Source organism: Hemiscyllium ocellatum, chromosome 3 (genome assembly GCF_020745735.1).
Source record: "Hemiscyllium ocellatum isolate sHemOce1 chromosome 3, sHemOce1.pat.X.cur, whole genome shotgun sequence".
Lineage (NCBI taxonomy): Eukaryota > Metazoa > Chordata > Chondrichthyes > Orectolobiformes > Hemiscylliidae > Hemiscyllium > Hemiscyllium ocellatum.
This window is the reverse complement of record NC_083403.1, coordinates 50,635,910-50,780,088: the sequence shown is the minus strand read 5'-3', so window position 1 is coordinate 50,780,088 and position 144,179 is coordinate 50,635,910. Positions and strand designations below refer to the sequence as shown.

The 144,179-nt window shown below is 41.5% G+C and overlaps 2 protein-coding genes across 2 annotated transcripts; both read right to left on the bottom strand.

The window, feature by feature from the left end:
- Positions 1 to 10,868: 10,868 nt before the first annotated feature.
- On the bottom strand, positions 10,869 to 12,987 carry slc35d3 (solute carrier family 35 member D3). Its single transcript, XM_060854704.1, has 2 exons — positions 12,552 to 12,987; positions 10,869 to 11,590 (listed from the first exon to the last, which is right to left on the bottom strand). The coding sequence occupies exons 1-2, from the start codon at positions 12,985 to 12,987 to the stop codon at positions 10,869 to 10,871; spliced, it is 1,158 nt and encodes a 385-aa protein (XP_060710687.1).
- Positions 12,988 to 50,281: 37,294 nt separating this feature from the next.
- Positions 50,282 to 132,660, bottom strand: pex7 (peroxisomal biogenesis factor 7). The gene is made up of 11 exons (XM_060820575.1): positions 132,642 to 132,660; positions 131,977 to 132,170; positions 124,061 to 124,118; positions 123,548 to 123,698; positions 122,009 to 122,086; positions 117,735 to 117,843; positions 80,265 to 80,371; positions 80,032 to 80,145; positions 75,785 to 75,840; positions 59,106 to 59,205; positions 50,282 to 51,435 (listed from the first exon to the last, which is right to left on the bottom strand). The coding sequence occupies exons 2-11, from the start codon at positions 132,098 to 132,100 to the stop codon at positions 51,373 to 51,375; spliced, it is 960 nt and encodes a 319-aa protein (XP_060676558.1). The 5' UTR covers positions 132,101 to 132,170; positions 132,642 to 132,660; the 3' UTR covers positions 50,282 to 51,372.
- Positions 132,661 to 144,179: the final 11,519 nt, after the last annotated feature.

The window sequence follows — 144,179 nt, the reverse complement described above, 5'->3', positions numbered from 1 at the left end:
TGGCAAGTATAGACCAGGCTTCTAAATTGATTAAGAATTACAATTTATTGCAAGTGTTTCATCTTTAGCTCCAGTTAAACATTATAAACTATTGACATTTAACATTACTAAGAAAAACTCCAATCTCTTTATAAACTATCCCTTGCACATACACAGGGGCAGAGAAACAGAGAAGGTGGATAGGTTATCGACAGAGGGAAGAAACAAGAAAGACAGTTCAGTAGATTCTGTTCCAGGTTCTGTGCCTGGCATGATCCTTGCGACTCATCTCCTGGCAAGCACATTATTTTTTATGTCTTTTTCCTAATGCTTCCAGTGGTTGGTAAGGTGACAGGTTTATTTATAAATGTCCCTGACTCATCAATTTAAAATTATAGCTTAGAACAATTGTTGCAGGAACGGTAAAATGGTTTTCTTCAGGTTTAAAGTGAGTTTTGACTGCAGAGAACAGAGAGACCACTCCTGAACATAGGAAGAACTATACACTTCTCTCTCTATCGCTCTCTCTAACTTTGTCCTGGTTTTGTCCTGAGAACCAATCACACTGCTGTTGGCAAATAAAAAAAGCTTTATTAGTAACTGGTCACTAGTCCACTGACCAATAAACTTCTTGATGCCAACAAGAGCTGCATCTTTATACCTTCTTAGCTCCAAAACACCTGCAATTCTAAGTTTAATTCCTGCTTGCTCAAATGATCATTTTACACAATACCTAACAAGAGTGTTTGGTTCCTTGCTTTCAAAACTGCAGCCCGCCTTTTAAACACTGGGCTGAAAATCACTCTTTCTCAATTCAGTCCACAGTTTTAAAAAAACACAAAATAAAAAGACACAAAAACTTAAATAACCGTGGATGCTGGCAATCAGAAACAACAGAAATTACTGGAAAAACTTAGCAGGTCTGGCAGCATCTATGGAGAGAAAGCAGAGTTAACATTTTGGGTCAAGTGACCCTTCTTTAGAACAACTATAAAAGAAACAACAACAATAACAACAAAAAACAGAGCAAATAAAAAGACATGGTCTTTAAAGGACATCAAGCCAAAGAAATTACAGCACAAAAACAGACCCTTCAGTCTAGCCCACCCATGCCGACCAGATATTCCAAATTAGTCCAATCCTATTTGCCAACACTTGGCCCATATCCCTCAGAATCCTTCCTATTCATATTCCCACCGAGATGCCTTTTAAATGTTGTAATTGTGCAAGCCTTCACCACTTCCTCTGGCAGCTCATTCCATACATGCATCACCCTTTGTGTGAAAAGGTTGCCCCTTAATTTCCTTTTATATCTTTACCCTCTCACCCTAAACCTATGCCCTCTAGCTCTGGACTTTCCTACCCCCAGAGAAAAGACCTTGTCTATTTACTCTATCAATGCTGCTCATGATTTTATAAACTTCTATATGGTCACTGTCAGCCTCTGATGCTCCAGAGAAAACAGTCCCAGCCTATTCAACATCTCCCTATAGCTCAAATCCTCCAGCCCTGACAGCATCCTTATAAATCCTTCCTGAACCCTTTCAGGTATCACAACATCCTTCCTATAGTGGGGAGACCAGAAATACACACAATATTTAAAATCTGATTGAAGATTTGTAGCTCGGGTATCCGTTGTCGTGGTTCTGCTCGCCGAGCTGGAAGTTTTTGCTGCAAACGTTTCGTTCCCTGGCTAGGGAACATCATCAGTGCTGTTGGAGCCTCGTGTGAAGCGCTGCTTTGATGTTTCTTCCGGTATTTGTATTGGTTTGTTCTTGCCGCTTCCGGGTGTCAGTTTCAGCTGCAGTGATTTGTATGTGGGGTCCAGGTCAATGTGTCTGTTGATGGATGTTCTTGCCGTTTCCGGGTGTCAGTTTCAGCTGTAGTGGTTTGTATATGGTGTCCAGGTCAATGTGTCTGTTGATGGAGTTTGGGGATGAATGCCATGCTTCTAGGAATTCTCTGGCTGTTCTCTGTCTGGCTTGTCCTATGATAGTGGTGTTTTCCCAGTCAAATTCATGTTGCTGGTTGTCTGAGTGTATGGCTACTAGAGATAGCTGGTCGTGTCGTTTTGTGGCTAGCTGATGTTCATGGATGCGGATTGTTAGCTGTCTTCCTGTTTGTCCTATATAGTGTTTTGTGCAGTCCTTGCATGGTATTTTGTAAACTACGTTAGTTTGGCTCATGCTGGGTATTGGGTCCTTTGTTCTAGTGAGTTGTTGTCTGAGCGTGGATGTTGGCTTGTGTGCTGTTATGAGTCCTAAGGGTCGCAGTAGTCTGGCTGTCAGTTCTGAGACGCTCCTGACGTATGGTAGAGCGTCTCAGAACTGACAGCCAGACTACTGCGACCCTTAGGACTCATAACAGCACACAAGCCAACATCCACACTCAGACAACAACGCACTAGAACAAAGGACCCAATACCCAGCATGAGCCAAACTAACGTAGTTTACAAAATACCATGCAAGGACTGCACAAAACACTATATAGGACAAACAGGAAGACAGCTAACAATCCGCATCCATGAACATCAGCTAGCCACAAAACGACACGACCAGCTATCTCTAGTAGCCATACACTCAGACAACCAGCAACATGAATTTGACTGGGAAAACACCACTATCATAGGACAAGCCAGACAGAGAACAGCCAGAGAATTCCTAGAAGCATGGCATTCATCCCCAAACTCCATCAATAGACACATTGACCTGGACACCATATACAAACCACTACAGCTGAAACTGACACCCGGAAACGGCAAGAACATCCATCAACAGACACATCGACCTGGACCCCACATACAAATCACTGCAGCTGAAACTGACACCCGGAAGCGGCAAGAACAAACCAATACAAATACCGGAAGAAACATCAAAGCAGCGCTTCACACGAGGCTCTAACAGCACTGATGATGTTCCCTAGCCAGGGAACGAAACGTTTGCAGCAAAAACTTCCAGCTCGGCGAGCAGAACCACAACATACACACAATATTCCAAATGTGGCCTAACCAATCTCCTGTACAGCTATAACATCACGTCCCAACTTTTATACTCAATACTCTGACCAATAAACAAAAGCATACTAGATGCCTTCTTCACTATCCTATCTACATGAGACTGCACTTCCAAGGAAATAGGAACCTGCACTCCAAGGTCTCTTTGTTCAGCAACTGTCCCCAGGACCTTACTATTAAGTGTATATGTCCTGCTCTGATTTGCCTTTCCAAAATGTAGCACCTCACATTTATCTAAATTAAACTCCATCTGCCACTCCCAACCCACTGGCCCATCTGGTCAAGATCCTGCTGTCCTCTGAGGTAACTATCTTTGCTGTCCACTAAACTTACAATTTTGGTGTCCTTTGCAAACTTACTAACTATACCTCCTATATTCGCATCAAAATCATTTATATAAATAACGAAAAGCAGTGGACCCTGTACTGATCCGTGTGGCACACCATTGGTCACAGGCTTCCAGTCTGAAAAGCTAACCCCCAACACCACCTCCTGACTTCTACCATTGCGTTAGTTCTGGTATCCAAATGGCTACTTCTCCCTGTATTTCACGTGATCTACCTTGCTAACCAGTCTAACCGAAGTCCATGTAGATCACATCCACTGCTCTACTCTCATCAATCCTCTTTGCTACTTCTTCAAAAACAATCAATCAAGTTAGGTGTAAGACATGATTTCCCATGTACAAAGCCATGTTGACTATTCCTAATCAGTCCTTGCCTTTTCAAATACATGTAAATCCAGTCCTTCAGAATTCCATCCAACAACTTGCAGGCTCACTAGTCTATAGTTTTCTGGCTTTTCCTTACCATCTTTCTTAAACAGTGGCACAACATTAGACAACTTCCAGTCTTCCGGCACCTTGCCTGTGACTATTAATGATCAAAATATCTCAGCAAGGGGCCCATCAATCACTTCCTTAACTTCCCATAGAGTTTTGGGGTACACCTGATCAAGTCCTGGGGCTTTAACCACCTTTATGTGTTTAAGACATCCAGCATCTTCTCCCTTGTAATATGGACATTTTTCAAGATATCACCATCTATTTCCCTACATTCTATATCTTCTATATCTTTCTCCACAGTAAACACTGATGCAAAACACTTGTGTAGTATTTCCACCATCTCCTGCAGTTCCATACATATGTTGCCTTGCTGGTCTTTGAGGGATCTTATTTTCTCCCTAGTTGCCTTTTTGTCCTTAATGCATTTATAAAATCCTATTTGCCAAAGCTAGCTCCTGATTTCCCTTTTAAGTATACTCCCACTGTCCTTATACTCTTCTAAGGAATCATTCGGTCTATCCTGTCTATACCTGACATATGCTTCTTTCTTTTTCGTAACCAAAAGTAGTTGTGAATTTTGCTGAACATTGTGAAATTATCTGTGAATATCCCCACTTCTAACCACATGATGGAAAAAAAGTCATTAGTGAAGGAATTGAAGGTGATTAGGCCTAGGACACTACTCTGAGGAGCTCTATAGTGAATTCCCAGATCTGAGATACTAGACCTCCAACAACTTCCTTTGTGCCAGGTATGACTGTAACCAATGGAGAGTTTTCTCACTTGATTCCATTGCCTTCAGTTTTGATCGAGTTCTTTGATATTACAGTCACCAAGGCTCCTAGAGGGACATGGGCAGCAGATTCTTATTAACACCATCACTTGCAAGTTCTCCTGAAAGCCACTCACCATCCTGACTTGGAAATATGTTGCTGGCTCAAAATGCTTGAACTCCTCCCAAATGGATTGAAGCAGTTCAAGAAGGCAGCTCACCATCACATTCTCAAGGGCAACAACAGACAGGCAATAAATGCTGATCCAGCTCACAATGACTGCAACCCCAGAATAAATAAAAGTTCCTTGTTGTCAAACACAATCACTGTCACCTCACTGCTGGAGTTAAGCTCTTTTCTTCATATTTGAACCAAGGCTGTAACGAAGTCAAGAGCTGAGTGACCCTGGCAGAACCCAACCTAATTGTTAGTGACTAGATTATTGCTTAGCACTAATGCCTAATGATAGCACTGTCAATGACATTTTCTATTATTTTGCTATGGGGCATTAATTTACTTAGATTATCTGCTTTTTGAGCACTGGACATACCTGGGTAATATTCCTTAATGTTGAGTAGATGCCAGTGTTATAGCTGTGCTGCAATAGCTCAACCAGGGAAACTGCTAGTTCCAAAGCACCAGTCTCGAGTACTGTTGGCAAGATGTTGTCAGGTCTATAGACTGCAGTGAAACATATTTTCAGCTCTGATCTCCAGCATCTCCAGTCCTCACTTTCTCCTAGAAGATTTTAACCTACTGCAAATCCTCTTGCAAGGATGCCTTCCTTGAAGAAGCTCTCTTCTTCCGTCATTCCTGAAGAAGGGCTCATGCCCGAAACGTCAATTCATCTGCTTCTTGGATGCTGCCTTACCTGCTGCGTTTTTCCAGCAACACATTTTCAGCTATAGGCTGCAGTACCCAGTGCTTCCAACTATTTCATGATAACATGTGGAATGAATTCGTTTAAAACTGACATTTGTGATGCTTGATAACATTAGGTGAAAGCTGAGATTTATCATCAGCTTAGGACTTCTGACTGAAGATTTATACAAATTCTGGTGATGAGGAGCCTCGCTTAGAAGGCAGATTGAAGATGTTAGGACTATTCTTTTGATAAGAGAAAATCTGTTAAACTCTTAAAGTAAAATGCATAAAAGTGGATAAATCCCCAGGATCTGATTAGGTGTACCCTAGAACTCTGTGGGAAGCTAGGGAAGTGATTGCTGGGCCTCTTGCTGAGATATTTGTATCATCGATAGTCACAGGTGAGGTTCCGGAAGACTGGAGGTTGGCAAACATGGTGCCACTGTTTAAGAAGAGTGGTAAGCACAAACCAGGAAACTATAGTCCAGTGAGCCGGACGTCGGTGTTGGGCAAGTGGTTGGAGGGAATCCTGAGGGACAGGATGTACATGTATTTGCAAAAGCAAGGACTGATTAGGGATAGTCAACATGGCTTTAAGCGTGGGAAATTATGTCTTATGAACTTGATTTGAATTATTTGAAGAAGTAACAAATAGGATTGATTAGGGCAGAGCAGTGGACATGATGTGTATGGACTTCAGTTAGGCATTCGACAAGGTCACCATGGGAGACTGGTTAGTAAGGAACGCAGGGAGAACTAGCCATTTGAATATACAGAATTGGCTCAAAGGTAGAATACAGAGGGTGGTCTTAGAGGGTTGTTTTTCAGACTGGAGGCCTGTGACCAGTGGAGTGCTACGAGGATCGGTGCTGTGTCCACTACTTTTCATCATTTATATAAATGATTTGGATGTGAGTGTAAGAGGTATAATTAGTAAGTTTGCTGATGACTCCAAACTTGGACAGCGAAGAAGGTTAGCTCAGATTACGACAGGATCTTGATCAGATGGGCCAATGGGCTAAGAAATGGCAGATGGTGTTTAATTTAGATAAATGTGAGGTGTTGCATTTTGGGAAAGCAAATCTTAGCAGGACTTATACACCTTAATGGTAAAGTCCGAGGGAGTGTTGCTGAACAAAGAGACCTTGGAGTGCAGGTTCATAGCTCCTTGAAAGTGGAGTCTCAAGTAAATAGGATAGTGAAGAAGGCATTTGGCATGCTTTCCTTTATTGGTCAGAGTACTGAGTACAGGAGTTGGGAGCCATGTTGCGGCTGCACAGGGCATCAGTTAGGCCACTGTTATAATATCATGTGCAGTTCTGGTCTCCTTCCTACCAGAAAGATGTTGTGAAACTTGAAAGGATTCAGAAAAGATTTATAAGGATGTTGCCAGGGTTCAAGGATTTGAGCTATAGGGAGAGGTTAAATAGACTAGGGCTGTTTTCCCTGGAGCGTCGGAGGTTGAGGGGTGACGTAATAAAGGTTTATAAAATTATGAGGGGCATGGATAGGATAAATAGACAAAGTCTTTTCCCTGGGGTGGGGGAGTCCAGAATAAGAGGGCATAGGTTTAGGGTGAGAGGGGAAAGATATAAAAGAGACCTAACGGGCAATTTTATCACACAGAGGGTGATACGTGCATGGGATGAGCTGCCAGAGGAAGTGGTGGAGGCGGGTACAACTGCAACATTTAAAAGGCATTTGGACGGCTATATGAATAAGAAGGTTTTGGAGGGATATGGGCCAGATGCTGGTAGGTGGGACTAGATTGGGTTGGGATATCTGGTCTACATGGATGAGTTGGACCAAAGGGTCTGTTTCTGTGCCGTACAGCTCTAGTGACACAGTGACTATGACTTCAATGCCCCAGTGTCATGTCTGTTGACATGAGTAACTTAACTATTTTCTTCAGTCTTTTCTGTATTCTTCCAACCGCATTCACATCCTTTCTGAAGCGCTGTTCCTGTAAATGGGCACAATATTCCATTGAGACTGAATTTGTATGTGCATAATATAAGTGCCACTTCCTTTGCCCAATAATAAAGCTTAGAATATAGCATACTTTATTAGCTGCTCTCTCATCCTATCCTGCCACCTTTAATGATGTGTACATATATGTATCAAGGTCATTCTGCTCCCATACTCCCATTACGAGTTGCACACTGTTTTGCATTTTATTTCATCCATATGATTCATCCATTCCATCAATTTGTCAAAGTCCTCTTGAAGTTCAACACCATCCTCCTAACAATTTACAATGGCCACAACTTTTGTGGAACTTAGACATGATTCATTGTTTGTCAGATCACTTAGCTTTATGAGTGCTGCCTCTGCTCTATGGCATGCAGGTAATCCTGTGTTGATCCTTTACCAGGTTGATTCTCATGTTTAGGTATGCCCTCTTCCTTGAATAAGGATTCATCCCTTTGGATTGTTGGTAATTGTGGAGCAGGAATATCCCAGGCTGTGAAGGTGCAGACAAAGGCTGAATACAATTCTGCTGTTACTGATGGCCTACAGCCAGTAATGAGATGCCCAGCATCTGTGAGAGGTTTGTCGCATCTAAAATCATGATAGTGACACACATGGGGATGTGTTCTCAGTCTGAGAGCAGGCCTTCATCTCCACAAGAACTGTGTGGTTGCCACTCCGTCAGTTATTATCATGGACAGATGCATTTGTAACTGTTAGGTTGCAAGGATGAATCAATGTTTTTTAGTCCCCTACTCTACCGGTTATTTACTTTATGACCTGGTCAATCTGGTCAATAGTGTTGCTACCAAGCCTGCCTGATATATCTGTCTGAGTGGGACAGGAAATATTCAGAGATGGTTAGGGTTGTTTCTGATTTTCCCTTGTTGTTTCTTCTGTCCTGGTCGATGCTGAGTAGCCAATCTAGTTGAATTCCTTTAAGACCTCCTTTTGGTTTGATGGAATGGTTTGCTAGGATATTTCAGAGGGAAGAGACAAGCACATTGTTTTGAGTTTAGAATCATATGCATGCTAGACTTGGTAAGGTTAACCAATTTTCTTTCTTAAAGGTATTAATGAATCAGATGTATTTTTGCATCAAGTGGTAATAGTTTCATGTATTATTGCTTTACATCCTAGATTATTAATTGAAATTAAATTTGCCATCTGCCATGATGGGATTTGAATTCATTAGCTTTGGCCTCTGGATTACAAGGCCACTGAAGTAACCATTATGCACCACAGCCCCCTCTACAAGATGCACAGCAGAGACCTTGCAACTTTCCATTGACAGCATGTGTCAATTCATGGTCTATGCCAAATAAAAGGACAATATAAAAACACCACCATCTGCAAGTATCCCTTTAAACACAAACCATCTTTACTTCGAACCGTTCTTTAATTGTCACTGGGTCGAAAATCTTGGAACTCCCTCTGTAGCAGCTGGGTGTCCCCACAGCCCAAGGACTGAAACTGGCTGACCATCACCTTCTCAAAGGTAATGTTGGCCTTGGTAGCAAAACTCATATCCCTGCAACAAGTGTAAATAAACAGACTTCCCTTCACAACTTTTTTTCATTCCTGTGCTATTGTGTCCTACTCCCGAATTTGGATCTTCAAATCTTATCAAATATGGACATCTGCAATAAAATAGCAGGCTCCGAGAGAGTTTTCCAATCTCAGAGCCCGAAATTCAAGGGTAGCATGTAACAGCAGGAATCTAGGATATTAGCTAATCAAAGAATCTCAAAAGATTAAAGATAGACAAAACGTGTAATGACTGCGACTTTTTCACAAAATTGTAGACAGAGAAAGCCTGACCCAAAAACTGGATGGGCAAAACATCAATAGATTTTATTCTTTTCCACAAAGACCAATGAATCTGACGCAGCCAGTGACAGGAGATTTCAGCTGTGGCTCAGATTCGAATTATTTTATCGCACATGGCAAGGATAACGTACACCAACATCCGACAGAAAGTATTAGAAAAAAAGAACGAAAACATGTATTTAAAAAAATCTTCAATAATATCGCATTTAAAAAGAGATCATTCTCATCTGAGTGCAATAACTTAGCACCAGAGGTAACTTGTGAATTACTGACAGCATCGAGGCACAGGTCTCAATCTCTCAGATTGAGGTGAAATTGACGGTTGAAAAAATACAATTTAGAACCCACATATTAATCACACCATTTGGTAAAAGCTGACCTTAATATTAATATCGTGCACAGTGACATCCTGAGTACTTTTGTTTAGATCCCTCTCAGGCCTGATATCGCTTCCATTTCCACTTGACTAAACTCAGGTGTATAAGTCACTCAATATGTGAAGATCCCAGCCTCACTCACTTGCCACGTATTCATTCGTTCATTCATTCAAGTCTGCATGCGGGAGACAGCATGGGCGGTGTTTATGAATGAAATCCCTTCGACTTTTTTCTTCAAACTTACTTAACTTGGACCTGATAATCCCCAAAATAGCATCTCTCCAAAATTCAGGACAGGAGGTTTAGTTGGCCGATTGAGGTGGATTTGACACTCGATTAGAGACAGGGAGAGATTGCAGTCAGAAGGGAATACTTCAGCTGCTTCTAGATAATCTCCGGCTCTATTCCTCCCCAACCATGTCTACAAAAGGAGAGGCACAGCGACCGTCAGGATGTTGTGGCAACGATGTGGACATGGCGGGAAAGCACGTGCCAATCACTTGTAAAGTGAGAACATCAGGTTAACCCTTCTCCTTCAAAGGGCAAATCTTAAAGGTGATTTCCAGGTATTTTCAACCAGATGAGAGGGTGCAGCAAATGAGCAAAAGGAGTACTTTCTTTTGATTTGAATGAACGCTTTTAATCTGCATCTAAAGTGATTTCTAGAGGGAGTTTGAAGTATTAATGACAGCTTGGAGTCTGTCATGAGATGGCCAGACTCTCGTCACATCGGAGTTCAGATTGCACCGATATTGTAATCATCACCGAATCTCAGAATGAGGGTATGGGTTTATAATCATTCCTGTGCACCCACAATTCACTAATATCTGTTTCCTATTGTTTTCAGGGGGCGCTGGATAGGCTAATATTTACCGTTGCTCTTGAGAAGGTGATGGTGAGCTACCCTTCCTTCCTGTTCAGTCTGTAGGTGCCGAGTGTGCACCTCGTTTTTTTTTATCTTTGTTAGTTTTGCTTTGAGCAGCTCTCGAGATAGAGAACAGCGGGGAAGATTCCTGGCTGTTTGGGGTGACATCCGCTTTGCAGAATTTTAACCACCCCCGGGTTTACCGTGTTACCAGAAAAAGAAACAGCACACACTCAGGAAGATATATTCCCCACAAATCCATTTTCACTCCTGAAAGCGAAATTCTGGCAATGTAATCTTTAAATTGGTCTGCTGGGGAGTAGGAGTGAGAACTGTCACAAAAGATTACTCTATTTCAATCGTATATATTAACCTGTCTCGGCTATTCCCAAATCTAAGGAGAGGTTGGGATTTATTGCGATTCCTGAACTGGAGGATCCTTCCTGAAGAGTTGCAGGCGTCTCAATAGCCTCCAGACCCCGATATAATTTTCAGTCAGTGGGTTGTGTTCAGCCTGCAGGCTTCCATTGGGCAGTGCCCGTGCGTTGGCATCTTCCTGCAGTTCATGCGTTTGAGGGGTGACGCTGGGGGACTCGGTCAAACCTTCCTCGTCCGCCTTGGTCAGCTCCTCCAGGTCCTCGTACTTGGCTTGTTGCCTCGTCTCGAAGAACTTGACGATGCAATAGGTGACTGAGCCCACCGTGTTGACCACCACGCCGGCAATGAACAGGGAGGTGGGCGCCACGTCCCGGAATGCCAACATGCCCACCGTGATGGTGACGATGCTCTTGACCACGCCGACGAAGCTGGTGGTCACCGCCGAGTTGATGTAAGTGCAGTGCAGGGTGGTGAAGTTCATGAGGCAGCCGATCAGAATGCAGGAGGCGAACACACAGCTGAACGTGGCGTCGTGCCAGGGCGGGTACGACCAGATCTTGATGGCATCCAGGCTGGCAAAGCTGCAGAGCAGCAGCACGGGCGAGGCGCTGACGGCGATGGCGTACTGGGCAGTCAGGGGGCCATACGGATGCTCATGGCCCGTCTTCTGGATCACCACCAGGTAGGCAGCATGCACAAGCACTGCCAGGATCCCGGTCACATAACCCACCGGATCCCCCGAGAGATCACCAACTCCTGGAAAACACAACACACCAACTCCTGAGAAGCAGCAACATGCATGTGGGCGCCAGGGACTTGGGGAGAAGCGAAACCGGAACGAGAGAAAGTTAGGAAGCGGTTGGTCATATTTAAAATCTTTGATCACAGTGAGGGGCTAGATTGATGGAGAGTCTATAGTATAGGTTCTTGAGGGAGAGTCTATAGTATAGGTTAATGATGGACAGTCTATAGTATAGGTCCTTGAGGGAGAGTCTATAGTATAGGTTAATGATGGACAGTCTATAGTATAGGTTAATGATGGACAGTCTATAGTATAGGTTATTGATGGACAGTCTATAGTATAGGTCCTTGAGGGAGAGTCTATAGTATAGGTCCTTGAGGCTGACTGCTAGTGTCCCCATCTCTGAGCCAGGACACCGAGTTTCTCATCCCATCTGCACCAGAGGTGTGCAGTAACATATCTAGTGGCCAGATGACTGAACAGCTAATGGGTGGATTCAATTCCCATCTCAGTGGAAAGACTGCCCTCCTGAACCTCTCCCCTGGCCTGAGGAGTGATGACCTTCAGGTGAAATCACTAGCAGACATTTCTCCCCAGTGAGATATCCCTAAAGCCCGATGGGACTAGGGCCACTGTATCTTTGTTGATTTGGAAACTCTTTTCTAAAGATGATGTCGACTTTTAAAACTATATGAGTTTGGAAATAGTAACATTCCTCTTGGAACACAATCTTCATTGTCCGGTTTCAGGCCACACTGCTCCCGGTTATTTACCACCGGGGGTTAATAGCGAAGTGCAATCGCTGGAACCAATGGGAAAGTTTGGTGCAATTCATCCTCCGCCCCAGCGCCGGTTGCCAATAAATCTTTGCTTCATTTTTAATTCACTCACACGAGTAAAAACCAAAACAAAACAATGTGCAAACTGCAGGGGCCATTGGGTGGGGATGGGAGGTGGGCAGGAGAGAATACTGACCTGCTAAAGCAGCTCCACAGGTGGTTAGACAGACCGCTGCACACACACCGATGGAGGGAACACCATTCTTCAGGACAAACACCCCAATGGTTAAAGTGACCAGAGGTAGGCAGCGCTTGAAGACAACGTACATGGGGAGGCTGAGGCCCCGGAGGGACCACAGGGTCAGGCAGGACTGCAGCGTGGACAGCAGCGTGACCCCGGCGAACACTTTGGCCAGACTCAGGCTGAAGGGGGGCACGTCGATCCTGCCGAGCCTGCGGAGCAGCTCCAGGGTCAGGGCGGCGGTGCCGCTGGTCAGGCACTGCACCAGCGTCAGGAAGTGAAAATTGTAGCGAGAGATCAGCAGCTTCAACAGGATGTTCAGGGAGCCGGAGAACACACCGTGGGCCACGGCCACCGAGATGCCCAGCAGGCGGCCCTTGCAGCACTGCATCCTTCCGCCGAGGTGAGACTGTGTGGAGACAGTCTCAGCATCCGTGCAAGTCCCTCAGTACCGGCTGTCACCAACACACCACCGCGGTCAGCTTTAAACTTCCATTCATTAAACTACAGAGAGGCGGGGTGTGTGTGTGTGTGTGTGTGTGTGTCGGGGCTTGGGGAGGGGAGGGCCATCAATTCTCCGAATTGAATATTTTATTGATGGTTCCAATTGCTGCAAAGTCAAATGTGCAAGATCCGGGGGCTACTGACGCACGGAAACCAGTTGAATCTGCACTTTTGCATTTACTTAATTATGTAAGTACTTAGTTCCTTTCAAAACGATTCTCTTGTTCACAGCTGCACTGTAAACCTTGCGGTGAGTCAGTGCCCTGGGGTCCTCAGTCAAGTCAAAAATAAAACCCCTGCAGGACTCAAGTTAACAGCGAACACCCACCAAGAGGTTTACTGGCTGAATGAAATCTGACGCGAATTTCACCAAAACTGGTCACTGAGCCGAGTGCAGCTATCCCCCTTGGTCGATGCAAAGTGTAGAAGTGCTCAGGGTAAAAATATTTCCCCCGGCAAAGCCGGCGGATCCAAGAGCAAATTGAATGAATACAACAGGGCAATAGAGATATCACAGTGACCTCCCACATCTGGATCTAACTCTGTAAAATGCTACAATGGAGACAACTGCCTGGAAATGCCCAGTCTTTCTCTCTCTCTCTCTCTTTCAAATAGTTAGTTCTATTTTGATAATTAAAGGACAAAGATTTAAGATGTCCAGAATTTTCATGTCAGAAAATCAGCAAAACCAGAAGTCGGAAGGTTAACTGTTCCTCTCTCCCCAGATGTTGCACATTCTGCTGAGTTTCTCCAACCCTTTCTGTTTATATTTCCAAAGATTACGAGCAGATTACAAGATGGAAATTGCCACTGATACTTTTACCAAACATACAATAGAAATTGTCGACACTTGACTGAACATTATTTAACATCAGTTATAGAAATAAAATATTCTCTGCCAACTATCATTTCTTCCCCTTTCTGTTTTTTTTATACAAATGCTAACTTTTCAGTTATTTCTTCGCTTGCAATTGTGCTCCTTTCCAAATGTCCTTTTTTTATTTGCATTTTATTTCTGGGCAACTCTCCAGTCCCAGCTCTACAGACTGACTGGGAAATCCATCTGCAGTCATTCCTGCCACTCCCGAACTGGATTTCTCAGAGTCAGGCTTCGCTAGCCAGGTGGGGGCGAGCAGTGCAGGGAAGCCCCCAGGGGAAGCGTTCTCAGGGGGGTCACAGAGATCTCTCTGTGGGTGGGAAGGCCCGGATCATGGTGGAAGAAGAGGGTTGTGCCTGATGCCTAGTCCCGGCGGTGGGTTCAGTGTGGCTACAGCAAGCCAACGCGCAGTCAGCATCTCCTCAGGTTAGAGAGAAGCCAAGGGCGCCATCCAAATTAGCTCCACCCTCCACCTTAAAGATGCAAGTCGCTAAGGTCGAAGCCCGACAAAGGCTTAGAAATTTCTTCCCAATCTGCCGGGGACTGCAGAAAGGAACTGTGTCGAGCGGCCGCTGTCTCCAGCCGTCTCAGTCCCCGAGTTTGTGCAGCACCCCCACACCGTCCCCACCCCTCCCACCCCCTCATGTCCCTCATGTGTCTCAGGCTGAAGGAACAGCACTGTCAGAGACGGGTGTCACTTCAACGCAGACTTCTTCTTATTGCTGCTCCATGCTTTGCCTCCGTGTTAAGGTGCCCTCACAGCCCCCGCCTCCTCAGCAGAGTCCATCTCTTCTGATGTGCAGCTGAGGCTCCTGTAGTTACTGGATCTGGCTTTGCACCTCCCAGGCCAGGAGACCCTGATCTAATACAGAGAGAGAGCTCCTTCAGTTTCTCATCCAAGTTCAGCACCATACCCGGCACTCACCCTGCCCACCTAACCCCACCACACGGTCACCCTGGGGCTCTTGTGGTGCAGTAGTAGTATTCCTAGCACTGGGCCGGGAGGCCTGGATTCAAGTCCCATTTCCTCCAGGAGTGTGTAAGAACACCAAGGCACCATGCACACCCATAGTACTCTGCCTAGCCTACACTGTGAAGGTGGCCACACAAGTTTCACCCACTGACACATTTTGCGCCATTTGCTTACCATCCTGAAACGACACTAACCCGGGAGGTGGGAACCCAAAATAGAACCCTTGCCCCAGACCCTCCTCACTCCAGAGAGCATCAGGAGCATGAAGTCATTCCAACTGTTGAAAACTTTCAAAGTCTAGAAGACTCAAAATTAACATTGGATTAAGACTCGGACTTCTCGTGGCTTTACCTGCTGGAAGTTCCCCTGGGAATGAGATACCTGAAAAGGTCATTCTGAGGTGTTTTAACTTCATAACCGTTCAGTCCTGACAGTGTATGGAATCCACACTTTTCACTCACCAGGGTCATGATGCTAACACCATGGCAACATCGCGAGTGTCCAGTGAGGGAGATTCAGTGCACCAGCCCCACTGCCATGCTACCTCCATGGAGACAACTTCCATGCAGTAGTCTAAGAAGACAGTGAAGACAGGGGCAAACTGGTCCAATCAGGCATGTTGCAGGGAGGTAAGGCTTTGCCTCTCATTATTTTTAATAGAATGATTTGCCTCTGTGTTAAGGTGCCCTCACAGTCCCCCACCTCCTCAGCAGAGTCCATCTCTTCTGATGTGGCAGCTGAGGCTCCAGTGCCTGTAGTTACTGGATCCCCACTGCCATTCTTCAGAGAGCACTGAGCACAGAGGTGGCCAGTTACAATTGCAAAGGAAGTGCTGCTGGAAAAATGCAGGCTTGGCCGTCGGTTTGCCCTGTGTGCTAGGCTCCTGAACCCCACAGCAATGGAAAGTGTGAGTGTGTGCATGAGTGCCAGAGTTCACGTAAGCAAGAAAAATAATGCGTGAGATATGAAATGACATGACGGAGATAGATTTATCAATTATGAGAGAATTAAAGCCAGACCTAGAGAATATGACTTGTTGCAACCTGCTGTTAAATGTGGAAAATGTTTTCATGGTCCCAGCCTATATTTTCCTGCTATGCTGAGTGAATTATTATGTTAACCTATCAATCTTCCTATCTATATCAATCCACCACTTGGGTGTGCCTGGCCAATATATTCAACTCAAGTAATTCTGGGCTGTCATCCACACCCTAAAACAGGCTTAAGCACAAACACCAAATTTAAAAATGATATGATTAGATTCCATACAGTATGGATACAGGCCCTTCAGCCCAACAAGTCCACACTGATCCTCTGAAGAGTAACCTACCCAGACCCACTCCCCTACATTTATTAATTTGCGATATGCTAGAATAGCAGCTTGCAAGTATGATATGAAAACCTGAGAGAGAGAGATCTGACCGCACAATGTAGGGTCCCTCCCTCTGCTGAAAGTTTCATGTCCACCAGCCTTGGAGGTGAGTCAGAATATGTCTGAACAGATTCATTAAAAACATGTTGAAGTACAAGAGAAAAACCACCAATGATGCTTTTACACAGTCATCCAAGAAAGATGGTCCAGCAACAATGTCATCTCTCAAGCCAACATGCTAATATTGAGGCAATAATCACGCATAGAGTCATAGAGTCATACAGGTCCAACCAATGCATACTGACCATAATCCCAAACTAAACTAGTCTCACCTACCTGCACTTGCCATATCCCTCCAAACATTTCTTATTCATGTACTTATCTAAATGCTGTTTAGACATTGTAATTGCACCCACATCCATTACTTCCTCTGGAAGTTCATTCCAAACACAAACCACTCTCTGTGTAAAAAAATTGCCCCTGATGGCTTTTATGAATCTTTCCCCTCTCACCTTAAAAGTATGCCCCCTAGTCTTGGAATCCCTCAGATAGAGAAATTATACTTGCTATACCTTATCTATGCCCCTGAATATTTTATAAACCTCTATAAGGTCATCTGTCAACCTCCTACACTCCGGTGAAAAATGTCCCAGCGTATCCACTCAATTAGAGCTGTTTGGGTTGGATATGTAATTTCTATGCCTGACATCAGACTCCCAAAGCAACTGCACTACACAGAACTCCATTGTGTTTGGAGACTTGAATAGAACAGCTGAAGCATCTCTGAAGTGGCCAAACATCCCCACCAACTTACTGAAATCCCTTGTTTATGACTGATCAAAATGGTGAAAGTTCATTCAGGAAGGCACCAAATGCACCAAGAGTCACTGGAACATCTCAAGGCAATGGAGAGTGGATGCAAACCTCCCAACAACTCAAACACCATCAGTCCTATATTTGGTGGAGGTTATGGATTGTTCATTGGATTTATCACTAATGCTAAGTTAATTGAAACAAAGCAGAGCTGCTCACCTTCAGTTCCAAGGGGCTGCCTTGAAAGGATGAAAAATATGGTATCAATAGATACACAGTGGGTTCAGTATTGAGAAGTATCATTACCTTAAAATTATTACGGACTGGCAAAAATCTGCACAAAGCTGTTTCATCTCTTGAGAAGTAATAAATTCCTTCCAAATCCTAATAGATTTGAACAACTATTAAACAGCAAAATGCATTAATAGCTAACTTCCAAGCAAAAGAAGGAAATATGAAATTTCTCGTATTTTTGAAGGAGTTTTCAGTTCTCTCTTGATTCTTTAGGAACCTCGTAAAATATCGAAATTATTAACCAATGGACACATAAATAACTATGGAAATGATGACTCACTCAGTCATATATGTATTGTATTTTGATGTGTCTGTGACAATGTCTTCTGCAAAGCCTGTCCCTTTATCTAGGTCCACAGCCTGAGTTCCACCAGTTTTCCAGTTCTTGCGGTGTTGCAATTTGCTGAGCTCTGAACCTACTGTATATTGTTTGTGACTATTGGAAGGCTTTTTTGACAAAATATTAGTTCTTGGTGTTAGCCCGTATCTGAGAGACAACAGTATATACATAGAAAAAGATACAGCAGAGACGCTTCGAGCTGTTGAAATGCTATTAATTTATTAAGTATTAAACAAATAACACACCTTTAACTACTAGAGATATTTTGAATCACAGTCTTTCACCACCCTGATTTCTGCAACTTACCCAAAACGTTTTTGCTCAGAAGAGTTGGCAGCTGGCCAGGCTAAAACTCTGCTTGCTGTCTTCACCCCGCCTCTTGACGTCGAGTGCTTCTTACAAAGTGAGTCTTCAAAATTACGGCGAACAATTAGGGGTTTTCTGGGCTGCTTTATACACAGGTTTATGTGCCAAGTGTATGCCTTATTTGCAATTATCCATGTAAATGAGTAACCCGAAATATTTCGTCCAAATGTATGCCTTATTTGGTAGAGGCAGCAGCTACTGAATTCCTGCAGTTTTATCTCTTGGCAGACCTGAATAACACAGCATAATTCTATTCACATACCATCGGAGGTTTGGATTTGGATTTGCATTTGGCCGATGTTGTACTGGGTGGACAAAGTTAAAAATCACACAACACCAGGTTATAGTCCAACAGGTTTATTTGGAAGAAATAGCTTTCAAAGCACTACTTCTTCATCAGGTCATGATTTGGAGACGCCGGTGTTGGACTGGGGTGTACAAAGTTAAAAATCACATAACACCAGGTTATAGTTAACAGGTTTAATTGGAAGCACTAGCTTTCGGAGCGACCCTCCTTCATCAGGTGATTGTGACCACTATAACTTGATGAAGGAGTGTCGCTCTGAAAGCTAGTGCTTCCAATTAAACCTGTTGGACTATAACCTGCTGTTGTGTAATTTTTATCTTCATCAGGTGGTTGTGGAGCAGGACCATATTACACAGAATTTATAGCAACAGGATTGCAGTGTCTATGGAATGTAATATTAAACCAATTTAGCTTCAGTCTTTCATCTTTTAGAATGATCATGTTAGTTTTGGTACTTCATATGTAAATCGCAGAACGTTTTTTTAAGTTACATTCCCAAGGTAGCTTTAACAATAGGTGCCATCTCAGCTCAGATGCATTGAAGGTGTAAGGTTAAAGTCTGATGTAAATCCTACTAAAGAAATAGAATCAGTCTGACCTAACACTGAGACACAGACAGACGTTAAACTCACACCTTCAATACATTACCTGAGCTGAGATGGCAGCTATTGTTAAAGCTACCTTGGGAATGTAACTTTAAAAAAAGGTTCTGCGATTTACATATGAAATACCAAAACTAACATGATCATTCTAAAAGATGAAAGACTGAAGCTAAATTTGTTTAATATTACATTCCATGGACACTGCAATCCTGTTGCTATAAATCCTGTGTGGTATGGTCCTGCTCCACAATCACCTGACGCTTCGAGAGCTAGTGCTGCCAAATAAAGCTGTTGGACGATAACCTGGTGTTGTGTGATTTTTAACTTTATTAGTTCCTGTTATCTTCAGCCTTATCCAACATTTCCCTCCTTTGATCCAAACAGTTATCTGAGGATCATCCCTATTGGGTTTGTTACATCTTCCAAGGTATCTCCAGGCAGTGGTGAGCATTACTTTCTCACAGCAATGTATTCTCAACAAAACATTGCCTCACTTGTGTTATTTGAAATGCCATTTAGATCATTGTATTATCAAAACGATAGTCACAAATGTTAAAAAGTTACAAGTTCATTTTGCTCTGCAGCAAATACATTATTATATCCTTTCCACATCTTGTAAGATACACATGATATTAATACAAATAACGAACGAATAGTAGGAAATACTTGAATTAGTTACGTTTACATTATTCCTACTCGATAATAAGCAACCATTACGAACCTCTCCCATACAAGTAACCTTTGGCATCTGAGACCAAGCCTTTTTTAGATTACTTACAGTGTGGAAACAGGCCCTTCGGCCCAACAAGTCCACACCGACCCGCCGAAGCGACAACCCACCCATACCCCTACATATACCCCTTACCTAACACTACAGGCAATTTAGCATGGCCAATTCACCTGACCCGCACATCTTTGGACTGTGGGAGGAAACCGGAGCACCCGGAGGAAACCCACGCAGACACGGGGAGAACGTGCAAACTCCACACAGTCAGTCGCCTGAGGCGGGAATTGAACCCAGGTCCCTGGCGCTGTGAGGCAGCAGTGCTAACCACTGTGCCACCGTGCCGCCCTTGTTGTCAGTCTCTTCTATTTCTGAACTTCTCGTTTAACAAACAAAATAAGACTATTGCAACAGTAAGTATAGCAAATTGTAGGAAAACAATCACGAGACATTGTTCGAATCCAAGGATGAACCTAAGTGTTCAGTCTCCAATTCCAAATTTTGCTCCAGAAACTTGCAGCCTACAAGTCCTTACCCCCTTTACTTCAAAACTGACCTTCACCCAGTGTGCAGTGAAATGTGGAATAGATTCAGTAGTTATGAAACGTTGTAAATCATTGTATCATTTGCGTGGACGGGTACGAGTTATGCACAGTTTCTCATGGGGCTCTGGCTTCAACAAAAATTGCTGGTTCCTGGTTAAATCAGAAGACTTATTGCTGATAACCACATTCTGTCCATCTAAGGCGCGCCCGGTCCTTCCTGAGGCTGCCGTGATGATATAGTATGGGTTTCCTACTAAGGCATACTTAAAAGTTTAGGCAGGATAGACAATGAGCAGTTTTTATAAGAGGCAAATCCACCCTGAGTTAGCTCTTGAATTTTTTTTCCGGATATGCTCAGTGGTTTCCCTCTTGATGGTACTGGGACAAATCCCCCCACCCCTTTGATTCCATCTAGAACGATAGCATGGGTAAGTGGCTCACTTAATGATACCCAAGCTCCTTCATGGTATTTCCCACGTTATGAATTTGCATTGGGGAGGTGTCAGATTGTCCCCATGGTTGGGTATATGAAGCACCGCACCAATCCACCTTTATTATCATCATTGGTACTCGAGACCCGGTTGGTGAGAGTGAGGCTTCTGAGGTGACATGGGGGCATCTTCTTCCTCACCCCCGTGTCCTTAGTTGCTCATCCGACACCCCAGTCTGGTGCTCACTGAGCAATGAACTGCAACATATTTGTGCCAATCATTGACAGGAGCCAGCTGGTCCATGATGAACAAAATGCCGCTTTATTCCTGCGGGTTGCATCGTAAGCAACCCTGTTTATAATCTCATTGGTAATATTCTGAAGGGCTCTCAACATGTTGATGGTGCTCAGGGTTACCTGTGCCATTTGTCGTTCTATCCCACCCGTCTTTTCTTGATTCTGTTATCCTTGCCTGCAGGGAACTTAGCTGAGTCTCCAATTCTGCTATGCCAAGGATGTTAACAGTGGCTATCCCTGAGGCATAGTCTGCTCCCTCTAACTCTCTTAACCCTCTCGTCCTCCTTTTTTATTTCTTTCACCTCGACTAAGTTGGCTCCGGAGTAAGGTGGTCGTAGAGCTGGCCGTATTGTGCTCTCACACCAGGATTGGCACCTGCATATCCGATAGGTTAAACATTACCTGAACGTATCCTGATATATCCTGATACTACAACAGCAGTCTCTTCCATTTCTTCTAAAACTAACCCTACTTCCACTGTATCTCTCCGGGATTCGCTGCACCGTGGTTCTGAGGTAGATCCAAGGGTCATTGTGATGGTGGGTTGAGCTGTCGTAGTGGGCGGGATCCCCCTAAAAACATGAAAGCTGATCCTGTCGCTAGACACATGCCTAATGTTCCTCGCTGAACCTTGGGATAACCTGAGACCTACATTCCACACTAATCCAATCTACTGGACTGGGAATTACACGCAGTTTCGGACTCTGGGGAAACTTTACCTTGAACCAAGCAAGAATTCCCTAAGCACTAATTTTGTAGCAGACCATGTAACAGATATTTCTGCTTTCTTGGCCACTCGGGCAAAGGTTGGAATTTGGGCTCAGAACCTCCCAAGGACACACCATGGCGATACAAAAAACACAACCCTCCTCCCAACACACGCCTATTACCGTGAGATTTGATCGAATATATAATGTGCATTTCTCACAATCAACCAGTGTTTTTCCTCCAGTTCATAAAAAAAATCAGTAAAAGTATTCACTGTGGAAGGCACCCTCAATCCAAGGATAACAACAATAATGATCTTTCACATTCTCATAACGATTCTTCCTCCTACAAAACAAATGTAGTTTCTGCTCTTACATGCAGTCAATCAGGTTGGATTCCTTTTATTGTATTTATAGTGCTAATCTCTTCACCCCCTCAGTTAATTCATGTACAAAAAGAGCTGGCTCCAGCCTCCTACCCTGTCCCCTCATCCATTTCAGTCCGAGCGTGATGTTTCAGCCACTTTGTTTCCGGTTTCCTTTTTCCTACATTTTTATTTCTACTGGTGAGCCTGAGGAGTCAATCTGACCCTTAAGAGGTTGGAAGAGAATGGGGAAGCTGCTGGACCCAGATTATGTTCCTGATGCTAATAAATCATCGGATCCCTTTCTCCCTCGGCTACTACACATTTCCCTTCGCACTCTACCGCACCCTCTTTTACATATATGCCTTTTCATTCCTTATATTCCTCTGGCTCCTTCCTTCCCAAAACTTTTTGTAATTCTTTACCTTTTCTTTATTCTCCTGATAAATCAATCGGGACCACTTCTTTCTCCTTGGGCGCTCCTATTTCTTTGACCTGTGGCTGCCATTTTTTCTCCAGCTATTGCCGCTTGTTTGGCTAATTGATCTGTCTATTTCTCTCTGGTGATAACTTGGAATGTACTTTTACTTTGAACACTCCATATTCTTTTGCCTTTTCAAAGATGTACCTCAGCAATTGGGCGGACGGGAGGACCTTCTCATCTGCTGACATGAAGCCTTTCATCTCCCACACGGTAAGTCCTCCATCAGGCTGTTTAACACGTACATACTACCTGAATAGATAGTCGATTCTGGGGGTGGGGCGTATCTGGGTGGCTCACTATATATGCCACTGCTGCCAACTCAGCTGTTTGAGCATTAATGGTCTTTGGCAGATTAAAGGCTAAATTATCCACTTCCCCCCATCCTTGTTCATCTCCCATATAGCTCCCACAGCCAGTTCTCCATTCTCCATTCTGTACAGATGAAGAGCTGTCAACAAAACCTTCGAAGGGTGATTTGCTATTTCCTTTGCTGCTCTCCTATTTCTGTCTCTGTTTGTCCCTTCATTAGAGGCAAAACAATTGCAGATGCTGAAATCCAATGTAGATAAACAGGAGGCTGGAAGAACACAGCAAGCCAGGCAGCATCAGGAGGTGGAGAAGCCAACCTTTCAGGACTGAAGAAGGGTCACACCTGAAACATTGACTTCCTCACCTCCTGATGCTGCCTGGCTTGCTGTGTTCTTCCAGCCTCCTATTTGTCGACTCTGTCTCTTGCCTCGGATATTACCTAGGAGGAAGTGAGGACTGCAGATGCTGGAGATCAGAGTCAAAAAGTGTGGTGCTGGAAAAGCACAGCAGGTCAGGTAGTATCTGAGGAGCAGGAGAGTTGACATTTTGAGCATAAGCTTGTCTTCAGGAATGTGGGTGGAGATGTGTGCAAGGGAGCTGAGAGATAAATGGGGGGTGGAACTGGGGGCAAGGTAGCTGAGATTGTGATAGGTAGATGAAAGTGGGGGTAATGGTGATAAATCAGAGTGAAGGGCGGAGCAGATAGGTGGGAAGGAAGATGGACAGATAGGACAGTTCAAGATGGTGGTGCCGAGTTGGAGGGTTGGATCTGGGATAAGGTAGAGCGAGGGGAGATCAGAAAACTGGTGAAATTAACATTGATCCCATGTAGTTGGAGGGTCCCAAGGCGGAAGATGAGGTGTTCTTCCTCCAGGTGGCGGGTGGCTAGGACTTGCATGCCCTTGATGGCGTAGGAGGGGGTGTTGAAGTGTTCAGCCACAGGACGGCGGGGTTGATTAGTGCATGTATCCTGGAAATGTTCTCTGAAGCATTCCGCAAGTTGGCATTCTGTCTCTCCAATGTAAAGGAGACCACCATGAGAACAACTGACAGATGAGGTGTTTGGTTATGCAGGAAAGTCTCTGCTGACTGTGGAAGGATCCTTTGGGGACATAGATGGAGGTGAGGGAGTAAGTGTTGACGCAGGTTTTATACCTCTAGCAGTGGCAGGGGAAGGTGGCGGGAGTGGGATGTGGGCTGGTTGGAGGGACGTGGATCTGACAAGGGAGTTGTGAAGGGAATGGTCTCTACGGAATGCTCAAAGGAGTGGGGAGTGAAATATATCTCTAGTGGTAGGGTCTGACTGTAGGTGGTAGAAATGTTGGAGGATGATGCATTGTACCCAGATGTTGGTGGGGTGGAAGGTGAGGACCAGGGGTGTTCTGTCCTTGTTGCGATTGGAGGTTCAAGGGTGGAGCTGTAGGAAGTGGAGGAGATATGCTGGAGGGCATTGTTGATCACATGGGAGGGGAAACTGCAATCCTTGAAGTAGGAAGCCATCTGGGATATCTTGGAGTGGAATTGGTCTTCCTGGAGCAGATGCTGCAGAGGCGTAGGAATTGAGAGTAGGGAATAGTGCTTTTACAGGAGGCACATTGGGAGGAGGTGTAGTGCAGGCAGCTGTGGGAGTGGGTGGGTTTGTAGTAGATGTCTATGTTGAATCAGTCAGCAGAAATGGAAATGGAGAGGTCTAGGAAGGGGAGGGAGGTGTCCAAGGTGGTCCAGGTGACCTTGAGGTCAAGGTGGAAGGTATTAATGAAGTTCTGGGCCTCTTCCTCCACCAGATTCTAGCTACCCAATGCCTGGAGGAAGAACACCTTATCTTCTGCTTTGGGACTCTCCAAACATATGGGATCAATATTGATATCACCAGTTTCCTGATCTCCCCTCCCCCCCTTCACCTTAACCCTCCAACTCAACACTGCCCTCTTGCAATGTCCTACTGTCAATCTCCCTTACGACCTATCCACTCCACCCTCCACTCTGACTTATCATCATCACACTCCTTCTTCATCTACCTGTCATATTCCCAACGACATTGCCCCCATCCCCACCCCCACTCCCAGTTATCTCTTCCCCCCACCCACCTCACCCAACTCCCCAAAATTCCTAATGAAGAGTTTATGCCTGAAACGTTGACTCTCCTGCTCCTCGGGTGCTGCCTGACTGGCTGTGCTTTTCCTGAACCACACTTTTTGACTTGGGTATTCCCTGTCTTTTCTTTACCATTTCCCTCCCCTCTTTTTGTTTTGATATAAATGATGCCAGGGTCATTTTCTATCACCCATCTGACATTCATGGGGTGTCTCCTGGTAAATTAAGTTATCTGCTAACATGTTAGTACTTTTACCCCTTTTTACTTGTATGATTTTTCTTTATAATAAATGTCCATTAGGCAATTCTGTTTTGACTCACTGTGCCAGCATTAGTATGTCCATCCAGCAGCATCTGAATGGGTGTATGTTCTGTTAACATTGTCAATGAGTTCAACCCTGTAATGTAGGTACAATGCTGAACTTCCCAGAATACTGCCAGTAAATGCTTTTCACATGCCATGTACCATTGCTCTACTAGCATAACTATGCACCTCTTGCAATAAGATATTGTGAAACTTGTCACAGCCACCTCCAGGGAGAATGGTTCAGCTGGCTTTGGGGATTTTAGGGCAGGAGCGCTCACCAAGCCCTATTTCAAAGCTACTATTCTGGCTTCCAATCCCATTAGATATTTTTCGTCAGTAACATCACTAATATTGAGTATTGAATACAGGAATTGGGAGGTCATGTTGCGGCTGTACAGGTCATTGATTAGGCCCCTGTTGGAATATTGTGTGCAATTCTGGTCTCCTTCCTATCAGAAATATGTTGTGAAACGTGAAAGGGTTCAGAAAAGATTTACAAGGATGTTGCTAGGGTTGGAGGATTAGAGCTATAGGGAGAGGTTGAATAGGCTGGGGCTGAGGGGTGATGTAATAGAGGTTTATAAAATCATGAGGGGCATAGATCGGATAAATAGGTGAAGTCTTTTCCTTGGGGTGCAGGAGTCCAGAATTAGAGGGCATAGGTTTAGGGCGAGAGGGAAAAGATATAAAAGAGACCTGAGGGGCAACTTTTCACTCAGAGGGTGGTACGTGTATGGAATGAGCTGCCAGAGGAAGTGGTGGAGCTGGTACAATTGCAACATTTGAAAGGCATCTGGATGTGTATATGAATAGGAAGGGTTTGGAGGGATATGGACCAGGTGCTGGCAGGTGGGACTAGATTGAGTTGGGATATCTGGTCGGCATGGACGGGTTGGACCAAAGGGTCTGTTTCTGTGCTGTACATCTCTATGACTCTATGGTGCTGCCCTTGTGGCAAAACCATCAATATGGTCTCTCCAATACTCAATCAATTATCTCAATCCCTTCACATCTGTTGGGATAGGAAATCTAGCTGCTGTTTGAATTCTTTGTTTGCTTATCTCTCTTTTCCTGGTGTTAATACCATTTCTCAGTAATTCACTTCCTATCTCATTATCTGAGCCTTTTTCAGATTCACGTTTAACCCAAGCTTCTTTAGCAGATGCAACAACTCATGCAGGAGCCGGTAATGCTCCTGTTTGGCTCCTACTTGTTGAAGCAAATCATCAACGTATTGCATCAGGCAGCCTGGCTGAGAAAAACCATTGCTTAACCATTGATGAAATATTGATGGGGAGTTGCGAAATCCCCGTGGCAAAGCTGTCCTGGCATATTGCTGTCACTTAAAGGTAAATGCAAATTTTTACTGACACTCCTTGGTCAAGGGGATTTACCAAAATCCATTACTTTTATCCGTTAACATAAACCACAGTTCAGATTCACTCTGATTACTCATGACCCTCAGGGCTAGTAGACATGTGGATGCCATTAAGGATGTTACCTTATTTAGTTTTGGATAATCCATAGTCAGTCGCCAATTCCCATCCAGTTTCTTTAATGTGCTACCAGACTTTGCACTACCTTTTCTACATCACCCTCATCCTGCTTGGGGAATCAATTTTGCTTTTGGGGCTTGGGTTTGGGTCCTGGATATATGCCTCTCTTTTCACCTGTCCACAGTCAAGCTTATGTTTGGCACACATTTCCTATTTTTGTCCAATAATTCCTAGCACTATTAACCCTCATTCATATCAGTAGGACTGATCTACATTTTTCCCACCATAAGCACCCTCTCTTTGCACTGTCCTCCAGGGATTTCAGCAAAATACTCCTCCTCACTTATTCCTGGCATTTGCCATATTATACAGTTCACTGGATCAAAGCACAGTCCTGCTCTAGCCATGTCATCCTGATGAAGAGCTCATGCTCGAAACATCGACTCTCCTGCTCCTTGGATGCTGCCTGGCTAACTGCGCTTTTCCAGCACCACACATTTTGACTCTGATTTCCAGCATCTGCAGCCCTCACTTTCTCCATGTAATCACTTTCCAGGATCTGCTTTTTCTTTGCTGAGAGTTTTATTAACACTATCGGATGCATCAACTGCATCTCTCCTATTTGTATATTTAAAGGGATAATCACCTGTCCTTTGAGAATTACCTGTAAAACTACTTTATTTTCCAATTGTCACTATTTACAATAGACATACTCAGGGTGCTGTGGGATTCCTACCTGTGTCCCAAGGAAAGTGATAGGGTCGCCTCCACTAAGGGCCTTCATGTCCCATCCCATGTTTCACCACACATCCAGATTGGACAGACCTGAGACCGTTAGTAAAGGTTGGGGTACAATTCACTTTTTGCTTCATTTGATTGCACATTGTTCGGACTGGGATGCCTCAAGTGGCAAGGGTTGAACCTGCATCTGATTCGTCCCGCACCTCCAGGATTTGGACAATCTCTGGCACAGTGCCCTTCCTTACCACAATTAATACTTCCATGAGACCTCGGGGGTCTTACCAGTCCCTGCTGCTGCAGGCGGGGATCCTCACCTACGCTCACATCCCTTTCTTACCATTTGATAGGGTGCTGGTGGTCCCCTTGGAACTAATCACTTTCCTTCACTTTTCCTTGCTGCCCTTAGATCTCCAAGAAGTGCCCTTGGTCCTCCCTGAGATTTATGCCCTTCTCCCAAGCTCTCACCATTTTCCACAACATCCACGCCTCAGTGTGTATGTTGTCAGGAGAGATCACACGCCTTTCACCACTCCTCTGTCCCATAGGACACCAGTGTGTAGACCCACCGATTCTCAGAAGGTGCAGCCAAATGTTGCCGGCCTAGCCCTGGGCGGTATACTCTCTGGAACACTAGCCGCAGTCTTGCGGCAAATGCAGTTGGGTGCTCCCCTTTCTTCTGTCTACACTTAATCAGGACTTCCACTGGGTCCCTTTCATTAGCTCTCAAAGCAGTCAGGACAGCCTTCTTTAACTCATCCAATGGTTCCCCTGCTGCATTTCCTAGCTTGGGCAAAGCTGAATGTATAGTGGGATGGAGACACATCAGTTTCAGTTTTTTTCTCCTCCTTATTATCTACCCCGTGTATGGTTTGCTGCTTGTGTGACTCTTGGAACAATTCCTGGGGGTCATCCCCAGGCTGACAATCCCCTATGCACTTGGCTATATCTCTTAGTAGTCAAATATACAAGGGGTAGTACAGGTAATGTCGGGTGGTTTCTGTTGCCCTCCTAGTGCTGTGGGCTGTTGTCCCTTAGTGATCGGGGAGCCATACGAGTAGTGGGCCTTTCTCTTGCCCCTCCCTCCAGAAGGGGACCCCATTCCCCGGGTCCTCCTCTCCATATCTGGCTACTTCATCTCCTAGCACTCCCCAGTCGATGTCACTAGCATCCTCTCATCCCTCCTCAAAGGGTGGGGTCACGAATGCACATATTATCCCTCTTTATGCTGATATCTGACCCTGTAACTTCTCTATCTGCTTCATACACTTTATTTGATCATCTGAGGTCCCCTTCCACTCCAGTGCTGACTAATGCACTATATTCATAGCTGTTTTCAAATCTCTGCACTGTTTCTTTAATTCTTCTGTCTGCATTTGAGCCCTTATAGTTTCCTCTTCGCTTTGCTCCTTTTCCCTCATCATTTTCTCACATTGCATTTGATACTGGTTCATATGGATGAGGTCTACATCTCTCTGGCTTTGTAAATTCCTGACTTTCTCAGGCAGTCTCTCTATCTCTTCTCTGAGCTCAGTTATCTTTGTTCGCAGCTTCAGCTCTCACTGCTACCTTTCCACCCAATCTTCCAACATACAGCCTATTGCTACAGCTTTCTGCGCTTTCTTAAAGTTTCTTTTTCCCCTAACATCTTTTGTCATACTCCAGAGAGTATTCTCATTCTCATACTGCTCCTTCTGGTACACTCACAGTACTTCAGGAATTTCCCAGCCATGTACTGTTGGAGAAATCCTCTCCAGTCAGAGTCTCCTTTCGCTGTCTGCATAAACTTTTTTCAATGTGCTGACTGTTCTTTTTGTGTCTTTCTCACTACCAAATTTCCACCTCCTCCTTTCTGTACCCACTTAATCCTGGCTATCACATGGGGCAGTTGCCCTCTTAAATCAGGTTCAGATAGGGTGTTGGAAAAAGATAGAGGTTACCTGGTCCAGCATCAAAGTAACTTAAAGCTACTTCTTGTCGATGCTCATCCAGGGACACCACATTCTGTTAACCTATCTCTAAGAGACAACAGTATATATATCGACAAAGATATAGAGGGGACTTAGAGCTCTATAAAAATGCAATTAATTTATTAAGGACTTAAACAAACAACACACATTTAACTACAAGAGATATATCTATCACTGTTTTTCACTACCCTGATTTCTGTAACCAACCCCAAATGTTAATACTCAAGTTGGCAGCTGGCCAGGCTGAAATTCAGCCTGACATCTTCACCATGCCTCCTGATGTAGGGTACCTCTTGCAGCATGAATCTTCGAAGTTATGCTGACCAATCAGGGGTTTTCTAGGCAGCTTTATTCACAGGTATATGTGCCAAGTGTATGCCTTATTTGGAATTAATAAGTCAGTTTAATTCCTTATGAGCAATTGCTCAAACACATGAGCAATGCTGAATATTTCATCCAAATGCTTTATTTGGTAGAGCCAGCAGTTCCTGAATTCCTCCAGTTTTAATTCTTAGCAGACCTGAATGACTCAGCCTAATTCTACTCACACAACAGCCCACTGTAAAGCATCTTATCACTTCTTGTTATCTTCAAGCTTATCTAACATTGGTAAAATCCTTCCCTCCTCTCTCAGTAAATATTTAGGAGATAGGAATTCTTATGATAGCTATACTTGGAAATAGAGATCTGTAACTTCCCGGTCATTCTCCACTACACATTTCAGCCATTTCATTTCTGTCATTTGTTTCCTGCTTCACTACTTCTGATCCTACTGCAAACTCCCCGATACAATTGCTAAGTTCCTGATCTCTCCTGCTTCCTCTGTTTGGGAAAAAAAATCCAGGTCCCTTGAGAACAGGTCTTCTCCTATTCTCTCAACCATGAGCACAAACCTTTGATACTTTGTGAAGATGTACCTTTCATCCCATTCCAGTGTTTCAGCCCTTACTTGTTCCTAGTTATAGTCATGTCACTGAAATAAGTTTATATTTGGTTTCCTCCACACATCTTAGTTTCCATTGCTTCCCTGTGTACTTGATATTTACTGATGCCTCTTCCTCACTGCTCACAGCTACAGCAAATCAAACCTCCAAACCCCAAACTGTTCTCTCAAGCTTATCTCTTACTCAGATATTCCCTTACTTCTAGACAACTTGTCCTAATAATCTCAGCATGTAATGTTTACTGGTATCTACGTTCATACCATCTGTATTGACAGAGAAGGCACAAATAGGAGCTACCAAGAGACTTAGGGAGAAGCAAAGAAGAATGAGGAGGTAGAAATAAAGTTGGAGTTATAGAGGGAGGAATAGGAAAACACTTAGACACCATAAAGAGCAACGCATTTGAGGACTATGGAGAAAGAGAGGCAAATTAGAAAATGAAAAAGGTATAAAATGTGTAAAAAGAGTTATAGGGCTGGATTTTCCAGTGGATGTTGACCCCAAATTTTGCTAACTACAAACATATCCACCATCATATTTGACTAGGTTAGAGTGAATGACCCCACTTTAATTGTTACTCACCATCCATGTGTTACCCACCATGCAAGGCTTTCAGTACTCAAAAAGGTTAATCTGTTCTCTTTCATTTCGCGTTGTGTGCCAATGTCAAAACATTTGCATTTTTATGTATTTTCTCATTGCAATTCACTGCTGTTGCTACTATTTTACATTAAACATTCTTTGTTCTTCTGAACATGATTGTGTAGAGAAATATTTAATCTCTTTATATTTCGAGGACATCACATAGCATACATTGTCCAAATGTTAACAAGGGAATGCCTAGTACCCCTGTGTTGCATTTTTGGGGCAGGAAGGATTCATCAAGATAATACTTATTGCTTGATGGATTGGAATTTTTGCCTTATTGTCACTAATGAGAATTTGATCATAATCTCATCCATCTCTCTTTGGTGAAGATTTTGTAACTGTGGGGACAATAGTGATCAGTATTGTCAAGATGGATGTTTTCCAAATTTTTCTGCTTACTTCTGAAGAGGTAGCAATACCAAAGAGTAAAACCCTGACCCATAATCTAGAATACTATGGCATTTCAAGTGTTCATTTAAATAGTTATTAAATATCTCGAGGGTTCTTGCTTCAACCATTCAGACAGTGAGTTTCAGATAATCACAATCCTGTGGTGTCGTCACGGGCTTCCAGTCGCAAAAAACACCCTTCGACTAACACCTGTTGTTCCCTGACACAAAGCAAATTTCGGATTCAATTTTGTTCCGATCCCATGGGCTTTTAGCTTCTTAACCAGTCTGCCATGTGAGACGTTGTCAAAATCCTTACTGAAGTCCACATAGATTACACCAACTGCATTACCCTCATCTACTCACATAGTCACCTCCACAAAATATTCAATCAAATTTGTTAGACGTGATATTCCCCTTACAAGGTCTTTATGACTATCCTTGGTTAATCCTTTATTAAGGTTGAGATTAATTCTATTACTGAGAATTTTTTCAAATAGTTTCCCTACAATTTATGTTAAACTCACTGCCATCCCTTGTCTTAGTCTTAAATTTATTTCCTTTATTTTAACTTTATTCTCCTTCCCTTATCTTACTATGCCTTATAGATAACTCTACTATATTGGTCCTAACTTCCACTTGCTTCTGGTGCTTAATAATACATTTCTCCAATTTATAAATAGTCGCTAATGACAATTTCTTACCAGCCAATGGACTTATAGATTATGTCCTAACTAGTCACAGCATTGCTCATTTTTGTTGTTATCACCAGCATCACCAGCTGACATCTGAAATGCTGTTTTTTCTTTTAAATAATGCATCATAGTTGTATTGAGTCTATTAATGAGGAGTAAAAAGTGAGGTCTGCAGATGCTGGAGATCAGAGCGGAAAAGGTGTTGCTGGTTAAAGCGCAGCAGGTCAGGCAGCATCCAAGGAACAGGAAATTCGACGTTTCGGGCCAGAGCCCTTCATCAGGAATTCCTGATGAAGGGCTCTGGCCCGAAACGTCGAATTTCCTGTTCCTTGGATGCTGCCTGACCTGCTGCGCTTTAACCGGCAACACATTTTCAGCTCTATTAATGAGGAGTCATTTTCTTTTTGAAGTAATTTAGTTTCAAAATGCCTTAGCTGAATTGTTGCATCCAGTTTGTCTTTTGTGGGATAGTAAATCGAGCTGTGTGATTACACAAATAGTTGAGGTTGAGGTTGAGATATTGAAATAATGCCAAAAGGAAGTGGAACCTAGGAAATGGTCGTATTGTCATGAGGTGTCATAACACAACATCTCCAGGAACAATCAAAGAACTTGCAATAGTGAAAGAGCTGCTTTGGTGTAGTGGCAGTGTCCCTACCTCTGAGTCAAGAGACCAGCATTCAAGGCACACCTCGTCCAGTGATGTGTAATAAAATCTCTGATCCAGTTGATTAGAAAATATTTATTAGAGGTGTTGTGGTATAGTGGTTATGTCCCTATCTCCCTGCCAGAATGTCTGTCTTCAAGTCCTATCTATCCCAGATATTTGTCACAATATGTCAGAACTGTTTTTGTTAAAAATAAGACCAAGGGCGTATGATGTATAGGGGCTCTTGTGGTGTAGTGGTAGTGTCCCTACCTCTGGACTAAGAGGCCTGGATTCAAGTCCCATCTGCTCCAGAGGTAACATCTCTGAACAGATTGATTAGAAAATATCTAGAATTCAAGGTTGAGTTTGACCAGGAATTACGGGGAGGATGATGATGAAGCAATGCCCCTCTCTCTTGAATTTGGATGTATACCCCATATTTAAACACAATCTGTGGGAAAGTCATTTATGACATGAGCATAGGAAAAATTACATAAAGGAAAGGCAAACATATCATAGCCAAATGATGGCATCCTCATTTGGAAGCTTTGGTTTTCTTTTGTTCCTTTCATGCTTTGCTTAAAACCTTGTGGGATTTTATTTGCTTTTTCTGGAGCATTTATTTCCTTGGTTGGAGCAATCTGTTGATCTTTGCCTGAATGGTCCCAGTCCCTTCAAAGGCATTGCCATGTACTGTTGATCGGGTGACACTATTGTCAGTAGGTTATCACATTCCATCTCCAATTTCCAAGTTGGATCCCAGATGACAATTTAAGATTACATTTTGCACTCTTCCTTAATTTTTATTTTATCCGCCAGGCCACTTTTCAAATTGTCTGGGAGACAGTTTAAGAAATTTCTCTCCATTCGACTCAAAAATGAGTTACTTATAAGGTTCTTTCATTAATAACTGCTGCTCCATCACTCATCTTCCCTCTGGTCAGAAGTGGGGACATTTGCTGATGATTGCACGAGTTCAGCAATATTTGTGACATCTCAGATACAGCATGTCCAAATGCAGCAAGATCTGGAAAATATCCAGGTTTGGGTTAACAAGTAGCAAGTACCTTTTGACCCACATAAGTGCTCACAATGACCATTTTCAACAAAAGAGAATCAAAACATTGCATTGAATGCCCAATCATCAATATCCTGAGTGTTACCATTGATCAGAAACTAAACTTACCTGGTCAAATAAAAACTGTGCCCACAAGAGCAGGTCAGAGGTTTGGAGACCTGTCATGAGTAAATCTTTTCCTGACTCTCCAAAGCCAGTCTATCATCTGCAAGTCAGGAATCTGATAGTATTCTGTCAGATGCCTGGATGAGTGCAATTCCAATAACATGCAAGAAACTTGACTGTATTCAGGATAAAACAGTATGCTCAGTTGGCACTGCATTCATTAATATTCAGTCCATCCAAAACCTACATGCAGTAGCAGCAGTGTGCTATCATCTATAAGATGTACTCTAGAAATTTACCAAAGATCCTTCGACAGCACCTTTGAAACCCAAGATCACTTCTATCTAGAAGGACAAGGGCAGCAGATACATGGGGACACCACAATCTTCAGGTTCCCTCCAAGCCACTCACCATCCTGACTGGGAAGTATATCAGGAGAAAGTGAAGACTGCAGATGCTCAAGATTAGAGTCAAGAGTGTGGTGCTGGAGAGGCACAGCAGGTCAGACAGCATTCGAGGAGGTGGAGAATTGATGTTTCAGGCATAAGCCCTTCATCAGGAATGAGGCTTACGGGCTGAGACTGAAACAAGAATGGGAAGGGGGTGGGGTTGGGTTGGGTGGGGGGAGAGGGGCATAGCTGAGGAAGCGGTAGGTGGATGTAGGTGAGGGGGAAGGCAATAGGTCAGAGGGGGGAGTGATGGACAGGTTCAGAGGGTGGTGCCAAATTGGAGGCTTGGGACTGGGATAATGTAGGGGGAGGGGAAATGAGGAAGCTGTTGAAATCCACATTTATCTTGTGTGGTTGCAGGGTCCCAAGAGGGAATATGAGGCGTTCCTCCTCCAGGCATCGGGTGGTAACAGTTTGGCGATGGAGGTGGCCCAGGACCTGCATGACCTTGACTGAGTGGGGGGAGGAGTTGAAGTGTTTAGCCATGGGTCGGTGGGGTTGGTTGGTGTAGGTGTCCCAGAGGTGTTTTCTGAAATGATCCGCAGGAAGGCGTCCTGTCTCTTTGATGTTGAGGAGACCCACACGGGTGAAATAGATATAGACGACATTGGTAGAGGTACAGATAAATTTCTGGTGGACGTGGAAGGATCCTTTGGGGCCTTGGATGGAGGTGAGGGAGGGAGGTGTGGGCACAGGTTTTGCATTTCCTCCAATAGCAAGGCAAGCTGTCAGGAGTGGGGGAGTGTGGACCAGACAAGGGAGTCATGGAGAAAATGGAAGACTAGAACACTGATAGGGATGGGGACGGAAATATATCTTTGGTGGTGAGGTCCAGAATGCCTCCACTTCATGCACCACCACCCTTGAAACTCAACCCTCCCAATGCAACAAGGACAGAAACCCCCTGGTCCTCACATGCCAACACACCAACCTACGCACACATCACATCATCCTTCGCCACTTGCGCCACCTCTAAATGGACCCCACCACCAAAAATATGTTTCTCTCCCCACCCCTATCAGCATTCTGGAAAGACCATTCCCTCTGCAAAGAAATATGTCTTTGGTGGTCGGATCCTTTTGGAGGTGGCGGAAGTGATGGAGGATGGTGGGATGTATGTGGAGGTTGGTGAGGTGAAAGGTGAGGACCGGGGGAGTTCTATCCTTGCTGCGTTGGGAGGGATGGGGTTGAAGGGTGGCAATGCGTGAAGTGGAGATGTTGTGGACTCCATCACCAAAGATAAATTTCCCTCCACATCTCTATCAGCGTTCCAAACCCCACCACCAAAGATATATTTCTGTCCCCACCCCTTTCAATGTTCTGGACCCCACCACTAAAGATATATTTCCCTCCCCACCCTGATCAGCGTTCTAGAGAGACTATTCCCTCTGCGACTCCCTCGTCATCCCCCACCAGCTCACACCCCACTATTGGCAGCTTTCCCTGCCACTGCAGGAAGTGCAAAACCTGCACCCACCCCTCCCCCTCACCTCCGTCCAAGGCCCCAAGGGATCCTTCCACATCCACCAGAAATGTCATCTACTGCATCCGTTGCACCTTCTTGCAGATCATTTCAGAGAACATCTCTGGGACACCTGCACCCACCAACCCCACCAGCCCGTGGCTGAACATTTCAACTCCCCGTCACACTCCTTCAAGGTCATGCAGGTCCTAGGCCACCTCCACCGCCAAACGATTACCACCCGATGCCTGGAGGAAGAACGCCTCAAATTCCACCTTGGGGCCCTGCAATCACACAGGATAAATGTGGATTTTGACAGTTTCCTCATTTCCCTTCCCCCCACATTATCCCAGTGCATATCCTCCAACTTGGCACTGCCTCTAGACCCAACCATCACTCCCCCCTCTGACCTATCATCTTCTCCCTCGCCTTCATCCACCTATCGCTTTCTCAGCTACCTTCCCTCCAACTCCACACCCTCCTCCCATTCATCTCTCAGCCCTGACTCACCAGCCTCATTCCAGGTGAAGAGTTTGTGTCCGAAACGTCAATTCTCCTGCTCCTCAGATGTTGTTTGACCTGTTATGCTTTCCCAGCAACACAGACTCGACTGGGGAGTATATCACCCTTCCTTTTGTGTCATTGTGTCAAAATCTTGGAATTCCCTCCTAATGGCATTGTGGATCTACTGACACCAAATGGATTATGAGGTTCAAAAACACAGCTCAACACTGCATTCTCAAGGGCAATTAGGGATGGGCTCACCAGTGACACCCACATCCTATGAATGAAATAAAAGAGCCTGAATGTAATGTGAAAATCCAATATAATGTTGTCAACGGGTGCAAAGAAATGAGACGATGCTGAACTGAAGTGATATATGATTACTTGCACCAGCAATAAAAAAGTCAGAGAAATAAGCAGAGGGGAGAGTGGGGGCTGAGAAGCTGTCAAGAATCATGGGCAGATGAGAGAGTCAGGGCTTGAGCACTGGGCGCCAAGACTGAGTAAGTGGCTATGGTTGAGGCTGAAGCTGGATTGGGTTTGAACCATGGCCCAGAGAGGGAATCGGAGCAATTTGAGCATCAGATCAGACCAAGGAGGACAGTGGGTCTGGCCAAGGAGAGGACTTGGTAATCATGAGATCTCTGTGCTGTAAGTGAAATGACAGTTTATTGAAATAAAAACAGAAAGTGCTGGAGAAACTTAGCAGGTCGAGCAGCAACTCTGGAGAGGGAAGCAGAGTTAATGATGCTTTCTCAGAATCTGCTTCTCTGGTATACTGATCCACATTATCTTGGACATCCATCGAAATTGATCAGGTTTTTAATCCCTTTATGCTGCAAATTAGGTCTTTGCCATTATTTCCTTAAATCACTCTACCGCTGAGAGCGAAACATATTTTGTTGGTGAATGTTTTAAAAGTTTGTCTCACTTATTCTTTGATTAATCTTATGTATCTAGTCCATTACTTCTTCTTTTATATGTAATTGCTGCTATCGGATCAGGAGTCAGGAAGCGTAGAGGCAATAAAAGAATAAGGGTTGAGTTGTGTATGCATCTTTGATTAAATAACATGGATTTTTAGGAGATGCTGTTCCTGATGAGGATGAAGGTACATTATTAAGCTATGGTGGATTATTGAGTGATAGTTGGATTTCCTGTTTGTTAGGGACCACTTATTCACATGGTTCACAAAAGTTTGATTAATAGATTATCTACTTCCTCTTTCTTGGTTTCAGCAATCCCAAAGATTATGGATCACTGTGTTCTGATCCTATTATCTTTGCTCACAATTGCTGGAGACAAAAGGTGCTAAGGTGTTGGAGACAAAAGCTCCATCTTAATTGAAGTGTAGCATTCTGGATCATTAGTTACAGAAATAATGGAAATATTAACATTAATGAGTGTGTTTATCCAATGCTTGTGGGAGCCAACCAGCAGGTAAAAGTGCATTCATTGACTCAAACTAGTACTATTTATGGTCAAAGTGGTCTAATGAAATCAATAAAGTTTTTTTAATTGGTTAATTGGCCAAGTTTAGGGATTTGCAGCGATGACTCATCAGGTAAATTACATAGTTCACAATTACTCACTATGTTAACATGTTTTAACTATGTCTAGTCATTGTCAACTTACACAATGGTGTTCTGGAAACACAAGGTGTCTATCCTCAGTCTCATGAGCTTCCTTTGCAAGTTGTCCTCATTTGTTGCACTGATCTTCCATTGGGCAATTCACTAGCACATTGTTAGTATAGTGTTCTTCAAATAAAAGTAATGCGATGGCTATCCTGGTGGATTCTCTTTTCTTGGGTCATGTAGCCAAAACAGTTCTTCATCAGGAGTGTGATGGAATAGTCTCCACTTGCCTGGATGGGTGCAGCTCCAACAACCTCAAGAAGCTTGACACCATTAAGAATAAAGTAACCTGCTTGATTGGTGCATTACCTGTAAACATACAATCCCTCCACCACCGGCGCTCAATTGCAGCACTGTGTATTATCTAGAAAATGCACGGCAGAAAATCACCAAAGATCCTTAAACAGCACCTTCCAAACACATGGCCACTTCCATCTAGAAGGACAAGGGCAGCAGGTACTTGAGAACATCACCGTCTGCAAGTTCCCTTCCAAGCCACTCACTATGTTGACTTGGAAATACACATCAGTTCCTTCACAGTTGTTGGGTCAAAATCCTGCAATTCCCTCCTTACCAGCATTGTGGATCTTTCCACAGCAAGTGGACTGCAGCAATTGAAGAATGCAGCTCACCACCATCTTCTGAAGGGCAAGTAGGGATGGGCAATCAATGTTTGCCAGCCAACAATGCCCAAGTCCCAGAAATGGATAAAAAAAAAGTAGCAGCTCTATCTACCTTGTGATAACACTAATTCTTGCAGGTCTATCTTAACTGAGATGTCATATAAACTGAACATTTGCCTACTACTCTGCAAGATTGTTAAACTCTTCAATGTCCCAGTGTCATGTCTGCTTGCATGAATAACCTAACCATTCCCAAATGGAGGATGTTCCCCACAGCAGCTTAGATTTTATGGAATTTCCCTTCATGATTAGTAAGTCCTGTTTGTTGCTTGAGTCAGTGTTGTAACTTGTTGTACAGGATCACTAACTGCACAGATTAATGTGAGTTTCTAAAGCATAAAGGCACTTTTTCCATGAATGGAGGGTCTATAATCAGGGGTCATAGATTTATGGTTAGAGATAGTAGCCAAGGAGAAAGGTTGAGGATAATATTTTTGAGGGTGATGACAGTATAGCATTCACTGCCTATAAAATGGTTGAGTCGGAAATTCTTGTAATATTGAAACAGTGTTTAGATATACACTTTCTTTGTCATGACTCCAGGGCTATAGGCCAAAAGCTGGAAAGGGGGATTAGTGCAGTCAGGTCTTTATTGACTGGTGTGAATTTCATGGGCGGTGTAGCCTCCCACAGTGCTGTAAACATTTGAAACTATTCATAATTTTAAATAATGAAGTGATGAGAACATAAATCCGATTCTCACTTTGCCTATCTTAGAATGCAAAGGTGATGAGAGCTCAATGGCTGTCCGAAAGGACCCAGCAAAATTCAGCAGTTTTAAACAGAAAAGGTAGGTTTTTAGAGTGTTGGGTATTGAATGGTGGCTAAATTCTCTTTATAGGATTGAGTTAAACCTTCACTCTTTCAAGTTATTTGTTTGCCGACAAGTACCACATCTTTCCAAACTAATACATGGTTTCAAATAAACAAAATGCTGGAAATACTCAGTCAGTGAAGCAACAACTTACAAACGAGAAACAAAGTTAAGATTTAAAACCTATGACCTTCTGTCAGAACTGATAAAATTGGCTTTTGAGTAAGAGGTGAGGAGACAAAGGATAAAGGATGTCTATGATACAATAAAAGACAGGGGATACTGAGGGGTAAATGATGGCTCACCTTCTATGTTTGCTTAGGAAGCTGCCTTGGGAAGGAGCTGGAATATGGGGAATGACTGAAGAATGGATTAGGGCATCTTGGAGAAAATTATACTTTCAGAATACTGATCGGGCAAGGAAAAGAAAGATGTAATGTTAGTTAAGTAGCTTCAAGCTAAGTCTGAATAAACATGCATTAATATCAGAGCTCTTGGGAATCACCATGTTAAAAATACCCGTGCACCCACATGTTAATGTGAGGCAGGTCTTCTAAAATATCAGAGACATGAGGGAAAAAGAAGCAGGGCAGTTTTAAAATCTCAGGGGAATCTGTTCCAGCAGTCATGATATCTATCAAATCCAGTTTTATTTGTTTGTTTTCGACAGTCTCTTTAATTGGAAATGACCAAAAGCCATTTGCTAGATTAGTACAAGATTTATATTTCACTCACTTGATACCAGAGGGAACGGCTGTGAAAATTTGTGGTTTTGCTCTGTACGTTACCTTATTTAAAGCTGTATAATCGACCACTAATCTGCACCTCCAATCTGGCTGGCAACATCAAACAGTAGTGAATTAATTTTAGATGATAATTTTACTACATCACCTTATTCTTGAGTATTTCTGAAAAAGAGACACAGTATTGAAGTTTTAGTCTCACATTTATCATGACAGGTGTAAGAAGACCAAATTTCAAAGGGAATAGCAATTTATACAACAGACAAAAAGGATGCTGTTGCTTGGCAAGTACTCTGCAAATAGATATATAGAATAGCTTCTAGCAAGCATTGGAGAGCCATAATACAAGCACGGCAGATAATGTTAAATTGGTTGTTGTGAGATAACAACAATTTCAAGAAGATTCAACACGGTGGCTCAGTGGTTAGCACTGCTGCCTCACAGCGCTAGGGACCCGGGTTCAATTTCTGCCTTGGATAACTGTCTGTGAGGAGTTTGCACATTCTCCCATTGCCTGCGTGGGTTTCTTCCGGGTACTTCTAAAGGTGTGCAAGTTAAGTAAATTGGCCATGCTAAATTGCCCATAGTGTCAGGTGCATTAGTCAGGGGTGAATGTAGGGGAATAGGTCTGGATGGGTTGCTGTTCTGAGAGTCGGTGAGGACTTGTTGGGCCAAAGGGCCTGTTTCCACAGTGTAGGGAATCTAATCTAATCATTCCCCATTCACTGATCAGTGAAACTGTTTTCATCTAGCCCTTGCAGTTGATTTGCAGGAGCTTTGCTTACTATCTATTACTACTGGTGCAAACTCATTGTAAAGCAGGGATCCAATGTGATCAATTTGGAGGTCTTGCATGGACCACTTGTTTCCTTTATGTGGGACTCTGGTGGGACATTAATTTTCGGGCCTGGATTGTACTATGTACAGCCAATTTAGTGATCCATCTCTTCAATCGTGTAGTTCTGTTATGTCAGGTTACCACACTGTTCTCTATGTCAGACCATTTCCCCTCTGACGTCCAGTATTCCTTGTAAAATTATAACTGATTGATGGTCTGGGATTCCAAATGGTTTTGGAACCGCAGTAATTAGTCATGTACCCACATGTCTTCCTTGTTTTGGGGACATACTGGAAGGAATCCATGGCTTCATTCCTTGAATCCAAAGGTGCTCCCTCTGCATTTTCATAGTCAGGTTATTCTGACAGGTGGGTTACTGTGGACAAACAGAAACCTGAACCATGGTCACAGCTGCCCATTCTCTTGAAAGCCTCTGGCCAATTCATCAGCATTTCACTCTTATTTGGCTATGGAGTCTCTGGGATACCATCACTGAATCCGTCACTATCAACATCCCATGAGTTTGCATTCACCGGAAACTGAACTGGACCAACCACATAAATATTGTGGCTACAAGATCAGGTCAGGGGCTAGGGATTCTGCGGTGAGTAACTTACCTCTTGACTCCCCAGAGTCTGTCCACCATCTACAAGACACAAGTCAGAAATGTGATGGAACACTCCCCACTTGCCTGGATGGATGCAGCTCCAAGAACACTCGAGCAGTTTGACACCAGTCAGGACAAAGCAGTCTGCTTTATTGGCATCCTGATCACCATATTTGGCATTCACTCCCTTCACCACAGTCACATCCCCGGACCACTTTCATTGCTGCACATTAACAGCAACGAAAACCATCCACAAGGTGCACCACAACAATGCTCTAAGGTTCCTTAGATAGCATCTTCCCAAACTTGCAACCTCTATGACCTAGTACAACCTTGTACAGACAGTGGCTCAGTATGTAGCTGATAGGTATCTTTCCCATGCATTTTACACCATTCTGTAAATGTTAAGTGTGAGAATCCATGGCCTTTGCTTTTCCTGAAAAATAATATATTGCTGGAACCTACTTCCATGGAGAAGGATTATCCCGGTATATTTAATGCTATCCTCTTTACAGCTGTAGCACGAATTGTTCCTGCAAGAGCCTCCACTCCCTGAGAGTGCCTTTCATAAAAAATGCATACAAAGGGGGTCATGAGAGGCTCAAATCCTCAGTAAACATCCTGTGTTATCTGAACATACTGAAGTATTGTTGTCCTGATGAACATTAAGAGATATCAGGGTACTCTTTTAGGAAACAATCCCATTCCCAAATAGTTCTTTGCCACACATTCCAGGCAGGTTAGAGTGTGTTAGGATTTCTTTTTGGGTTTGATCTCCGACTACTGTGGGTGAGCAGTGCTAATAATTCTTGGAGCAGTTCCTCATGTTCTTACAGGGACCCTATGCAGAGACCCACATCCTGTACCAGGACGTCTCTCCAGGGTCTTGAAACATATGGTAAAATATGGACGCAGAAGTGTGGAAGTCACGTGTTAGATACGTTCACCTAGTGACTGTTGCCTCTGCTGGGTAAAGACAAATTTATATAAACATACTAAGCAAGGGAAACAGACCAAGATCCATTTGAGATGTCCAGAGGCCTGAGGACCTTTGGTGGCCTGAGGTATGCATTTGAGCGCACAGGAAAGAGGAGACAGTTGGCTGCTCTGGAATTAATCTCTAGGATCCAGCAGGTCTCAGTCTGGATCAGCAGACAGGTGATATAAAGGGCCCTGGGACCTTGCCATTAAGTGTATAAGTCCTGCTAAGGTTTGCTTTCCTAAAATGCAGCACCTCGCATTTATCTGAATTAAACTCCATCTGCCACTTCTCAGCCCATTGGCCCATCTGGTCAAGATCCTGTTGTAATCTGAGGTAACCCTCTTCGCTGTCCACTACACCTCCAATTTTGGTGTCATCTGCAAACTTACTGACTGTACCTCTTATGCTCGCAACCAAATCATTTATGTAAATGACAAAAAGTAGAGGGCCCAGCACCGATCCTTGTGGCACTCCACTGGTCACAGGCCTCCAGTCTGAAAAACAACCCTCCATCAAAGGTCTTTCACCTTTGAGCCAATTCTGTATCCAAATGGCTAGTTCTCCCTGTATTTCATGAGATCTAACCTTGCTAATCAGTCTCCCATGGGGAACCTTGTCGAACGCCTTACTGAAGTCCATATAGATCACATCTACCGCTCTGCCCTCATCAATCCTCTTTGTTACTTCCTCAAAAAACTCAATCAAGTTTGTGAGACATGATTTCCCACACAAAAACCCATGTTGACTATCCCTAATCAGTCCTTGCCTTCCCAAATACATGTACACCTTCTCCCTTAGGATTCCCTCCAACATGCCCACCACCGACATCAGTCTCACTGGTCTATAGTTCCCTGGCTTGTCTTTACCACCCTTCTTAAACAATGGCATTGCTTTCGCCAACATCTAGTCTTCCGGCACCTCACCTGTGACTATCGATGATACAAATATCTCAGCAAGAGGCCCAGCAATCACTTCTCTAGCTTCCCACAGAGTTCTAGGGTACACCTGATCAGGTCCTGGGGACTTATCCACTTTTATGCGTTTCAAGATATTCAGCACTTCTTCTGTAATATAGACATTTTGCAAGATGTCACCATCTATTTCCCTACAGTCTATATCTTCCATGTCCTTTTCCACAGTAAATACTGACGCAAAATACTCATTTAGTATCTCCCCCATCTCCTGCAACTCCACACGAAGGCAACCTTGCTGATCTTTGAGGGGCCCCATTCTCTCCCTAGTTACCCTTTTGTCCTTAATGTATTTGTAGAAACTCTTTGGATTCTCCTTAATTCTATTTGCCAAAGCTATCTCATGTCCCCTTATTGCCCTCCTGATTTCCCTTTTAAGTATACTCCTACTTTCTTTATACTCTTCTAAGGATTCACTCAATCTATCCTGTCTATACCTTACATATGCTTCCTTCTTTTTCTTAACAAAACCCTCAATTTCTTTAGCCATCCAGCATTCCCTATACCTACCAGCCTTCCCTTTCACCTTGACAGGAATATACTTTCTCTGGATTCTTGTTATCTCATTTCTGAAGGCTTCCCATTTTCCAGCCGTCCCTTCACCTGCGAACATCTGCCTCCAATCAGCGTTCGAAAGTTCTTGCCTAATACGTCAAAATTGGCCTTCCACCAATTAAGAACTTCAACTTTTAGATCTGGTCTATCCTTTTCCATCATTATTTTAAATCTAATAGAATTATGGTCACTGGCCCCAAAGTGCTCCCCCACTGACACCTCAGTCACCAGCCCTGCCTTATTTCCCAAGAGTAAGTCAAGTTTTGCATCTTCTCTAGTAGGTATAAACAATGACTGCAGATGCTGGAAACCAGATTCTAGATTAGTGTGGTGCTGGAAAAGCACCTTCTCTAGAAGGTACATCCACATACTGAATCAGAAAATTTTCTTGTACACACTTAAGAAACTCCTCTCCATCTAAACGCTTAACACTATGGCAATCCCAGTTAAAGTTTGGGAAGTTAAAATCCCCTACCATAACCACCCTATTTTTCTTAGATAGTCGAGATCCCCTTACAAGTTTGTTTCTCAATTTCCCTCTGACTATTGGGGGGTCTAAAATAAATGCCAAAAGGTGATCATCCTTTTCTTATTTCTCAGTTCCACATAAATAACTTGCCGGGATGTATTTCTGGGAATATCCTCCCTCAGCACAGCTGTAATGCTATCCCTGATCAAAAATGCCACTCCCCCCTCCTCTCGTGCCTCCCTTTCTATCCTTCCTGTAGCATCTGTATCCTGGAACATTAAACTGCCAGTCCTGCCCATCCCTGAGCCATGTTTCTGTAATTGCTATGATATCCCAGTCCCATGTTCCATATTCCTAACCATTCTCCGAGTTCATCTGCCTTCCCTGTTAGCCCCCTTGCATTGAAATAAATGCAGTTTAATTCATTATTCCTACCTTGTCCCTGCCTGCCCTGACTGTTTGACTCGCTTCTGTTCCCAACTGTACCAGTCTCAGATTGATCTCTTTCCTCACTATCACCACTAGTTTAAATCCTTCTGAGCAGCTCTTGCAAATCTCGCTGCCTGTATATTAGTCCCCTTCTAATTTAGGTGTAATCCGTCCTTCTTGTACAGGTCACTTCTACCCCAAATGAGATTCCAATGATCCAAAAATGTGAATCCGTTCCTCAGCCATGCGTTCATCTGCTCGATCCTCCTATTCCTGCCCTCACTAGCTAGCAGCACCGGGAGTAATCCAGATATTACTACTCTCGAGGACCTCCTTTTTAATTCCTGTCTAACTCTTTGCAATCTCCTTTCAAAATCTCAACCTTTTCCCTTCCTATATCGTTGGTTCCAATGTGGACAATGACATCTTGCTGGCCCCTCTCCCCCTGTACCCTCTGCACATTCTGCACCCTCTCTGAGACATCCTTGATCCTGGCACCAGGGAAACAACACACCATTCTGCTTTTTCGTTGCTGGCCACAGAAACGTCTGTCTGTACCTCGGACTAGAGAATCCCCGAACACAATTGATCTCTTGGAAGCTGACATACCCCTCGTTGCATTATAGCCAGTCTCAATATGAGAAACTTGATATGCTCCCTATCGTTGACATGCTGGTAGAGAAATCCACTCATGAGTTTTCCACTACTGCCTACTGCAAGCCAAATCATCTGCCATCTTTGAACCTAAAAGGTCGACGGCAAATTATTGTGGAAGGGCAAAGTATCTCAAAAGTTTTGAACAAGTTAAGCAAGCTGTTTCACATTAATCCTATGCAGTGACTATGTAAGTGTTATTTTCCACAAGCAGAAGTCCAAAAAGACACACTATTTACCATGCTATTGGGCAATATTGTGTATTAATATCAGTGTGGGTTATGATACCACTTACACAGGCTTTCCATCTCAGCAACTGGCTGATCATATCCAACAGCAAATTCATTCAGTTGCTCATAACAGTCAGAATACTGACTGTAGTCACCAGCCCATTCACGCAAAGCTCAAAAGAAAGCATCTACTGTAAGACCTAAGGGGCAACCTTTTTATGCAGAGGGCAGAGCTTGTGTGGAATTAGCTGCTGGTGGAAGTGGTGGAGGCCGATATAATTACAACATTTAAAAAGCATCTGGGTTGATAGATGAATAGGAAGGGTTTAGAGGGATATGAGCCAAAGACTTGCAAACAGGACTATATTAATTTCAGATATCTGGTTGGTGTGGACAAGTGGGACTGAAGGGTCTGTTCCTGTTCTGTACATCTCTAATGACCCTAAGATATGATTCCACAATTGAGCAGCATTCCTAAACAATCTTAAGTGTGTGCAGTTATACTACCAAACAATTTAAGGTAATCAGTCAGCTCTGACAAAATGTTCAATGTTAACTGTTGCTTCTCCAAGAATGCTGACAGCCCTAATCAGTATTCCCAGTATTTCTTAGCTTTTACACATTGTCCAGGTCAATGGGGTTCACATTGCTTTGTTTCACTGTTGTTAGGACACGAGTTAAAGCCCCCTGCTAATTTAGGTCAGCCACACAGAAAAGATTTATCCTGTGGGCTATCTGTGAAAATTCGAGAGGCCAAGAACTATCCCAAAAGTCACTATTTAAAGTCTAAAAAATTTAAGAACTTTATTCTTTAAGTCTAACATAGAATGTTAATAAACAACTATTTACAACTCCTTTCTCTAACCTATCTTTTACTTTCCCTTCTATAATACTAGCCTGATAAAACCGCCGATTAAGGTTTACTGAAAAATTCAAATTTCAAAACCAGCCAGCTGTCAAATATTCTCTTTGAGTCTTCCTCTGTCTTCTTTTCTTCTTAGGGTTTCTCTATCACAGGTTGTTGATAGATAAAAGTAACTTGAAGTGGGCATTCTGCATGTGTTGGTGCCTTGGCAGATTTCCCCCAATTGTTCAATTTTTTATCAGTTTTATACCGCAAAGCATCGGATCATTTCACTGATGTTAATATTATCAAAATACCAAATTCAAACTTGATTGGAGTTTGATATTTTGGGAATAATTTAAACTGATTGGCCAAATTTAAATTTGTTTTTGTCTCATAGCAACCCAAGTACTGCTAGCTGTTGGACCAAATGTTACAGAATACTGGAGAATTTACAGTATGTGCCTCTCTAAGTCCTTGCTAGTTTTTAACTGCCTTAAAGGTGCAGTACCCCTACATCTGAACACTATTGCCTATCCAACATCTCCAGCGACGGCTTTCTGAATTGTCACCTCTAGAGAACACAAAGATTTATCCACACTCTCCATTTTTGCCATTTCTTTATTTCATTCCAATGGCACAAAGTAGGTTCCCATGCAGTCACTGTTGACACGGTTGGCATCTTTCCATTAATTCACATAAATACTTCACTATTTCAATCCTGCCAAGATAACTTTGCAACTTTTAGTCCTGCTTGAGTTTTAAGGTTCTCCAGTTAATCATTTGGAAGATTTAAGCCATCATAATCATATTACAATCATATTCACAGACCCTCTCCATGACCGGGCTGCCCAGACTATTCACAACCTGTGTTGTATTCAGTCCTGTGTTCTAAGCCTTTATCAAAAATAAACCCAGTAAATTCAATGCAGTGCTGGCTGACTGCCTATCCTCATCCATTCAAATCCTCAGACATATTATTCTGCACCAAACCCTGTTTACCCACCTCCTATGTTTTTGCAGACCTACCTTGCATGCTCACGAACCTCAGGTTTTAAGCATTGATCATGTTCAAATCCCTACATGACATTGAAGAACATGCAGAGTTAGAGAGAAGCAAAGTCATAAATCCATGTTCATTCTGTCCTTACTCCACCCCAGCTCTAAACTCCTCAGATCGCTGACTCTGGTCTCTTGTGCCATTCATTTCTAAACTGAATTATTGGTGGCTGTGTCTTCATTTTATTGGCCCTATGTCCCAAGCCCCTCAGCTCCTCAATCCCTTAAGAGGTGAATTAACATATTTTGATTTGTGTTGTATTGTTTTTGTGTTATATTTACCCGATGAAATGTACTTAAAAATAGCAGTACATTTCTTTAAGGATGGAAGCAAGTAATAGACCACGCATTTTTCTTTTCTGCACACTATACAGTGAAACTGAATTTGTACTGCCACTTAGCTTAAATGCTAGGAGTTCTACAACTTTAAAAAAACAAATAGGATAATGTAATGCATATTTTAGCTGTTCAAGACAATTTTGAAGCAGTCAGAGGCACTTTTTGAGATTGAGCTGCACTAATAGTCTTTGACTTAAGGGAATTCTGCTTGATGACAGTCCTCTGATTTGTTGAGCTACAGCTTATACATTTCTCCCTCAGTGTGAGGAACAAGACAGAAAAACCAAGATATATTAAAATGAAATATACGAACAAAGAAATGACCTGTGTTCACAGGATTCATTATAGAATCATTGCTTTATAGACAGTTGCATGTCATCAGTGCTAAAAATCAAGCTGAACTGTGGGACACAATTTAACCCATCCTTGAATTCTGAACTTCTGTCATTTGGAATTTTGCTTAACCTGTCTGCATTCATTTCCATCCATAATTTCTCTATCTTAGCATGATGAATATGTGTATTTGAGGCTTTTGAAGTCATTTAAGTCAGATAGTTGTACAGGAGAAGTACTTTCTCTTCTCTGCAATTTACTAACATGGTTATTTTCTATTAATACTGAAACCTGGTCCGAACTGCTTTTGTACTGCATAACAGTCAGTCATATAAATTGGACATCCTGCTGGTTCACTTGAGAGCTTAGACATTTGTGGTGGCGTGGGAAATGGTGAGGCACAACGGTCAGTGTACTCTTCACTTTTAATTAATGACACAGCCTTCTCAGGTGGATGTGAAAGATCCCACTGGAACACTTCAAAGAGGAATTTGGTATTCTCAATTTCCTGGCTAATAGTTATTCCTCAATAAATAACACAAAAGCAGATTATCTAGTCATTATCACATGGTTATTTGTGAGAATTTGCTGTGTGCAAGCCAACTGTCATGATATCCATATTACAACTGTGACTGCATTTCCAAAAGAATGCAATGCTGTTTGAACATTTTGTGATGTCCTGAGGTTATGAAAGGCTCTTCATAAAATACAAACTTTTCTTTCTCTTCATTTACCCTTTCTAACGCCCCAGTTATCATTGCCAAAATAACACAGTGAGTTATTAATATGACAAGAACTCGCTGAATTTCAAAATGTAAGTTTCCGGATAATTTACATTACTCTCCTCCTTCCCTCCAAAAAGCATTAGCTTACCTTTAACTTGCCTAGTGGGTTTCAAGAAACACCAATTAAATTTACTACAGCACAATTAGGGTGAGTTTGTAACAATGCAAGTAGCCTTTATGTTGCTAAAACACCCATTGAGTCATCCCTTGCAAGACATGGACAACTTAAACTGGAGTTTCATTCCTGTTAGAAGTCATTAATTGCTAGAGGTTCAACAAATTTAGAATGACTTAATTTTCCTTTCCAGTTTTCCTTGTTTCACTTTTTCTCCCAAGACATTCCTGCCCTCCTTTCATTTTCCTTTCTGTACCCGACTTGATTAATTTTCACTCCATTTCCTCTCCTATATTCCCGGTCCTTTATCGATCAATCAGTTAGAAGCAGATCAGAGAAGGTTCATGGGACAAATACCTGGAATAAATGGATTGCCTAATGAGGAAAGGCTATACAGGCCAGTTCTGTATCCTTTAGAGTTTAGAAGAATCAGAGGTGACTTAATTGAAACATGTAAGATCAGCAATTTGCAGGGCAAAACTTTTGAAGGTTTTGAAAAGCATGGAAAAAGCCTAACCAACACAGCTTACCATGGGATGCTTCAATCCAGCAATAGCTAGGCCAATATGCCCTCTTTTGCCTATACATCTTTTTACATAAATTAAACATTAGAACAAATACAAATTGTTTTTGTTGATGACATATAACAAGAGCTAGTTGGCTTGAAAATGAGAGTAACTTTAACATATTTATTAAAACATATAAACATACTTCGTAATGACGCGATGAACAATTAAAGACAATACATGTAATTCCAGTAAGTCAAAAATAATCCAAATATTCTGAAAAATGAACAGCTCTTTCTACAGCAGAGTTAAAATTAATTTCATTATTTTAAAATTTCAAAAAGTGTTCAGAAATTCTACTTTGTTCAAGTTCCTGTCTATTCCTGTAAACAGCTTTAATTTATAAAGTTGTTCCAGGAATATTTTTCAGAAAGTTAAACCTGTCTCTGTCTTTCAGTGGACCTTCTGACATTACTTTTCAAGGATCTCCTGGCCTATTGGTCAAAGCTCCTCCTTCAGCCAATATTGTCAAAAAACAGATTAATTGGTCATCCATTTCACAACGTGGGTCAGCTCCTCCCACAAAGGCACTTTCCACTTCACCAGAATTCTTCAATTTCTCACATCAAAAGTGTAGTTGTCATGATAGTACCAATGTGCGGCAGGGTTTTATTTTACAGTCCTAACCCATCAAGGTCTGGAGTAAATCTGTTGAAACTCACTTCAGGTCCATGCAGTCAGAAAAGAGAAGATTCCCATCAAACAATTCACAAGGCTGAAAAGCCACATTCTAGTCCATTGTAGACTCCAGTCCCCAGGGAAGGGGAGGAATATAAATATACCTTGAGCAGATAAGAGTCAAAACCCAAACAGGAAGTGAAACGTATGAGTGAAACGTCATCTTGCATTCAAACATTTTCCCAGTGTATAGTCCAACTGTTTCATTTCCAAACTTCTCAATGGTTAGGCACAAGGTCATAAATCACATAAATTATTATTAAAAATAGATGTATTAACTACCAAGTTTAATTGCACCCACTTTTCCAAGCAGTCTGTCAAGTGAGGAGATAAAATAGTATTGCTGCATTGTTTTAGCCAGTCCTACAATACAACAGCTTTCAATTATTCATCGCCTTCAAATGAAAGGCAACAATAAAAAAAATTCCAACTGTACATTTCACTTTATATTAAGTTGGTGAAGAGCTTACAAGTTCACCATACATACCTGTTCACTTTATATGAATTCTAAAACGTTGCATATATACACAAATGAATCAAACAGTAACCTAGAGCACTTCATTCAGGAGCTGTTGTCCTAACTCTTCCAGTGATGCCAAGTTTAATCTCTAAACTGTAAGGCAAGCTGGCGTATAGATCTTCACTGTCTCATCCCAAGCACAGTCTGCAACCTGAAAGCATTACAAACACCAGGAGTTAGCAGATCTCTAGATACTACACAACTAAAAACATTCAATGAAACACCAAATCAGGCCATGAAGATGGCAAAAAACAGAATTTACTATTAGATTGGTTAAAAAAAACTAGAAGAATTAAGTAAAAATTACATTATTATTTGGAATGCTAAAAGAAATGTAAACAAAACTGAAAAAAAATCCATTTAATTTCAATCCTTCATGACGCCATGTGTAATGCTCGCTATTGGATTAGCCTATCAATGGAGAAGCAATACTAAGCATTTCAGAACTGATTCCTCATTGCATTATAATTTGTTTGAATTCGTGTATCGCTAGACATCGGAGTGCATCTGGGAAAATTAACAAACAGTGAAATTCACAACTAATCTTGGAAGAACTGTTGGGTGAAGTTCACAACACAGAATCAGATAAGTTAATTGTTGTTTTAAGTCTGTTCAAGAGAAAGGCTGCAGTAATGGGTACAGTGGACTCTTTCTTGATTATATGTTTTTGGAGACGAGTCTCTTGATTAAACTTAAAATATAAGCCGTAGCTATTAATTTAACCTGGGGCAGTGTTTGTAAAGGAATAAAACGTTGTTATTTTCTGGGTCTGTAGATTGTGAAGGAGCAAAAATGGCCTTTGCAGTGATATGTACTTCTTGTCAGATGTGGGAGTTTAAAGAGAGTTTAAGGGTTACTGCGGATTATATCTGCCATAAATGCTGTTGGATGCAAATCTTACCAGATCGAGTGGATCGGTTGGAGAGACAAATAGAAGCGATGAGAAATTTGCAACAGCTACAGTATGTGATGGATGGCAGTTATATGAAGGGGGGCGGGGGGTAGTCTCAGATACAGTCACATAGATGGGTTAACTCCAGGAAGGGTAAGAGAGGTAGGCAACTAGAGCAGGGGTCTTTTGTGGATATACCCATTTCAAACAGGAATGCTGCTTTGAAAATGTAGGGGGTGATGGATTCTCAGGGGAACGTAGCACGAACAGCCAAGTTTTTGGTATTGAGACTGGCTCTAATGCAACGAGGGGTACGTTGGCTTCCAAGAGATCAATTGTGTTAGGGGATTCAGTAGTTCGAGGTACAGACAGACATTTCTGTGGCCAGCAGAGAAAAAGCAGAATGGTGTGTTGTTTCCCTGGTGCCAGGATCAAGGATGTCTCAGAGAGGGTGCAGAATGTTCTCTTGGGGGAGGGGGGCCAGCAGGAGGTCATTGTCCACATTGGAACCAATGGCATTGGAAGGGAAAAGGTTGAGACTCTGAAGGAAGATTACAGAGAGTTAGGTAGAATTTTAAAAAGGAGGCCCTCAAGGGTAGTAATATCTGGATTACTCCCAGTGCTAGTAGCTAGTGAGGGCAGCAATAAGAGGATAGAGCAGATGAATGCATGGCTGAGGAGCTGGTGTACGGGAGAAGGATTCACATTTTTGGATCACTGGAATCTCTTTTGGGGTAGAGGTGACCTGTACAAGAAGAATGGATTGCACCTAAATTGGAAGGAGACTAACATACTGGCAGGGAAGTTTGCGAGAACTGCTTGGGAGGATTTAAACTAGTAAGGTGGGGGGGTGGGACTCAGGGAGATAGTGATCTGAGATCGGAGATGGGTACAGTTGAGAACAGAAGTAAGTCAAACAGTCAGGGCAGGCAGGGACAAGGGAGGACTAATAAATTAAACTGCATTTATTTCATTGCAAGGGGCCTAACAGGGAAGGCAGATGAACTCAGGGCATGGTTAGGAACATGGGACTGGGAAATCATAGCAATTACAGAAACATGGCTCAGGGATGGGCAGGACTAGCAGCTTAATGTTCCAGGATTCAAATGCTACAGGAAGGATAGAAAGGGAGGCAAAAGAGGAGGGCAAATGACATTTTTGATAAGGGATAGCATTACAGCTGTGCTAAGGGAGGATATTTCCGGAAATGCATCCAGGGACGTTATTTGGGTGAAACTGAGAAATAAGAAATGGATGATCACCTTATTGGGATTGTATTATAGACCCCCCCAATAGTCAGAGGGAAATTGAGAAACAAACTTGTAAGGAGATCTCAGCTACCTGTAAGAATAATAGGGTGGTTATGGTAGGGGATTTTAACTTTCCAGACATCAACTGGGACTGCCATAGTGTTAAAGGTTTAGATGGAGAGGAATTTCTTAAGTGTGTACAAGACAATTTTCTAATTCAATATGTGGGTGTAACTAACAGTGAAGGTGCAAAACTTGACCTACTCTTGGGAAATAAGGCAGGGCAGGTGACTGAGGTGTCAGTGGGGGAGCATTTTGGGGCCAATGACCATAATTCTATTCGTTTTAAAATAGTGATGGAAAAGGATAAACCAGATCTAAAAGTTGAAGTTCTAAATTGGAGAAAGGCCAATTTTGATGGTATTAGGCAAGAACATTCAAAAGCTGATTGGAGGCAGATGTTCGCAGGTAAAGGGACGGCTGGAAAATGGGAAATCTTTAACAAGAATCCAGAGAAAGTATATTCCTGTCAGTGTGAAAGGGAAGGCTGGTAGGTATAGGCAATGCTGGATGACTAAAGAAATTGAGGATTTGGTTAAGAAAAAGAAGGAAGCATATGTCAGGTACAGACAGGATAGATTGAGTGAATCCTTAGAAGAGTATAAAGAAAGTAGGAGTATACTTAAGAGGGAAATCAGGAGGGCAAAACAGGGACATGAGATAGCTTTGGCAAATAGAATTAAGGATAATCCAGAGGGGTTTTACAAATACATTAAGGACAAAAAGGTAACTAGGGAGAGAATAGGGCCCCTCAAAGATCAGCAAGACAGCCTTTGTGTGGAGCCACAGAATACGGGGGAAGATACTAAATGAATATTTTGCATCAGTATTTACTGTGAAAAAGGATATGGAAGATATAGACTGTAGGGAAATAGATGGTGACATCTTGCAAAATGTCCAGATTACAGAGGAGAAAGTGCTGCATGTCTTGAAACGGATAAGGGTGGATAAATCCCCAGGATCTGATCAGGTGTACCTGAGAACTTTGTGGGAAGCTAGAGAAGTGATTGCTGGGCCTCTTGCTGAGATATTTGTATCATCGATAGTCACAGGTGAGGTGCCGGAAGACTGGAGGTTGGCAAACATGGTGCCACTGTTTAAGAAGGGTGGTAAGTACAAGCCAGGGAAGTATAGACCAGTGAGTCTGAACTCGGTGGTGGGCAAGTTGTTGGAGGGAATCCTGAGTGACAGGATGTACATGTATTTGGAAAGTCAAGGACTGATTCAGGATAGTCAACATGGCTGTATGCGTGGGAAATCATGTCTCACAAACTTGATTGAGTTTTTTGATGAAGTAACAAAGAAGATTGATGAGGACAGAGTGGTAGATGTGATCTATATGGACCTCAGTAAGGCATTCGACAAGGTTCCCCATGGGAGACTGATTAACAACGTTAGATCTCATGAAATACAGGGAGAACTAGCCATTTGGATACAGAACTGGCTCAAAGGTGGAAGACAGAGGGTGGTGGTGGAGGGTTGTTTTTCAGACTGAAGGCCTGTGACCAGTGGAGTGCCACAAGGATCGGTGCTGGGCCCTCTAGTTTTTTTCATTTACATAAATGATTTGGATGCGAGCATAAGAGGTACAGTTAGTAAGTTTGCAGATGACACCAAAATTGGAGGTGTAGTGGACAGCGAAGAGGGTTACCTCAGATTACAACAGGATCTTGACCAGATGGGCCAATGGGCTGAGAAGTGGCAGATGGAGTTTAATTCAGATAAATGCGAGGTGCTGCATTTTAGGAAAGCAAACCTTAGCAGGACTTATACACTTAATGGTAAGGTCCTAGGGAATGTTGCTGAACAAAGACACCTTGGAGTGCAGATTCATAGCTCCTTGAAGGTGGAGTTGCAGGTAGATAGGATAGTGAAGAAGGCGCTTGGTATGCTTTCCTTTATTGGTCAGAGTATTGAGTACAGGAGTTGGGAGGTCACATTGCGGTTGTACAGGACATTGGTTAGGCCACTGTTGGAATATTGCCTGAAATTCTGGTCTCCTTCCTATTGGAAAGATGTTGTGAAACTTGAAAGGGTTCAGAAAAGATTTACAAGGCTGTTGCCAGGGTTGAAGGATCTCAGCTACAGGGAGAGGCTGAACAGGCTGGGGCTGTTTTCCCTAGAGCGTCGGAGGCTGAGGGGTGACTTTATAGAGGTTTACAAGATTATGAGGGGCATGAATAGGATAAATAGGCAAAGTCTTTTCCCTGGAGTTGGGGAGTCCAGAACTAGAGGGCATAGGTTTAGGGTGAGAGGGGAAAGATATGAAAGAGACCTAAGGGGCAATATTTTCATGCAGAGGGGGATACATGTATGGAATGAGCTGTCAGATGATGTGATGGAGACTGGTACAATTGCAACATTTAAGAGGCATTTGGATAGGTATATGAATAGGAAGGGTTTGGAGGGATATGGGCCGGGTGCTGGCAGGTGGGACTAGATTGGGTTAGGATAGCTGGTGGGCATGGACGGGTTGGACCGAAGGGTCTGTTTCCATGCTGTATATCTCTATGACTCTATATTACTTATACACATAATGAATTGAAAAAATCTGATGCATCAGGCTGCCCTCAGTAAAAGATAAATTGGTGGGATGTGTAAACAATCCTTGGGAGTCAGTGTAGATTGAGCAGATAGATCTCAAATCAAATTTAATATGAAAATTGTAAGGTGACACATTTTGAGAGGTAGAAATGTGCAAAAATTGCTTATATTGGTGGTGGTGAAATGCACTAGACATAGAAACACAGAAACATAGGGCTTGCTACCAGAATCTTTAAAAGTACGAGTGCTCAATTAATGAAGCTGAAAAAAAAATTGATTGGATCACAAATTTTCTAAAGCATAATTATATATAGAAGATAAAAACAGAATGCTAAATCAATGCACATCCATGAGTGGATTATAAGACAGAATTGGGGTTTATAGCATCTTACTTTTGGAATGAGTCAAGAGCATGAACATGGTGCATAAAAGATACACTGAGCAGATATAAGAGATGAGAAACTTTAGTTATGAGCAAAAACTAAATAAATTATGCAAACAGGATTAAGAGGAGACTGAATGGAAATGCTCTCCATTCTTGCTATTAAAACTCTGCCCTCTAAAGTCTATAAATCTGAAGAACTTCCAAGGGAACTTATGTTTAAAATGTAAACGATCTTTACTTGCTAAGTGTGAAGTGGCAAGCCTTTGTTTTAATGGTAGAACTCTTACCTATAAGTTAGAGGGTGCGGGACTGAAATCCCAATTTCAAACAGTCACTGTGAACAGAGACCAAAATACTGGCTCAGCAGCACGTTTATCCTTACATGGGTTATGGGAGCTCTACAATCTGATTAAACATCTTATCAGCTAATATAAAAATACAATCACGGAAGGAATTATTATTAGCCTGCTCATCCTGCTGCTCCTGCATTGTATTTCTACAGCAAGAGTGAACATATCCAAGATTGCCTCTCTTCCATGAGTCTGCTCCCTGGTTACTGCATCATATTTCAATATTGAATTCCTGCAGAGAACTAACTTTAACCACCCCAACAGAAGCAATTTTCTCTATTCTATCACAGGATGTGGGCATCGTTGGCAAGGCTAACGTTTTTCATCAATCCCTAATTACACTTGAAGTGAGTGGCTTCCCATTTCAGAGGACAGTTAGTGTAAGCCTGGAATTAGATAAGGATAGGAGATATTCCAGCCACCACCACCCCTGCCAAAAGGTAATTAATATTTTATCACCAAAGCGGATTTTGCCTCATCTTCACAATAGCTTTGGTTACTATAATTTCTAATCCAACAAGTTTTTTACATTTACTTGAGAATAAGAGGAGCATTATTCAGAAGTGTACACAACATTTAAGTTCCTTGAAGTCCAAATATTTACACAGTCTAATCAAATCTCTTGTTCAGGTGTGAAGAAACTGGAGACATTGAGATGCTGATGCCCCTCTTAAATGTTAGCTCAGATGAATGCTCAAGTTGGAACATGTTAAATGTCTGATTTGAGTTCAATCAACTAATTTTCATTCTGCCAGAGAGTAGGTTTTCAATAAACTGTCTCAATCTTACACCCATCCCCCTCTCATCATAAAATGGATTTTTTAAAAACCTTAGAAATAAGCAAATTTTAAAAAAAATACAAAATAACTGCATCCTTTCATTATTTGCATTCTTCACTAGTTTCCTGACCGTATTGCAGCAGCTCACTACCCTTTTGCCTGCTTTTGTAGACTGAATGACATACAGGCGATGAAATCTAACCACCCACGCTTTCTTAATCACGTTTGTTCATTTTGATAAGTCTCAAGTGAATATTGCCAACTGTAAGATCTCCATTAATTCATTAAGGCACTACATCTGATCCATTAACTGATTCAATTCTGATTCCATGGCTGCTGTCTCCAATTCATCACCGTACTTCAGCATCAGCCGCAAGGGACCTTTCACAGCACCCTTGAGACAATCTATAAATCAAGCATCGATTAAAGCAATAATTCATTAACTTTTATTTCTTCCTGGTTAAACAAGAGAGTTGGTGTACAGGTAGAAGTGTTATTTCTGCTTTCAGAGCATGAAAAGACTAATTTTCCAACTAAGCATGAAAATCTTATGTAATCCCTATTCATGTACAACTGATAAAACAAAATCAACAGTATAGCTGCACTTTCTTTATAGCAACAGTGTTACTCTTTTGCATACAGTCATATTTCACCTGTCAAGTACATACACTGGCCTGACACCTATTCATATCTTTGTATTCATTATGATCCAGTTGAGATGAAGCATGGCTGATTATTGTCGTGCACCTGCTCTAAACTGAACAGATTGTTTATTTCAAGCATTCCCTTTTAAAAAGCTAATATGGTTATCAGTCAGAAAAATGCTATTGACAAACACATTACAAAAGGATCCCTTTTTTGGCCAGGTGGCTTTATTTCTCTTCTGAAGGGTCTCGCTGCAGTGAAGGACCTTACTGCGTTGCCCAAATAAAAATCTTTCACAAGAGCCCAGTTGGCAAATGCTGGGAGGTTGTTTGATTGTGGCATGCACCATAGTCAAATACAATAGTTTTTTTCTTGCTTATTTTCCAGCAGAAATTGATGAATGATGTTCAGAGTAGAAACCAGGGCTCATTCCTCTACTAATTCAATATGCTACTCCAACTGAGGTCGGTTATCTCATCACCAACTAAAAATCAAGCCTTCAACTGTTCTGGTCTGCATGGCACAGTGCCACATCAGGCAGTGCAATTACCGTTAAGCTGATGAAGCAACTAACAATATTTCACAACAAAACAGCTTGTCTTAGCAAAAAAAAGCTTTGATGGTTTTTCAGTAAATCAAACATGCAAGAGCAACCTCCGCAGGACATTTAATTCATTTTATCCCCTGTTGTTTTATGTTGATGGCACTAATTAGGCAAGATCTGAAGAACATTATAGTTAGCTGTGGAGTACTAGAAGGGGAAGCTAGAATAAAATAGCTGCTTGATAGCATTTCATGATGCGATTTTCCTAAGCATTCCAGGTCTGTTATTTGTTCCAAACCATGGATCTGGAACATGTTTATAGCTTTTGTATTAACTAATTTCAATCAACTGTGGAAATAGCTAGTCACATACCTGACCGGGAATATGCAAGCTGAAATCAAGGCCGCATACAAACTCTGTGTGGTGTTCCACTGTTTCAAGAACCGAATCAGGCTTGGAAACATCCCAAAACCTATGAAGGAAAGCAAACAAATGCAATTAAAGTAATTGAATGGACGTAAAATCGCAGTTTAATGTTACGATACAGCACTCCAATGAAGAATCTGACCTATGCAATACTAATTCTTCCAGTATTAAAGCTCCAACTGGTATAGATGCCCAAAGGAGGCATATATGTATAAACAAAAGATCCAAGTACTTCAGTTTGGCGAAGAAAATAAATAGTACAGTACTTTAAATAGTTCAAAGTAATGTAGAATTTAACAAAATAGTTTGTATAGCAAAAATTTCACTCAAGTTAAAACCAAAAGGACTGCAGCTGCTGTAAATTAAAGACAAAAATTGCTGGAAAAGTTCAGCAGGTCTTGCAGCTTCTGTGGAGAGAAATCAAAGTTAATGTTTCAGGATGAGTGACCCTTTCTCAGACCCAATATCAAATTACTTCTGCTATTTAACATCGATCTAGCCTCACATTACACGTTCACAAGTGGTCACTCCTACCAATATTATTACAGACAGATGGGTTTGTGATACATAGGTTGGTGAAAACAGGGCAAAATGTGTTGTACCTTCCTACTGATTCGCTCATTACCTATCACAGGCCCAATCTGACAGGGCTCAGGCTGCAGCCAGCTTGGTCAGTGATACTACAACCGAACCACTCTTAGCAATGATCTTGAAGTACCCCACACAGGTTACACTCTGTGCCTTTGGTGCGTTTTCCAAGTAATGAAAAGTGATTCATCTGTCGAGGGAGCGCAGTGGGCTATGAGGCATCCATGCCCATATTTGACCTGATGCTATGGGACTTCATGGGTCCACAGCAAATGTTGAGGACTCCCAGGACAACAACCTCTCAACTGCACACCATTGTATCACTGCCCTTTGCTGTGTTGGGACTGGAACTAACCAAGAATGGTGACGGTGAAGGCTGAGATATTGGATTTAAGATACAATTCAATCTGTATAACTGTATTAGGTTGTTGCTTGATCATTTTGTGGGGTTGGCATAAGTCCCCAGACATTGGTGTGGACTGCCTTGAAGAGTTGACAGTACAGGGTATCCATTTGTCATTTTTCTGCTTTGAGCTTTTCTGAACCAAAGACTGGAAGTTCAAAATCTTGACTCATCGCTAAGATTCATGACGACTTTTCTTTCCCTGTTTGCATTTGGCTAATTTACTTTATTTTTCTCTTTGATTCATTTACATTATATACCAGCTGGATAAGCACTTTTTTTTCAATTCTGCTAAGTACAACAGTATATGATGCACTTTCTTACATGGACCAGATCCAAAAAAAAAATTTGCTTTACAGAGTGGGACAGGCTGCTTTGTCACGGCTCCCTGAATGAAGACTGAATAACTAGTAGATATCCGAACACCTGTCATCACTGAAATTTGAAAGTTCAATGGTTAAGGACTTATATGCATTTACCATCCGACTACAATCCTCATCAATTTATGTGGATTCTTGCCTCATTACATTTTATCATATAATCTGACATTAAGAATTAAAAGTATATAGTCTGATTGATGAAGTTACTTTATAATGGGGGCGGTTGTGTGGGGGGGGGCAGGGTGGCAGTGGGGTGAGAGAGTAAGCTTATCAATAAGTGGGGATGGTGATAGTCTTGAAAGAGGGGTATGTGGGTTGTTGTGTTAGGGCAGTAGGTTAGCAGGAAGGGAATGCTGGGAGTGTGGTGTCAGTGGTGAGTTGGGGGTATCAGTTGTATAGTTACCCAGGAGTCAGAGCAGGTTTTATTCCCTCCAGTTGCTTCTGGGTAACTAGTCATGCAAGTGAGTCACAACCCTCCAATGTCTAAATAACTGGGTTTTGTAGACTTTCTGAGAGAGTTCCAGATTCTATCTACAGCACATGGACTGTTGTGGTTCAAGAAGGCAGCTCACTACCACATTCTCAACCAGCAATGCCCGTCTTCCATGAGTGAATTTAAAAAAAGGTGGAGGAAAATTGCCCATCAGAAATTAAATATCCTGGACAATTCCCAAGTACCCGGTATATAGGGAATTCCAAGAGGTGCCATTGCTCCAATTCCCACAATCAACACGTTGCGAGTTTCCATTCATCTGTAACTCGGTTGGACTTTCCAGGTAAATGCAGAGGCTACAACAGCAGGTCAGAGGCTAGGAATCCTGCAGCACGTAACTCACCTCTCGACTCCCCAAAGCCTGTCCATCATCTGTAAGGCACAGGTCAGGAATCTGATGGAATACTCCCCACTTGCCCGGGTGCAGCTCCAACAACACTCAAGCAGCTTAACACTATCCAGAACAAAACAGCCTACTTGACTGGCACCACATATGCTAACACTCACTCCTTCCATTACTAATGCTCACTAGCAGCAGCGTGCACCCTCAACAAGATGCAGAAATCCACCAGCGATCCTCAGACAGCATATTTGAAGTCTACAACCACTTCTCTCTAGAAGTATAAGAGCCACAGATACATAGGAACACAACCTACAAGCTCCCACTCACCATCCTGACTTGAAATTATCTCACTTTCTTCACAGTCACTTAGTCAAAACCTTGGAATTTCCTTCCTCAGGGTGTTGAGGGTCTACCTACAGTGTATGGATTGCAGCGATTCAAGAAGGTAGCTCACTACCACCATCTCAAGGACAATGGGGATGGACAGTAAACACTGGCAAGCCAGCGATGCCCATGTTTTACGAATGAAAAATAAAAACAAAACAACCAGCTTCTATTCAGAAGATTTAGGTTGACATCTTTTATTCAAAGCACTAGCAAGAGTAGTAAAATGCAGCAGCAAAACAAAATGTGGTTCCAGATGGTCCACAGCAAGTTTAATTATCCCATCAGAAATCTGAGTAACTCAGAAGCCAATAATCTCCAAGGTGAAAGTGAGAACTGCAGATGTTGGTGATTAGAGTCTAGAGTGTGGTGCTGGAAAAGCACAGCAGATCAGGCAACATCAGAGGAGCAGGAAAGTCGTGTTTCGGGCAAAAGCCCTGGCAGGCCAGCGTTTACTGTCCATCCCTAACTGACCTTGCAAAGGCAGTAGTGAGTTACCTTCTTGAATCGCAATCCATGTACTTAGGTAGATCCTCAATGTCCTGAGGAAGGTCACTCCAACTGAAATGTTAACTCTGATTTCTCTTCACCAATGCTACCAAACCTGCTGATCTTTTTCAGCCATTGCTGTTTTGGTTTCTGATTTATATCCCTGATGAAGGGCTTTTGCCCGATTGTCGGTTTTCCTGCTCCTCGGATGCTGCTTGACCTGCTGTGCTTTTCCAGCACCACACTCTCGCCAATAATCTCCAACCTGGCGCAGAGTTCTGCCTCGGCCTCTGAGGAAGGGTCACTCCAACTGAAACATTAACTCTGATTTCTCTTCACGGATGCTGCCAGACCTGCTGATCTTTTCCAGCAATTTCTGTTTTTGTTTCTGATTTACAGCATCTGCATTCTTTTGTGCTTTTCTCTTGCCAGAATTTTGCCTGTCAGCACATGCTGAATTACAGTGATATTGTAGCCTGTCACTCAGATCCATTTGTGAAATGCTCCCCAGAAAAGTATTTTCCAGATACTTTCAAGCCATCTGGAAGGTGAAATTAACTAAGTTTTGCGTTGCATCCTCTACTTGAGCCACTGGAGTACAATCCTCTGATCAAGAATAAAGGAGTGATATTAGATTAGATTAGATTCCCTACAGTGTAGAAACAGGCCCTTCAGCCCAACAAGTCCAGACCAACCCTCCAAAGAGTAATCCACCCAGACCCACTTCTCTCTGACTAATGCACCTAACACTACGGGCAATTTAGCATGGACATCTTTAGACTGTGGAGTCAGTCTAAAGAAGAAACCCACGCAGACACAGGGAGAATGTGCAAACTCCACACAGACATTCGCCCAAGGCTGGAATTGAACCTGGGACCCTGGTGCTGTGAGGCAGCAGTGCTAACCACTGATCCACCATGCCGCCTTATGATGTGATAAGTCCTAGAAGGAAGCCATTCAGCTCATTATACTTACATTGCTCCATTTGAGACATACTAATTTACTCCTAGTCCTGTTCTTTCAGAATAATTTTACATTGTTATTTCCTTAAGTACACCTACATCTTTGCATTTTTCATTTTCAAATATTTATCCACCTCCCCCTTTAAAATCTATTGTAAATTTATGCTACTTTCAGTGCCTGACTCAAACATCAATGAAAATTATTAAGAAATGGATAGAAGTTAAACCTCTAACTGGAGGTCATTCAGTAAGCAGGAAATAAAGTAGAGACTTTGAAAATGAAGATAAAGATTATGAAATCAATGCACTGCAGTGGAGTGGAGATTGGTAATGCTGAGAATGACAAATGGGATTGACTATTTGGAAGAGAGGAACTAAGTCCTGAATTTTGGATTGACTGATGTTCCTAAAAACAGGGCAAGGCAGATGTTGAGTGGAATCAAAAAATCAATCAATGTTGAACTATAATTGTATAAAAACATGTAATTTATTAACATTGATTTTTCATCAATTCTATTGTCTGTATTTAGAATTCGACAGGAAAGTGGATGAGAACAGAATCGATAGGGAGAAACTACTGCCACTCTTTAAAGGGTCAAGAATGCGAAGGCACAGATTTAAAGTAATTTGAAAAGAAGCAAATGCATTGCGAAAAAAATCTTTTCCACACAGCAATTAGATAGGCTCTGGAATGCAGTGCCTGAAAGTGTAGTGGAGGCACGATCAGTCAGGGAATTCAAAAATGCATTAAGTAATTATTTGAATATAAACAAATGCAGAGATAGAGAGGAAAGGCAGAAGAATGGCACTAAGTAGAGCATGTGCACAGCTGATGGGCTGAATGGTCTCTTTCAATTCCACAATAATTCTGTAATCCTGGTCAATCAACTTGAATCCTTTCCTGTATATTGGTTTCTCTTTTGAAGCAGAATAACCAAAACCCTCCATTGTAATACAGAATTTCCCATACTTTTGATCTGTGCACTGTCAGCATCAATTCTTTGATTTGCAGGGTAATAATTATACATATCTGTTTGAGTTTATGGAAAATGGGAGGTTAGTAAGGCAGGTATTTAAATTATGTAAGCTCAATAATTTATACACTCCATGGATAAGGTTTTGTTGATGGAGAAACTGAAGAAGGACAGTGGTGGGAAATAATGTGGAGATAGAGATCAATGATCTTGGTGATACTTCCAGAAGAAAATAAAATAAATATACATTTAAGTAAAATTCTTCACGCTCTCTGAGAAGTGCATCTGAATGAAATACCATACGTACAGAAGCATTTGGGGCACAGCCATCAAAATAACATCATATTTAGAATAGTCCTGGAAAATGACAAATAATTAAGCTTAAAATAATTTAACTGCAAGAGGGGTAACTTTAGTGAGTTGAAAAGAGATCTGAGCTGCAAATGTGTTGCTGGTCAAAGCACAGCAGGTTAGGCAGCATCTCAGGAATAGAGAATTCGACGTTTCGAGCATAAGCCCCAGGATTGTAAAGTAGGAAATTTATGCTAAATCTAGATTGAACCTTGATTCCAACATACTTAGTAATATGCAATGTAGCCGAGATCACTGCTGTATTTTGGGTGCTTCAGCGGTTAGCACTGCTGCCTCACAGCACCAGGAACCAGAGTTCGCTTCCAACCTCCAGTCTGTGTGGGTTTCCTCCCACAATCCGAGGCAGGTTAGCTGAATTGGCTGCTAAGTTGCCTCAGAGTATTCAGGGATGTGCAGGCTAGGTGGATTAGCCATGGGAAATGCAGGTTTAAAGGGACAGGGTCAGGGGTTGAGAGTGCATGGGATGCTCTTAGGACAGCTGGTATGGGCTCAATTGGCCAAAGGCCTGCTTCCACTCTGTAGGAATTCTATGATTCTTTAAAGTGGCCCTATCAAATACACTAGGTCAGCAATGATGGTCAGTTTGGGTTCTGCCAGGACCACTCAGCTCCAAATCTCATTCCAGCCTTGGTCCAAACACAAATTGAGCTCCAGAGGGGAGGGGAGTGTGAGTGATATCAAGTTTGCATTTAACTGAGTGAGATATTAAGCAGCCTTGGTAAAACTGGAGACAATGGGTATTGGTGTGGTATCTCAGTGTAGTGTAGCAGACCCAACCATCTTCAGCTGCTCATCAATGACCTTCCCTTCATTACAACACCAGAAATAGAGATGTTTGCTGATGACTGCAAAATGATTGGTACCATTCACAACTTAAGTATTGAAGCAATCCATGCCCATACACAATTTATCAACAACATTCAGGCTTGGGATGTTAACTGACAAATAAAAATAATGCCATAAGTGCCAGGCAATAACCATTTATAACAAGAAAGAAAGAGAAAGTGAGTACAAGAAAGAACCCAATTATTTTTTAATCCTTCATTATCAACATCACTGGAGTTACTATTGACCAGAATTTAGACAGTACCAGCCACATAAATACGGTGGCTAAAAAAGGTCCAAGGTTAGGCTTTTTCATTCACTGGATGACGGATTTCGCTGGCTATAGCTCACATCTAGTGTCCATCATTGCTATGGTCTGGAGTCACATGTAGGACAGACCAGGTAAGGATGGTAGTTTCCTTACCTAAAGGACATTAGTGAACCATTTGGGTTTTACTGACAATCGATTTATGGTCAGGATTAGAATCCAGACTTTTATTGACAGACAGGCAGACACACACACGCACGCACACACAAAATCACTATCATCTTCTCAAGGCAACTAGGGACGGACAACAAACACTGACCAAGCCAGAGAAGACCACATCAGATACCCACAACCTCTGGGTGAAAATACTTTTCTTGAAATCCCTTCTAAATGTCACATTCCTTACCATCAAACTGTGCCTCTTGGTTTTTTTTAACCCTCTATCAAGGGAAAACTTTCTCCTTGTCTATCATGTCTTTGCCCCTCAGAATTTTGTATACCTCAGTCAGGTTCCCTTCCTGATAATGGGGCTCTTGCCCAAAACATTGATTCTCTTGTCCCTCCAATGCTGCTGTGCTTTTCCAGCACCGCACTCTCGACTCTGATCTCCAGCATCTGCAGTCCTCGCTTTTTCCTAGGTTCCCCTTCAGCCTTTTCTGCTCTAAAAACGACAACACCAGCTTATCCACTGTCTCTTACTAGCTGAATCACTCCAATCCAGGCAACATCCAGGTGAATCTATTCTACACACACTCGCGCAATCATACAAGTCCTATAATATGGTGATAAGAACTGCACACAGCTCTCCAGCTATGGCTGACTAATTTTAGATTTGGCTGCATCCCTAACCTCCTTGCTCTTGAATTCAATGCGTTGACTAATAAAGGCAAATATCCCATAAGTCTTTTGAATCACTTTATCCGCATCCGATGTGAGAGGGAGAAGGGAATCGAGGTTGTGATAATAGATTTAAGAGGAAAGTTAGGTGAAAGCTCAAGCAGATCATAAATGTCAGCATGGATAGGTTAGGCTGAACGGTCTGTTTGTACACTGGAAATTCCATGTCATATCTACCACTTATAAACAGTAGTCATTGCTGTTATTTTGACAGAAAGTCTGATAAGTAGAGAGGACAAGCTAAAGATACAGAAAATAGAATCCTTACATTTTCCCCTGTATCTTCCTTCAGTATTGCCACAGCCTAACTGACCCACCAAGATCTATTAGATAAGAAACACCCGATCCAGAATTGACAAATCATGATTCTCTCTTTACAATGGTACCAAGTCTTAGTACACCCCACTTCTGCCAAGGGAAATTGAAAGACAATTTGAATTTTTATTAATTGGAGTTTGTTTAAACAAAGTTTAAGTGATCCATATGGCAAATATTTAGTCTGCTTGCTCATTCACTGTCACTATCAAATATGATACAGTTACTCATTAAATGAATATATGAAATGAAAAAAAGTGACCAATGTACATATCCAGAAAATTGTGCCACAATGTCCCTGTTAATTACATAGCATATGTGGCTAACAAACCAAGTTGACTTTCCTTTTATTTTTATTCCTGATCATTTCTGGACACAGCAAAGATACACAGCAAACAAAGATCGCAACAACAGACTCCACACATCTCCCTGAAGTGCAGTCACTACATTACACTCGCTCTGAAATTCAGTATATTTTACATTTTGATTATAATGCAAGTATAATTCTGCCTATGTAATAAATTCTGAAGCTTATTTAGGTCATCACATTCAACTTGAAAATTACTTTATTGGTAAATTTTAAATGTAGTATCTATAGCATCAAGCTAAATATACTACTGAAGTGACTAGTAACTGAGCTGGTGACTAAATCTTTTTGCATTCAATGTCTTCAATGCAGTATGTTTACATTTCTGAGTAACCAAGAGTGCACTGGAAACAATATTCGCTTGGTTGAAAATTAATTCTGGTGAAATACACTGTTGTTTCATTAATGTTTTTTAAAATTGGAGAGAGCACAACGAGTCTGCAGCATTAAAAATGAGAAGAAAAACTCCTCCATATTATCCCTTACAGGTTGATATAGCTTGACAACAATGCTGAGGAAATCCTCATCAGAGAGAATATCCAAAACTAAAAATCAAAATGCTGATGTGAATTTTCCATACAACATACGGGTTGCACTTGTTCTGAAGAATGAAGATCATGATTGGGGAATGTCTGCAATATAAAGACTGCCACACATTATGTTTTATACTCTAAAGCTATTGGTTTTGCATTGGTAGACCAATAGAATTGTAACTCTAGTTGTGTGGTCAAATCTGTGGTTTAAATCCCTTTTACAATGCAAATAGTTCAGTACTACAAAATTTGTCTTCAATTTGGAAGCTTTGTTTTGGAAACATTGGTAATTCTATGCAATATTCAACATGTTACCCCACTAACTAGCTGATTTGGATTTTTTTTAATGTTTACATTAGTGCACAACATGACATGAGATGCAACTTAGCATCTGGGCCCTCATATTAACACCTCTTCCTTAAAGTAAAGAGGAAGGATGCTAGAACACTTAGCAGAACTATATGTGTCCCCTTCTTAAAGCATTCAATGTTTTGGCCCCAATCGCTTTCGTGGCAGAGAATTCCACAGGCTCATCACTCTCTGGGAGAAGAAACTTCTCCACATCTCAGTCCTAAATGGAATAATCCATTTCCTTAGACTGTGACTCCTGAGTCTGCACACCCCTTCCATTTCTCCTGACAATGGAAGATCAATGCCAAGACCATGCAGAAGTCCCAAAGTGCTAGCTGCATGGAAATTACTTAGGAAGTTGAAACATCCGATCGTCAATTACCCAGTCTGGAATTCTCCAAGAAAGTTGAAGTTAAAGTCAGAAACGTTGGAGGGTTCCAAATGATGTTACTGAACAGTTAGTGTGGAAACATCAGTCTAACTCTTGGATAAATATAAAAATCACTCAATCTCCAACCACTCTTACTCACATCACTTGTTTTCCCTACCCACTGCAAACATCCTCCGGATCCCACCAACATCACCCCCAATCTTTTGAACCTGACCCAATGCAAAATTGCTCAATTTGAATACCTGACTGTCCCTCTTTCAGACCCAATACCTCTCTGCTCTAACTTAGGACCAAACCTAATAACTCTCTTACCTCCTGGCTGTTGGACACAATCCCCTCTCCCCTCAACCCACAACCAGACCTGACTCACCACAGACCCAATTCTCCTGACCCCAACCAAACCTACTCACTTCATGGGCCATCAGATCCCCAAGGTCATTCCCTCAGCCCAGATATGGACTGACCACCCCTTAATGCCCCTCCATTAAGCTGACCGCTCAATATTGAGCTGACCCATTACCTGCCATCTCAGCCAACTGGCATCCCCATCCCCTCACCCAGCTGGCAGTATATCACTCCACCTACCAATTCATTCGCTATACCACTTACCGTAAACACTTAACTTCTCTCCAAATCCGTAAAGTGACTGTAGAAACTTTAAAGCATGGAATACAGCAGTTAGTGTTCAGTAAAGAGGCATGGTTTCAATGTTAATCCATTCCACTTCTGGATGTGCACATTCCGGTCCAGACTAGACTGTGCAGAGAATGCCCCTTAAGGTGTGTGGCTTTTCATTTGTCCAATCAGCATTGTTAATAGTGTTTCCAACCCAAATCAAGGGACTTGAGCTGTGCAGTCTATAATGTTGCCAGCAATGAGTACAATTTTCCTCTGCCCATAGATTCTCAAACAAAAGGGAGATAGGAAATTATAACCCATTTTCATTTTAAGAAGTTCATTGGCCTACCTTTGCTACAATTCATATTAAAAGATGCATGCATTAAAAAAGACACTTATTAAAAATGATATTTTACATTAAGGCAGGTGTCTAGAGGCTGGATGACCCCTTTCTTATATCTCAGAAATTTCTGGCAGTGCTTTATTCACATTGAATTAGGTTGAAGCAGACAAACATTTTTTTCATGTTAAGGGATATGGATATTGCCAGCAAGGCCAGCTGGTGTTATCTATCCTTTATTTCCCTTCAACTGATTGATTCTGTGGAACATTACAGAGGACAGTTAGGAGTCATGTGCTCTGGAGTCACATGAAGGCTAGACCAGGAAAGACAGTAGTCCCCTAACAGACACCAGCAACCTAGAAGGGCTTTTACAACAGTTGACAATGGTTGCATGGATGCCATTTGACTAGCTATTTTTTTTAAATTCCAGATATTTTATTGTATTCAAATTTCACCCTTTGCCATGGTGGGATTTAAACCCATGTCACCAGAACACTAGCTTAAGTATGGAGTTTTCGACAACAAAAGGTTAGGGTCAAGCCAAAGCTGACATCATTACAAATTTCAATCTGTCTGGAGATACTAAAACAAGATGTTCCTGCACAGTCAAACCTATCCTCTTAATACCTCCTTTAATAAACTCATCCTTAACTGCAATAGGATTTGCAAAGAGTTTGATTGCCAAGTACAAAATCTTCCATAACATTGCACTCAGGGCTTATTTAAACAGAACAAAACTCTGAAAGATTTGACAAAGATTCATCTGCACTACATCCAACCTTATCTCTTACATCCATTGCTCCCGATGTGGTCTCCTCGAAACTGGAGAGACCACACGCAGACTCGGAAACCGTTTCACAGAGCATCTGAGCTCTGCACGCACCAACTAACTCAAACTTTTGGTTGCTTTCTATTTTAACTCCCTCTCCCATTCCCACTCTCCTAGTGACATGCCCATCCTTGGCCTCCTCCACTATCAGAGTGAGATCAAACCAAAATGGAGGAACAACACCTGATATGTCATTTGGGCAGTTCAATGCCTCAATGTAGACTTCACCAGATTCAAAATCCTTCTGCCCATCTTCCTACTCACCGATCCATTCCACCCTTCCCACTGACCAATCACAATAACCCCCTACTTGCATCCACCTATCACCATCCCACCTACTCTTCCTCTAGACCCACTCCTTTCCCTCTATATACGCCAGCATTTCCTCCCACCTCCACCTGACAAAGGGTTTCAGCACAAAACATTGACTTTCCTGCTCCTCGGATGCTGTCTGACCTGCTGCGCTTTTCCAACTTCACATCTATTGACTCCGAAAAATGAAACTATTCGTGTTTCATTTGTTTCCAACTTTCACTTAAAAATGAATCCGCTTAAATGTTGTAATTATAATGTTGTTACTAGATCTCAAGAGTGCATTTTGGCTTGAAAACTTTAGAAGAAATTCAAAATAATCGAATGATATAAAGGATTTTGATTTTATAACTTAATTTAATAAACGAATCAATTAGGCTGGCTTACAGTCACCAGAGAAATTTTAACAAGCTTCAGTAAAGAACAATGAATCATGTCAGTTTGATTGGCACTCTAACGACACAATTATTTTAAGCATTTTAAAGAAAATTCAAATCATGGAAAACATAATCAGCTAATATAATTCAGTATACTTTGGGTGCCTCTTAATGGTAGCCCATATTGATTTTCTTTATTAATGCAGTATGGTTGTACATCACAAGGAAGGCATACTGATGAAATGGCAACAATTCAGATTTTGCATTGCAGCAGGAATAGTTCTTCATTTCAAGCTGTATGAGACATGGTAAAATATGCACTCACTACTTACTGGCAGAATCTTGTTCTGTTTAAAAGGTGCAGTATGTCTTTATGCTGGCCTATTGAGATTGTTACATAAAAATAATAAACGTTTGCTAAAGTTCAACTTACAAACATTATATGAGGACATTTGACACTGAAACTAAGATAGCAGCTAAAAATGACAGCATGTTGATATGTCTGGAACTTTCCCGTAGCTACAATGCTGCAATGTTGACTGCCCATATGAGAAAGATGGAAGGACGCAAACAAGATAACTAGCTACAAAAACATGTCCAAAAACAAAATCAAACAATAAACAGATCATGTAAAGTTATGACAATAAATTTAAATAATAAAAGATCATAGAAGAGATAGCAACAGAATAGGTTGGAAAAAGTAGAGAGAAACTGTTTCCTCCAGCAAGTAGGCCATTAGTCCAATTTGGAATAACTGGCAAAAGGACGAGAGAGGACATTAGGATTGTTTTTCTGTCACTAGTTCTATCGATCTGGAATGCACAACTGAAGGCCTGAAATCAGAATTAATTGTTTAGGAGCTTTCAGGACAGATTGGCCATGTGTGTGAAGCAGGCGGACTTAGGGTTAAGGAGACAAAACTAGTGCTGGATTAAATTGGAGAAAGAGTCTATATGAGTACAACAGGTTGAATATCTGCTTCTCTGTTCAAAAGTCTATGTAAGGGGGCCAAAAATTACTTCCTTTTTACAAATGGAGTAATTTAAAAGTTTCAAATCCACCACGCGTCTTTTTGAGGCATTGTGTTTACTTGTGCTGCAGTTCAGCTGACGCAGCTGATCACTCTTAACACACTCTTCATGTGAAATCCTAACCAATGACTGTTGTCAAACTCAGCTCCATGAGCAGAATCACATCTGAATCTGATCCTATCCACATCTAACCTTCGATGAACTGTTGACATTTTCCTCCGCTTGAGCTTGACTACCTTGAGAACAAGGCATCATTTGACCTTGTAAGTGATCAAGCAAACCCTGCAAAAGTGGAGTCAATGAGAACCAGGGGGTAATTCTTCACTGGTTTAAGTTAGACTCAGCACAAAGGAAGGTACTTAGGTTGTTGGGTTTCAAGCATCCCCATCCCAGGAGATCAATTCAGGACTTCTTCAGGGCAATGTCGAAGCCCAACCACCGTTATCTACTGCAACAATGACTGCCACTCTATCAGAAAGGAGGATGTGCCACTGACAATTCCACAATGTTCAGCACCACTTACGACTCCTCAAATACTGAAACAACCACTTTGTCCAAATGCTGCAAGATCTGGGGGGGACAACACTCACATCATGGCTGTTAAATGGTAAATAATATTCACACCACTCAAGTGCAAGGCAATGACCATCTCTAACAAATGAGAATTCAACAATCATCTCTTGATTTTCAAAAATGCTATTAATAACATCTCTATAATCAACAGCCTGGGAGCTAGCATTGACTGGAAATTGAAGTGGATTAGCCACATAAATACTGTGATTGTAACAGCAGGTTAGAGGCTAGGATTTCTGTGATGACAAATTAACTTCCTGACTCCTAAAGTCTGACAACATCTACACTGTGCAAGTCAGGAGTGTGATGGAATACTGCTCACTAACCTGTATAAGTGAAGCTCCAACAATGCTCAAGAAGTTCAACACTATCCAGGACAAAACAGCATTCTTGACTGGCATCCCATTCAACACTTTCAACAGTCATTTCCTTTGTTACCAACATGGTAGCATTTGTGTACCATCTACAAGATGCTTGACAATTCACCAAAACTCCTTAGACAGCATTTTCCAAACTGTGACATCTACTACCTAAAAATATAGGGACAGCAGATATGTGGGAACACCATCACCTGAAAGTTCCCTTCATTCCACACAGCATGCTGACGCGGAGCCATACTGTTGTTCCTTCACTGTCACTGGTTCTTAATCCTGCATCTTCTCAAACAGCAATGCAGATGTACCTACACTACATGGGCTGTAGCTCATAAAAAAGCAGCTCACAATTAGGCAGTTAGAGATATGGAATAAATGCTAACATGGTCAGCAATACCTATGAATCCCATGAAATAAAAATCAGACTGAGTAAATTAGTGAGCTATGATTTCTCTAGCACACCAGTTTTTTTTCCAAATGTTTCAAAAGCAGTAGCATTAAAAGCCTTGACAGTTTGATTGTTCCTTTTGATAGCTGTTTTTCTATTAACACACATTAATGTCTACTTTCAATAATTTCAAAGGCCAGCTTACCTCTCTCAAAGGTCACAGCAGCTTTTCCAAAAAGTAGCCTTATCTCTCCCGAAGGGTGAGCCACCACCCCCAAAGAATTCCCCAAAGTTTCAACCGGCAGCTTTTGCTGCAAAATGTTTGTGAGATGCAAACCAGCCCCAGGAAAATGTGAGATGCCATGTCCGAGACAGGATTTCCAAATTTTGGCCTACTCTTCCATTTTCACAATAGCAGAGGGGCTCTCCATTGTGGTGAAAATCCAGATTACTGACTCATGCTGACCAGTAGAAAAGCACAAAGATATAGCTTTTTGTTGAGCAAAGGTATGAAGAATTATAGACTAAAAAGGATATGTAGAATTGACATGGACATAAGCTATCACACAGTAGAACAGCAAGCAGTACGGAGGAGCTGTTGTGCAGCTGTTACATTTGCCTGCATAATAACAATGAAATGACTTCAAATGAATCCACTGTATGTGTAGAACTATGGAACATTTCTGAGTCATCATGTGGCATATATAACTGAAAAGCGTTTTTTTTAAAGCAATATCTACCTCATTATTTTCTAGGAGCAGTCTCATCAAGGTCGTATACAAACTGACATTTTTACTGGGTTGAAGTGAATGCTTTTTTGTTAAAGTAAGTGGCAAGTTATGAATGAACCATTTTTTTAAAACAATACTGCCACTATGGTTCAATACAGTGGTTGTATGGACATGGAAATGTCATAGCTTGACATGAATGTTTTGGGGGATGATACGGATTGTGGGGTTAAAATGTGGGGCACATTCAAAACATACACTTCACACTCAGAAGAATTTTAAAGAAATTTTAGTACCCTCATTCTGGACTGGAGTAGACAATTGGATAAAACTCTCACCGACTTTGCCTTTCTCACAAGAAAAAGTGTTCTCCATCACAAATGCACCAGTGACATACGTCCCGTTCTAATGTCAACTCTCCACCAATTTAGTAACCAACTAGAAATGAACTGAGGACACTTTTGCTTCATACGATTTGCAACAACTCTCAGAATTGACTGCCTAAACTAGAAGACAGAAAAGACTTCAATCCATTTATTCAGAAGTACATTTGAGACAGAACCAAAAAATTTAAAAAATCTGTTCCCATGACACTACTCAGTCCCCACATTTACAAAACTACTAATAAGTTTCAGATGATCATGAAAGGGACAGCAGTTGTCACTGACTATTTCTAGCTCAAACAATTTCTTGCCTAGCTTCTCAGAATGTTCCCCAAAGATAATGGAGTGGGAAAAGTTGGAAATATCTCTTTGGACATGATGTAATTAAATTTTTTTTGTCTAACGATAAAAGTATAATGCCAAAGCACGTGACCTTACTTTTGAAAGAACCCAGCTCAATTTGAGAACTTTGCTTGCTTGTAAATGGCATTTACTAACCTTGTGGTTTCTATAAAAATTGAAATGTTAATATGCAGTGCTGCGAAGTATTACTGTGAAAAATACAGTACCCATAAATACTGCAATACTTTCAGTATGGAGGAACAAAGATTGGCAGATTCAAGGGTGAGAAATTTAGATTATTTGTTGACTTTCATCCAGCATATAGAACATAGGAATGCGATGAGGCTATTCAATCCCTCATGCCTGTTCCACCATACAATGACTGATCTGTGTCTCAACTTCATAAATTTGCCTTTGGCCCATATTCCTTAATATCTTTCCTCAAGGAAAAAAAAATCCATCTCCGATTTAGAATCAACAACTGATTTAGCATCCATTGCTGTTTGTGAAGTCAATTCCAAACCTCTACCATCCTGTATATATAGAAGTGCTTCCAAACAGCTCTCGTAAATGGTCTAAATAGTTCTAGAATCTCCAACTAATGGGAATAGTTTATCTTCATCTACCCTATATTTTCCTGTTAATACCACGAAGACTTAAATCAAATTGCCTGTCAATCTTCTAAATTCTAGAGAAAACAGGTCTAATTTGTATCATCTCTCCTCATAAATTAATCCCTGAAGTCCAGGTGTCAGTAAAATGAATGAATCTTGGAAGGACCAAAATAATAACAAACATTGTTTGCAGTAATTTTGTGTAAAACTCTCCTGGATTTAATTTCTACAAAAAATATTCATCAGCCTATCTGAAATCTCAAGGATGCACTAAGTGTCAAATGATATTTAGTAACAACGGAACGGTATTCAAGAATCAATGCCTTCAACTGAGAAACGAACGAGGCAAAATAGGTGACGAAAAAATGTGTTGCTTACCTGACACTGAAATCATATGAACAAGAGGCCAACATGGATGCAAGAAATGGAGAAAACTGCAGAGAAGAATAGTAGTATTAGCTATGGATGTGACATTTCTGATAATGATGTATTTAAACAGATTGATACTTCAATTATACATACAATCCATCATATTTAAGTTTGATACATCCAAACTATTTTGTGTGTGTATTATTTCTGGGGTACTTTTTATTTTTCAGATTTAAAAGCGTAATATTAAAAAAAAAGAGATTTCGTTTTTTGGAAAAATTCAGACAGTAAAACTGCTGGACAACAAAAATGCTCAAGAAAGTGTCATGAGGCAAGCACTTTTCAGAAAATCATATTCAAATGTTCAATGCAGGGTAGCACGATGGCTAAGTGGTTAGCACTGCTGCTTCACAGTGCCAGGGACCTGGGTTCAATTCACCTTTGGACGACTCTCTGTGTGGTGTTTGCACATTCTCCCCATGCCTGAGAGGGTTTCCTTTGGGTGCTCTAGTTTCCTCCTACAGTCCAAAGATTTGCAGGTTTAGGTGGATTGACCATGGGACATGTGGGGTCACAGGGATTGGGAAAGGGGTGGGTCTGGGATGAGACGGTCTTCGGAAAGTCGCTGTGGATTTGATGCGCCGAATGGCCTGCTTCCATCAGTTGGGATTCTATGGTGCTCTGATGCTTTGAGATACTCTACTTACATCTCTCTTTCCTTTTAAGCCATACCGTAGGTCCATCATGGTGTCTGTCAAATTCATGACACTTTATGTTATCAGTGAGGGGTATGTTCCTGTTGAAATTCTTGACATCCTACTTCATTAATGTAAGAACTGCAGAATAGGAAATCCCTGTCTTAAGTTCAGGCTGGGTCACATTGGTCAGGATGTGCACAGAACTAGAGAGGCTGCTTGGACTGGTATAATAAATGACTGGGATTCTAGGATTTCTGAATCCACTCTCGGGTTTTACAATTTTCAACAGTATCATGTTAAGGTGCTGACTGATTCGGGTCACAAACCCCCACCCTACATTTCAGACCTGGCTGATTCTATTGCAGGGAAAGGCATGTTCCAGTCCCCTGCAATTTCCATGGAGTCGGGCAGGCTTATGAAAGAGTAAAGGTTCATGGCACCTCACAGCTGTCATAACCCAGAGCCTGTTTAATAGAACCTTTTGCAAGGTCTTACCCATTCCTTTCAATTCCAGATTCTACCCAATTCCTACAACCCCCTCAGAAGCTCCATGTCAAGCTATCATACTTTCACGTCCATTCAAACACTGTATTGAACCAATAAATCTTAGGATGACAGTAGTATGTGTTACAAATGCTTTTAAAAGGAAATAATCATTCAGTCATAACTTCCCACTTTCTTTAAAAAAAAATTTACACCAAAACCATAAAAAGGTCAATCTGTATAGAGCCTTAATGAGACCACACTGAGAGAACTGTGTACAGTTTTGGTTTCCCTACCCAAGGAAGTTTATACTGGCCACAGAAGAAGTATAACAAAGGTACACTATACTGACTCTTGGAATGGTGAGATTGTCATATGAGAAGAGATTGAGCCTGCATTCTGTAGAATTTAGAAAAATGAAAGGTGATTTCTTTGAATCATATAATATTCATATAAGTTTACAGGGTGGATGCAGACAGGATATGATCCTTGGCTATGGTCTAGACCAAGGAAGTCTCAGTCTAAGAGGCAGGCTATTTAGGACTGAGACAAAAAGGAATTTATTCACGCCAAGACTAAGGAACCTTTGTAATTGTCTATCCCAAAAGGCTGTGGAAATTAATTTATTGAACATGCTTAAGACAAAGATCGATTGATTTCTTGATATTAAAGGCATCAAGAGATATATGGATTGCGCAGGATGTTGATGTGGATCACCCATGATCCTGAATGATGGAGCAGAGTCCAGGGTCTGAATATCATACTCCGACTTATTTTTGATGTACTCCTAAGGTAAAGGTAGAAACTGCAAACATTTAAAATATCTGTCTTCCTTAAATTAACACAAATTAGTCAGCCATCACAGTCAGTCAATCAAGCAACATTTTCTCTGGGGGTCAATAATTGCAAAAAACTAACAGCTGTCAACGCTCTCAGCCAAAAGTATTGCCCGACTGTTAGTATAGTTTAGAGAGCTTGTCCTGTCAATTCCATAACAGTAATTACGCAAAATGAGGAGGTTTCAAATGTTTGCAGTTTCTGAAATTGGTACTTTAAGGGCTCTGGATGCCCATGGTCCCTCATCCCTGCTCTACGTGATTGACCCAGCAGTTTTCATGTCCACCTTCCTGCCATTTCCCAAAACCCATGATTCCCCAACAGAACAAGAATACATCTATATCAGTCTTAAATATAACAAGGATTCTGCCCCCACAGCTCTCTGTGACAAGGAGCTCCAAACATTCACGATCATTTGAGAGAGAGAAAAAAAACCCCTCCTCATCCCAATCTTAAATTGGCGTCCTTTTATTCTGAGACTATGTCCTTGGTCCTAGACTTTCACATGAGGGGAAACCATCCTCTCAATACTTACCCTGTCAAGCCTCCAAGAATCCTATATGTTTCAATGAGATTATTGCTCATTCTTCTAAATTCCATAAGACAATCCCTCCATACCAGGGATCCTCCTAGTGAGCATTCTCTGAACTGCCTCCAATGAAATAACATGTTTCCTTAAATAAGGGTACGAAAACTGCTCACAGCAGTGTTCCAGATGTGGTTTCACCAGCATCTTGCACAGTTGCAGTGAGACTTCCTAGCTGTTATACTCCAAACCCCCGTGAAATAAGGGCCAACATTTCATTGGCTGTACTGATTACCTGCTGCACCTCTGTGGTAGCTTTCTGTGTTCCATGCACAAGCACCCCCAAGTTCTTTTGTGATGCAGCTTTCTGCAGTTTTTCACCATTTAAAAATACTCTGTCCTTTTGTGCTTCCTTCCAAAATGAACAAGTTCACATTTTCCCAAATTATACTTCATTTGTCCAAATACAACATGTCTACTGATTCCCTTCTATCCAATCTGATTGAAGCTTCCTCCAAAAACCCTCAAATTATTCAGATATCTTTTTCCTTTCATGAAACTATGTTGATTCTGCTTCATTAAATTATGTTTCTACAAATTTATGGGTGGCATGGTGGCACAGTGGTTAGCACTGCTGCCTCGCAGCGCCAGAGACCCAGGTTCAATTCCCGTCTCAGGCGGCTCTCTATGTGGAGTTTGCACATTCTCCCCGTGTCTGCGTGGGTTTCCTCTGGGTGCTCCGGTTTCCACCCACAATCCAAAAATGTGCAGGTTAGGTGAATTGGCCATGTTAAATTGCCCGTAGTGTTAGGTGAAGGGATAAATGTAGGAGTATGGGTCTGGATGGTATACGCTTCGGCGGGTCGGTGTGGACTTGTTGGGCTGAAGGGCCTGTTTCCACACTAAGTAATGTAAACTAATCTAAACAAATGTTCTGCTATCACTTCCAGTACTTTTCCAATACATTTCCAATACAGATGTTAGGCTAATCAGCCTACAATTACTTGCTTTTGCCTCCCTCTCTTTTTGAATGGGGTCGCCACTTTAGGAGTTTTCCAATCTTCTGGTATTTCTCCTGAATCCAGTGACTTTTGGAAAATTACAACCAGTGGATCCACTATCGCTGCAGCTACATTTTGTAGAATACTAGGAATCAAGCCTTCAGGGTCAGGAGACTTAACTGTCATCACCCCCTTTAGATGTTGAGAAAGGTTTGACCCTGACAAAGACATTGGAGATGCCAAGGTGATCTGAAGTGAATCATCAGGGCAGTCAAGTATACGGATGAATAATAACAATAAACTGCAACAACATGATAGATATGTCACCAGTGGAATAACCAAGCTGAAAACCATTATTGACCATCAAGAGTTGCCAGATCTTATTGTTTATATAAAGTAATAAAATGTAATGTTTCCTATCCGAACATGCTTCATATAGAGGTCTACATTTTTAAAAATTAAAAATGTATAATTGCCAGTAATCTACCAACTGGACAGCCTAACTGTTGTACAATTGGAATTGGTGAAATCTTGAAATGAAAAATGTCACTCATTACATGAGATTTGCAGGTTTAAATAAGCTAAATTTCCTGAGCTAATGCTTCTCAAAACACATGTACAGAATCACAAGCTTAAACAATCTAAACACTAAAACAAATTTAATGAATTGTCAGTGACAAGCTAAATGGCAGAAACAGTAAATTAACTTACTTTAACTCTCCGTATGGCATAAGTGTGGCCAACGAGATGATGTACTGGCAGTCGGATATTTCTTAGGTCCCAGCACCTTAAACTACAGTCAACTGCTCCAGTAACAAGCATATTCTGGAATAAATATAGTGGACATTTATTCTTTATACCATTTTTCCATTTTATTTTGAATCACAATACAAACAAATCACCAAATTGAAATGGATTTATTTAATTGATTTCTATCTCCTTACCTGATCATATTTACTCCAGTCGCAGCTCAGTACCTCTGCTTGATGAGCAGGAATTGTTATCTTGGCTCCTCCTGATTTTATATCCCAGACTCTTAGAGTGTTATCTCCTGAAATTATATTAACAACACACTTGACTCTTTTACTTTTGTGCATTCAAGTCAGTTTCCAAAAATACATCTGGCAAAACTTTCATTATCTATGCAATTTAACTAGATCCCAGCAATACTCATGCTGTATTGATAGTTTATTCACGATGAAATATTGAGAAAGATAAGGTGTCAGCAAGCATAATGGCATATATGAATTGTCCCAACAAAATTCACACCTACAGATCACTCCAAACAACTGAAAAAGATTTAAAATGAATAGTATTCTTTATCAGTCTCACCCACTCTGCAACTGATTGAAGCATTATCAAGAGTCGGGTATACCTGGGCAGATCACCCTCTCCCATCCCTCAGACCAGCCGATGAATTTCCATTGGCATGGTGGCAGATAGGAGGCAAAGGTGAGTCATGAAGTGGCAGATATACATATTTTGTCTAAATAGGTTCTCCATCAAAGTGCTCTCAAACTTCAGTGTGACCAGCTTGAGAGGGCATTGATGGATGCAACCCTGGTGCAGTTGCTAGAATTGTTGCAGGTGAGTCTCACAGAATATCTGGAATAATCAGATCTACTCGCTCCTGTTCTACCCAAAGTCTGTTTCTTCCCACCTGAAACCAAACGTACAGTCAAATAGCAAACTGGATTTTTCAGCTTCCATGTCCTAAAAAGGATCACATACAAAGGACAAGTTGCAAAATAACAAAAAACTCAAAGTAAAAACCTACATCAACTAAAAATCTGAAGTTAATTCAATGTCTCTGAACAAATGACAAATAGAAACGTCATGCCAAAGGAAACAAAAGGCTAACATGTACTGATGACACTTCACAGAAGGGTATTTGAAAGAACAAGGCAGAGAAAAATGTGTTACTGGTGGGTGCATTGGAACAGGTTAAATCAATTACAAAGAGTCATCAGAAAGAGATATTTTCTGATTTTAGTCTGTGGTTGAGCTGGGATGTCTACAATCATGACAGCTTAAAGAGAAATGGAGAGTTTCCTGACTGAATACTGGAGAAAAGACTCCTAAAGTAATCTCATGGTCCTGGAGAATAATAAAAGCATGAGGAGAATTAAAGTAAATTCTGAAGATCAATGGCATATCTTATGTTGGCTCCAGAAGAACTGAAATAGCTCTCGATATTCTGGACAGTATAGAGAAACTCTCGAATTGAATTAATAAAAACAGAAAATGATTTGTTAATATTTTGAGGCTTAATGAATAAGGATTTGAAATACAAGGTTAAATTAGCAGTTCTTGTTTAGTCTGAACCTTGTAATTTTTTTATGTTTAAAATGTGAAATTTTGTGTTATAGATTTAGCAGCTACTAACTAGACACTTGAATTTCTTTTTTAAAACAAGTGGTCTACCTTGAGAACACAACACTGTCTTTAACCTCTGCATTTGGTTTTGATTTGCCAATAGGAAATCTGAAGCCAAAAGTAATGGTCCCAATTTTCACTCATGGATTCAGTATGCAGAGGTGGCAGAATAGTCAGGTCCATAAAATCCATCTTTTAAAATGTTTTTTCTGCCATTTGGATTTCTGATCTGAATGGAAGCATAGAGACTAGAAGCCACAGAATGGCTAGAGGGCAGAAAGAGGCCATTTGGCTCATTTGAGTCTGCATTGACCCTCTGAAAAGCATCCCACCCTATCCCCGGAACTCTACACTTATCATGGCTAATCCAACTAGTCTGCACAACCCTGGACACCACAGGTCTATTTAGCATGGCCAATCCACCTAACCTGCACATTTTTGGACTGTGGGAGGAAACTGGAGCACCCGGCAGAAACTCACGTAGACATGGGAAGAATGTCTGTGTGAAGTCTGCACAGTCAATGAAGGTCGGGTTCAAACCTGGGTCCCTGATCCTGTGAGGCAGCAGTGCTAACCACTGCGTCACCCTGCCACCCAAAGTCAGGAAAGATGATCCCAGAAAATCTAAAGAGGCTGCCAGCTGTACAAGTAAGCTGAGCAAACGGCTAACCTCAGGGAAACAGCACTTTCCAAAGTTTAAAAACCAAGAATTAAACTTGAACCATCTCTCCAGTCTTCATCCCTTACAGTCACATGATTCATGCCAACCGATGTCACTTCATACTTTCCATCTATTTTATGGCCTATCATGCTACAGATGCCAATGTATGCCACCCCAACAACTTCTCTGGCCCTTTGTGCTCCCAATGTTGAGGCACGCTCTTTAAACAATCCCTATGGCCTATCATGTCAAGCTATGTTATGCACAAACCACTATGGCTCCTCTAAAATTCCTGTGCAATGTTAATACTCTCTACCCATCCCCATAGTCCTAAAATCCTCCTTGGCAAGTTAAGCTTCGACACTATCTCCCACGGTTCATCATATTCTTTATGCCACAGTACATCCCACATGGTTTTGTATAGCCCCCATGTCAACTTAGTGCCATTTCATGCCAACCCATATACCCCGGCCAATGAATAAGATCTCAAGGTATTGTAAAAACACGATCCGTTATTCGAACAACCCATTATCCAAACTCTCAGTTGTCCAAACAAAATACTCCCCACCCGTCTCGTTCGGATAATTGAGGTTGCACTGTATTCTAATTCATCCAGTACTTTCCACCATCAGCATTCCTTAGGAGCTAATACAGCAGAGATATGATAAAGTCTTATTAAATAAAGCTCTGAATATATACTGTAATAGACCAAATACACTAAAAAAAATTGACTATATTTACGTTCCTTCAACTAAATAAAACATCTTAATACAAATATTTCAAGTGCGTAATCCCTTATAGCAACAAATTTGAATTCACAGACCACATCAAAAGTGTATATAAATTTGTAACTGTCAATCAAACTGTGAAATGACAGATAGCCTATTATGATAATGGATTATTGTGGAATCAGTCTTGCAGCACTAATTCTGTGTTAGATGTCTCTTAAGCTTATGCCAACAGAGTAAAATAGCAAACAATATTTTTTTCCACATATTCCAGACATTTTTTAAAAATTTAAATATCATGGCAACTTTATAACTTCCTTTGAAAAGTGCATTTGATAGGTCCTCCTGACACTTCTGACAGCTCACTTCGACAGATTACTTTTGACCAGCTGCCTTTAATAGATCCTACTAACATGCCTGACTGCACCCTTTGACAAGAAACAGTCTTTATGAAGGTTCTCCCTAGGGTCGTACAGTCACATAGCATGGAAACAGACCCTTCGGTCCAACTAGTTCATGCCGAACATAATCCCAAACTAAACTAGTCCCACTCACCTGCCCCTGGCCTATATCCCTTCAAACATTTTCTATTCTTGTATCTATCCAAGTGTCTCTTAAATGTTTTAATTGTACCCACGTTCACCAGTTCCTCAGGAAATTCATTCCACGCACAAACCACTCTTTTTGTAAAATATTTGTTTCTCATGTCTTTTTCAAAACTCTCTCCTCTCATCTTGTAAATGTGTCCCCTAGTCTCAAAATCCCCCATTCTAGGGAAAAGACAACAAACATTAACTCTATCTGTACTTCTCATTATTTTATAGACTGCTATCAGGTTGCCTCTCAACATCATACATTCCAGTGAAAAAAGTTCTAGCCTATCCAACCTTTCTTTATAACTCAAACCTTCCATACCCAGCAACATCTTGGTAATTCTCTTCTGAACCCTCTCCAGCTTAATAATATCCTACCTATAATTAGATGATCAGAACTAGATATAGTATTCCAGAAGAGGCCTTACCAATGTCCTGTCTAACCTGAACATGGCTTCCCAACTCCTATACTCGAAAGGTCTGAGCAAATGAAAGCAAACATGCCAAATGTCTTCTTAACCACCCTATCTGTGTGATGCAAACTTCAAAGAATAACATAAGTGCACCCCTAAGTCCCTCTGTACTACAGCACTACCCAAGGCCCTACCCTTTTTTGTTTGTACTAAAATGCATTTATCCAGATTGAATTTCATCTGCCATTTTTCAGCCATTGACGCATTTGATCAAGATCTTTTGTAATCTTAGAAAACCTTCTTCATGTCTACTATGCTGCCAATTTTGGCACCATCTACAAACCTACTAACCATACCTTCTATATTCTCATCCAAGACATTTATAGAAATAACAAACAAAAGAGGACCCAGAACAAATCACCGTGGAACACCGCTGGCCACAGGCCTCCAGTCTGAAAAGCAATCTTCCACCATTACTCTATCTCCTGCTGTTAAGCCAATTATGTAACCAATTAGCAAGCTCATCCTGAATCCCACATGACCTAACTTTACTAATTAGTCTACCAGGCAGAACCTTGTCAAAGGTTTTACTAAAATCTAAAAAAAACAATGCCTACTGCTCTGTCATCATCAATATTTTTGGTAACTTCCTCAAAAAACTCAATCAAGTTTCTGAGACACTTGCACAAAACCATGCTGACTATCCCTAATCCATTTTTGCTTCTCTAAATGTCCGAGAATCCTATCTTTTATAATCACCTCCAACAATTTACGCATTTACGCAAGTCAGACTCACAGGTCTATAGCTCCCCAGTTTCTCCTTACAACCTTTCTTGAAGAAAGGTACATCATTAGCCACCCTCTAGACATCCGGCACCTCACCTGTGGTAATAGAAGTTGCAAATATTTCTGTAAGGGGTCTCGTAATTTCCTCCCTTACTTCCCACACATTTTGGGATACATTAGATCAGGTCCCGGGGATTTATCCACTTATATTCGCTAAGACTTCTCAAACATCTTCTATTGTAATGTGAACTGTTTTTAAAACAAAGTTTATTTTTCTGCATTCTCTAGACTCCATTTCTTTGTCCACAATAAAAACTGACGCAAAATATTCATTTAGTATCTCTCCCATTTCCTGGGGTCCAAAACAAAGACGACCTCCTTGACCTTTAAGAGTCCCTACTGTCTCTCTAGTTACCCTATTGTTCTCAATGTATTCGTAGAATCTCTTCAGATTATCCTGAACTTTATCTGCCAATACTACCTCATATTCCTTCTCTAACTTCCTGATTTCTCTTAACAATGCTCCTACGCTCTTTATATTGATTAAGAGATTGGATTGAACCAAGTTGTCTCCATCCAAAATAAGATTCTCTTTTATTCATGACTAGAACCTCAATATCTTTATTCACCCATTGTTTCTTAATCTTAGCAGCTTTTTCCTTCACTCCAACAGGAACAAAATGTTTCTGGACTCTCATCATCACGCTCTTGAATGCCTCCCACTTGTCACACATCCTTTTACCTGTGGTCAGTCTAGTCCAATCAACTTGATTAATCTTCATAGGTGCTTTTAGTTGTATTGACAGTCAATTTTGACCATTGTAATGAGATTGACAATAATGTGTTTATGCACTTTTTATATACTTTTATGGTGATTTTTAACTATTCCAATGGTCAACTAACCTACACGAAAGGCTACCTGACCTCCACCAAAGGTCACTTTACTTCTCCCAATGGTGTCCTGGGACCATACCTAAAAGGGAACCCTAGATATTCAAAGAAAAGTACAAAGTTCAGAACTGCGCTTACCAGATCTACAGTGCACAATTCATGTTCCGCACAGCAAGTCTATCAAAGTTCCACTTCAGTGGAGGCTACTGATTATGTAAATGGCCAGCCACTTAGATGAATCAACGACATGCAAGTCTCCACCCCAATCTATACCAATGAGAATGAGAAATGCCATGCTCAGGGTGGAAATGCCATTTTCAGACTCATCTGGCACATTTTTGCCTTGATGGAGAAGAAAGCTTTAGGAGGATAAACAAATTCATTTAGGCAAGTAAGTCTTGGGGAAATATTTACAATTTTTACAAATACTTTAAGTTCTGGAGATCTCAGATAACTTGTACAGAGTCAGCCACTTTTGACCAAGAAACAGTGTTACCAATTGGCTCCAGAAACATTTGCCATGAGAAAGGGAATAATATGGTTGGATTTCTGCTCTTGACCAGCACCACAAACTCTGCTAGAAGTGCAAATTGGAGTCTGTGCACAATGGATGTCCTAAGAAGTGAAGGCCAACTAATTAGGAAAAAATTAAAGGGAATCAGATAGACTTTTAAGGGAATGGGTAATTTGAGAGGGATGGTAAGATCTCATCACATTTCACCCAGAAGTACTGACATAAAGGACCCATTCCCATACTCCAATTACTCTGCGAAAGAAGTATATTATTAGAATTAGTTCTGGTTCAGATCATTATTTGTAAAAGAATTTCCTTACTACAGGTTCTTTAAAAAATGTTGACGAAGTATTGGTTATTGTGAATGTTCAAATCAAATTGCATGATTAAATAAATATTATGTTACATTTTAAGCATTTTGTTAACCGTACAGCAGATTAAATTGGACAAGGGAAAGAAATAGAACTTTAATAAATCTAACTGGAACTTCTCTGTGAACCACGTCAAAGACTATAATTCTTGTGGGGATGATGCAGTTTGTTTCCTAGTCAGCAGAAACACCTCTCTGCTACAGTATACCCACTGTAAACAATCACCATCACTGCAGTGACAACCAAACCCATTTGCTGGATTGTTGCAATAATTTTTATTTATCCTTTGCAGAATGAAGCTACATTATATGCAGTAAAATGAGACAAATATACCCAATACAAAAACTTTGTCCTTATGGGCAAATATTTACTTTTGATATAATTAGATTTTGGGATCACTTATTTGGTGGGCCAACATACATAAAAAATTGCCATTCACTCCAATAAAGTTCAAATTAACCTAATTGTAGAACAGCAACTACCTTCCAATTCAGATTGAATGATTTTAAATCATTTGAGAACTTTTAATATTTTCTGTAAAATTATTATGTTGAACATAAATTTTTATACAAGAATTCTTGAAAAACACAGCATAATGAGGTTGGAACTGGGAATGCATACAGTGAAGATGATCATTTATTGGATTGTTTTAATAACATACTTACAATGTTGCTAGCATCTTCTTAAGATAGCTTATTTTCTTAATCATGCACTGAACAAGAGAATAGGGGGCACAGTGGCTCAGTGGTTAGCACTGCTGCCTCACAGCGCCAGGGACCTGGGTTCAATTCCCATCTCGGGCAACTGTCTGTGTGGAGTTTACACATTCTCCCAATGTCTGCGTGGGTTTCCTCCCGGTGCTCCGGTTTCCTCCCACAGTCCAAAAATGTGCAGGTTAGGTGAATTGGTCATGCTAAATTGCCCATTGTTAGGTGTAGGGGAATGAGTCTGGGTGGAGTGCTCTTGGGAGGGTCGGTGTGGACTTGTTGGGCCGAAGGGCCTGTTTCCACACTAAACAAAAATCGTCTTCTTCACAGCAGCAACAGCTACAGCATGTGGGGAACAGGAAATTTTATTATTGCTTCTATTTAATTACGTTTAAATTGAATATTGTTAAATCTTGGTATCCAGACTATATGTGGTTGTTTTAAAATGCTGCTTTTCAATAAGCATGATTTTTTAAAAAATCAATCCATCTAGAGTTTAGAACTTGTTTAATGGGAAATAATTCCTTTATCATTGGAGGCACTGTAATGCACCTTCTAAATTATAGGCAAGGTGAGGTTTAGATTAATTATGATATATAGGATGATTGAATGTAAAACAATGAATTGTAACATTTGGAAATTTTTGCTATGGGAACATGTTCAATATAATTTACTTTAAAAATGCTAAACTACTTATATGATGTGGAGATGCCAGTATTGGACTGGGGTGTACAAAGTTAAAAATCATACAACACCAGGTTATAGTCCAACAGGTTTATTTGGAAATACAAGCTTTCACAGTGATGCTTCTTCATCAGGTAGCTACTGGGGCAGGTACATAGGACACAGAATTTATTTTTAAAAATCAAAAAGTGACTACATCTGACACAACATATTAGACAAACCTAAATTTTAATCACTCAGAATGGTTTGCAGGTATTGATTAATTAATATGTAAATCCCAGAAATTCTTTTAAGTCACAGCCCCAAGATAACTTAAAGTTTTATCAGTGGATGAAAAAAAGTGACATCTCTGCTCAGACAAAGCATTAAAGGTGTGAGGTTAGCGTCCATCTACATCCCAATCTGGAGTCAAATTGGTTTATAACATGTAGGAATTTATAAAATGTCACATTGACTGACTGTCTACAGATTGTGTGCTTTTTGAATAAAATAGAATGTATCAGCAAATGCAAATTTACACCATAGGCTGTGTGTGTGTGTGTGTGTGTGTGTGTGTGTGTGTGTGTGTGTGTGTGTGTGTGTGTGTGTGTGTGTGTGTGTGTGTGTGAGAGAGAGAGAGAGTAAGTGTGTATATGTGTACGCGCGCATGCGTGTGTGCACATGTGAGAGAGAGAAAGGGGGAGGGAGAGTGTGTGTGTTTGGGAGAGAGAAAGAAAGGGGGTGTGTGCATGTGTGTGTTTGGGAGAGAGGAGGGGAGGGTGTGTGGGGGGGCTGGGAGAGAGAAAGAGGGAGGGAGGGACGTGTGTATATGTGGGGGGGATAGTATATGTAAGTGTGATTATGTGTGTGCATGCGTGCACATGCTTGGTAGAGTGTGTGCATGAGTTTGACGGAGTATATGCCTGTGAGAGTGTGTGTAATGATACTGGAGTCGCACAGCACTAGAGTACAACTGAAATTTGTTTCATCTTTATTATAGGGTCTAAAAATGTGAAGTCATATCTACTTTCCATTGCCAAGCTAAATCACCAACAACTCTGCTTATAACCCACATGAACTTACACCTTACAGTCTTATGAACCTGGTTATCTGTAATGCATATCAAATGACATTTGTAAATTTGAAACTCTAGGCATGGAATATCCTTCATCTTATCCTTTATACTTAATCCGGACATAAATCACATGCATGGCTTAAACACTGATGATCCTCGGTTATGAACTAAAGTCTCAATGACCATTTATAATTGCTTCCGTTGGCCAAACATATCTCTGTCCATAGTAACGGTCTCATCTCAGAAAGCTTTAGTATGCAAGATTCTTATAAGTATTTGGAGGTCCTCTTGAAACTGCAACCAGGTTTTCAGATATACAAATGAAAAGAGTAATTTACTTTTGTTATGTGTCAATTTTTTCAAATTTATTTATTAGCTACGCTGATATTTGTACTGTATTTTCAGCTTCATTTAATCTTTATGATAGATGTATAACTTACATTAAGAATTAAAAAGTTTCATTCTTAGAGGTACTTAAATGCACAGTGTCTCATGTACATAAATGATGGACGAATATGTTGAAATATTAATTTTCATAATTAGGAAAATATGGGGCAGTTTTGGCATTTTTCTTGACCTGCTTGTTTATGCTAATTTAGCTCCACTGACACCACTGTAATGTTCTGACAATAGAATGAACACAGGCTGAGGGCACTTACAAGTCTAACTTCCAGGTTTAACATTAACTAGAAATAAGGAGTTTAATGTGCTCAGTACAAAGGGATTAATTTTTAATATCTTCTGCAATAGCCTTCATTAAAAATAGCTAGAAGTAGCAAATTTCCATATTGCTAAGGTGGAGGTATTGTGTTATTGATGCTTATTGGCTCATTGTCCTGCAATGAAAGATCCAGGTGAAGTTTCTTATCCAAAACCTTTCTTTATTTCATTATAATATGAACAATTTCACATCTTGCTTTCCTTTTTTGAAATTAATAAATCAACTTAAAGTTATGCAGCATCAAAACAAGAGCCTTCAGCCCACCATGTCTATGTCAACTAACAAACACCAAGCTTTACTAATCCCATTTACTTTACTTGGTTACAGTTTACTATGTCCCAGTATTTTAAGTATTCATCCAGATGTTTCTTAAATGTCTCTCGTCTACCTGTCTCCACCATCCTTCATACATCTATCACTTGGGATGAAAAATATTTCAAAGATTTCCTCTAAAAACCATTTGCTTCTTACTATCCAGTCTTCGAACATCAGCCATGGGGAAGAGATTCTCATAATCTACTCTGTCTCTCTATACCTCAATCAGACCCCTCCTCAGCTTCTTCTGCTCCAAACAACACAACCAACCTATCCAGTCTCTCGTCTTAACTGACACTTTTCACTCGAGGTAGCATCCTGATTAATCTCCTCAGCACCCTGGACAGTGCAATCACTTCCTTCTGATAATGTGGCAACCAAAACTGCAAACAGTAGTCCATCTGTGGCCGAACCAATGTTTATAAAGTTGCAACAAGACTTTCTCGTTCCTATATTATATGCCTCAGCTAATGAAGGCAAGCATCTCAAATACTTTCTTCCCCACCCTGTGTACCTTTGCTGACATCTTCAGGAATCTATGGATTTTTACACTAAAGTCCCTTTGTTCCTCAGTACTCCTCAGAAGCCTACTATTCATTGTGAATATCTTTCCCTTATTTAACTTGTTAAATATATGCACTTCGTATTATACTGTCTCATGTTATAATGCCCTGAAATAATCATCCTTACTTTGTTGTCCACACAACAAAATCTAATTGATAATTAGTGCCTCATATCTCCCAATTTGAACTTTGCATGGCTTAGTAAGGATTCTCCAATGTGATTGGTTGGATCCTTTTGGTATTGCTTGCCCACAGATCACCTCTAGAAGCACAAAGCACTAAACAATTGCATGTGTCTGTCCCTTGGAACAGGTATAACATTCATGCATGGCAAGAACTTGAGAGCACAGATTTTTAATGTGGGCAAACCATTGTGCTACAGCTACCACACAGTTCTGATTGGCCAGGAAATTCTTACTACCTGCTAGAGGCATATCTGAAAAATTTACAGATTAATAATCAAGCTGGTTGACTATGTTATGACATTCTTTCCTTGATTAGCAAGCGTTGAAGTGGGACTTGAACTCAGAGCTTCTGCCCCAGAGATAGGGTCATTATGACTGCGCCTCAAGACCTCATGACTACCAAACCCGACTCTAGAAGAAAACTGCTGCCAGCTAAGAGTGAGGTGAAAAACAGTGACCTTCCTTTTTTGCTAAGGGCCATTGCTCCTTTTCAGGCACAGACCCATACGTAGCTGTACAAAGTTCAAAAACAGTTCAAGATAACCAGTCCAACTGAAGCAGATAAGAGGTATAAATAAATAATGAGAACTATTGCCAAATGAAAGAGTCAGACCAATAGGAGGGCTGATGGTTGTGAGGAGAACATTTAAATTATATTTGGTACATTTTCAGTGATTATGAGGATAAATGTTATAAATATACAGAGCCAAAATATCTTATACGCCTTCAGCCCAGTAATTCCCATCAAAGTCTAGGGGTGGGTATTGCATCCACATTTTTTGAGGTGCTCCGAATGGAGGAACAACCAACATTCAAATGAATTAGAAAATGGTGGAAAAACTAGAAAACCCTACTCCATCTTATTTTCAGGACTTTGATAAGCTGCACTGTAATCTAGACACTGCACCTTAAAAACCTCATCCCTATCCAGGAAATTCATAATAACAACTTAGAGTAAAAATAGGACCTGTGCCCCATTCTCTTGAATTTTCTTGAATCCAAGAAACTGGTATTCAGATGCAATCAGGAGATTTTAACTTGTACTCAAAAGGAACTCACTACTATAAGACCATAAGACATAGGAGTGGAAGGCAGGCCATTCGGCCCATTGAGTCTACTCCACCATTCAATCATGGCTGATGGGCATTTCAAAGCTGAAAATGTGTTGCTGGTTAAAGCACAGCAGGTCAGGCAGCATCCAAGGAACAGGAAATTCGACGTTTCGGGCCAGAGCCCTTCATCAGGAATGGGCATTTCAAATCCACTTACAGGCATTCTCCCCGTAGCCCTTAAATTCTTGTGACATCAAGAATTTATCAATTTCTGCCTTGAAGACATTTCGCGTCCCGGCCTCCACTGCACTCTGTGGCAATGAATTCCACAGGCCCACCACTCTCTGGCTGAAGAAAGGTCTCCGCATTTCTGTTCTGAATTGACCCCCTCTAATTCTAAGGCTGTGTCCACAGGTCCTAGTCTCCTCGCCTAACGGAAACAATTTCCTAGCGTCCACCCTTTCCAAGCTATGTATCATCTTGTAAGTTTCTATTAGATCTCCCCTTAATCTTCTAAACGCCAATGAATACAATCCCAGGATCCTCAGCCGTTCCTCGTATGTTAGACTACCATTCCAGGGATCATCCGTGTGAATCTCCGCTGAACATGCTCCAGTGCCAGTATGCCCTTCCTGAGGCGTGGGGACCAAAACTGGACACAGTACTCCAAATGGGGCCTAACCAGAGCTTTATAAAGTCTCAGTAGCACAACGGTGCTTTTATATTCCAACCCTCTTGAGATAAATGACAACATTGCATTCGCTTTCTTAATCACGGACTCAACCTGCATGTTTACCTTTAGAGAATCCTCGACTAGCACTCCCAGATCCCTTTGTACTTTGGCTTTATGTATTTTCTCACCATTTAGAAAGTAGTCCATGCTTGTATTCTTTTTGCCAAAGTGCAAGACCTCGCATTTGCTCACGTTGAATTCCATCAGCCATTTCCTGGACCACTCTCCCAAACTGTCTAGATCCTTCTGCAGCCTCCCCACTTCCTCAGTACTGCCTGCCTGTCCACCTAACTTCATATCATCGGCAAAGTTCGCTAGAATACCCCCAGTCCCTTCATCCAGATCATCAATATATACTGTGAACAGCTGCGGCCCCAACACTGAACCCTGCGGGACACCTTCACTCACTTTGCCCCCAATAAAACCAATTCCCAGCCTGAATAAAAATCATCCCTTTAATTTTTGCTCAGTACAGCTGTTTAAATCAGCCAAGATTAGAATTGCATTTTTTTAATCCAGTGGATAGCTACAAAACATACTTAAAGACCATTTTGTACCAAATTTTTCAAAATAATTAGCCAATCATGTAAGCACTTGTTTACAAGCCATGATCTCAAGACTTCCATTTGCAGCAAAGAAATTAAACAGCACGAACATAGTTTGAGAGATGATCTGATTCATCATATCAGTAAAACAATCTGCCGTGCGACACTGCAGTATGACATCGGTGTTTGCACTGTGATTTCTCCACAAATTCCTGAAATTAATTTGGCAGCTGAGTGGAAAATTATTTGTGGGAAGAGTTTTGACAGGTGATGCTCAGTGTATCTTTCTTATTTAAACCTTTTTATTGTTAATTACACTGCTCCAAAATATCCAATGCAAATAAAGTTGAATGCGGGAGGAATACGTATGGACAAACATCAAATATTCCATGCAACATGATGTTACCCACATGGTAATGTCATCTCCAGATTCCAACTGGATAAGGTTAAATAATCAGAGCGCTTTCAATATCTAACAAATCCTAGATACAAAAGGAGACACAACCATCTCAGCAATCAGTTGTTATAAAATTCCTCTAAAAATTAAAGGTTTGTGGTTTTGATTCAAAACAAATTTAGAATATAAAGGAATTTGTACCACAGAAATGCACCATTCAGCCCAGACTGTGTTCCTCTTTATGTTTCACCCAAGTGTCTTCTCCACTTTACTTGATTTCACCCTAACAAAATCTATCCTTTTTTATTCGTTCATAGGACGTGAGCATCACTGGCGACTGCCCTTGAAAAATTGGTTTTGAACTGCTGCCCTCCTTAGAAGTTCCAGAACCTTAACCCACCAGCAGTGAAGGAATGTCAGTATATGTGAGGATGATGGGTGTCTTTTGGGGGTTGGTGGGACAGTGGAATGGGGGGCGGGAGGGGGAAGGAGCGAGAGAGAGAGAGAGCGAGAGAGTGAGTGTTATCTTGCAGGTAATGGTACTCCCTTGTCCTGTTGCCTGTGTCTTTCTCGGCAGGAGAGGCCACAGGCTTGGAAGGTGGTGTCTATGGAGCTTTGATAAGTTGTTGCAGTGCATCCTGTAGAGGGAACACTCTGCTGCCACTGGGTACCCATGTTGAACAGGGTGAATGTGGACAATATTAGGTAGATACCAATCAAGCGAACAAAGCCAGAGACGAAAAGATTTTTTTCACTAAAAATACTGTGAAACCTTGAACTCTGCTTCAGAAGGCAGTGGGAGCATGCTCATTGAATATTTTTTAAAGAGATAGATTCCCTTGTTTAACGTGAATCTAAGGTTATCAGGTAGTTGGGAATGTGGAATTTGGAACACAAACAGACATTCAAGAAGAATAGAAAGCTAGCAAAGGTGGAAGGGTAGCACTGTCAATATTACATTTCTGCAATATATACAGATGACATTGTTTTAGTCAATCATGACATAGAATTGGCTGGTGTAGTGATGAAGAATAATAAGGGAAATAAATTACTAGTCGGAGTGATCTACAGGGCACTGAACAGCAACCACAATCTGGAACAAAGTATACAAGATGATATATTAGGTATTTATGATAAAGGGGCACCTAAAGTAATGGATTTTTTTTACCTACATATGAATGGGAAAAATCAGGTTGGCAATGGTCTAGACAAGGAGTGATAGAAGAAACTTGAGGTGGTTTACAGCAGCTCATTCTGAAAGCAGCCAGATTGAGTTAGACTTAGCATTGTGTAATGTGGCAGGGTTAATTAGTGATGCCAGAGCAAAGACACCCTTAGGTAAAAGCAATTGCAATGTGATTAAATTTTATATCCAAGTTGAAAAGGCAAAGATTGGATCTGAACTAGTATTTTAATCCTAGATAAGGGCAACCACGTAAAAATGAAAACTGAGTTTGATTAAGTATTCTGGGATACTAGACTAAGGGATACTGACTAGAGAATCAATGGCAGATATTTAAGGGGATATTTCAGAATACTCAGAATAAGCCTATTCTAAAGAAAAATTCTAAAGGTGGACTCATAATCTGTGACTATGAAAGCATCAAACTTAAGGAAAAAAGCATATAATAATGCAATGATGAGTAGCAGGTCAGATGACTGGTCAGAAAATAGAGAACTGCCGGAAATGACTGAAAGGTTAATTGAGAGCAACTAATAAGAGTATGAGACAAAGCTAACTAGAAGTGCAAAATGTCCAAACCAACTGATTCTACAGGTATTTAAAAAGGAAAAGAGTGAGTCGAGTCAGTGCTCATCCTCTAGGGAGTGAAAATAAGGAATTAATGTTAGATAATAAAGAAATGGCAGATAGAACTAACAAATATTTTGCTTCTGTCATCACCACTGAACTTACAAATACATTCCAGTCATAGGTGTCAATCAGGAGAAAGGGAGAGAATAACTTAGTGTTAGTACTACCGTGAGGAAAGTGGCACTAAATAAACTGATGGAGCTGTGAGCTAACAAATCTCCAGGTCCAAATGGACTTTATCCGAAGGTCTTCAAAGAGATTGCGATTGGGGTGGTACATGCATTCTCATTAATTTTCCAAACTTCCTTAGATTAAGGGAAGGTTTCAGACTGAAAAGTAGCAAATTTAACTCCTTTAGTTAATAGGGAATGAAGACAGAAAAGCAAGGAAACTATAAACCAGTTAGCCTGACATCTGTCATGGTTGAAGTGCTTAATTATTACTAATGAGATTACTGCTGGGCACTTAGAAAACCTCAAGGTAATTGGGAAGAGTCAGCATGGTTTTGTCAAAGGGAAATCATGTTGCACCAATTTATTGGTGTTCTGTGATGGATAAAAGGGAGCAGATTTCCAAAAGGCATTTGTTTCATCAAAGATCATGCAGAAAATGAAATATTCAAGGTATAGAGGGTAACATATTAGCATGGATAGAAGATTGGCTGGCTGGCAGGAAGAAACACAACTTGACTGAGTTTTTTAAAGAAGTAACGAACAGGTTTGATGAAAACAGAGCAGTGGACATAATTTATGTGGACCTCGGTAAGGCATTCAACAAGGTTCCTCATGGTGGGCTGGTTAACAAGGTTAGATTACATGGAGTACGGGGAGAATTAGCCATTTGGCTCAAAGGTAGAAGATAAAGAGTGGTGGTGGAGGATTGATTTTCATACTGGAGGCCAGCGTGACCAGCGATGTGCCACAAGGATCAGAGCTAGGTCCACTGCTTTTTGTCATTTATATACAGAGGAATCTCGATTATCTGAAGGACAAGGGTGGGAAATATTTCGTTTGGTTAATCAAATGCCAGGTGTCATAGTGTAGCCAAACATCGGGACTTTGCAATCTTGCCAGATAACCCAAAATACGGATAATTAAATGCCGGATAATCAAGGTTCCTCAGTTAAGGATTTGGATGTGAACATAGGAGGTATGGTTAGTAAATGTGCAAATGACACAAAAATTGGAGGTGTAGTGGACAGCAAAGGTTACCTCAGAGTACAACAGGATCTTGATCAGATGGGCCAATGGGCAGAGGAGTGGGAGATGGAGTTTAATTTAGATAAATGGGAGGTATTGCGTTTTGGAAAAGAAAATTAGAGCAGGACTCATACACTTAACGGTATGATCCTGGGGAATGTTGCTGAACAAAGAGACCTTGGAGTGCAGGTTCTTAGCTTCTTGAAAGTGGAGTTGCAGGTAGACAGCATAGTGTAGGTGGCATTTGGTATGCTTGCCTTCATTGGTCAGTGCACAGAGTATAGGAATTGGGAAGTTTTGTTGTAGCTGCACAGGACATTGGTTAAGTCACTTTTAGAATATTGTGTGTAATTCCAATCTCCCTCCTATTGGAAGGATGTTGTGAAACTTGAAAGGGTTCATAAAAGATTTACGTGGATGTTGCCAGGGTTGGAAAGTTTGAGCTATAGGGAGAGACTGAATAGGCTGGGGCTGTTTTCCCTGGAGCGGCAGAGGCTGAGAGGTGACCTTATAGAGGTTTATAAAATTGTGATGGGCATGGATAGGGTAAATACCAAGGTCTTTTCCCCAAGGTGGGGGAATTCAAAACTAGAGGGCATGGGTTTATGGTGAGAGGGGAAAGATTTAAAAGGGACCTAAGGAGCAAATTTTTCATAAAGAGTATGGAATAAACCGCCAAAGGAAGTGATGGAGGCTGGTGCAATTACAATACTTAAAAGGCATCTGGATGGGTATATGAATAGGCAGGCTTTAAAGGGATATGGGCCAAATGCTGACAACTAGATTAATTTAGGATATCTGGTTGGCATGGACGTGTTGGATCAAAGGGTCTGATTCCATGTTATACTCTAAATGGTTCTTTGTCTGACTGGCAATGTTTGACAAGTGGAATTTTGCTGTGGTGATTGCTGAGGCTTAAATGTTTTACAATTTACATCAATGACTTAGATGAGTGGAGCAAAGTTGTGTAAGCAAAATGTACAGATGACACAAAGATAGGTAAGAAAAGATTTTGTAAAGAAGACATAAGGAGATTGTGGCTGGACATAGACGGGTCAAGTGAGTGTATAAAAATCTGTCATATTGAGTATATTGTTCTAGTATGAGTCACAAGACATTAGTATGCAGGCACAGCACATAATCAAAAACTCCATGGAATGCTCACCTTTATTATGAGTTGAATTGAACATAAAAGTAAGGATGTTACAATTCAGTTAAATAGGCATTGGTAAGACAATATCTCAAATCTGCGTGCAGATTTGATTTGCTTATTTCATGAACGTTCTGCATTGGTTTCCCAGATTCCAATGTCCTGGAATGATTGGGTTGTCATATGATTTTAGGTTGAAAGTCTGGGCTTGTTTCCAGTAAGGATCAACTCGATCAATGTGTATACGATCCTGAAGAGCTTTGATAAAATGGTTGTGGTAAGGACATTTCCTCTTCTAGGTCAATCCCAAATAAGGGGGCACGGTTTTAAAATTAGGGATCACCCTTTCAAGTCAGAGATGAGGAGGAATTCTTTCACTCCAAGGGTCGAGAGTTTTTGGAATCTCTGCCTCAGATGGCAATCAAGGTAGATCATTAAATATTTTTATTATAGGTGAATAGATTCTTGTTAGGCAAGGGAATCAAAACTTGTTGGGTTGTTGGGAATGTAGAATTCCAAACACAGACCGATCAACCTTATTGAAAGGCAGAGCTTGAGGGGTCGAATGGTCTACTTCTGCTCCTATTTGTATGTTTGTATGTTCATATTTCAAACACTTTCCAACATGAAACTAGAAGTTATTATTGGTGATAACTGTCAACAAGTGCTGATTCAAATTATATTTCTTTGTCCACAGTATGAATTCAGGGGTTAACCTAAAGTGGATTTGTACTATTAAAAAAATAGCAAATAGAGGAAAGTCATTTGAGAGATCAGAACTTACCTGCTTTTATTAACAATGTTAATTTCTGGCTTACTGTTCTTTTTTAATCTTTCTGTCATATTCAAAACAAAATATTCTGCAAAACTTAAAAATGTAAAATGCACATGAATGACATTTTCAGGAACGGTTTGCTAATTCTGCACAAATGTGATGAGCCCAGTGACCAGCTCCAGTTTGGGACTTGTGCGATGTTTTTAACATGAATAAGGGGGACACAGTGGGACAGTGGAGCTCATGCAGAAATTCAGCTGATTCCCATCAAATGGAGGAACTGGCTCAGTGGGTTGTACAGTTTACACCTGCTTCTATTCTTGCAATCCTGTGTCACCGCCAAAGTTTCTCCATCACTCTGATGAATTTCGCAATAAATCTGATCAAAGCCTATTCCAACCGGACCCGTCAACAACTAGGAACAGTCTGTTTCTATCTACTTTGTTCAACACAATCAAATCATAATTTTCTGTGTTCTATTGAATAGATCTCCAATTTCTTTTTAAGTTTTGATTTTTATATTTCTAAAAGACCAATGGATCATCTTTAGAATCAGACTTTGCATTAGACTGAAGGTGGTGGTATTCTCTCCAAACAGTGCAAGATATAAATATTTGTACAGTTAATAATAGTCTAAATTAATATTTCAGATAATAATGTCTATTTTTCACTCATAGTTGATTAAATTATGTTGTCTTTGTATGGTCATAGTAAATGTGATTTTATCACGTATTCAGAGAGAAATTAGTGAATCACATAAAAACAAACACAAGAGAATGGCCAGGCTCCCTATCCTAATTTATATATAAAGAATGACTCTGAATGATCCCCATCTCCAGGGTAAAATCTGTTACTTGTACCATCCATCTCATCAGCCAAGATGTTCCAATTCGGGTTAGAAATCCTATTTCTGACCCTGATTGGATTAAAAATGACCCAGTTACCTAGAGATGTTTTCTATGCAGGTGGTTCCCAGACAGGGGCCACCTATGAACATGCTCATGAATTGACAAATCCAGCAGCCAAGAAAATGTTCATAACTCTTTACAATAGTCTGCATGCCATGTCCTGGAATTTAAATGTCCAGCTGCTTCGACAGTTCCTGTGGAAGGATATGTAAGTAAGATATGTGTGCAGCTTTAGTGGCAGGTGGGTGAGGGTTTAGTGTGCCAGGTGGATAATGTCAGTAGCATGCCTAAAAAAGGTCAGATGCCAGGTGTGTAGAGTGTCAGGTTTATGAAGGTAGCCCTTAGGTCGGGGATTGGAGGCTGTCAGATCCAGCGATAAGGGTCAGGCCAAAGCTGTGGAGGGTCAGACGCTGTGAAGGCCATTAAGCCAGCAGAGGGAGGAGTGAGGGTCAGGTTGCCTGGTAGAGTAGACAGTCAATAGCTGAGAGGTGTGAGATTTTGTATGAGAGGGGTTGGGGATGCTGGGGTTTGCTGGAGGGTAGTAGTTAGAGATCCAGGTTTTAATTTGGGAGATGGAGAAGGGAGTAGTGGGTTTTTAAATGGTTGAGGAATGTGTAGTTGAGACAGAGACAATATTGTATTTTATATCATTATGCAATATTTTAAACTTATCTTTACGGATCTTTCTGAAACTACTGGCAAACTCGCTTAAAGAAACACAAAAGACTATTCACAACATCCATTGCGTGTGTGCATACCTCACCTATTCCCTTAACTGTATCTGAACATTTAAGACAAAATGTTCATGGCAAACCCAGATAAACATCTGATAATCGTAATAACTCATGACGTAAGAGTTTGTAAGCCTGTGCAATATATTTTGCCTTACGTAGTTTGCCAAGTCGGTTTAAAATGTAGCTTTATTCCTGGCGGTTCTCTCCTGTGTATGTAGATTTTTTTTTAAAGAAGCCATTACTATACCAGCTGAAAATGTGTTGCTGGAAAAGCACAGCAGGTCAGGCAGCATCCAAGGTTAGCAGGAAAATCGACGTTTTGGGCATGAGCCCTTCTTCAGGAACACATTTTCAGCTCTGATCTCCAGCATCTGCAGTCCTCACTTTCTCCTATTACTACACCAGCCTCTAGGAATAAACTTTGCAGAGCCAACATTAATCACATTCTAATGATTCACAGTTCAATCACAGTCCAAATTTAAAGTTAGAGCTTGGGCTTATTGCTGTTAACCTGCTTATGACACCATCAAGACAAAAAAAAACCTCATGTTCCCATTTGAGATGAAGTACTTTATTAAGCTTATTTGGCAATGACCGAAATCTGAAACTGAGTCCCATAGAAAAAGTACTTTATCTACAGTTTGATGAAAAGCAGATGGGAGTGAAGTGCATCGCCTGCAGCAGGCTCTAAGTATCTGCAGGTTAGTGCTTACGTGCACACAGCTTTAACACAATCCATTTTTAAAGCAAGTTCAACTACATATTTCCAAAATTATTTTTCTGCAGTATACTAGTTATTTGAGGATAATTCATTAGTCATGGAAAACATAGAAAATGTTAGATTTCACAACATCCACGCCATTAAGACACAAACCTACATTTACTGCTTCTGCATGTTTTCCACATTGTCTTCTCTTATTAAATAAGGTATCACAATTAACCAAGTTAAAATGCTCTTCACGACAGTATTTGTGCTACAGCAGCCTCCCGTTATAAACAATGATCCATTCACTAGACCTGTCATTATTGTACACAGTTGGAGAAAATGTTCAGCTTACAGATGAGTTTTGTTGAGAAAAAAATGCTAATTTTATCTATCCCTGAGAACTGAGAATTACTTGTTTCTCCTCTGGTTGCATAGGTTCTGTGATGATAAGTCTAATATGGAACTGCAGACTTTGCCACTTTTGGTATTTGTTAAGTGAATGGTTTGATTGATAGCTCTAGCACAGAACAGTGCATAGAATAGAACAGCATAGAATAGAAACATTTGTCTTCACTAAATCCCTTTGGGAAGGGATTTAATGAAATGCTTGTTAATATTAGAAATTGTTTAAAGGTATTTCACCATAATTATGCTTTTAACTAAAATGTCACTTTAAAAGTGATAACATCAATAGACACGTGACTTTATTTTACATTGGTATTGACCCTGAGGTACTCCTATGGTGGATACTAGGTACGTTTACAAAAAGTGGGTGAAAGCAAAGGGTGGTGTGTGTAAGGCATGGTTCAGCATGAGTTGGCATAGGGACTATAAAGGACCGTGTAGATGATTGGGGCATTACAGGTGGATAGAAGAGTATAGGGTAGTATGGGGGTGTGTAAGAACAGGAAATAATGTGGGTTGGCTTGGAAGGGGCATGAGAAGTGCATAGAGACAAGAAGGCTGGGTAAGGGCTGGAAGGATGTATCACATTTTACTCTTTAGTTTAAACTGTGGAGCTGATCACTGAAGTTGATGTTCTGCCAAGCCAACTTCTGTGCTTGGCAGTCTCCTCCTGGTAACTTTACGGTTCCCCCGACTACCACAATTTCTACTCCAGCAGCCCCAGCTGGGTAGCCATTTTTAAAGGGAAGGATCCCAGAGCTGGGATTTCGCCTGGCTTCTGCACATCCAATCCCGGAGCAAATGTCCAATCATTACACTCGAGATAATATTTTGTGCTGCTGCTTCTGCTGAGCCAGATGGATGTGTGGCAATAACAGGAAAGGAGAAACTCAAGTTCCAGAACATTAATGGGCCTATAAAGATTGTGGGAACATTGGAGAAAATAACAAAGAAGAAACCAAAATGGCACGGTCATCTGTTGCAAACAGACGGGAAAAGTAAAGAGGTGAATGATGGAAGAGAAGAGAAAGGCTTAGGTCCAGAGAGAAGAATCATCAGGGTGTCCCAAATGTAAAATTAGCATAGGCACTCTTACACACTGCTACCTGTCCTGCTGTAACATCCAGAGATACTGGAGTGCTATAGTTAGGGAGCTAAAGGACAACCTGGGGATTGAAATTAACGTGGTTCCGGTATTTCTGCTTTTGGGATTGCCAAATTTGCCCTCTCTGGGGGAACATGGGAAGGGATTGTGTAATAATCTGACCCACTTTGCGAGGAAGAAAATTCTGAAGCATTGGATGTCAGAAAAGCCACCAGATCTTATGGGGTGGTGTAGGCTGGTGACAGAGCATCATCCCCAAGACTACCTCACAAATATGGTGCATCACAAACGGAATAGTTTTACAAGATGTGGCAGCCCTTTTTAAATTATATTCATGCTTACTTATCAGCAATATTAATTACGGCCGTGGTATAGCTGTGGGAATCAGTATGGGTGCCTGTGGGGCCGCGGGAAGAGAAGACTGGGGTGAAAGGGATACTGGTACTGTAGATGGTGCTCCCAGAAATGGGAGTCGCAGTGGAGGTGTGATGAGTGAGATAGAATCAAGTAGTGAGATATTATTTAATTTATTTGAATTTAGTTTAGGTTTGTATAATTAATATATTTGTAGTTTACTTTAATTTAAGTATATATGTTTGTTCTGGTAGGATAGTAGGTCATTTAATTAACAATAGTACTGTGTTAAACCTTTTCTGGTTCCGCTTTTTTTCTGTTTTGATGGGTTTTTTTGTATTAAATGTTTTGTAAAAGACTTAAAAAGGTTTTCAATAAACATATTTATATTAAAAAAAGAATGGATTACTGACAGGTACAGATGGAGATGAGTGATCAAAAGGATGTCTGGTGACCCCAAGTAAAGTGGAAGAAGCCAACAGAAAAGGAAAATGATGATCATATTGAGCTAGAGAATTTATAAACAAAACATTACACACAGCTTGGGACCTATAAAGATGGTTTACAGTTGAGAAAGGATTTCAACATGTAGCAGTACATCAAGAGAAAATGGGCTCTGAGGGTGTCCCAGTAGGAGGGTTGGGTCAAAGTGAAGATATCTGAGCATCTGGAAGCACTGGAAGGTCACTCCACAAGTTTGGAAGCACTGAGGGGAGAACACCCTTGTGCTGAGGAAAGGTGGAAAACTGTTTAGGCGATCAACTGGGGTCTAATAGGAAAAGGAAGTGAAGAGGACGAATGCTAATCTAGCCTTAGTGGCTTTCAAACCTATTTGTATTTTGCCAGGAACTTGCTTATCAACTTCACCTCCCAATTTGCTGCTTATGTGTAAGCTGGCATCCCACCATTTCTACCACAGTCAATCAGTTCCTGCATTTTCCTGTAACCCTTGATTCACCAATTGACAAGAATCTACCTACCTTAGCTACACAATGTCTTTGCCTCCACAACACTCTGTAGCAAGGGAACTCCAAAGAATCTCAACTCTCAGAGAGAAGAAATCCCTCCCCATGACAATCTTAAACAGGTGCCCCTTAATTCAAGCCCTTTGCTCGCAGACTCTCCCATGATAGGAAACAATCCTTTGTCAAGCATTTACACCGTCAAGCCCCTTAAAAATACTGTATGCTTTAATGAAATCACCTCTCACTCTTCAAAATTCCAGTGAATAGAATCCTTAGCTTTTGCTCATAAGACAATCCCTCCGTAGCAGGGATCATCCAAGTGAACCTTTTCCAAACTGCCTCCAATGAAATTGTGTCTTTCTTTAAATAAGGGGACCAAACCCGTTCACAGTACTACAAATGTGGTCTCACCAGCACCTTGTTAAGTTACAATACAACTTCCTCAATCTTTTACCCCAGCTCTTTTGAAATAAGGGCCAACATTCCATTGGCCTTCCTGATTACCTGCGTTTTACCTCCAAAACACAGAAACCTGTGTGCTAGCTTTCCGTGTTTTGTGTACAAGTCTCTTCGGGTGCAACGTGCTGCAGTTTTTCTCTATTTGAATAATGCTTTGTTCTTTTGTTCTCCCTTCCAAAATGAACTTCACATTTCTCACATTTATGCTTCATTTGCCAACTTTTTGCCCACTCACTTAACCTAACAATATCTCAGTGTTGAAACCTTGCAAAGCAAAGTCGGTGCTAGTGGCCCATTTGCTTGATGGAAGAAAAAAGGTCTCTTAAGATCTGAATTCAAACCATCCTGATGGATGCTGCAGCAGAGGAATACACATCATGAGCATCAACCTTCCTTCTGCCATACCTGGAAACACAACCTATTTTGCTCGCACTTTTTTCAGAAATAAACAGCAAGCTGTTAATTGATATTTTAGGTTGATAAATTATATGAATACTTGAAATACAAGCCAACACTGACTTTCACCAGAGGTCATCAAGTTCAGAGTGAGAGTGTGATGGAAGATTAAAATTGTAACATTTTCAGAATTACATCCGCATACAGCACGAAGATATGGAACAAATCAAATCATCTAATTTGTATATACATAACATTTATATGTGTCTACCTTCACAATACAGAGAAAACTGCAGCTTGAGCACCCAAACCTAATCCACTAAGTTGACAGAAATACAACTTAATTGCTATCTCATTCAAAGGAATGCTTAGAACCGTGGTCAAGTCATAGGATGAAGCAAATGAACAAATATTACAACAACAGCACTAGCAGGCAATCAAGGAAGCTGTTGGAGATTCTGGCAGAGTGCAATAGTGAATCACAAAGGGGAAGTCCTTCTGGAATGCTTAAGGCAGAGACCCATTTTATGGAGGGACAACATTCACTTCTTACATTTTCTCAACTCTTTCTGTCACCTCTCCTCAAAGTATTACCTCCCATACCAGAACAATGGGAAAACTAGGAGCTTGTATCACTGTGATAGACAAGAAGCTCGACTTGATCTCTCATTTCCATACTTCGATTCTCAAACTATTCTTTTCTCTTCCAATGTCACTATTAGTAATTTCCCACAACAGCTTACCAGTCGAGCTCTATTCTGCTCTGTGGGACTTGATTGGCCAGGACTTGCTGGAGGTGTATGTCAGTATGCTTCTGGCAGGTACCATGAGTGAATCCATGAGGAAAGGCATCATCACCCTCATCTACAAGTGGAAGGGGGAGAGGGAGGAACTCAGAAATTGGAGACCAATCTCACTATTGAATGCGGATTACAAAATTTTGTCAAAGGTTATCGCCAACCGGGTTAGGTCTGATCTGGGGTCAGTGATTCACCCTGACCAAATCTGTGCTTTACCGGGCAGGAAGATCGATAAGAGTCTCGCACTCCTCAGGGATACGATTGCCTACGTGCAGGACAGGGGGTTGGACACCTGCCTCATCAGCCTGGACGAGGAGAAAGCCTTTGACAGGATATCACACACGTATATGAGATTGTTCTCTCCAAAATAGGCTTTGGGGAGGGAGTCTGCAATTGGATCAGACTGCTCTACACCAACATTGTCAGTGTAGTCTCAATCAATGGGTGGGAATCAGATAGCTTCCCAGTCAGATCTGGAGTCAGGCAGGGCTGCCCTCTCTCTCCTGCCTTGTTTGTGTGCTGCATAGAGCCATTTGCCAAATCCATCAGGAAGAACGCGAGCCTGAGAGGGGTGACTACTCCTGGCAGCTGGGGCCTACAAGTTAAGGCCTCCCTGTACATGGATGACATCACCGTTTTCTGCTCGGATCCACTGTCCGTGCACAGACTGATGTGCATATGTGACCAGTTCGAACAGGCCTCGGGAGCCAAGGTAAACCGAGGCAAGAATGAGGCCATGCTCTTCGAGAACTGGGCCGACCAATCCACAATTCCCTTCACCGTCAGGACCGACCACCTGAAGATGCTGGGCATTTGGTTCGGGGGGGCGCTGGGGCGTGCGCCAAGTCTTGAGAGGAGCGTATCAGCAAAGTGAGGCAGAAACTGGGCAGATGGAAGCTATGGTCGCTCTCCATCACGAGAAAAAACCTGGTCATCAGGTTTGAGGCACTGTCATTGCTGTCATACGTGACACAGGTCTGGCCTATTCCCAGAACCTGTGCCACTGCAGTCACCTGGGCCATCTTCCATTTTATATGGAGATCAAAGATGGACCGGGTCCGAAGGGACTCAATGTATAAAAATCTGGGCAACGGGGGAAAAAACAAACCCAATGCCATCCTCACCCTGATGGCCACCTTTGTGTGTGACTGCATCAAGCTATGCATGGATCCCCAGTACTCAAACATCAAGTGTCACTACATACTGAGGTTCTACCTGTCCCTGGTGTTGCGAAGGATGGGTCTGGCCTTGCTGCCGCGGAACGCTCCAAGTAGTTGCACCGTTCCGTATCACTTGTCCTTCGTGGAGAAGTTTATGAAGACAAACACCTTTGACCACAAGTCCATCAGGAAGTGGTCAGCACGTAGTGTCCTTGAGACCCTTCGGGTAAAGGAGAGGGCAGATCCTATCGAGCGGTTCCCTGGGCAGACTGTCAAAGCCATTTGGCAGAATGCCTCATCGCCAGAACTTTCCAAGAAGCACCAAGACGTGGCTTGGCTGGTGGTAAGAAGGGCTCTGCCTGTGAGATCCTTAATGCATGCCTGGACTCTCTGCCGCACCGCACGCTGCCCTCGAAGCGGCTGCCGGGGTGGGGGGACGACGAGACTGTCACACACCTCCTTCTGGAATGTGCCTATGCAGAGGACGTCTGGAGAGGAATGCAGTGGTGTTTATCGAGGTTCATCCCGAGCAGCTCCATGATGCGGGACTCCGTGCTCTATGGTCTGTTCCCAGGGACGCACACCGAGATGAACATCAACTGTGCCTGGAGGATCATCAACTCGGTGAAAGATGCTCTCTGGGCGGTCCAAAACCTGTTGATCTTCCAGCTGAAGGAGTTGACCCCGACTGAGTGTTGCAGACTGGCACATTCCAAGATCCAGGACTACGTGTTGAGAGACGCTCTGAAGCTTGGGGCAGCTGCCACCAAGGCGCGGTGGGGAAAGACCACCGTGTAAAGTCTGCCTGCCTAAGAAGAACAGGGGGCCCACCCAGTCATTTGGGCTCTGTTGACGCCTCAGCAGATGAGCTGGATAGTAAATATACAGACTTGTATATAGGAAAAATAAATTTCAATGTCTGTATGTAAAGCAATGTAATGTGTGCACAAGAATGGCATGACCAATTGTGTAGAGATCCAAATAATTTTATGAATAAAGTATATTTTTGAAATCAAAAAAATTCCCACTGCATCAGTCCCTCCATTTGACAGACAATTGTCTATTCCCAACATAACCACAGCACAAAACAGATGCTCTACTTACCTGACCTTTGAACTTTTTGAAACTTAACAACCTACTTTCATTACTTGCACATTCTTTGAACTTGTACATGTTTCTTATGTTTCTAATCTACTTTACCACTTATGCTATTATCAGTTCTATCTAATTGTTTCACAGTTCATTTTTTTCTTTTTTTTTGTTTACCTTTCCGAACCATTATCTCACCGTTCCTTTATTAACAACCTCTTAAAAGCTATGCCTGCAACTTGGACATTTTCCCATTTAAGCCTGATTTTAAGCATTTATAGCATTTTGATGAAGGTGGTAAAAGACAATTTACCTTGTGCCAATCTAGAGATTCTTATTCTATGTATTTTTTCTTATTTAACTCTGTACTGCTCATAATCCACCAACAGAACCTCTAAGCCCCACTCTCCGCAACTGGATCCTCAGTTTCCTGACCCACAGGCCACAATCAGTGAAGATTGGGGTCAATATTTCATCCTCACTAACACTGGAGTCCCCCAGGGGTGCATACTCAGCTCCCTACTATACTCACTGTATACCCATGGCTGTGTCACCAAATACCAGACTAAAGCCATCTACAAGTTCGCTGATGACACCACCATAGTCGGTCGAATTCAGATGCCGACAAAACAGATTACAGACAGGAGATGGAAGATCTGGAAAAATGATGCAATGAGAACAATCTAGCTCTCAATGCTGGCAAAAACAAGGAACTCGTTATTAATTTTCGGCGGGATGTTACTCATGCCCCCCTAGCATTAACAGCACAGATGGTGGAACAAGTTGAAAGTGTCAAGCTCCTGGAAGTGGTCATCCACAACAAGCCTTCTTGGACTCTTCATGTGGACGCATTGGTTACAAAGGCCTAACAACATCTCTTCTTCCTCAGGCAGCTGAGGAAATTTAACATGATGGTGAATACCCTTGCCAACTTTTATAGGTGCGCCATCAAGAGCATTCTGTCTGGATATATAACTACCTGGTATGGCAACTGTACCATTCAAGATCAGAGACGGTGACAGAGTGGTGAACTCAACCTGGACAATCACAAAGGCCAACCTCCCATCTATAGAATCCATCTACCGAGCCCACTGTTAAGGAAATTCTCAAAGATCCATCCCACCCTAGCAATGTTTTTCTACAACCTCTACCATCGGGGAGAAGGTACAGAAGCCTGAACACATGCACCAGCCGGTTTCAAAACAGTTTCTACTTTACTGTTGTTTAGAATATTGAATGAACTCACAAACTCTTAACATTTGCCTGTACCTGTGTTTTTGTTTTTGCAGCCGTTTACCTATCATTTACGTATAGATGCTGCTTAACTACATAATCTGCCTGTATTGCTCACAAGACAAAGCTTTTCACTGTGCCTCGGGTCACGTGACAATAAATTCAATTCAATTCTTGCTTAGTCCTAGATACGTTGATGGTACCTACGTGAGGTTCTGAGGGGTGGGAGATGTCATGGTTTGCAGAGCCCCATATTGGACAATTCAATGAAAAACATCAAAAAAATTTCACTTTGCATAAATTAAGATGCTCTTCAAATCAATGAGTTTGGAAAACCGATAAAATTCTTAACCTTAACCCCTTAAAATTACATTTGCTATTTATTGAACAGAAGATAACCAAGACAAATTCAAGACCAAATTAACATTAATGAAACAAACTGCAATGAATGTTTTGTTCTTCAAAATTAATGCAAAAGAATGTATCAAAGTTGCATGCTTTAAATTTTATACCACGTTTATAATCCATGTCATCTTGTTGCATACTCACTCGCAATCCCTCCTTACTGCCTTGCTGTTTCCACCTCACAGCTTACATTCAAACCTACCTTTGTAATGTCAGCAAACATAGATGTATTACTATTGTTCCAAGTTATTTACATAAGTTGAAAATAACTGAAGCTCCAGCACTGACCCTTGAAGTAGTCCACTAGTTATAGTCTGCCAAGTTTAGAGTACCATTTATGCAGTATCTTTTCATTTCTGTTAATTAATCTTCTATCCATGTCAATATATTATCCCCAACTCCATGAGATCGTGTTCTGCCTATTAAATTTTGGCATGGTGACTTATCAAATGTGTTTCTCAAATCTAGGCATACAACATCTATTGCTGAAAATGTGTTGCTGGAAAAGCACAGCAGGTCAGGCAGCATCCAAGGAGCAGCAGAATCAACGTTTCGGGCATGAGCCCTTCTTCAGGAATGAGGATGGCGTGCCAAACAGGCTAAGATAAAAGGTAGGGAGGAGGGACTGGGGGAGGGGCATTGGAAATGTGATAGGTGGAAGGAGGTAAAGGTGAGGGTGATAGGCCGGAGTGGGGTGGGGGCGGAGAGGTCAGGAAGAAGATTGCAGGTTAGGAAGGCGGTGCTGAGTTCGAGGGTTGGGACTGAGACAAGGTGGGGGGAGGGGAAATGAGAAAACTGAAGAAATCTGCATTCATCCCTTGTGGTTGGAGGGTTCCTAGGCGGAAGATGAGGCGCTTTTCCTCCAGCCGCCGTGTTGCTATGGTCTGGCAATAGAGGAGTCCAAAGACCTGCACGTCCTTGGTGAAGTGGGAGGGGGAGTTGAAGTGTTGACCTACGGGGTGGTTGGGTTGGTTGGTCCAGGTGTCCCAGAGGTGTTTTCTGAAACGTTCCGCAAGTAGGCAGCCTGTCTCCCCAATATAGAGGAGGCCACATCAGGTGCAGCGGATGCAGTAAATGATGTGTGGGGAGGTGCAGGTGAATTTGTGGCGGATATGGAAGGATCCCTCGGGGCCTTGGAGGGAAGTAAAGTGGGGGGGGGGGGGTGAGGTGTGGGCGCAAGTTTTGCATTTCTTGTGGTTGCAGGGGAAGGTGCCGGGAGTGGAGGTTGGGTTGGTGGGGGGGGGTGGACCTGACAAGGGAGTCACGGAGGGTGTGGTCTTTTCGGAACGCTGATAGGGGAGGGGAGGGAAATATATCCCTGGTGCTGGGATCCGTTTGGAGGTGGTGGAAATGACAACGGATGATACGATGTATATAGAAGTTGGTGGGGTGGTAGGTGAGGACCAGTGAGGTTCTGTCCTGGTGGTGATTGGAGGGGCGGGTTTCAAGGGCAGAGGAGCGGGAAGTGGAGGAGATGCGGTGGAGAGCATCATCGATCATGTCTGGAGAGAAATTGCGGTCTTTGAAGAAGGAGACCATCTGGATTGTACGATATTGGAATTGGTCCTCCTGGGAGCAGATGCGGCGGAGACGAAGGAATTGGGAATATGGGATGGCGTTTTTACAGAGGGCAGGGTGGGAGGAGGTGTAATCTAGGTAGCTGTGGGAGTCAGTCGGTTTATAGTAAATGTCTGTGTTGATTCGGTCACCCAAGATAGAAATGGAGAGGTCTAGGAAGGGGAGGGAGGAGTCTGAGACGGTCCAGGTAAATTTCTAGGAGTGGAAGGTGTTGGTAAAGTGGATGAACTGTTCAACCTCCTCATGGGAGCACGAGGCAGCGCCGATACAGTCATCGATGTAACGGAGGAAAAGGTGGGGGGTGGTGCCAGGATAGCTGCAGAAGATGGACTGTTCCACATATCCTACGAAGAGGCAGGTATAGCTGGGGCCCATGTGGGTGCCCATGGCTACTCCTTTGGTTTGGAGGAAGTGGGAGGATTGGAAAGAGAAGTTGTTCAGAGTGAGGACCAGTTCAGTCAGTCGAAGGAGGGTGTCAGTGGACGGGTACTGGTTGGTACGGCAGGAAAGGAAGAAGCGACATCTATTGGTTTCTCATTACCAAACCTGTTATTTACACCTGGTATAAAGTTACTGAGAAAGCTAGCTTGCAGTTATAATGAGGGAAAATGGCATTTTAGCCATTGTTGCAAAAGGTTTAGAATTCAAGAATGAGAAAGTTTACTACAGCTGTACAACAGGAATACAGTTTGCAGTTTTAGTTTCCATATGTAAGGCAGGATATACTTGCATTTGAGATATAACATATAAGACCATAGACACAGGAGCAGAAGTAGGCCATTCAGCCCATAAAGTCTAAATGACATTCAAGGAGATCATGGCTGATCTGATCATCTTCAATTCCATTTTCCTGCTTTATCCCAAACCATTTGATACCCTTAATAATTTGAAATTTGTCTAACTCAGTCTTGAAAGTACTTAACAGCTCAACGTCAACAGTCCTTTGCAGCATAGAATTCCACAGATTCACTACCATCAGAGGAAAAATAAATCCTCTTCATCTCGATCTTAAATGGATGACCTCTCACTCTTAGATTATGACTTCAGGTCTTACATTCTACCACAAGGAGAAATTATTTCCCTCGTCTATCCTGCCAAGCCCCTAAAAATCTATGTTTCAGTAAGGTATTCCTCATACTTATCTTGTGTACAAGCCCAGTCTATTTAGCCTCTTATCATAAGAAAATATTTCTACTTACATGTTTAACCTAGTGAACCTTCTATAGTCTGCCTCCAATGCAGAAGATCTTTCCTTAGACAAGAGGACTAAAATTATTCCGTGTTCTTGATGTGGTCTGACTAGCATTAAGCATTGTTTTAGCAAGCCTTCCCTATTTTTATACTTCAGTTGATTTGAAATAAAGGCTAACATTCCATTTGCTTTCCCTATAACCTGATGAACTTGGATGCTAGCTTTTTGTGATTCACGCACGAGAAGTCCCACATCCCTCTGTGCTGCAGTTTTCTGGACCCTTTCCCAGTTAATTAGCTTTAAAAAAAAAGCTAAGGTTTACTCAATTGGGCTATATGATGAAGCAGAGTAACCTGGTCCCTGTATTCACTGGAGTTTAGAAGACAAAAGGCAATTTCATAGAAACAACAAAGATTCTAAAGTGGATTGTCAGGACGGGTACTGAAGACGTGCTCCCCTTGGCTGAAGAATCTAGAACAAGGAGGCAGAGTTTCAAGATAAAACCTTTAAAACATTTAGGACGAAAGTGGGAAGAAATGCCTTTACTCAAAGGATTGTGAATCTTTGGAATTTTCTACCCCAGACAGGTGGAGATTCACCCGTGTTGGAATAGAAAGATCTTTGGTCAATTATGGTGAGCAGGCGAGAAAGTGAAGCTAAAACACAAGATCAGCCATAATTATATTGAATGGTGGAGCGTAAAATATGTAGAAACAGAACCTTTTTTTAAAAAAAGGATTTCTACCGAAGAACACCGAGAATAAATCAGGTTTCACCCCAACGATGAGTGTATTAATTCTGATCGTGAAGCATAATACATCTGATAGTGAGAAGTGGTGATGTTCTCCAATATGAAAATTCAGAATTAACTAAACTATGAATAAAAGTTTACTATTTTCAAAAAAATTATCCAATTCTAATCAATCTTCAAACTGTAGGATTGACCCAAAGATAGCTCATGTGAATATGTTTAAAAGTGTACTCTGACGAAGTAGTCTTCCACATAGCATCCAAATATCTCACAAAAGTAAAGCAGTATCAAAACATGAAATGGTTTAATTTGACATACGTGACCATAATTGCTTAATGATTACATTTCCAAAAGTGCAAAATAATCTTCAAAGAGTTCAGAGGCATAACAAACTCAGCCAAACCTCAAGCAGATTTAGGGATTTCTTAGCAGTTCAATAAAACCTTTAAGCATTCAAAGTTTCATTCCAATTATGCATTACTGAATATTGTAATTTCATACTGTGGTAACAACATAATGCAATCCATAGAGCAATTTTACTGTACATTACAGGGAAACTGTAAAATATCATTTTAGAAAACAAACTGCAAATATATCTTATCTGGAAATTTTATAAATGCTTCAAAAAAAAATCATTGTGTAATGAATGGATCAAGGATCACTTGATATAGAGTCATACAGCACGGAAACAGACCCTTTGGTCCAACCAGTCATAGAATCATAGAGCTGTACCGCAAAGACAGATCCTTCGGTTCAACTCTTCCATGCCAACCACATATCCCAACCCAGTCTAGTCCCACCTGCCAGCACGTGGCCCATATCCCTCCAAACCTTTCCTATTCATATACTCATCCAGATGCCTTTTAAATGCTGCAATTGTACCAGTCTCCATCACTTCCTCTAGCAGCTCATTCCATACACATACCACCCTCTGCGTGAAAAAGTCGTGCCTTTTGTCTTTTTCTTGGCTTTCCCCTCTCACCCTAAACCTACGCTTTCTACTTCAGGACTCCCCCAACCCAGGGAAAAGACTTTGTCTATTTATCCTATCCATGCCCCTCATGATTTTATAAACCTCTATTAGGTCACCCCTCAGCCCCAAATGCTCCAGAGAAAACAGCCCCAGCCTATTCAACCTCTCCCTATAGCTCCAAACCTGGCACATCCTTGTAAATCTTTTCTGAACCCTTTCAAGTTTCACAACATCTTTCCGATAGGAAGGAGACCAGAATTGCATGCAATATTCCAACAATGGCCTAACCAATGTCCTGTACAGCTGCAACATGTCCTCCCAACTCCTGTACTCAATACTCTGACCAATAAAGGAAAGCGTACCATATCCTTTTCTTCACTATCCTATCTACCTGCGACTCCACTTTCAAGGAGCTATGAACCTGTACTCCAAGGTCTTTTTGTTCAGCAACACTCCCTAGGACCTTACCATTAAGTGTATAAGTCCTGCTAAGATTTGCTTTCCCAAAATGCAGCACCTCACACTTATCAAAATTAAATTCCATCTGCCACTTCTCGGCCCGTTGGCCCATCTGGTCCAGATCCTATTGCAATCTGAGGTAACCTTCTTCGCTGTCCACTAAACCTCCAATTTTGGTGTCATTGGCAAACTTACTAACTGTACCTCTTATGCTCGCATCCAAATCATTTATATAAATGATGAATAGTGGTGGACCCAGCATGGATCCTTGTGGCACTCCACTGGTCACAGGCCTCCAGTCTGAAAAACAATCCACCACCACCACCACCCTCTCTCTTCTACCTTTGAGCCAGTTCTGTATTCAAATGGCTAGTTCTACCTGTATTCCATGAGATCTACCCTTGCTAACCAGTGTCCCATGGGGAACCTTATCAAACGTCTATAGATCACATCTACTGCTCTGCCCTCATCAATCCTCTTTGTTACTTCTTCAAAAAACTCAATCAAGTTTCGGATACATGATTTCCAATGCACAAAGACATGTTGACTATCCCTAATCAGTCCTTGCCTTTTGAAATACATGAATATCCTGTCCTTCAGGATTCCTTCCAACAACTTGAACACCACCAATATCAGGCTCACTGGCTTGTCCTTACCATCTTTCTTAAACAGTTGCACCACGTTAGCCAACCTCCAGTCTTCCGGCACCTCACCTGTGACTATTGATGATACAAATATTTCAGTAAGAGGCCCAGCAATCACTTCCATAGCTTCCCACAGAGTCTTAGGGCACATCTGATCAAGTCCTGGAGACTTATCTACTTTTATGCATTTCAAGACATCCAGCACTTCCTGTAATATGGACATTTTTCAAGATGTCACCATCTATTTCCCTACATTCTATATCTTCCATGTCTTTTTCCACAGTAAACACTGATGCAAAATTGTTGTTTAGTATCTCCCTGATCTCCTGCGGCTCCACACAAAGGCCGCCTTGCTGATCTTTGAGGGGCCCTATTCTCTCCCTAGTTACCCTTTTGTCCTTAATGTATTTGGAAAAACCCTTTGGATTCTCCTTAACTCTATTTACCAAAGCTATCTCATGTCCCCTTTTTGCCCTCCTGATTTCCCTCTTTAGTATACTCCGACTGTCTTTTTACTCTTCTAAGGATTCACTCGATCTATCCTGTCTATACCTGAGTTATACTTCCTTCTTTTTCTTAACCAAACTCTCAATTTCTTTACTCATCCAGCATTCCTGATACTTACCAGCCTTTCCTTTCACCCTGACGCGTTATCTCATTTCGGTAGGCTTCCCATTTTCCAGCCGTCCCTTTACCTGCAAAAATCTGCTCCCAATCAACTTTTGAAAGTTCTTGCCTAAAACTGTCAAAATTGGCCTTTCTCCAATTTAGAACTTCAACTTTTAGATCTGGTCTATCCTTTTCCATCACTATTTTAAAACTAATAGAATTATGGTCATTGGCCCCAAAGTGCTCCTCCACTGACACCTCACTCACCTGCCCTGCCTTATTTCCCCAAGAGTAGGTCAAGTTTTGCACATTCTCTGTTGGTATATCCACATACTGAAACAAAAAATTTTCTTGTACACACTTAACAAATTCTTCTCCATCTAAACCCTTAACACTACGGCTATGTTTGGTAAGTTAAAATCCCCTACCATAGCCACCCTATTATTCTTACAGATAACTGAGATCTCCTTACAAATTTGTTTCTCAATTTCCCTCTGGCTATTAGAAGGTCTATAATACAATCCCAATAAGGTGATCATCCCTTTCTTATTGTCAGTTCCATATAAATAACTTCCATGGATGTATTTCCAGGAGTATCCTCCCTCAGTACACCTGTAGTGCTATCCCTTATCAAAAACGCCACTCCCCCTCCTGTCTTGCCTCCCTTTCTGTCCTTCCTGTAGCATTTGTATCCTGGAACATTAAGCTGCCAGTCCTGTCCACCAATGAGCCATGTTTGTGTAATTGCTATGATATCCCAGTCCCCTGTTCCTAGCAATGCCCTGAGTTCATTTGCCTCCCCCGTTAGGCCTCTTGCATTGAAATAAATGCACTTTAATTTATCAGTCCTACCTTGTCCTCTGCTTTGTCCCTGCCTGCCCTGACTGTTTGACTCACCTTTGTTCAACTGTATCAGTCTCAGATTGATCTCCTTCCTCACTATCTCCCTGGGTCCTCCTCACCACATTCCCCCCACCCCAACATTATAAGTTTAATTCCTCCTGAGCAGCTCTAGCAAATCTGTCAGGCAGTATATTAGTCCCCTTCCAATTTTGGTGCAATCCATCCTTCTTGTACAGGTCACTTCCAACCCAAAATAGCTTCCAATGATCCAAAAATGTGAATCCTTCTCCCATATACCAGCTTCTCAGCCATGTATTCATCTGCTCTATCCTCCTATTCCTGCCTTCACTAGCTCATAGCATCTCACTAACATCTGGAATAATCCAGATATTACTACTCTCAAGAATCTCTGTTTTAAATTCCTACCCAAGTCTCTGTAATCTCCCTTCAGAATCTCAACCTTTTCCCTCCATATGCCACTGGTTCCAATGTGTACAATAGCCTCCTGCTGGCCCCTCTCCCCCTTGAAAACATTCTGCACCCTCTGAGATATCCTTGATCCTGGTAACAGGGAAGCAACACACAATTCTGATTTTTCATTGCTGGCTACAGAAACGCCTGTCTGTACTTCAGAGTAAACAGTCCCCTAACACAACTGATCTCTTGGAACCCGACGTACCCCTCAAGGCATTAGAGCCAGTCTCAATACCAGAAACTTGGCTGTTCGTGCTACAATCGCGTGGGAATCCACCATCCCCTACATTGCTGAACATAATCCCAAACTAAACTAGTCCCATCTGCCTGCTCCTGGCCCATACCCCCCAAACTTTTCCTTTTCATGTACTTATCCAAATATCTTTTAAATATTGTAATTGTTCCCACATCAACCACTTTCTCAGGAAGTGCATTCCACACGCGAACCACCTTCTGTGTAAAAAATATGCCTTTCTCATCTTTTCCAAGTCTCTCTCTTCTCACCTTAAAAATGTCCCACCTAGTCTTTAAATCCCCTATTCTAGGGAAAGGACAACTACCATTAACTCTATCTATAACCCCCATTATTTTATAAGGTCGCCTCTCAATGTCCTACATTCCAGAGAAAAAGGTCCCAGACTATCCAGTCTGTCTTTATAATTCAAACCTAGTCAGCAACATTCTGGTAAATCTCTTCTGAACTCTCTCCAGCTTAATAATATTTTCCCTATAACTGGACATCCAAAACTATACAGAGTATAACAGAAGAGGCCTTACCAATGCACTGTACAACCTCAACATGATTTTCCAACTCCTATCTCAAAGGACTGAGCAATTAAACTAAGTGTGCCAAATGCCTTTTTATTCAACTATTCCTGCCCTCACTAGCAAAATATGATGCAAAATATTATTCTAATGTATCAACTTGGAAGAATAAAAAATGTACCTGAGGCTGAGGCAAAGCAACCTGGGATGTGTGGTGACCAGATTGTGCTGTAAATGACACTTGCATGGCCATGGAACGTAGACACTGAATTGTTAACCATCGGATCCCACTATGAGAAACATAGATATAATACTGATAAATGTCTCTACAGATAACGCCATGCCCATAATAAATGTAGTTGGCACTTGAAATAAATAGTTTCTGTCAGGCAACCTGTTGAGCTACTCACAAACGACCATTATTTAAATAATAAGTTTCAATTTGAAACACTGAATTTGACAGTTGTTTCAATATCTTTTGAGAACAATCCAGGTTCATTGATTGGAAAGAGCCTTCATTGCAAACAGTTTTTGGAGATAGAGATTTCATCTTATAGGAATTGTATGAGAATCCACAGGGAGTTTTCAAGGTGTGATTGTGAATGTAAATTTTCACCAGAAAGCTAGGAATTCTGAAATATGAAAAATAGCTTTGAAAAGGGTAGTAAAGATAGATTCTGGCTTGGAAATTATGATTTTAGGGAAAAATCTAGTCACTGCATCCAAGAGAATAGTAAATTATAAAATCCATTGTGTCACGCTTATTGTATGTACTATGTCGTCCCACCTGTCCATCTTCCTTCCCACCTATCCGCTCCGTCTATCACCATCATCCCCTCCTCCACCCCCCCACCCCATCTCCATCCATCTATCTATCACCTTCCTAGGTACCATCCCCCCAGCTCCACCCCCCTTCTATTTACGTCTCAGCCCCATGGACTTCCTCTCCCACATTCATGATGAAGGGCTTATGCCCAAAATGTTGACTCTCTTGCTCCTCCGGTGCTGTCTGACCTGCTGTGCTTTTCAAGCACCACAATTTCTGACTCTAATCTCCAGCATCTGCAGTCCCCACTTTTTTCTATATTGTAAATTGTTGGTCCAAAGCCACTGTCTTGATTTGGTATGAGTATTTATGCAACTTCCTGTCAGAAATCACAGGAAATTCATATGACAGCACACAGCATACTCAGGCAGACTGCGTGTAGAATATAAATTCTGTATTTAAGATCCCTTGCATTTCACGATTCCCCTTTTCATGAATATCAGACTGGATTTCAGGCCACTTGATTACTGATGGTGAACTTTGAGAAAATAAAATTGACACATTGCTGTGAAACATTACAAAATGCTTTATAAAATAATGAAATCAAAAAATTAATTAATTCTTCATTTAGGGTTGAAACTTCATGCATTTCCAAATGCTCAACTCTTTTTATCTATTTACATTTTTTAAATAAATCTAGTTGACTACTAATTATTTAAATTATTTGCTTGGATAGCAACTCAGTCATTAGTTAAGAGTTTATAGAAACAAAATTCAAAAGATTCATGATAAAGTTGTCACTTCTGCCCTAATAAGTTCCTCATTAGTAAAAGGACTCTATTGTTTGTCAAAGCTTCAATTTACAGATATCTTAAACTCTTTGTCTCTACCTAACATCTCCTATATTTGTTCTTCATTTTCCTTTCTCCTTGATCCAATTAATGTTTGCCACACACTTTTTTTTAAAAGTTCCAATCAAATAAAAAAAGTTTCTTAACATCACTTTGTCTCGTTCTCTTTTCATATTCTACAATTACTTTCTCTTGTGACCTTACTGTCTTAATTTCAACTCTCTTGAACACTGCTGTATCAGATGTACGATTTACTGTTGGATCACTGACCTCTTGTTCAACAAAGGTGAAGAGAATTGGTATCCAAACTCAGAATTCACTGCCTATTCAAGGTTAACTGACACAGTTTGTTCACTGACATTTTTGTAAATGTGTTGCTGGGACGTTTTTTTTAAATTAAAAAAAGTTCAATTTGAACAGGCTCTGAGCTGGCTTCTTGAATGCGAAGGTAATGGCAACTCTGCATTTCCATTCATCTTTACTCCATATTTTTCCCCTAGAAAGCATGTCAGATTGCCAAATGTGGCAGTCTGGTTATTGCATTGATGCCTCCTGCTGGTCTGCAGAATGAAAGGACTTAGTGTACCAGAAGAATTTCAGCTTTCTGCTCGATCCCCATAGGCTCAGAAAAATCAGGCAAACCAACATCCTTCTTTAAAAAGCAATCCCAAGTAGATATTGGAACACTTGCCCTATGTAAAGGGTTCAGTGATGTTAAGATTTTATTAGATTAGATTAGATTACTTACAGTGTGGAAACAGGCCCTTCGGCCCAACAAGTCCACACCGACCCACCGAAGCGCAACCCACCCATACCCCTACATTTACCCCTTACCTAACACTACGGGCAATTTAGCATGGCCAATTCACCTGACCCGCACATCTTTGAACTGTGGGAGGAAACCGGAGCACCCGGAGGAAACCCACGCAGACACGGGGAGAATGTGCAAACTCCACACAGTCAGTCGCCTGAGTCGGGAATTGAACCCGGGTCTCAGGCGCTGTGAGACAACAGTGCTAACCACTGTGCCACCGTGCCACCCAAATGTTTCATCAGAACAAAATGTGTCGATGAAAATGAAAGCCCAAGTCTCTAAAAAGTTGAAAAAAAAACTTATTTTTTGAAGTGTGTTATGACCGATCAAAAAGGCATGGTACTTTTCTGTAGATTTTCCACACCTTTACAGGAAAATAACAATTGTTCTAAATGCACATTGCTCAAAACTCTTTCCATTAGTTTGCCAGTTTACTTAAACATAAAACTATGTACTGAGTAAGCAACTCTGTCAGATTCTCAGTGCTTGTAATGCATTGAATGCTTCCTTGCTGTCCTGCACAGAAATATTACTGAATTGTCACCTACGTGACTGTAACAGTAGAGCAGCCAGAGCAATTTACTATCACATCGATTAAAAACTGCTTTGTAGAGGCTTTTACTGGTAATGACAGAGAACTGTTTTGGGTTGTGAACTGGTTAAGAAAAATTCAAGCAGTCTTCCAAATTTCAGAAACAACTTCCCATTGTTTTTGCACCGAAAGGGTATGGGGATGAATATGAATCACATGCAAATGTCAACACTCTGTCTTTGCAATGTATATGCCACACAGGCCCAATTTGTAGTAGGAAGATAAACAAAGGCTGCATAATTGACATTTCTTTTGTTAAGAGAACCTAGTTCACAGAAACACAAACCTGGAAGGACACTGAAACAGACCATTTGATCAACTTATCCACATTAGCATTTAACCTTTATATTGGGAGTAGTCCTTCCTTCCTTTCTCATATCTTCCTTCCTTTCTCATATCTATCTCTTTCCTTCAGCTACCTGTATAAACTGCTTTAAAGTTTCAACGATTAACAATGCATTTCAAAGCCTCGTAATACTGTTTAAAAAGACTTCTATAGCTTGCAAAACAAAATCACTTACGTTTACACTTCCTTCTTTGCAAGTCACTCAATTTTATGTATCAGCCTCATGACATCATAATTTTAAATAACTTTATCAAATAGAAATAAAGAATGACATTGCATTTTTATATCATCGTTCACAACTACAGGACATTTCAAATCATTTGAAAGTGAATGAAATACTTTTGAAGTATAGTGACAGTTGTAATGTAGGAAACATAGCAAGCAATATGATCACAGCAAACTTCCACAAATAGCAATATGATACAGACCAGATAACTGTCCGTGTGATACTGATTGAGGGATAAAAGATGGCCACAAAAATATCAATTTTTCAACACTTTCTTTATAATTATGATTCTTTATAACAGTAAGCATCCAAATAAATCTATCTTGAGCTACTGCTTACTTTTCTTTACAAGGCATGGAGCAAGGACAGCTATACTGTGGTATAATTTTCCTGCTCCTTGGATGCTGCCTGACCTGCTGTGCTTTTCCAGCACCATACTCGCAACTGTGGTATAATTATCACTTTGATCATGTTTTGAACTGAAGTCAATCACAGGACAATGTAAGCAAAATAAAATGCACCTTTCACCAAAAGATCACATACATGAATATTCTCTTGTACTTAATCATCAATAATTATTATCCAGTTATTATAATTGGAGGCAGGTGACTTGAGCCACAACAGTGGTCTTCAAACTGACTTTTATGTGAAAAAATCTATCTAGTGAAAATTCAATGTGCTTTCCTACAGTGGTGCTATCTCTGCACTCCATAAAAAAATGTCTACCACTCAGCTTTACTGCAGGATTTTTAAAAAAGGAATCACTTGATTATATTTCCAATTTTCTGGGGCTTAAAAAAAGAGCCTATAGCAAGACTGTTGTTTATCCATTATTTAACTTGCAAGAAAAATAAACTTACTATTTTTATTGTTTGATCCCATGAACCAGAGACAATCAGATGTTCTCCTCGTGTCTGACTCCAATCAACACTGTAAACCTACCATAGCAGAGAAAATGCTCAGTTATTAATCAGAGAATTTACCTGTGGATGGATGAAAATAGAACATGGGAGACTTTTCTCAAGAGAAAAGAGAGATGGCAGGGGAGTGAGAAAACAGGAGGCAGGGCCTGGAAGCAGATTGGAATGGAGTGTGTGTATGTGTGTGTGTGGGGTTGGGGGGTGGACACAGATCCAGGAGAGTAGTTGACAAAACAGGATGGAGGCGATATGGAGGAAGTGATGGGAGGACAGCAGGAGAGCTGGGAAACTCCCATACCTGCTCCCCATCCTGTCTTCACTCCCCATTCAAATCATGAGAGGTCTTGACAGAGAACATAGAAAAACACTGTTTCCTTTGGTCAAAGAATTGAGAACCACATATTTAAACTTATTAGCAAAAGAATCAATGACAACAGCAAGAAAAAATATTTTTACGCAGTGAGAGATCAGGATCTGGAATACACTAACTCAAAGAATAATGGAGGCAGCACCCAAAAGGGAATGGGATCATTATCAGTAAAGAAAGAATGTGTAGACCTACTGGTAAAAGTTGGGGAAGTGGCGTGAGTTAGACTGCTCCCTGTAGAGGGTCATCATGGACACAACAGGCTACTTTCCAGCTGTTATAAAGGTTCGTATGTCTAAAACTGTAAATATTTACACAACAAGTACAGCAGAGTGGAGTAAACACCTAATCCAGCTACAACTACTTAATTCATTTATTCATATAAATGAACAAATACCCATTTTGATCCCAGGTGACTTTTTATTATATGTACAGTGCTTTCAGTGCTGTAACTATTCAATGATTCTGAGTTACTAATGTCTCTGTTTGTTCTTTTTAAAATGCATTTACTTTTGTCTATTTACTAAATCCCATTTAATCTCCTCTCGTTTGTTCCTTTTCGCTCTCTAACTCTATATATACTCCACAACCATCAGATGAAGCAGCAGCGCTTCGGAAGCTAGTGCCTCCAAATAAACTTGTTGGACTATAACCTGGCGTTGTGTGATTTTTAATTTTGTCCACCCCAATCCAACACTGGCATCCCCAAATCTATATATTTCATTTAAAGTGCATATAGCCAGTTCTTTTGACATGGCTTATTGTTTATATATCCTATTATTTAACTGGTTAGAAGATAACCAGTTTTGCAAAATGTCACCACAAGATCGCAAACAGTGCATCATTATTGGATCACATTCAGCAATTTGCAGTTCATAAATACTGCAAAGTCAAAACTGAGCAGAAAAGTCCAACTAACATCTTGCATGGCCAAGCCTACCATTGATGCAATATCTGGTCCAGTAAACTCTGACAAATAACATAAAACTTCTGAATAACAAGTCAAACGCTTGGCATTCAAAAATCTCAATCAATTAAATTGCCGAATTAAGGCTACAATTCATTCAGAAAGGGAATTTACTATATAAATTTTACAAGCAATTTTTGTTTACCTCTTGAGAGTGCTCTTTGAAGACCTGTAATGGTCCAGTAGGGTTTGCAGTGTCCCAAATCTGCAGAGACCCATCTCCACTACCAGTGACCAGGACATGCTCATTGTTCTCACTCCAAGTAACATCAAAAAGGCTATCATTCCAGTCAAAACTAGACAGGAGAAAAAATTTTTTAAATTAGTTTACAAATCTATTTTCTGAAATGAGTGCATAATGTCCACTGCATAATGGATAGGGAGACTTTCCGCTGCTCGAAGTCTAAGGTTTAAATGACAGTTATAAATAAATAATTGCTTTATTCATTTTCATGCGACTTGTCATTATTAGCATCACAAACTTAGTATTAGAATTTGATTTTTTTTTAAAAAGGAACAGAGTACATACAATAAGAAATCAAATTACCATACTCTGCACATTTCAAAAGCCCAACTTTACTCAGCTTTTTTCTGCTAATACTTCATGACAATATTTGATATTAGAGAAAACAAAAGGATCTTGTTCATTTTACAGTACCTCCTGAAAGGGATAATTCCAGCCTCTGTCTGTTCCAGCACTACTAACGTTCCACAGCCTGAAAAGTAATGCATACAAAACATATCAAGCAATAAAAGCCAAGAAAATCTTTTTTTTTTAACAGTTAGCAAATGCACAAATTCCAAGAAGTTATTTGTTAGTCGAAGATGTTAATCTGCTCTATTAACTTCATTCACTCAATTCCATGTTCTTTTTTATTAGCAGTACAGCAGCACTTCACATACAGCACAACTAATTACAAGGGCAGAATCAAAGTGATCACATAATCACTGAAACCTTGATAAAATAACTTAAATTCAGATTCGCAGGAATTATACACTTGCATTATACAGCCAATCTGGAGTTATTCTATAGTTCAAAAGATAGTAACAAAACGTTTTCAGAATTATTTTGTATGATAAGTAACTAAATGCAGATCAGGCATGCACATTTATAAAAGGCTGCAGAATTTACTGCAATCTACCCAAGTTATCAGTATGTTACAGCCAAATCCATAAAACCCTCAAATAGTATTGACTAGTTTCATTTCAGGCAGCTGCTCTACCATAACTTCAACACCAAACAGAGTAATTCCTCTCTCTTCAAAATAGGATTTTCTGAAAACTGCATCTTAGTTTCTTTCAGCTGCAGCACTCACACAACTAAGAATGGAGAAATATTTGCTCAGCTATTCCTTCAGAATCTCCACCAAACCATGCCACAAAGATATCACCTGGAAAGAGATGAGCCTTAGCTATCAGAAGTCACCAAGATGAAAGACACTTGCATAGTAATGGGATGGGATTGTTAGACTCCCAGATATATCTGTGTTACATCCATTTTTCAATCAAAACCATTCAGAAAATAAACTCCACATTAACCTGACTCATTTAAATGTATTGGGTAGGACTGAACATTTCATCCAATTTCACCCTGCTGGGGAGAGTTAGTTTTCGGCATAAATACCCAAAATATTAGGTAGCTGTCCTTTATGACTTCAACTGCCTATGTAAATTCTCTTTTAGATCATTTTTCTTGGATATTTTTCCTTTATTTGTTACTACTGGATACTGTCCACTTCACCCTTTCCAGATACCACCTGGTAGAATATCACAACACCAATTAGTATTTCCACTGAAGATTCTCTGCTCAGATGTCTTTGTCAGTATCACTGGGGAACGGAAGTGTTTATGCTTCAAAACTGCAGCTCAGCGAATCCAACGTATTCACATTTAATCAAAAATGATGTCTCTATATTGCAGACTACTGCTCAAATCTTCTTTTGTAGAGTTACAGAGGCATACAGCACAGGAACAGGCCCTTCAGCCCAACATGTCTATGCCAACCAGGTTTCCTCAACTGAAGTGGTCCAATTGACTGCATTTGGCCCATATCCCTCAAAACCTTTCCTATTCATGTACCTGAGCTGAAAATGTGTTGCTGGAAAAGCGCAGCAGGTCAGGCAGCCTATTCATATACCTGTCCAAATGTCTTTTATTCAAAAGGTGTAACATATGAGAATGACAAAGATCACCTCAGTAGTTTGAGTATTATTTGCTCAGCAAGGGGTGCCTGGAAAAATAATAGGAGTGTAGATATTTTTAATCAACCTCCGGATATATAATGTTATAACATGTCTGGATCAGAGGGGACTTGAACCTGGATCTTCTAACCGAAAGGTAGGGACACCATCACTGTACTACAAGATCCTTATACTCGCTGTCATAGACTCAGAGGTATACAGCATGTAAACAGACCCTTCATTCCAACTCATCCTTGCCAACTAGATATTCTAAACTAATCTAGTCCCATTTGGCAACCCTTGGCCCATAATCCTCTAAACCCTTCCTATTCAAACACCCATCCAGATGCCTTTTAAATGTTGTAATTGTACCAGTCTCCACCACTTCCACTGGCAGCTCATTCCACACAAGCACCACCATCCGCATGAAAACATTGCCCCTTAAGTCCCTTTTAAATATTTTCTCTCACCCTAAACCTATTTCCTCTAGTTCTGGACTCCCTCAACCCAGGGAAAAGACCTTGTATATTTACCCTATCCATGTCCCTCATGTTTTTGTGCATACTATACTTACATTGTACACTTAGCCTTTGACAGCAGCTTGAAATTTCAGAATAAAGCATCTGACTACTGTGAATAGGGGGGGTGGTTTGCCTTTCTCTGATAGTTCTGCACTAGGAAAGAACTGTCAGGATAGAAGTACAACTCTGCATTTCAGAGAGAGCCCTCGGTGGAAGCTCCTCGGAGAAATGCAGATCTCTCTTCTACAGTCAAAATAAAATTGCATGAAATTACTACTTCCCAGAAAATATAGCCCAATAAATGACAGAGAGATTAAGGAATTCAATGAACAGTATGGGTTCAATGTCAGCACATTTCTTTTGGGTACACAAGTTACAGAAAGGTATGTCCAAATGGTCAAGAGGACTTTCACAAAATGCCAAGGGGTAAAGGAACATCGTTGTCTATTGTCATTCGGATCTATATCTTCCATGGCCATCATGAAAATCGCCTACAGAGCTGTTCACTGGAATAAAATATGACAACTTTACGGAGCAAGATACCCCCTCTAAATGAGTCGAAGAAATAAAGACAACAACTCACAGATGCACAAGAGAGGGTGGTCAAAGCTTCAACAGGTATGCCTAAGCCCTACCTGAGTTGTTGAAAAGGACAAACTTTAAGTGTTCAAGTTCCAGTCACAAAAATCTGAACACCCAACCAACATTGTCAGCGAAATCTCAACTCCCAGCCCATAAGTTGTTGAAATTGAACTGGTAACCAAATTAGAAGGAACAGAACCCATAACCCACCCACACCTGAGCTGGGAAAGCAGAAAAGATCAACAATACCAGCAACACCAACACTGTCACCAACTAGTGACACAACATCAACATCAAGCATGGCTATTACAACACCAGAACCAATGCCCATAATACCAGTGTAGTGGGATATGTCACCACTGACGGCAGCGAGCGCCAAGTCTAGATTAGATTAGATTAGATTAGATTAGACTTACAGTGTGGAAACAGGCCCTTCGGCCCAACAAGTCCACACCGACCCGCCGAAGCGCAACCCACCCATACCCCTACATTTACCCCTTACCTAACACTACGGGCAATTTAGCTTGGCCGATTCACCTGTCTATAAATTGAAAACATTATGTTCTAACAAACAAGCAATGCTGCGAACAATATTCTGAGACAAATGTTAAGAGTTCACTTATTGATGTATTTTTGTAATTAATAAGGCTTAAGATTATCAAATTATATTGTGCATGCGGTTAGTGATGAAAAGTGTTTTGTCTCTTTAAGTGCCAAAACTGTGATGTAGGGTTGAAAAGTTATAGAGTCATACACCAGGAAAACAGACCCTCCCATCCAACTCAACTGCATCGACTAGACATCCAAATTTAACCTGGTTGCATCTGACAGGATCTGGCCCATATCCCTCAAAACCCTTCCTATTTATATACACAGCCAGATGCCTTTAAATGTTGTAAATGTACCCATGACTTCTTGCCCATCTTTTCCACTGGTGTTGCCACTTTCAGGAAACTCTGGATTCCTAGGCCAAGATCCCTCTGTTTGTCAATGCTGCGAAGGGTTCCACCATTTACTGCATACTCTCCCTCCCCAATACCCCCCACCCCCACGCCCACACACACACACTAGATCTTCCAAAATGTATCACCTCGCATTTGTCTGGATTAAACTCCATCTGCCACTTCTCCGTCCAAGTTTCCAGCCTGCTCCCCAAATCTTTGCATTGTCTGTAAATCTACATTCCTGATGAAGGGCTTATGCCCGAAACGTCGAATTTCCTGTTCCTTGGATGTTGCCTGACCTGCTGCGCTTTAACCAGCAACACATTTTCAGCTGTAAACCTACTAGTCAGGGCACTAACATTTTCCTCCAAATCATTTAGAAATGAGGGTCCCAGCACTGATCTCTGTGGAACACCACTGGTCACAGATCTCCAGTTATGAAAACACTCTTCCACTGCTACTCTCTGTCTTCTGTGACTAAACAAAGGCTATTCTCTAATCCTCTGGGACCTCCCCTATGACTACAGTGCCAGCTCACTGTAGATCTCATTTTACATCACCTTTTGTATCAGCCTGCCATGAGGAATCTTGTCAAAGGCTTTGCTAAAGTCCAACATTGTTTTGGACCACACCAGACCCCCTCAAAACATTTTAAGAACATAGGCCAGGCCCTAACTTTGCTAGTTGTTTTAAACAGGTGTAATGCAGACATTCCTGGAGAGATGTAGTTGGTCAAACCACTTAGTTTTAAACAAAACAGAATTTATTGATAAGATTACCAAATGTAACACCAACAAAAGAGAACAGAATATAAAATAACTTAACCAATCTGAAAACCCCACTGATTAAACCAACTTAATGATGGTATTCCAAAGATTTGCAACAATCCCTATAAACACGCCTTGGTAGAAAAAGGTAAAATCAAACACAGTGTGTCTTACGAGAGAGAGAGAGAGACAGAGACAGAGACAGAGACAGACAGAGACAGACAGAGACAGATGGAAGAGAGGTTCAACATGGAACACCTTCCATGTAGCTATTTCTTGAACCAGCAACTTCAAACTGGCTGCCTGACTACTTTCGGTGAACAGCCAGACTGCAAAAACCAAAACAAACCAGAGTAAAGCTGAGCTGGGAGAACTGGCCACTTCCCATTCATTGTACAAGTGTTTTTTTAAAAATGTTATAGTCTTTTGCCTGAGGCAGTATCTGTTAGCTATAACCTAAATGGCCTTGAAACCCTTCAAACCGAGGCTTTTCGGAATCACTGCATTTACGACTTCTCTGGAAAAAAAAGCCAAGGACACTATAACCTTGTTAAAGGAGCAGCATCATCGCAACAGCTACCGAGCTATCCCCAATCATCTTTATCACTTGCTCAAAAAACTCAATCAAGCTTGTGAGACACAACCTTCCTTGCACAAAGCCATGCTGCCAATCACTAATAAGTGAATATTTCTCCAAATGTAAGTAAATTATAACCCTAAGAATTTTCTACAATAATTTCCCTACCACTGACGTAAGGCTCACCGGCCTGCAATTTCCCTGATTATACCTGTTGCTCTTCTTAAACAAAGGAACCATGTTAGCTATCCTCTGGGACCTCTCCTGTGATTAAGTGAATCCTAGTCAATATGTGTTGTTTGGACAAGAATCTGCAGGTAGTTGTGTTACTATAAGACTTGGCCAGATGACTTATGCGTTACGGTACCTGCCGTTAGACATTTGACCCTTCTGAAGCTGATGGGGCCCTATTTTATTTATATGTATGGTAGTTTACTGATGTCAACGAGCCCCAAAATACAATTTTGTTTTGGTAAACCGAGCAGGAAATGGTTTTTGGCTTTCTCATCAAAAGATAGCTAAATTGGATCTAGGAAAGGTTTTGAACCTGTTTTTAAAACTTGCCATGAGGTCAGTAATGCTGATGTGTGCTCTCTAGTAAACTGTGTTCTTCACGCCCCTCCTCCACATGACCTTTCCAAATTCTCCTCTCCACAACCTAACCTCATTGCCAATGATGGATCTTCTCCATCAACTACCCATCACTGTCACTTGAAACCTAGAGCGAGACTTGAACCAGCAACCTTAGATCAAGACACAAAGGTGCTGTAACTAAATCAAGGCCGAAACCTACTTAATGTTGAAAGCTATCTTTAAAAGACAAGGTTTTGAAATAAAGTCTACTGTGTAGACAGTGCTCTCAAAATATAGTGTCTCAGTATTATCAACTCAGCTTTTTCACAAAAGCGTGAAGTTTCTGAAACGTTATTTCAGGAGTTTGCACACATTCATGAAATCTTGCTTTTTCTTAAAGAACAAATGGCTTCATAACTGCTGCACATCTAAATCATTGTTCTCTTTAGACATTTGTCACTCCATTTATTTCTATTAAATCAAACTTCTGAAGTACTGTTTATTTAGAATTTTTTGTCATGATTGTAACAAAGTCAGCCAGTTGGACTTTACAGAATAAGAGTTCCCTGATTGGGGCTGTTAATCTGATACAATCAAGAAGCCCTGGCTGACAAATAAAAACAGTGCCAGAGATTCTGACACTGGGTGCTGATTCTGATGAGGCTTTGCCAGCATCAAGGACTTCCCACATGTAAATAAATCATACAAACCCTACGGTGTGGAAACAAGCCATTCAGCCCAACAAGTCCACACCAACCCTCCAAGGAATAACCCACCCAGAACCATTCCCCTACCCTATATTTACTCCTGACTAATGCATCTAACCTACACATTCCTGAACATTATGGGTAATTTAGCACAGCCAATTCACCTAACCTGTATATCTTTGCACTGTGGGAGGAAACTGGAGCACCCGGAAGAAACCCACGTAGACACAGGGAGAATGTGCAAACTCCAGGCAGACTGGCTGGAATCGAACCCAGGTCCCTGGTGCTATGAGGCAGCAGTGCTATACACTGAGCCACAGTGCCGCCCCAAGGGTAACTTAATGAAGAGATACTGGCCTCTGTGAAGTTATTTCAGTTCTCCAACAAAATTGTTTACAGTTTTGTTCAGGCAAATTTGTGAGGGGAATCCAAATTAGGTATGCACATTTGGGAGTCAATATTTACATATGACATTGCCAATGAATGTTTTTTTGGTCTGGGCTTGGGGTTGCCATAAGAATCCAAAAATGACTAAAATGACTGTCACAGGTCGGGGATTATATGCACTTACAGTTCAATCAGCTAACCTAATCTTTCAAAAGACATTGTACGTCAAGAGACCAAGTTCAAGGAGCCAAAACAAAAGACCCCAGAAGATCTAGAATGAATGGAAAGTTAAAACCAAAATGTGCTGAACTTGTACATCATGCCACATGTTGGTCAGTGAAATGTCTAGTATTAACCTTTTTTGCCGCAAAAAACTTTACTTTGCATTTTGAATTAGTAAATGAGATTATTCTACCAGAGTTTCATTACTCTGGGGTTTAGTGTACAGTCCTAATTCCTAAAGAAAATATACTGTAAAAGTCTCTTCATTTACTAAAGGAGATAATTAATATTTAGTTTCAGAAAAAATAATAATTTGAATAACTATAGTTAAAGAGGCATAAAAATGTCTTTCATCATGTTTTATTATTTCTAAAGAGCTAGGAATGGTCTAAATCCTCATGGTTTGGAGGTGCCGGTGTTCGACTGGGTGTACAAAGTTGAAAATCACACAACACCAGGTTATAGTCCAACAGGTTTATTTGGAAGCACTAGCTTTCAGAGCGCTGCTCCTTCATCAGGTGGTTGTGCCACTCAGTCCTACAATCAATATGCCGAGTAACAATGTCAATCTATTAGTCCACCATCCCCATGGCGAGTAACATGAAGCTCCAACATCTGAGTAAAATACGCTGACTTGTTGGAATCAGTAATTTAATAAAGAAATTCACATAGCTGTGTTCCCAAAATGAACCCTGTTATTCGTTTAATGCCGTTTTTAATCAAATGTTTGTAACAGAATTATTTGAAAGTGAAATAAAACATAGAACTGCGGATGCTGAAAACTGAAACAAAACAGAAAATGCTGGAGAAACTCATTCCTATTTTCATCTCTAATAATTACATGGTATGTAAAAAATGCAAAATAATATTCTTCGGCAGTGCATTAATATGGCCTATTAATATGGCCTATCAAATTCCATTATGGTACTTCTGAATTGACAGCTCATTCTTGATGTGAAAATCTGTGTTTGAACGTTTCCTCAACTCTTAACTTACAATTCCACCTACTAAACTACGTGATACAGCGTAGGTCACAGACGCATCTTGTATTTCCCTGACAGTTGAGTTAAGACACAAACGAGCTCGTTCTCCCATACACTGCTCAGCACAGTACCTGCTATTCCATAGTATTGAGAGGTAGCGCAGGCCAGTCTGGAGGGGAAATAAGGAGAGAGCTCCACGGCATAACCGTGTCGTGCAGGCACCCGGAAGGTTTTAACCAAGGCACTGTCCACCATTCTCACGATGAACTGTCCAAAGTTAGTCGTCAGCCACAGAATTCCTACTCCTTCTCTCCAGGCCCTTCACCTGCGGAAGGGGAGGAGATTAGACGCCCTGGATAGAGGGCCGCACAATGCGCTTACCCGGAAATGTTGTGAAGCCCGAGCCTTCGGGGGCCGTGAGCGCTGGCAGGGAATGGAACCTGAACCTGGGAGCCACTAGAGGGGAATAGAACCCGAGCCCGGGGGTCGCGAGCGCTGGCGGGGAATGGAACCCGAACCGGGAGCCACTAGAGGGGAGTAGAACCCGAGCCCGGGGGCCGCGAGCGCTGGCGGGGAATGGAACCCGAACCGGGAGCCACTAGAGGGGAGTAGAACCCGAGCCCGGGGGCCGCGAGCGCTGGCGGGGAATGGAACCCGAACTGGGAGCCACTAGAGGGGAGTAGAGCCCGGGGGCCGCGAGCGCTGGCGGGGAATGGAACCCGAACCGGGAGCCGCGAGAGGGGAATAGAATTCGAGCTCGGGAGCCGCGAGCGCTGGCGGGGAATGGAACCTGGACCTGGGAGCCGCTAGAGGGGAATGGAACCCGAGCCCGGGGGCCGCGAGCAGGGAGTGGAAGCTGATACCGCAGATGCGGAACAAGCTGGCAACCAGCACGATTAGCTTTCCACTGACTAAAAGAAAACAAAGGTGCCGTTTAGCTAATCATGGCAGCAGGTATTGAGAGTTCATCGCAAGTTATTTCAAATGAAAGAAAACACCGTGAAGTTTCATTCATCCGGAAGCAAAATAACATTTATTGTAAAGTGGAAATGAGGGTGAATTATCAAGCACAATAAAAGCAAAATGCTCCTCAGTGGAGGGCTCTCTCCGCGGGAGTCCTCTCCCTCTCTCAGGGATATGGGGCAGAAGGTGCTGCACGCAGCGGTCCCTTGCAACCGCAGATTGCGGTGGTTCATCGACTCTCGGCGCAACTGTTTGTTCTGTGGTGCTGTGGAGTCCATGGATCATGTATATATTTGGTGTGGGTATTTACAGACCCTTTCTGATTTACTTTAAATCCTTCTCTGTTTTTGGTTGCATTTCAGTCCCACGCTCCTGATCTTTGGGCACCCCATACGGAGAAGGAAGGCTAGGTCAGAGGACCTGGATCTGTTCCTGGGCCTGGCCATAGACAGTTCCAGGCAGTGGCCAGTGGAGGGGTAGTTATGGCCAATTGCCTGCCCCTCTTCTGTGGTTATGTTAGAGCCCGGTGACCCTGGATAAGGAGCACACTGTGTCCACCAACACCCTCAAGATTTTCAGGGCAAGGTGGGCACCCCATGGAGTGGAGTATATTATTTCCTTCTCCAATTCTATTTTGATTTAATCCCTGCCTTCCCCTTCACTGTTTGATCATGCAACAATGCCCTCTGAGAAGGGCACTGCTTGTCACTGGCCACCCTGGTGTTTCCTTTCTTCCTGGTGGTGGAAATTGAATAAAGATTTGTACACTGTCTCTCACACCTGTATGTACACAGCATGGGTGCTGGGGAAAATATAAGCACTACTGCAATTAGGCGGTAATGTGAGGGTAAAGAAATATAAGAAAAAAACTAGGAGATTCAGAGTCTCCTCTGTTTAAGGCACTGACTCGGTGCTGACTGGAAAAAAAATTTAAAAAAGCAAAATACTACAGGTGCTGAAAATACTCTGCAGGTGAGGCCGAGTTAATGTTTCGCTCATGGAGATGTACAGCATCCACCACTTCCTCTGGCAGCTCATTCCATACATCGTACCACACCTCAGTGTCAAAGTTGCCCTGTAGGTCTCTTTTATATCTTTCCGTTCTCACCCTCTAGCTCTGGACCCCAGAGAAAAGACTTTCTCTATTTATCCTATCCATGCCCCTCATAATTTTGTAAACCTCCATAAGGTTACCCCTCAGCCTCCGACACTCCAGGGAATGCTTCATTTCTTCCTAAGCCACCTCCCAGGCAACATCATATACTGAATACTGTTCATCATTTCCAAATCCCTTCCTAACCACATACCAAACCTCTCTATGCTGTAGTAAAAACAAAGTGATGAAGAAACTCAGCAGATTCCCAAGCATCTGTGGAGAGAAAAGTTGTATCGGACTCGAAACTTATCTTTTTCTCTCTCTTCCCCAGATGCAGCCGGATCTGCTAAGTTTCTCTAGTTCCTACTATTTTTATTTCAGATTTCAAGCATACGCGGTATTTTGCTTTTATTCCTTTCTACTGAGTTTATGCTGACTGGCCATGTCTGAGCATTGAATCTCGAAATTACTGCCCAGAAATAGAGTCACTACTAATTCACACTTTAAAAACCTAGTCACCTCAATGAGAGGTGGTTTTATTGAAACATTGAATTCTAAGAGGATTTCAATCTACAATGAGGGGTCCCAGTTTCAAAATAATGTTCTCCCATATTTCACTACCCTTGATCAAAGCGCCAATGTTTTGTAACTATCTGATTCCGGACCAACTTTTATTTTTGAAAGTAAACAAAATGAGAGATCCATTGGATTTACTAAAAGAAAACCATACAATTTCATTGTTTTGAACAAAGTACAGCAATATTTACTATAGAACATTAAAACAGTAATACAATCTACAATACGTGCACAAGTTATTTCTTACACCTGGAATTGAAATACTTGTAAAAGTCTGATGGACACACCACAGCACATATCAAATAGCAGAGGCAAGGGGATGGCTCTGGGTGGGATGCTGTCTGGAGGATTAGATTATACTTGAGCCAAATGACTGCTTCCACACTGTAGGGATTCTATAATTCTAAAACAACTTCAATTCTGGTTCTACCCTGAGCAATTGATCATCTCTTCCTGAGGCCTCATTTACCATTGAATAACTGCCATCTGCTTGAACATAGGGTCTCCCTCAGAATTACCAAAACCAATTCCCAGGTACTGACCTCATTAATAGCTAGCTTCTGTTACCTTCTTAAACACTATGTTCTTCTCAGGGTCGCTGTATCTGTTCAAACCCTCTTAATTCAGAATCAGCCCGCAATTAGCTTCCAGACCTGGCTTCAAAAACTCATTTGGTCTGTTTGTTTCCTTTTATCACAAGCTGTCCCCAAGTCCATTCCAACTCATAATTCCCAGTTCATAACTCCAAACCAAAACTGATAAAAGAATAAAAATAATGAAAAATCAGTGAGCATTCTAACACTCCTCAGACACTGAAGCAGTTCATTCCAAATGCAGCAAGACTGGGATAATATCCATGTTTGGACTGACAAGTGGCATGCAACATTCACACCACATAAATTCCAAGCAATGATTATCTCCCAACAAGAGAGAATCCAGCCATCACCCTCTGATAATCAATGGACATTATCATCACTGAATCCTCTACTATCAGTATCCTGTGAGCTTACCATTGACCAGAAATTGAACTTGATTCACCATAACAATACTGTGGTTACCTGTTACTGAGCAGGTCGAACTCCAGGAATCGTACAGCAAGTAACTCAGCTCCTAATTCCTCAAAGTGTATTGTCCATGTACAGGCACAATTCAGGGATATAGCAAAATACTGCCAACTTGGCTGGATGGATGTAGCTCCAACAACACTCGAGTAGGCACCTTGCCCGGAGAACTCCAAGATGGAGGACAGGAAAAATTTCTGCCATTAACAGCTGCTCCTTTTCTGAAATAATTTAGGTGTTGGAGGTGATTTCCTGGAATTCCAGGAGCAGCAATTGCTGTTTTACATGCTGTTGCATTGTTTTGGAACTTTGGAAAAAAAAAAGTCAAAACAACAGCTGTTTTAAAAGGGAGAGAGAGAGAACCTGCACAGTTACCGCCTTTGCTGTTTTGAATTCATTATTGCTGGACATTGGAGTGCATCTGGGAAAATTAACGAATAGTGAAATTCACAACTGATCTTGGAGGAACTGTTGGGTGAAGTTCACAGCACAGAAGCAGATAAGTTAATCGTTGTTTTAAGTGTGACCTGCAGAGAATCTGCAGTAGTGAGTAGAGTGGGTTCTTTCTTGATTATATGTTTTTGGAGATAGGTCTTTTGATTAAATTTAAAATATAAGCCATAACTATTAATTTAACCTGGAGCAGTAGTTGTAGAGGAATAAGACGGTGTTATTTTCTGGGTCTGTAGATTGTGAAGGAGCAAAAATGGCCTTTAGTAGAGTGATATGTGCTTCTTGTCAGATGTAGGTGTTTAAAGAGAGTTTAAGGGTTACTGTGGATTATATCTGCAATAAATGCAGTTGGTTGTGAATCTTATCAGATTGAATGGATCGGTTGGAGAGACAGTTAGAAGCAACAAGGAATTTGCAACAGCAACAGAATGTGATGGATGGCAGTTATAGGAAGGGGGGAAAGTCTCAGGTACAGTCACATAGATGGGTTAACTCCAGGAAGGGTAAGAGAGGTAGGCAGCTAGTGCAGGAGATTTTTGTGGATATACCCATTTCAAACAGGTATGCTGTTTTGGAAAATGTAGGGGGTGATAGGTTCTCAGGGGAATGTAGCACAAACAGCCAAGTTTCTGGTATTGAGACTGGCTCTAATGCAATGAAGGGTACGTCAGGTTCCAAGAGATCAATTGTGTTAGGGGATTCTCCAATCCGAGGTACAGACAGACATTTCTGTGGCCAGCAGCAAAAAAGCAAAATTGTGTGTTGCTTCCCTGGTGCCAGGATCAAGGATGTCTCAGAGAGAGTGCAGAATGTTCTCACAGGGGAGAGGGCCCAGCAGGTCACTGTACACATTGGAACCAATGACATTGGAAGGAAAAAGGTTGAGATTCTGAAGGGAAATTACAGAAAGTTAGGCAGAAATTTAAAAAGGAGGTCCCCAAGAGTAGTAATATCTGGATTACTCCCGGTGCTATGAGCTAGTGAAGGCAGGAATAGGAGGATCGATGAATGCATGGCTGAGGAGCTGGTGTATGGGAGAAGGATTCACATTTTTGGATCATTGGAATCTCTTTTGGGTCGAAGTGACCTGTACAAGAAGGATGGATTGCACCTAAATTGGAAGGGGAATAATATACTGGCAGGGAGACTTGCTAGAGCTGCTTGGGAAGATTTAAAACAAGTAAGGTGGGGGTGTGGGACCCAGGAAGATAGTGAGGAAAGAGATCAATCTGAGACTGGTACAGTTGAGAACAGGAGAGAGTCAAACAATCAGGGCAGGCAGGGACAAGGTAAGACTTTATTTCAATGCAAGGGCCCTAACAGGGAAGGCAGATGAACTCAGGGCATAATTAGGGACATGGGACCGGGATGTCATAGCAATTACAGAAACATGGCTCAGGGATGGACAGGACTGGCAGCTTAATGTTCCAGGATGCAAATGCTACAGGAAGGATCGAAAGGGAGGCAAGAGAGGAGGGGGAGTGGCATTTTTGATAAGAGATAGCTTTACAGCTGTGCTGAGGGAGGCTATTCCCAGAAATACATCCAGGGAAGTTATTTGGGTGGAACTGAAAAATAAGAAAGAGATTATCACCTTATTGGGATTGTATTATAGACCCCTTAATAGTCAGAGGGAAATTGAGAAACAAACTTGTAAGGAGATCTCAGCTATCTGTAAGAATAATAGGGTGGTTATGGTAGGGGATTTTAACTTTCCAAACATAGACTGGGACTGCCATAGTGTTAAGGGTTTAGATGGAGAGGAATTTGTTAAATGTGTACAAGACAACTTTCTGACTCAGTATGTGGATGTACCTACCAGAGAAGGTGCAAAACTTGACCTACTCTTGGGAAATAAGGCAGGGCAAGTGACTGAGGTTTCAGTGGGGGAGCAATTTGGGGCCAGTGACCATAATTCTATTAGTTTTAAAATAGTGATGGAAAAGTTGAAGTTCTAAATTGGAAGAAGGCCAATTTTGACGCTATTAGGCAAGAACTTTCGAAGGGTGATTGGAGGCAGATGTTCGCAAGTAAACGGACGGCTGGAAAATGGGAAGCCTTCAGAAATGAGATAACGAGAATCCAGAGAAAGTATATTTCTATTAGGGTGAAAGGAAAGACTGTTAGGTATAGAGAATGCTGGATGACTAAAGAAATTGAGGGTTTGGTTAAGAAAAAGAAGGAAGCATATGTAAGGTATGGACAGGATAGATTGAGTGAATCCTTAGAAGAGTAAAAAGGCAGTAAGAGTATACTTAAGAGGGAAGTCAGGAGGGCAAAAAGGGGACATGAGATAGCTTTGGCAAATAGAATTCAGGAGAATCCAAAGAGTTTTTACAAATACACTAAGGACAAAAGGGTAACTAGGGAAGGAATAGGGTCCCTCAAAGATCAGCAAGGTGGCCTTTGTGTGGATCCTCAGGAGATGGGGGAGATACTAAATGAGTATTTTGCATCAGTATTTACTATGGAAAAGGATACGGAAGATATAGACTGTAGGGAAATAGATGGTGACACCTTGCAATATGTCCATATTACAGAGAAGGAAGTGCTGGATGTTTTGAAATGAGTAAAGGTGGATAAATCCCCAGGACCTGATCAGGTGTGACCTAGAACTCTGTGGGAAGCTAGAGAAGTGATTGCTAGGCCTCTTGCTGAGATATTTGTGTCAACGATAGTCACAGGTGAGGTACCGGAAGACTGGAGGTTGGCTAACGTAGTGCCACTGTTTGAGAAAGGTGGTAAGGGGGGGATCTAAGATGGCGGCGATCTGAGAAGATCACACTGCAGAGCTTCACATCGCAGCAGGAGCAGGACGGTCCTTTAACCCACCCAACCCAGGTCATCAGGATTTCTTGGGCATTGGAAAGATTGTAGAGCCCCAAGAAACATTTAAAAATTGACTTACCTGTATTTTCAGCTGTCCAGAAATGCCTAAAAAGAGAAGAGGAGCATCTGAGGCCGGGTCTGCAGCTCAGCCTGCAGCAGCCTCAGAGCCAATTACTCTCCAGGACCTGGTGAACCAGCTCTCAAAATCTCACGAGATGTTGGGGAAACAGATTGAAGAGAAGCTGGCTCCAGTGCTTCTCATGCTGCAGAAGCATGAGCAGCAGCTGGGATACCTGGAGAAGAGGACGAATGAGGTGGAGCACAGGGTCACAGAGATGGAAGCTGATGCCAGTTCTTTCAAGGAAGAGATCCAAGTCCTAAAGACGCAGGTTCGTAATTTGCGTGACCAAGTGGATGATCTTGAAAACAGGGGCAGGAGAAAAGACATTCGGATCATCGGTCTGCCTGAGGGTAAGGAGGTTAAGCGGCCTGCGGAATTTGTTGAAGATTGGCTTCTGAAATTCCTTGACTTGGAGACTGGCATGAGAGGGCTCACCAGGTCGCAGCACGGAGCTCGGGTCTGGGTCAATGCTGTCGTCTTTTCCTGGTGCAGTTCCATCATTACCGGGATAAGGAGAGAGTCATGGAGGCTTCCAGACTCCCGGGGAAGGATCCATAGGCCCTAATTTATGAGAGGTCTAAGATCATGTTTTTTCAGGACTTTCCAGCGACGGTGATCCAGAAACGGAAATCGTATGATGGTGTCAAGAGAAGATTGAAGGAGCTTGGGATTCAGTACTCCCTGAGATATCCGGCAGTGCTTCGGGTCACCTTAGATGGATCCATGCATCTCTTTGACACATCGGAGAAGGCAAGAGACTTTGTGGACAAACTAACCTAATTTAAAGAATTGTAGTATGTATAAATATTGTTGCTTGGGTATGCGTTTATCATTCTGTAAAAGAAATGGAGGAAATCCAGTTGGAGCTTTGTTTTTCCCCCTTTCTTTTCCTCTATTGATAATAATTTAGTTCAAACTATGTCTGGCGGAGGTTAAGATGTACATTTTAAATTTCTAAGTTAGGACATACCAAAGGATGGGTGGGGTATTTATTCCCCTTTCTTTAAAATAAAATATTTTTTTTATTCATATTGATATTCTATGAGGTGTTTATTCTTTTTATCTTGTGCTTGCGATGCGGCTCTAGCTGGGAGAAGTGAAGGTGGTTGAGATGGTTAGATGCCTATTTATGGGCAGTTCGGGATGGGTAGTTGCCCTCTCTGGGCAGAGGGTGAGTTCCCCTACTCAGTGCTATTGGCGCTTTATATGTTGGTTTATTTTCTGTTTTTGTTGTTTTCTATTTTTAATAATTTTGTATGTTTGTTAAATGTAGTAGTTTAGGTTTATATAGTTTTTATATTTGGTGGAGCATGCGACACTAAGGCTCAGCAATTTGTGGTTCGGGTTCTTCCTCTGGAATTTAAATGTAATTGCAGAAGATTATGGCTAATGATTGGATTAAATGGTGTACCTGGAATATCAAGGGAAGTCACTCACCAATTAAGAGGAAGAAGGTACTCTTGAGTCTTAGAAAGGAGAAGGTGGATATTGCTTTGTTACAGGAGACACAGTTGGATGACAAGGAGCATCTGAAATTATAGCAGAATGGTTTTGACCGAGTTTATTTTTCATCATTTAATACCAGAAGTAGGGGAGTGGCTATATTGGTAAGGAAAAATCTCTCATTTAAATTGTTATTGAAAAAATTAAACAAGATCTCCAAAGATGGGAGGCACTTCCAGTCTCATGGTTGGGTCGGATAGCACTTATTAAGATGAATATTCTCCCTCATTTGCTATACCCTATACGGATGCTCCCCCTGATTTTCAATAAACAAACACTCAGGAGACTGAACAGTTGGTTCAGCTCCTTTATCTGGCACCGTAAACGGCCCCTCATTAAATTAGCCGAACTGCAGTTGCCTTATAGATTGGGGGGAGTCGACCTTCCGGACATTAAAAATTGCCAATTGAGCTCGCTTTTGACCCACGTGAGTGATTGGGTTTGTGGGGACCCTCTTTCAATATGGCTAGATATTGAAGTCTCCAGGCAAGGGTCCCCTTACCAGTTTGCTGATTTTGGACAAGGTGAGGACAGTTAGGGAATATTGCCATAACCCAATAGTCATCAATACTGTTAAAGCATGGAGGGCAATTCGGCAGAGGGAAGGTAATATTGGCAAAACATCTTTGTTTACATCTTTAGTAGGTATGCCGGGTTTTCAACCAGGTATGATAGATTCAGGATTTAAACGTTGGGCAGCTAGGGGTATATCTTGCATTGGGGATTCATTTGAGGGAGATGTAATGATGTCCTTCGATCAGTTAGTATAGAAGTACGAGTTACCTAATAGAGACCTCTTTTGTTTTTTTCAAGTTAGGGATTTTATTTAAAAAAAAACACACTTTTGACTGATCCCTACAAATCTGACATAGAAAGAGGGGTACTAAGGGCTAAGAGTACACTCTCTGCCAGTACTCTATATCACCAATTGGGGGGTGCCATCTCAGCTGAGTCTGATTGACTCTGCAAGATGTGGGAAAGAGAGCTGGATGTTGAAGCTTCTTCAGAGGCATGGGAGGATATTTGGGAGAATGTAAGGAAGATATCAATTTGAAATAGGACCCATGCTCTACAGTTGAAGATTTTCCACAGGGTCCACTTAGCCCCAGACCGTTTGACAAAATTTAAATCAGGGGTATCTTCAGCATGTCCCAAGTGCAAGGTCTGTACGGGTACTCTTACCCATTGTCTGGTCTTGTGACAGGCTTCAAACATATTGGAGCGTTGTGGTGGGTGCAATGGAGAGGATTTTAGGTGAAGGTGTGGAGAAGGACCCTACTTCGCTCCTTTTGGGCCTACCCATTGTATTTCCTGCAGACTCGCATAAGGAAAAACTTTTCAATATTCTTACGTTCTGTGCAAGGAAGGATATCTTGCTAGGTTGGATATCAGAAAAAACCCCAGGCCTGTCAGGTTGGCAGAAGATTGTTATGGGGCATATTCCCCTGGATTTTCTCACAAATATGGTACATGGCAACCCTTTTTGAAATACCTAGACACAGATTTATCTGCCACACTAACAAGGGCTTTTATATAGCCGTAACGATTGTGTTTCATGAGTCCAATATCCAGGGAGGAGGAACAGTGAATGTATGAGTGTTTTGTTTGGCTGGGCTGAGTTATTGCTATTTATTTGTTTGTTGTTAGGTATTTATTTATTTAGTTAAATAGCTAGTTTAGGTTTTTTTAAATTTTATACTTCTCTATATATGTTTATACATTCGTATGGGGGAGTTGGGGAATTTTTTTTATTATTTGGGTTTAGTTTTGTACTATTTTTGTACTGTTGTGAATTGCATTGTTTTGTATTTGTTGTAATATTTAAAAATCTATTTTTTCTTAATAAAAATATATTATATAAAAAAAGAAAGGTGATAAAGACAAGCCAGGGAACTATAGACTGGTGAGCCTGACCTCGGTGGTGGGCAAGTTGTTGGAGGGAATCCTGAGGGACAGGATGTACATGTATTTGGAAAGGCAAGGACTGATTAGGGATAGTCAACATGGCTTTGTGTGTGGGAAATCATGTCTCACAAACTTGATTGAGTTTTTTGAGGAAGTGACAAAGAGGAATATTGAACGCAGAGCAGTAGATGTGATCTATATGGACTTCAGTAATGCGTTCAACAAGGTTCCCCATGGGAGACTGATTCGCAAGAATCTCACGGAATACAGGGAGAATTAGCCATTTGGATACAGAGTTGGCTCAAAGGTAGAAGACAGAGGGTAGGGGTGGAGCGTTGTTTTTCAGACTGGAGGCCTGTGACCAGTGGAGTGCCACAAGGATCGGTGCTGGGTCCTCTACTTTTTGTCATTTACAGAAATGATTTGGATGCGAGCTTAAGAGGTACAGTTAGTAAGTTTGCAGATGACACCAAAATTGGAGGTGTAGTGGACAGCGAAAAGGTTTTCCTCAGATTACAACAGGATCTTGACCAGATGGACCAATGGGCTGAGAAGTGGCAGATGGAGTTTAATTCAGATAAATGCGAGGTGCTGCATTTTAGGAAAGCAAATCTTAGCAGGACTTATACACTTGATGGTAAGGTCCTAGAGAGTGTTGCTGAACAAAGAGACCTTGGAGTGCAGGTTCATAGCTCCTTGAAAGTGGAGTTGTAGGTAGATGGGATAGTGAGGAAGGCGTTTGGTATGCTTTCCTTTATTGGTCAGAGTACTGAGTTCAGGAGTTGGGAGGTCATGTTGTAGCTGTACAGGACATTGGTTTGGCCACTGTTGGAATACTGCCTGCAATTCTGGTGTCCTTCCTATCAGAAGGATGTTGTGAAACTTGAAAGGGTTCAGAAAAGATTTACAAGGATGTTGCCAGGGTTGGAGGATTTGAGCTGCAGGGAGAGGCTGAACAGGCTGGGGCTGTTTTCCCTGGAGTGTTGGAGGCTGAGGGGTGACCTTATGGAGGTTTATAAAATTATGAGGGGTATGGATAAGGTAAATAGGCAAAGGCTTTTCCCTGGACTCGGGGAGTACAGAACTAGAGGGCACAGGTTTACTGTGAGAGGGAAAAGATATAAAAGAGACCTAAGGGGCAACTTTTTCTCACAGAGGGTGGTCAGTGTATGGAATGAGCTGCCAGAGGAAGTGGTGGAGGCTGGTACAATTGCAACATTCAAGAGGCATTTGGATGGGTATATGAATAGGAAGGGTTTGGAGGGATATGGGCTAGATTGGGTTGGCGTATCTAGTCAGCATGGACAGGGTGGACCAAAGGGTCTGTTTTCATGCTGTACATCTCTATGACTCTATGAGTTTGGCATCATCCAAGACAAGGGAACCCACTTGATTGGCACCACATCCACATCAATGCTCAGTAGCAGCAGTGTGTATCATCTACAAGATACACAGCTGAAATTCAGCAAGGCTCCTTCAACAGCACCTTTTAAACCAACAACCACTTCCAACTCAAAGGATAAGGGTACCAGATATATGGGAATACCACCATCTGAAAGTTCCCCTTCAAGCCACTTACCATCCAGACTTGGAATTGTTTCACTGTTTCTTCCGTGCTACTGGATGAAAGCCCTGGAATCCCTCACTTATGGCATTGCAGATATATTTCAATCACATGGACTGTAGCAGATGCAAGAAAATGACTCACCACTACCTTCTCAGGGGCAGGTAAGGATGGGCAATAAATGCTGGTTTAATCAGCAGCACCTGCTTCCCACACACGAATGAAAATAAAAACGTTTTTGGACTCTCAGACAATCTAATGAT

Bases quoted from the DNA above. Each gene is read 5' to 3' on its own strand.
- slc35d3 (XM_060854704.1), bottom strand. From the start codon at position 12,987: ATGCAGTGCTGCAAGGGCCGCCTGCTGGGCATCTCGGTGGCCGTGGCC. The intron at 11,591-12,551 runs GTCAGTATTCTC...TGTGTTTTCCAG, and splicing joins CTGTGGAGCTGCTTTAGCAG to GAGTTGGTGATCTCTCGGGG.
- pex7 (XM_060820575.1), bottom strand. From the start codon at position 132,100: ATGGTGGACAGTGCCTTGGTTAAAACCTTCCGGGTGCCTGCACGACAC. The intron at 122,087-123,547 runs GTAAACAAAAAT...CTGCTATGGTAG, and splicing joins TCAAAGAGCACTCTCAAGAG to GTTTACAGTGTTGATTGGAG. The intron at 59,206-75,784 runs GTAAGCAACACA...TTTCCTTCATAG, and splicing joins TCATATGATTTCAGTGTCAG to GTTTTGGGATGTTTCCAAGC.